The sequence below is a fragment of the Gopherus flavomarginatus genome, chromosome 6 (genome assembly GCF_025201925.1).
Source record: "Gopherus flavomarginatus isolate rGopFla2 chromosome 6, rGopFla2.mat.asm, whole genome shotgun sequence".
Taxonomy (NCBI): Eukaryota; Metazoa; Chordata; order Testudines; family Testudinidae; genus Gopherus; species Gopherus flavomarginatus.
Window position 1 is genome coordinate 122,158,769 of NC_066622.1, and position 129,966 is coordinate 122,288,734.

The following is a 129,966-nucleotide window of genomic DNA, read 5'->3' on the forward strand; positions in this document are numbered from 1 at the left end:
CTGACCTCTCAGGTAGCTTTCAGATAGCAAGCACATGAAACGATGCCTAGTCAAAAATGCTTACAGGAATGACGACAGGGAAATATTTGGCAAAAAGTATATATATAGGATAAAAAAAATTCTTCCATATTGCTATAAGGCAGGGGTCAGCAATCTTTCAGAAGCAGTGTGCCGAGTCTTCATTTATTCACTCTAATTTAAGGTTTCGTGTGCCAGTAATACATTTTAATGTTTTTAGAAGATCTCTTTCTATAAGTCTATAATATATAACTAAACTATCGTTGTATATAAAGTAAATAAGGTTTTTTAAATGTTTAAGATGCTTCATTTAAAATTAAATTAAAATGCAGAGCCCCCCAGACCGGTGGCCAGGACCTGGGCAGTGTGAGTGCCGCTGAAAATCAGCTTGGGTGCTGCCTTTGGCATGCGTGCCATAGGTTGCCTACCCCTGTTGTAAGGCTTTCAAAGGGAAAGAGCATTCATTCTATTATACAAATGCGCCAGGACTTATGAGTTTCAGTAAATTTCCACTGGAAAATGGTCCTTTGTCACAGCATTAACTTTTAATCAGGTAGCGCCTTTGAGGAAGAATTCTGTAGAAGTGACTTATTCAGTTATTAGAAGATGAGAGAAAAGGTGTGACCGAACTCAGAGTGTTCCTTTAAATTGTATTCTTCTCAAAGATATTCCTACTTAGTATGGACAAGTGAGACTTCTTCTAGCAATAGCAAGTAGGCTTTTAAACCTAATTTTTAAAAATGATTTTTGGGGTGGTGAATGGAAAGTGGTACGAACTCCATTTGATCAATATGTTAAATGGCTGGAAGCTGAAGCTAAATAAATTCAGACTAGAAATAAGGCAGAATATTTTAATTCTTTACCTAGGGATGTGGTGGATTCTCTGTCACCTGAAGTCTTTAAATCAAGGTTTGACTTCTTCATAAAAGGACTGGTCTAATGCTACCAGAAGCAAGGATGCAGGTAACCACTTAGTAAAATTCTGGGGCCTGTGCTATACAGGAGATGAGAATAATTGATCATAATGGCTCCTTCTAGCCTTAAAATGGATGAATATTAAAGGCAAACTTCAGAGATCTATTTAAGATACACAGGACTGTCAAGACTCTCAGGGAAGCTGAAGTTGCTCTCTCTGAGGGCAGGTCTACACTAGCAGCAGTACATCGGTGCAGCGGCACCAGTACAGCTGCACCGCTGTAGCTTATCTAGTGAAGACACTCTATTCCAACGGGAGACTGCTCTCCTATCAGCATAGTTACTCCACCTCTCCAAGAGGCTGAAGCTATCTTGGCAGGAGAGCATCTCCTACTGACATGGTGCCAGTGTGGACAGTGCTTAAGTTGCTGTAACTTGCATCGCTTGTGGGGGTGTGTCTTTTTCACAGCCCTGAGCGATGTAAATTAGATTGATTTAAGCGGTAATGTAGGCCTACCCTGAGATACAATACACCTCTGCATTGAATCAGCACCTGCAAAGTTGAATGCGAGCCTCTAAACATTTTCAGCAAATATTCACTTGACTAAAAATTAGGAATTTGCTTTCTTGGTCTTTCTAACTCCCCTACCCCTCTCCCCCCCAAAAAATTCTTTTTGATTCACTTTCTGTGAATAGTCTAGTGCCAATTAATTTGACAAAAATATACATGGAAACCCATAGAACAGATCCTCAGCTGGTTTAATTGTCTTTATAGGAGCTACACTAATTTACACCATCCGAAGATCTATCTCAGCAAATTTTAAGGAACTGTTAGGTAAATATTTACCTAACGTGAATGGGACAGACTATTCACATCAGGTATCAGAGTAGGAGCCCGTGTTAGTCTGTATCGCAAAAAGAACAGGGAATACTTGTGGCACCTTAGAGACTAACACATTTATTTGAGCATAAGTTTTATTATTCTTTATTCATGTCAGACATCTGATTCCAAGAATTAAACTCATCCAATCACAGGACACAAAGAATACTATGTGATCAATCCAAACTAATTGACACTTCACATCCTTTGATTTAATAAGTGCTATAATGTTCTCAATACCAAAACAAAGATATTTCAGAGTATTAAATAAATACCATGGGAAGACACCAAACTATCTTCAAAATGCTAACTAGAAGCAAATGTGATGAAAACAAATGGTTTTGATACAAAACAATCTACACTTATTAATAGTTAGCTTTCCGATCTAATATATCAGTCTGTCTGTCTGTCCCCCCGCCACGCCCACACACACGGTTCAGTCTATTTCAGAGCTGGCTGGCTTCATGGGAATCAGAATCCAATTTTTCAAGAGAACATCCCCACTTCCAAAGATGTCTCCTCAGTGAAAGGATACAGAGTGCCTTTCCCCACCCTGTATTACACTGAAACAGTCTTTTGTCTTTATTAATAAGCAAGGTGATTCTTTGTCTATTGTAATGTTCCTATTTTATCTCCAAGTGGTTTCAATTGCTTGCAGTTATCTCTGATGGTTTTCCATTAAAAGTCTTTGGATGGAGCAAGGCTAGACAACTGAGCCTTGCATTACATCACCAGCTAACCATAGTGGGATGACAACTCCCCCCTGTTTGAATGAACCATCAATGAGACAGATTATCCCTGGAGAATAACTCTTACTCCAAGTCCATAAAGCATACTTTCAATATAATTACATTATTCATAAAATATTACCTGTACATACATCTCACAATGATTATGAATCTTGGCAAGTTTTGAGGTTTCTGTAGATACCTTACATGTTAGTCTTTATGGATAAATGTCATGCAAGATGTGTTTTTGGTGTAGTGAGTTTGGCAGATCTGAGGTGAAAGTGGTTTGCAAAAAACAGGGGGAAATTTGGCCAAAGATCCCGCGTCACATAGCACCTCTTCACCAACACAAGATTCTTATGCTGCGTTCATAGCCACAGAGTCTGAGCACCTTTCAGTAGTGCATTAAGCAACATGTCTTAACATCTGTCATGTTTATTCTCTCATCCTCTCCCAGGGGGAGAAATATGTGCAGTGGAGAGTTTTGTTTTGGAATGTGTTTAAACGTATACACACATTGCTATATGTTTATGTTAAAGAAGATAAGGTCAAAGAAATGCACTTTGCACTTAGAAAGATGGGGAGGTTTGTAATGCTCCTTAGTCCCCCGGGGAGTTTACTCTATAGTTTTAGGCTGGCCCCTCAGAAAGCCAGATTTGAACTGGAGACCTGGATGTGAGAGATTAATTACTGAGGCTCACACCGTTTCTAACATAACCTCAGATGTGTTATCAATGTTATGGCTGGAAAGTCCAAATGAAAGAGAGCTCCAGAGGAGTGAGGTAGATTAACATATCCGATCATCCATAACAATTCTGCAGGGTGCTACCACCCTCTTTTTATAGCTCTTCTGCCTGGAAAGCAGGACGCTGCCCTGTAACCCTTGCAAATGCAGTAATGCAATACAAACTGCTACTGACTCAGACATAAAAAAGCATGTACTGAGACGCTGCCACCTTGTGGGAATTTAGAAGGAACTAAACAAAACAGTCACACATTAAAAAGTAACTTAAAAACAGGTCTGTGGCCAACCAGTATTCAGTAAGGAATTGAGGCACTGTCTAGGGGTACGTCTACACTACGGGATTATTCCAATTTTACATAAACCAGTTTTATAAAACAGATTGTATAAAGTCGAGTGCACGCAGCCACACTAAGCACATTAATTCGGCAGTGTGCGTCCATGGTCTGAGGCTAGCGTCGATTTCCGGAGTGTTGCACTGTGGGTAGCTATTCTGTAGCTATCCCATAGCTCCCACAGTCTTCCCCGACCCTTGGAATTCTGAGTTGAGATCCAAGTGCCTGATGGGGCAAAAATCATTGTCGCTGGTGGTTCTGGGTGAATGTCGTCGGTCATTCCTTCCTCCGGGAAAGCAAGGCAGACAATCATTTCGCACCCTTTTTCCCTGGATTGCCCTGGCAGATGCCATAGCACGGCAACCATGGAGCCCGTTCAGCTTTTTTTTTTTTTTACTGTCACCGTGTGTGTACTGGATGCCGCTAACAGAGGCATTACTGCAGCGCTACACAGCAGCATTCGTTTGCTTTTGCATGATAGCAAAGACGGTTATCAGTCGTTCTGTACCGTCTGCTGCCATTGTAAATTGGCAGTAAGATGATGGTTATCTGTCGTTCTGTACTGTCTGCTGCTATCATGGGTGCCCTTGGCTGAGGTCGGCCGGGGGCGCAAAGGCAAAACTGGGAATGACTCCCTGAGTCAATCCCTCCTTTATGGTTTCTAAAAATAGAGTCAGTCCTACCTAGAATATGAAGCAAGTGTGCTAGAGAACCAGTGTATCAGAGAGCACAGCTGCTTCGTGTCAGATCCCGCAGAAATGATGAGCTACATGCCATTCACGGGGGGTGCCCCTGCAACAACCCCACCCATTGCTTCCCTCCTCCCCCAACCTTCCTGGGCTACCGTGGCAGTGTCCCCCCCATTTATGTCATGAAGTTATAAAGAATGCAGGAATAAGAAATAGTGACTTGTTAGTGAGATAAAATGAGGGGGAAGCATCCTCCCGGTGCTATGACAGTCCAGGCAGGACATTAGGCAGTGCAGAGGAGAGGAGCCCAGCATCCCGCTGCTGTGATAGTCCAGGCAGTACAGAATCTTTTCTTTACACAGGAAAGGGAGGGGGCTGATGGAGCTCAGCCCCCAGTTGCTATAATGAGGACGGTTACCAGCCGTTCTGTACCATCTACTGGGAATGAGCAGGAATCATTCCTATTTTTACCCAGGCGCCCCCGCCGACCTCACCTGAGGCAAGCCAGGAGCCCTCACGGGCTGATGGTGACGACGGATGTCAGTCATATTGTACCGTCTGCCACCAGGGAGGGGAGAGGAGCGGATAATGCTCTTCACTGCAGCAGCATCACATCTACCTCCAGCATTCAGGAGACATAGGGTGACATTGAAAAAAATCAAGAAACGATTTCTTTCCCTTTTCTTTCATGTGGTGGGGGGAGGGAGTAAATTGACGAGCTATACCCTGAACTACGCCGGACAATGTGTTTGAAACTACAGGCACTGGGAACTCAGCCAAGAAGGCAAATAGTTTTCGGAGACTGCTGGGGACTGTGGGATAGCTGGAGTCCTCAGTACCCCTTCCCTCCCTCCATGAGCGTCCATTTGATTATTTGGCTTTCCGTTACACTTGTCATGCAGCACTGTGTAGCCTGGAGATTTTTTTCAAACGCTTTGGCATTTTGTCTTCTGTAACGGAGTTCTGATAGAACAGATTTGTCTCCCCATACAGCGATCAGATCCAGTATCTCCTGTACGGTCCATACTGGAGCTCTTATTGGATTTAGGACTGCATGGCCACCCATGCTGATCAGAGCTCCATGCTGGGCAAACAGGAAATGTAATTCAAAAGTTCGTGGGGCTTTTCCTGTTTATCTGGCCACTGCATCAGAGTTCAGATTGCTGTCCAGAGCGGTCACAGTGGTGCACTGTGGGATACCACCCGGAGGCCAATACCGTCGATTTGCGGCCACACTAACCCTAATCCGATATGTTAATACCGATTTTAGCGCTACTCCTCTCATTGGGGAAGAGTACAGAAAATGATTTAAAGAGCCCTTTATATCAATATAAAGGGCCTCGTAGTGTGGACGGGTGCGGCGTTAAATTGGTTTAATGCTGCTAAAATTGGTTTAAACGAGTGTAGACCAGGCCTAGATAATCATTTCTTAAGTCCTTAGGTTTTTCAGGGTGAGAGTAATATTAGGTCTATGTTTTAAAATATAACTGTTTGTTTCATAAAATTAAGGGTAACTGTGTTCAAATTTGTTAGTCTATAAGGTGCCACAAGGATACCTCGTTGTTTTTGTGTTCAAAGAAAGTCTTATATTATACTTATCTTGATAGTTGTCACAAATCCTTGTAAAATGACTTTATCTGGTATTTCCCCCTTAGCCTGTTCTGTGCCTACAAACGAACAGGAGAAACATTTATATATCAAACATTCAGAACTAGTTCTCTCTAATGCTTTTCTGTAGTACCTCTGCCCAGAATCTCTAAGGCCCCAATCCAGGAAAGCACTTAAACAAATGCTTCACTTTAAGCACACAAGTAATCCTATTGACAGCCAACTGCCTACCGTTCAGTTAAACACTGGCACTGTTCATGTGCTTAAAATGAACTATGTACTTAAGTGCTTTGCTGGATCAGGGCCTGAGCCTCTACAATGGTGAAGAATTTCACCAGTGCCTCAGTTCACGGCTAGCTAAGATTAAATGCTCGTGTATTACAGTGAGAAGTACTGTAGGAAATAACTTCAAATTAAATGTCACCTTGTTAACCAAATCTATTTCTTTGTTGACTTTTACAGTTGAAAGTGCAGGGGATCATTTACTGTAATGTGCTAAAGCTGTTCTTTCTACATCCTCCTAGGGGTTCCAAATAATTTCACACACGGCTTTAAATAATACAACATGCATAGACATTTCAATGAGGAGGGGATTTTGGTCTGGGTGCCTCCTCAAAAGAAACCATAAACTGTGCAGCCAAAACAGCATGTTTTCCATGTGATGCAAGAGTCAGCATGTTTAAGAAACCTGAACTTGAAGATTAATTGGGCAAACAGATTGTCCAGCACTTATTGGTGCCTCTCACCTGAGGTCAGTTACGCTCCCAACTTTTCACAGTTTACTTAAAGTTCTTAAACTGTAATCAGTCACCCAAACAACAATTCACTACTCACCAGTAAAACATGTATATACAAGCAAGCTCTGAGATATGTATTTTTGAAAACTCTGACACAGAAAGTTCTTCCTGTCATAAATTTTCAGTGTCTCTTTCTTCCTCCTACACACATATAATTAGCTACTGTAATCTATGCTTGTACATACGAATGTTGTCCTGACATTTTAAGATGCATTTTCTGATTTCAGTGTACTCCAGTCCAATATGTAAATGTAATGGTTTGCTTCAGTTCAAGACATATTTGCTGAAATTCATGCTTACATGAGAGGGATATGTTATCTTTATTTTCTATTCTGCTGGTAATTCTTTGTAAATAAAACAAAAAAAAATCATAATTTCCAGATCAGCATAATTTGTCTGAAACTCTCCTTGTAGCTTAGAATTAAGCACAGCTAAAACCTTCTATGCTACCAATAATGAATAGAGATATCCTTCTTTTATGAATGATGCTTTAGGTATAGAAGACAAACATCTGACTTTTATAATAAATAATGACTATTGAAAAGAATCTTCCAGCAGAGGGATAAAATGAGCTAGAGTTGACCATGATGAGTTAGAAGATTTGAAAACACATCTTTGCTCTGTCTGCATAAGGTGTGTTTAAAATCTTGACTTATTTTCCCAGCCTAGACAAATTCCAAGTGAATTGCGGCCTCGTCTTTGCATACAACCAGTCAATCCCTACTTCTAATTCCTTTTTATGGGGAGGGTTAGTGTAAGACACCAACATGATATCCTCCTTTCCTCCCCAGACAGTAATAAATTAAATGGAATTTCATAATTATTAAGGAAATAGCTACTGCTTGGCTAGTTGTTGCCTTGGAGCTGCCACATTATTTAAAGTAGATTAGGGAGTATATACATGTGGGTGGTGGATCATCAAAATAACTTCATTTCATACTATTCCACTGTACAGTAGCTAGCTTGTCTCCTCTTCCCAGTCCGCTCTATTCCCTGATCTCTGCTGCCCTCTTCTGCATGAAGCAACATTCTCTGGTTGCTATTAATGAAAAATGACTCATGGTTAATATTAGGTGGGTAAGAAAACTGACAACAAGGGGGGAAGGAACACAAGCCAGAATTTGGGGGGGGGGGAAGAAATGGTTCAAGTATATTTAGAAAAGTTAGATGTATTCAAGTCATCAGGTCCTGATGACATTCACCCTAGGTTACTTAAAGAACCAGCTGACACAATCTTGGAACCATTAGCTATTATTTTGGAGAACTCATGGAGGGATGGGTGAGGTGCAAGAGAACAGAAGGGAAACATAGCACCTACCTTTAAATGAGGTCTACTAGCTCTAATCTCTTTTCTGGCTCCTCCCTACAGAGTGCTGGTTTTCTAGCCTCCTATTTCTCTTCCCATCTGTCCACAATGTCTTGACTCCCTAACATGGAGGAGAGGGAGAATAAGAGCTACATACTTTACTTCAATTACCAGGCCATCCTGAGATTATGAATTTGTGAGTATAATGGAGATTTAAATTTTCCCCTAGGTTCAGCAGGTGGCATCACATGGGGAAATGTCATAAGCCGCTCAAAGTGCATCAGGCACACATACCAGAAGGGAAAACAATATTCTTTACAAGTAATTGCCTTAGAGTCTGTGGGGGATGACATAGAAATAGCTGGACAGGACAAATGAATCGATGAGGCTTAGTTAAAATGTGTTGACTTTTTGATGAATGGCTTAGATTCCACTTTAAGCAAGATATTTGTGGTAAAAACAACAACATTCAAAAGTCTTATTATTGGCCTGACAGTAACAAAATAGTGAAAGGCCCTACTGGGATTAAAACTGATACCAGAAAACAACACACACAGGACAAAGCTTTCAATGACAAATTACCTTCCGGCTTTCTCTTTATATAACAAGTGCTGGGTTTTTCTTCCTGCAATGAACTCATATGTCTTTCAGTTTGCTTTTAATTGAAAACAGGCTTATTTTACAGCATAGGAAAAACAACCAGGCCAGTGGTAAACCGCAAAATAGAGCAAGGAGCAAGAGTCAAAAAAAAAAGTAGTTTTGATTTATTAAATACTATTTAGGAATGGTTATTTTTCTCAAAAGATAGAGGGTAAAGAAAAATATTCCACTCTATTCTATACCACACTCATTTAGGGAGGAAAGATGGTCTCGTGTTTAAAGACCTGGACCGGGACTCAGGAAATCTTCAGTCAATTTTGTGTGCTGCCACAGACTCTGAGACCTTGCCACTAAGATGCTCTGTGCCTCAATTCCCCATCTGTGAAATGTGGATAATCCTGTCTTACCATGTCTAATAAAATCTGAGAGCTTGAGACTGTTACCTACTATTTGTTTGTACAGTGCCAAGCATGTTGCAGCCTCTTCTATTATAGTAATACAAACATCATAACTAGTTACTGAAATACGAGGGAAAAAATCCATTATAACTAATAGATGTTGTTCAAGTGAAGAGTAAAACTGGTACTAAAAGTTATTTTTCTGGATATTCAGAAGCGATATTATGGAAGCAACTGGAGGATGCAATATAGAACTTTCTGTTGAGAAAATTAGCAGCGAAACTCTCAGAGAAGGTGAAATAATTGTATAAAGGACGTTGAAAGCTTCATTACCACAGTAGAACATTGCATAAGGCTGATGTATAGCTGCTGTTGACTGTGCACAAAATCCACATAATATGCATTCCCAATGGTTTGGCTAGTGCATCCAAATCATTATGAAAATTCAATTTATCTGAAGCTTTAAAGAAATAAACTTCAGCTTAACTACTTATATACATGAGAAGAATTGGTTCTCTTTTATCCTCAGATCCTTGAATAAACCAGTTGAAATAGATGAGCCTATTCTATAATACCCCCTGTATTCATTGATCCTGTAGGTTCATAAAACCTGTAGGTTTTAATTTTAAAAGCAGAGGCCATAAACCACCAGGTACTTCCATATGTGATGTGAAAATGTATTCAGAATGTTGAGAGAACTAGCCAAAAGGAATAGATTTCTATTGGCTGGTGATTTGTTATCATCATAATCATTGGTCTGTTTAAAACAAGTTTTACTGAATGAGTACAGACTGACTTTCTAGGCAAAGCTAACACATACAAGAGAACATATGAATTGTCATGCTAGGTCAGACCAATGGTCCATCTAGCTCAGGATCCTGTCTTTGAATAATGGTCAATGCCTGATGCTTCAGAGGCAATGAACAGAACAGGGCAATTAGCACATGATCCATCCCTTGTTGTCTAGTCCTAGCTACTGGCAGTCAGAGGCTTAGGGATACCCAGAGCATGGGGTTGAATCCCCAACCATCTTGGTTAATAGTTTGTCCTCCATGAACTTATCTAATTCTTTTCTGAACCCAGTTATACTTTTTGGCCTTCACTGCATCCCCTGGCAATTCATTCCACAGGTGACTATGCACTGTGAGGTACTTCCTTTTGTGTTTTTAAAACCTGAAGCTTATTAATTTTTGTTTCCCTTCTCTGTATATTTTCCAATTCTAATATATCTTTTTTGAGATGGGGTGACCAAAGCTGCACAGAGTATTTAAGATGTGGGCATACTATGGGTTTGTATAGTGGCATTAGGATATTTTCTGTCTTATCTAGCCTTTTCCTAATGGTTCCTAACAGTTAGCTTTTTTGATTGCCACTGCACATTGAGCAGATGTTTTCCCCAATGACTCCAAAATCTCTTTCTTGAGTGGTAACAGCTAATTTAGGCCCCGTCATTTTGTATGTATAGTTGGGTTTACATTTTCCAGTGTGCACAACGTTGCATTTATGAACATTGAAATTAATCTGCCAATTCATTACCCAATGACCAGTTTAGTGAGATTCCTTTGTAACTCTTTGTAGTCAGCTTTGAACGTACTATATCTTGAGTAATTTTGTACCATCTACAAACTTTGCCACCTCACCATTGACTCCTTTTTTCAAAATAATTATTGAATATGTTGAACAGCACTGATCCCAGTGCTGAACACAGACAGTTTATTCCTACCTTTTGTTTCCAGTCATTTAACCAGTTACTGATCCAGAAACTACAACCTAATGACAACAAGAACTCTTGGCTTGATTGGGATTAGACAATGTATGTTGAAACTCTTTTTCTACACACAGTTCTGTTTTGGGCGATCAGACTACTACTATGATCAGTACAATTCCATAGTCTTGATGGCTAGACACAAGGTCCTGTCAAGACAAATTCCCCTTCAGGCCAGGGAGCATGCAGAAATTGGGAGTGGCATGAAAAAAAATGGGAGTAGGTGAGAAGATTTGTGCTGATTCCCAACAATTTCACACTGTTGAACCAAGCACTCTGGATGCAGTAGTAGGGAGAGGTGCTAGGAACTGCTGAACACTAATCAGAAAACACTGACTTATAATAGTACTAGAGAGACACGCTAAAAAGAAAAAAAATAGCTCCTGAATCTTGTCAGATAGTGAAAGCCAAAAATAATCCAGAAGCCATAAAGTATGTTTATGATTAATAGAAAAGATTGTCTCATCCTTGAAAAGTCAACTTGAACTTATGTTCACTTACAAATATTCAGAACCCTTCTCCAGTTACAAAGCTACTTTTGGCAGTACTGAATGTAGAAATCTTAAAGTAAAGGGGAATAGGGTTTGCTGTATTCATATTTGCATAACGTTACCCAGTATGCCTTTCTAAGTCACAGATGCCTGGTATCTGAAATCTGAGGGAAAGGTTCAAGGTTTGTTATGATAACCTGTTTGCAAAGTTTTATCTAAGGCAACTGAGTTTTATAAAATTTTTAAATTGTGCTTTCTATCTCCAAAGCTCCTAAACAGCTTTACAAACCATGGGTATATTTCTTCCCTGGTATCTCCATGAAACTCCCATTTGGCATTTCGGCCATAGCTCCTTCTGAGACAGAAAGTACCCAACAACCTAGAATATAGAGCAAGAATATTTCTGGATGCTGTGGAGGCAGGGATAGTGAGCTAATCTCTATTTTTAACAAAAGCGCCAAAGGGACTTGTAAAGTAGCACAGAGCAAATAAGAGACTGAGACTGAAAAGTCTCATTTGAAAAACCTAGATGCAGTAAATTGTATGGGACACCTCTGCCTTGGAAAGATGAAGGAATAAATCCACCTGTGTTTCTGGGAAGTCTATATGTTTGATAACTGAAGTTGAGAATACAAGCCATCACCTGCATTCATGCTTAAAATAGAATGGGTCAAATTAATCCCTGGTCATTAGACTGATAGATTTGATCCAATGTGTTGGATACTATTAGAGCAATGACCATGTAGATAAATATGGCAGCTATTTTAAATTCAGCAACAGTTCATAACTGTGCACACTGGAACTGACTGAGATCTCGAGTCCTAGTCATAGGTCCAGGGTCAGCTGCTGTTTCTGAAAAATGTCTTGGAATCTTTAACTCATACCTGGAGAGTTCAGGATAAAAGTTTAAGTCCCCATCCAAATGAGACATTTTCTATTTTGTGCTTTTTTTCTTTAAGGAGCAAAGTAAATACAAAACCAAAGAGCACAAAAGAAAATGAAAATCAGAATTAACTGGAACAAAATACAATTAGTAGACAGTTTTATAGGTTCTTGTGGAGGCTTTGAATACCTAGGTGCATGACATTTTGTAATTGAGAAGTTGTTTTTAATTCACACAATATTCAGAATTTTTTAAAAAGTGTATTCTGAAAAACTGGCATCAGAGATTGCAATAATTTGCTTAAATGTTAGGAATGCACAAATGAGCCGTCCAAGAACTTATTCAGCCCTGCCCTTATGGAGGCTGCCAATTCCTTGGCAAAAACATATATCAAAAACCCTTCTACTGCAGCAGCATCTTTCAATAACTCAGTCATTTGCCTGTCTCTAGGATTTGCACTTCCATAAATATAGTTGAGGGGTGTTTTGTACAGAAAGCACAGATTTGACCTGGAGTAATTTTAGAACGTGAAGTGCCAGATTATAAAACAATGCTTACTGAGGTGTGTATACCTCCCCATAGAACTTCCTGTCCTCCCTGAAATACACACCTTCCCTTCCCCCATTAAAAAACAAAGGTTCTAGGGCTTCTGCTTTGTGGAAGATAAACATAGTTTGGGCTGATCAAGCCAAAAAAAAAGCAGTGCATTTTTAACCCTGAAATCAACAACATAAGGCAGCTCTGTAATATTTTGGACAAAGCTCTTCTATTTCCTTGCTTATGTCTAAAGGATGTTAAGATAATTAGGGTGTGAACTCTAAAGTTAACAATGACACTTTAAGTATCAGTATTAACTTTTTCACTGGTGACCATTTTAATAAATGGAATAGGTAAGGAACTTCTAACTTCAAAATAAAACAGTAACTGGACCACATTTAGCAAGTGAAATTAGCCAGGGAGTCAAAAATGGCCAAGGCAATAACATCCTAATTTATGTTCAGTTGAGATATCATGTTATTAAATTGGCTAAAAATATGTCCCTGACTGAAGTGGTGTGTATGATTTGATGACTGACCCACAAACTTGACCCATAGAAAAGAATTACTTTTTTCTTTGGAAAGAACAACAGGGCTCAGGTCAGTTCGCCAAGCACCAAAATTCACTCAAGTGGACTTGCTGCCAAAGATGAAAAACCAAGGAAGTTAGATAATACGGTCCACTTACTTCAGCAAAGAAAATCTGGCTTCTCATCTCTAACCCAAACCACTACATTATCACCATGACAACATTATTCATAACTGAGATCTAGAGTACCTTGTTGCAAACCCTATAGAGATTGAAGTGTTCAGTTGCAGAGTGTATTCTCTGCAAAATGTCTCTGTGAAATGCCTATTAATATGACTACGTCCTCAAGAGTGGAGACAATACGAAACAGACTAGCTCTTCACAGTTAAGCTTTAGGATTTCAGTTTCACTCTGGTGAATTGCGGTAGTTCAGGAAATGTTACCGGCAAATCTCTTCATTAAAAGTCTGTATTGCTATTAAAAAGTATAATAAATAGGTTAAATCAAAACTCTGATACACATTGGCTTCTATTAGAACAGGCATTAAATTCATTTGTGGTCTTGTTCACTCCAAAATAATTCAGGCCAGTTTTTCTATACAGTTGGCACATTAGTTCCATGTTAAAATATAAAGGATAACACATCCCCAAATATCGTTTTTCTTCAGTTGTGACACTACTTAACACAAATGTAACCCCCAAGGAGATTACATAGATTCCTGGAGCTCTGTCTGCTGGCAGCTCAGGGAGGATGAGCCAAGGTAAACTCAGAATCTGCCCAGCAATGATGCCCCTCCCAGGGAGTTCAGGATCGGGGAGAAGCCATTTTGAAATCTATCTGGAACCAGTCAGGGGAAGGGCCAAAGTGGCTGTGTGGGGAGCTGGTGAGTCCCAGGCCTACAAGCAGGGTTCCCCCTGAAAACTGGCCTCTAGGGACCTGACCGCAGATCCCTCAGCTGGGTTTTCCTTCCCCACAGATGATTCCCAATTGTTACATTTCCTGAGAAATTTCCCCAGCCAGGCTGGGTTCACCTCCAGCTCCCCTGGTGAGACCAGTCCCCACATGGTCAGCGCTGCTAGTCCAGGGCTGCTGCCTGCTGGGTGTGTGACTGGAGGCTGGGCTAGGAGGCTACAGTTTGGATGTTAGGGTAGTTGTATAAGCTACACCTTGAGCCCTGCACCCCTTTGTGATGAGAGGAAATCCTGGGACCAACGCAGCCTAAAACCTGCCTGAGGAGGATCCCTGCCAGCAGACAGCAGCCCCTCTGCAGTGACTGAGGAGTCCAGAGTCATCTTCAAACCTGAAGGTCATGCATGGAGTTCGTGAGTGCACCAGTGTTTAGTCAAGTCAGTTAGGGAATTTGTTTTAGGGACCCCCTACTCCCTGAACTGTGTCCTCAAGCCAGGGAGTAAGGGTTTGAGGATTTTGTAACCTGCTGTTTATTACACCTGGGGAGGGATTCACCACCTCCTCTCACTTGTCAGTCCTTTGGGCTGTGCTGAACCCAGTCAGCCGCACTGCTAAACCACTGCAGAGAATTTTATAGGTCATCAAGGGACCCAGCAAAGTACGCGTACCAACAGGACACTAATTTTACACTTGTTACATCAAGTCAGGGGTATTTTCAGTGTGGGCACCGGTGACCCTAAAAATAGTGTTTCACCCTGTTATGTTTATTTGTAATATAGTTGTTATGTTGAATATATTTTTATATGTTGTGTTCTTTCTTGGAAGTCTCCAACTATCTGGCAAGTAAGTGTGGATTTCCCTGTAGTTAGAGTTTTCCGCCCAAGCTGCCCTGGTGACCCTGCCAGGAAGGAGCGAGTAGGGTGGAGGCCGCCAAATAATTTCATATCAAAAAAAGAAAAAAGATTCACTCTGCTGAGTGGGTGGCGGGATCCAAAAAAACCCAGACCTGTCCATCAGAACCTGTAAGCGGATTGCCATTAAAGGAGGTAATCAGGTGGAGAGGGGCGCTACACAAACATATAACTGAACCAAAATCCAATATATTTTGGAGTATGAGGAGGGAGGGAGGCAAGAATTTGAATAGAACAATTGTTTAAAGAGAACCATTTTATACTCTTCCAGGAGATTCAATTTCCATTTAGAAATTGAGCACTACATTTTTATCAATACCTACAAAAGATATTATGAGACACAACTGCATAATCAGGAGCATAGTAACAGAGCCATCTGAAATGTTGGTGGAAATTAAAGAGACTAAGATGGGTGAAGTAATATCTTTTATTGGACCAACTTTGTTTCCCCAGCTGCAGACAGGAATCCGCTCCCCCTCCCCACCCAGAAGCAGATTCCTGCTCGCAGCTGGGGAAATGAAGTTGGTCCTGTAAAAGTTATTACCTCATCCACCTTGTCTCTCTATTATCTTGGGACCAACACGGCTACAACACCACTGAATACAATAGTGGAGGCTAAGTCACACAACACAGGATTAATTTCCTGCTTGTATACAACAACACTGCGACTGACAGAAACTAAAAGGTAAAAAATTAGATGTGTCCAAATGGCAGACAGATGTGAGTAAGGAAATTACAGAGAAAGCATGGGCACAAATACAGGATCATCACCCTCAATGTGGAGAACAACTAGGGAAAACTGTTACAAAATCTTGTTCTGGTGGTACACTCCACTAGATTCTGATGAGCCTATAAAACTGGCTTGGGGAAGTGCTAGATCGTGTGGAGATTCTGTGTGGATTTAATGGGCATATCCTAACATTTTTAAGTATTGGACTGCTGTTAAGAAAGCAAGTGTGTTTGATAACTTCCTCCAATCTCCCAGATGGCCCAACAGCTATATTAGAAGAGGAAACGATCCTACCTCTAGACTGCAGTCAAGTGATCTTACACCTGTATTATTAAGAGCAACAAGATTGGTTTTGCCATGCTGGAAACGAAATGACCTCTCAACAATTACCCATTAGTATGGCAGGGTCTGGGCAATGGAAAAGTTTACTCATGGGAGACAGAGGTGTAGAAAGTGGGCTGCCTTTTATTTCAGATTCAGATAAGGAGCTTAATGATCATGCAATAATTATGAATATGAAACATTTCCCTCAAGTCCAGTGTATAATAAAAATGAATAATAATATATATTATTTGCATCCTACCTCTAGACTATGGAAAAGGCATTTGAGACAATGATTGCTCTAGAAAAACGAATGATCAACAGTATTACTTTCAACTAAAATATGTTGTTGGTGGCTTTTTTATTAGCTCTTCTAAGGGAACCAGAAGCTAGACTAGTCTAATATAGCATTACATCATCTCCTGTTGTTGTACAGGGAAAATAAAATGTCAACAAGATCTCTTTTTCTTTAAAAGCCCTGTTTTGGCATCTGGTTTCAACAACAGAGGATGCTAGTACTCTGAATAACTCTCTGTGAAACCGTTATGGAATGGAGTATATCAAACTTACAGGGAAATTACATTGAAATAAGAAAGTTATTTGCCAAATGAAGCAAAGGCACCTATGAAATAGAATAAAAATACCTTCATCATATGGTATTTGACTCATAAAAAACAAAACCTTTAACTGAGGCTGATTAAACCACTTGAAAAATTAAATTATTCAAAATATTGTTGCCATTGTCACCGTGCTAGTGTTACCCCAGAATTTAACATTCCTGCGTGTACCCGGGAATTTGACAGTGCTGCTGTCAGCCATCTTGTGTGCTCAGCCACTTCCAGCTGAAAACCAAACATCACATAGCTAGGAAAATCTTAGGCCCTCAGAGGAAAGGTCAAATAACTGCACATTTGCAGTTTTGCTATCAGAATGGGAGAATAAAACAAAAAGTGAATGTATTGTAAGAATGAAAGGAATGATTGGACACCGACCTTGGTCTTGAGCACCTCTGACATGTAAGTTAGGGTGACCAGATGTCCCAATTTTACAGGGACAATCCCGATATTCGGGGCTTTTTCTTATATGGCACCTATTACCCCCCACATTCTGTCCCAATTTTTCATATTTGCTGTCTGGTCACCTTAATGTAAGTTTTATTATTGTTGTGGCTAGAAATACTTTAATAATAATATTATTTGCTGAAAGTAAAAAAGTTGGTAACCTATTAGGGATTACTATAGTCACCCACTAGGTGTCACTATACCTTATGTGCTTTGTTTAAAATCAGCTATAAAAAATTAGGCAAAGCAATTTGCTTTAAAGCAGACAAAAGAAACAAACAAAAAGTCCCCTCCTCTGATAAAAAATTTAACACCTAAATTCCCCAGTAGCTAAGGGCCACCCCCCAAAAAAACCTGGCTTCTAATTCCTCAAAACCATTTCAAAACTTTTCAAATAACTATAAATATTAAAATGCTCTAAACCTACTGCTACAGCATGTGTATGTGTTTATATATATATAATGCTTAAAACCTAATAAAATAGTTTTAATAAAAGCATCTTGCTTGTGCCAATAATTCATTAAACAAATAAGCTGTGCCCCATTAATTTATTCCTAACAATGCTTAAAGAAACAGGTAAATTACCTCTGCTTGGGTTCTAAAAACTCTGGGTAACATGAATTTTGAACACCCACTGTATTTCTAGCATTAGACTCTGTAATCTCAAGTCATTTCTACCTAGGATGACCAGACAGCAAGTGTGAAAAACTGGGAGGAGGGGTGGGGGGTAATAGGAGCCGATATAAGAAAAAGACCCCAAAATTGGGATTGTCTCTATAAAGTCGGGACATCTGGTCACCCTATTTCCACCTACCTGCCGATTATGGACTCTTTACAATCTCTCCTGCCCCCTCAACTTTTTCTGCAAGGTCAGAAATTGATCCTTTGTTCCACTAAGTGAAAAAAATAGGACCAAATATCCCATTGAAAGCAATGGAAATTCACTCACTAACATCATGACCCAAGATCTTTGGATGTAGTTATTGGAATTGACCTTTACATTCCCTACATTTAGGCCGGTGGCTCTACTTACCACCTAAAAATTGATATTGATTATTGTCTATTGCAGGGGTGGCCGAACCTATGGCTCCGGAGCCACATGTGGCTCTTCAGAAGTTAATATGTGGCTCCTTGTATAGGCACCGACCCTGGGGCTGGAGTTACAGACACCAACTTTCCAATGTGCTGGTGGGTGCTCACTGCTCAACCCCTGGCTCTGCCACAGGCCCGGCCCCCACTCTACCCCTTCCCGCCCCCTCCCCTGAGCCTGCTGAGCCCTCACTCTTGCCTGCCCCCGAGCCTCCTGCACACCACGAAACAGCTGATCAGGAGGTGCAGGAAGTGCTGATCAGTGGGGCTGGGGATGGGGGGAGGCTCTGGGAGTGTAGGGTGGGAGTTGATGGGGGCACTGCTGATGTATTACTGTGGCTCTTTGGAAATGTACATTGGTAAATTCTGGCTCCTCCTCAGGCTCAGGTTGGCCACCCCTGGCCTATTAGATACAACAGTTGTTTTTTCTCCTTCAATATTTATTTTTTCCTTTTCTCCAGTTTGTATTGCCTAAGCCAGCAAGCCATTGGAAGTGTTTGAAAAAATCCATTATAAAAATCAGAATTAAACTCAACAAAGATTCATTCTAAAGGCTTCAATTAGGATAAGCTCCTGACATTCTGAATATAATGCCAGACAAGTGATGGGATGAAAGATTGTACCCTTTTCTATTCTGTATCAGATGGTAACCAGAAGAATGTGGTATCAATTATAATGCCTCATAATACACATTGTCCTATGACCTACAGTAATATGCTATATTTGGTCCTTTTCAGTATTTACATTTTAATTATCTGGTCATTTCATTTAATTTGATTACAGCTTAATACACTGCTATGGATTGAAGGAACAGCACTGTAATATATCACATTGGAAAAATCAGGGTTCTCTATTACAGAATACAGAGACCATTCACATTCTGATACTTATTTCTTAAAAAACAGGTTGTATCCATCCTGCAACAACCTCCCCTCGTATTGTTTTTGTCAAGATTTAGAATATAAAAATTAATGATTTCCCTTTCAATTGTCAGAATGTACTTTTGCAGACTCTCTTGAGCAGACATACTACGTTCTTGTCAAAAGCCAAGCATAATAAAACAGGCAGAATCTGTCTTTTGATCACTCTTCTGAAATAAGATGGACTCTATCCAGTCTGGCTAAATCGATCAAGTTCTGCATCTTGAATCTGGCACTGTTTAATGTTTTAGAGGAAGACAGCATAGGAGGAAAATATTTTGCAGAGGGATGGCAAAACAAACAAGTCAAACATATCCTGCATTTGCAGTGACTGGGTTGTCCATTAGAGAATTTAGGGATGAGATTTCAGATCAATTTAGGGAATTTAGACACATCTCCCCTTAAATTAATGGAAGATGTACCCCTAACTCCCCTAAATCGCTTAGAAAATCTCATCCTAGGATATCTCATAGCGTTCTTTGATAGGATAACGAGCCTTGTGGATAAGGGAGAAGCGGTGGATGTGATATACCTAGACTTTAGTAAGGCATTTGATACAGTCTCTCATGATGTTCTTATAGATAAGCTAGGAAAGTACAATTTAGATGGGGCTACTATAAGGTGGGTGCATAACTGGCTGGATAACCATACTCAGAGAGTAGTTGTTAATGGCTCCCAATCCTGCTGGAAAGGTATAACAAGTGGGGTTCCACAGGGTTCTGTTTTGGGACCGGTTCTGTTCAATATCTTCATCAACGATTTAGATGTTGGCATAGAAAGTACGCTTATTAAGTTTGCGGACGATACCAAACTGGGAGGGATTGCAACTGCTTTGGAGGACAGGGTCAAAATTCAAAATGATCTGGACAAGTTGGAGAAATGGTCTGAGGTAAACAGGATGAAATTCAATAAAGATAAATGCAAAGTGCTCCACTTAGGAAGGAACAATCAGTTTCACACATACAGAATGGGAAGAGACTGTCTAGGAAGGAGTATGGCAGAAAGAGATCTAGGGGTCATAGTGGACCACAAGCTTAATATGAGTCAACAGTGTGATACTGTTGCAAAAAAAGCAAACGTGATTCTGGGATGCATTAACAGGTGTGTTGTAAACAAGACACGAGAAGTCATTCTTCCGCTTTACTCTGCGCTGGTTAGGCCTCAACTGGAGTATTGTGTCCAGTTCTGGGCACCGCATTTCAAGAAAGATGTGGAGAAATTGGAGAGGGTCCAGAGAAGAGCAACAAGAATGATTAAAGGTCTTGAGAACATGACCTATGAAGGAAGGCTGAAGGAATTGGGTTTGTTTAGTTTGGAAAAGAGAAGACTGAGAGGGGACATGATAGCAGTTTTCAGGTATCTAAAAGGGTGTCATCAGGAGGAGGGAGAAAACTTGTTCACCTTAGCCTCCAATGATAGAACAAGAAGCAATGGGCTTAAACTGCAGCAAGGGAGATTTAGGTTGGACATTAGGAAAAAGTTGCTAACTGTCAGGGTAGTTAAACACTGGAATAGATTGCCTAGGGAAGTTGTGGAATCTCCATCTCTGGAGATATTTAAGAGTAGGTTAGATAAATGTCTATCAGGGATGGTCTAGACAGTATTTGGTCCTGCCATGAGGGCAGGGGACTGGACTCGATGACCTCTCGAGGTCCCTTCCAGTCGTAGAGTCTATGAGTCTATGAGTATCAAGCAGACACATTAGAAGGTAGGTATTCAAACCCTTGTATCTTTCAACATTTTGGCACGTTAACATTGTAGGACAAGCACAAGATGAAGATCCTGGCATCATTCAGATAAAAAAACCAAACGTTTATTTTCATACATAAGGCACATACTGGAAAATGAAAAAGAAAGGGCCCAGGATCATGAAGGGAAACACCATAAATGAGCATATTTATTTCTACTATTACTACTGTATTTCTGTTGCGAAATATACTAGGTGCTTTCCAAATAAAAGAACATTTTTTTCAAATGTGCATTTTTAAGTTTCCTCAAACAGAAGTTTCCTTTCAACTTCATATTTTTAAGGCCTTTCCTGTGGTTCTCATGCCATTGTAGATACAGTAGATACTGTAATTAATGGACTCTTAACTCACTGTGTGTGGATGTACTGTTTTGCCTACAAGGTGCCCCATTGACTTCAACAGGGCTCCGCTCTGGCACTGCCATGTATCCACATCATGCAGACAATTGCAGGATTGTGGACTAAATCTGAAATAATTTTTTAAAGAATTATTTTACTTTTTGCTATTTTTGTTGCTTCTTTTTGGACAATGAAAAAAGCCAGATTAGGTTTGACTGCTTTTAGCCAGTTGTCTTTTTGGTTCCCATGCTTTAGCACATTTCAAAGAGGACTGTTTAACTACCCAGTTCCATGGAATTTTATTTTAAATTTATAATTTAAAACAACCCCTCCCCCCCAAAAGCTAAGTTTTTGGCCTTAAGTACATGCAAATATCCCTTCAGAGTCTATGCATTAGTGTTCATTTACCATGTTTTGTTTTTGTTTTAGTATGAGCCTTTTAAATATTTTCCCTTTTTTTCCTCACAATACATAAGAGCATCAAAAGGATTTTCTGGTTTTTTTCCCCAGTTTAATTAACCGCTGTACATTCTGATCCTCTGATTTGCTTCAGTACTACTTATACTGGGAAATTCATTCTGGTATTTGGCATCTGTCCCCAACTGTCCTTTCAGAACAGACAGGCAAAAGTTAATTTTCATTTGTCGCATTTCTCTCTTTTGCCAACAAATTACCTATGGCATCTTTTACAGCCTTTTGGTCTCCTTAACTATGTAACTGTTTCTCCTTTCCATAATGTCTTAACTAGGGTCACTTTTACTTTACCAATGATCTCATTTAGGCCATGATCATGCAAAGATGTTTAATTAAAAGCATTAGTAGTTCCAGTGCAGGACTGGACTGGGACAAAGCCAACTTGATTGTAAGTCTCGTAAATGAACTTTCCTTACCTGTGTTTATGTATCACAGTTCCTTATTCACCTGTATTGACACAGAACATATGACCAGCTTCCTCCTAGTGAATAACTTATTCTGATGTAAAAGAAACTACTGTGGAGAAAGATACTACTTAGTGTGAGCAAAAGTTTCACAATCTGGCCCAAAGCTTGAAGAACAGTAGAATGCTAAGAGGCTTTCCCAGATGTAATTAAATTGATCCTCAAAAGCATAAATTAGTCCTAGTTATTGGATATTTGTTATTTTTTTCCATAAAGACAAAATGTAAATATATTCCAGAGGGATTAGCCCAATGGAAGCCATTTATAGTGCACTGCAGGGAAATTTCAATTTAAGTAGAAAGTCCTATTAAATGCATTGAAGAGAATCATCTTACTTCACTAATAACTGGAGTTCTGCTATATCCAAGTTAATTTTAAGTGGATGTCGCTGAACTGTAGAAGCCATCTGATGCAAAGCAAAGCAAAAATGGTTTTCTATCCATTGCATTTGGAGATGCAACGTTAAATACTACTGGAATAAGAAGTTAATCCTCATGAAGGGTGAGGGCCTGAACCAAAACCCTGCATTCAATCACCTCCTTAAATTTGGGGAAATTTGTTTCTGGCTGCAGACTTTGGGTCCCATCTCTACCCATATGTGCAGAGCTATCCCTTGGGTAGGGCAGATCAGGGAAACTGCTCCAGGCCCCTCAGGCTGTGCAATTAGGTGGCGCAGTTGGTCTCGAAAGACAGGTGTGGGAACTAGAGGTTCGGGGGTGCTGCCACCCCGTGTGCCTGGCACCCCAGCAGCTGCAACTGCCAGCTGGATCCGTCCTGCCATCCCAGCCACCGATGCAGTGGGGCCTCCAAGCTGGTGGGGGCTGATTTGTCCAGGGCCCCTCACCCCCTTAGGGATGGCCCTGCATATGTGAATTAAGTTACATTGCCTAGAGTAAACTATAGTTGAAAAGACATGAGACATTAAGGACAGAAGATGCCAAACACATCAGTCAAGTACATCAGTGCTTTCCATCTTCTCATAGTATAGTGTCACTTGTGACCTATATAAACAAAAATCAAACTTGGGAGGAGGAGCAAAGGAGAAAAACATCCATGAAAACTTAACAATAATCACCCAATCAACAAAACGGTTACTCACCTTTGCGTAACTGTTGTTCTTCAAGATGCGTTGCTCATGTCCATTCCAATTAGGCGCGTGCACACCTAATTGGGAATCACCTATTGGGATGGACATGAGCAATCACTTGAAGAACCTCACTTTCTCACATCTCCCACCTAGAACCATTTATAAATCAGCTGTAGCAGCTGACAGAACCCATTCTAAAAGCAAATGAACTTTCTTACTTATACTAAGATACACTCGTTTTTTGAGATATATATAAATAAATTGGAAGAGCTCTTTCATTTTGATAACTGATACAAGAATCTATTCAAAACTAAGTATGCAAACCCATAAAAGACAGACAATTAAAAAAACCAACAACCTTACTCTCAGACTTTAAGTCTCTCAATATCGTTATATTTGGTCAACTTGATCATGCATGCAAATAAGCAATGTTTTGATTAAGGAAGCTCCTTGCTTTGTTACTCTGATCCGGTAGACAAATGAAAGCAAAATTCTTCCCGATCTGCACTGTGAATCTCCACTGTATATTTTGCACTTGCTCTGCGCACGTTTACATTGTGAATTGGGTGCGATGTATGAGTGAACAATCGTAGAGACAGAAAAAGAGCTTTTAGCTCATCTGTCATCCTTCTACCAGTGCTGGATTGCTCCCTACAGTACTGTTTGTCAGAATTTTGTCCAGTCTCTTATGAAGTGTCCCAGTAAACAGGGCTCTCACCAGTTATAACTTGGTGGAATATCCCAAAGTTTAAGGTTGCCCTATGTCTTTAAAACAAAATGGAAATATCTTTTTTATGTTATTAGATATATTAACTGAAATTATCCACTGCAGAAATCAAATTGTTGATATATGACAGCTACAGATGAGCTCCAATGCGGCTAAATTTAATAGATTTAGTAGTTTCTGGTTTGTGTGTGGTAACTGAGGTTTTGATGCTTTCGTTAGACACAGACATCTTCCTCAGACATTATCACATCATAACAATATGGAAAGTTTTTTGGATACAAAAATTAATTTGTGCATACAGCAGTACCAAGAAATCGAATAGCAAGCTAGACCACACTGAAAAGTGCTGGCATGCAAACAGTTTTCTTCTGTGCCTTAGTTCTTTCCTTTTTGACTCTGCTTAAATAGGCACTCTGCCGTCCAGCAATACTCGCTAAGAATGAAATAACTGTTGCTCATATCAGACTTTGGCAACAGTTTCTACTTAACCCCTTTGCACCAGCATTAAGAGGTTAATATCACCATGACTAAAAAGCATTTAGTGCCTTGATATGAGTTCATAGGTGTTTGATACACGGTGCCATAAGGTTGATTACCTCTCATTCTAGACTCCTTAAAGGATTCCATTCTCCAGCAGGACTCATTCTAGTAACAGTATTTTCCTGAATTCTAATCTGAAGATAAGTATTTGTAAAAAACCCCCAAAACATTAAATCTTTGCCAGATTGTAATTATTCTTTTACGCTCCAAATCAATTGCTAGCTGAATCCTTACTGCATTGCATTTAGCTGCAGCTAATGATCATCCAGACTAAACACATTCATTGTTCAACGGTCATGAATGTTCTCTTCTCCCTGTCCCCCGGATCAACTCCTGCAAAACAACTAAGATCCTAGACTAGTTACTCAGGCATTGATCACATCATCATCCTGGATTGGATTTTCTGGATGTATAATAATATATGTCTTTATCTGGTTGCAAAGTCTCTAGACTGGCACACTCAAAGACCTTTTAAATTTCAATAAATTTAATAAATGATTCATTTGCAATATAGTACTAATCATTTTTGTACTGCTATAAATCCTAATAGTTTGTCATTTTCCACAGATATATGCCCACCATATATATGTAGTATACACATCAAAGTATTTCAGATGCCTACCCAATTTTAGACACTTAATTCATGTAATTGTCAATTTACACAGACTACTTCAATTGCAAAGTAATATTTTATAATTCAACTCTAAAGGCTTGCTTATATTAAAACACAGTTGTTCGAGTACGCTCTGTACTTTTCATTTAATCTTAAAACAATATCATCATCATTAATGTAGGAGCCATTTTTAAAACAGTTTGAACTTCATTTGTTTTATCACAGGATCAAGAGATCAGACAAAATAGTTTCAAATTAAAATCTTACCAAAGCAGTCCCACAACATTTAGGCAAACCTTTCTCTGATTCTGAAAACAGTAGCTGGGACTGAATGAGCTTCATATAACAGCTGCACAAATTTAAAAATGCATCCCAGGGATGGAAAAAAGCTTATGTAGTTATGTAGAGTCATACACAAGTAATTCAAAGAGCTAAAAAATCAGACAAGTCTTCATCCTATGAGACTAAAAGCTGTCTTCAATGGGTGAGAAAGAAGGGATCACTACTGTAAGCCTACTTGTGTTCTAAAGTGTATTTTGCAGGCTCCCCATCAAGACACCCAAACAGCTTGGTCAGAGTCTCCTTAATTAGAGGCAAGGGTTGTGGTCCTTCTGAAGTAAATTTCAAAACTGGCAAACGGCATGTTCAGAAAACCAACAGCAACCTTGATTTGATATAAAAAAGCTGCTAGTTATATAGATATTCAAAGAATTATGGAGCATATTTGGTTTCTTCACTGTTACTATGGTGCAACAGCATCATACTTAAGGTAATGTAAGAGAGTTCAGTTTCGATGGATGCTTTAAATCTTCATTTTGTAAAAATTCCATTGAAATGACAAAAACCATCTCACTTTTGTCATCTCACTTTTATTTGCACCATTTTCAAGAAATCTCACTTGCTCTAGGACCTGTCCTTTGGTCACATTCTGCTCATGCTGATTTGTAGAATTTCAGTTATACACTGGGAATATCTGTCTACAACGTATTTTACAGTATTGTAGCCATAATGGCAAGTTTGTTCACCAAAATGAACTCACAGATTTTTAGTTTGATAAAGAATCTGCTGTGTTCTGAATGCTGTCACTCACTCATGAGGGAGACACACAGCACACCGAGTGAGAATCCTTCACTCAATATCCCTGCAGCCTAGAAAAAGGTTCTCTGAGCTGGGAAAGAAGAGACTAGGAGCTTAGTGACAGAGACCTCAGTGTTATGGCAAGATAACTTCCCAAATGCATGAAATGTATGACACTCAGATGTGCTGATATAATTGGTATCAAGGCACATAGTCATTGTTAAGCTTTCGTGTTAGAATGCAAATTTTGAGGAAGCTGAGGTACATAATGCTTTCTGATATTGGTTGGAGACGGAAATGAAAGACTTAAGGAGTGTTTGAGTGCAGAAAACAGAAAGGTGCAAAGGAATACACATGTCCTTCTCCTAACTTCTTTCCATGTGTCATGGTATAATTCCCCACTCTGAACCTTAGTGTCCAAAAGATGGGGTACCAGCATGAATTCTTCTAAGCTCAATTACCAGCTTAGTACTTGTAGCGCTGCCACCAACCAGGAATTCCAGTGCCTGGTACACTCCGGTCCCTCCCAAAACCCAGACCCTCTGGATCTTAACACAAGGAAAGTAAACCCTTTCCCTCACCGTTGCCTCTCCCAGGCTTCCCATCCCTGGGTTACCCTGGAAGATTACTGTGATTCAAACTCCTTGAATCTTAAAACAGAGAGGAAAGTTCACCTTCCCCCCTCCTTCTCAATCCCCCTCGCACTCTCCCTGAGAGAGAAAGTAATCCTAACACAGAGAGAAATTGACCTTTCTCTCCCCCTTCTCTCCTTTCTCCCCACCAATTCCCTGGTGAATCCAGACCCTGTCCCCTGGGGTCTCACACCAGAAAAAAAAAACAATCAGGTTCTTAAACAAGAAAAGCTTTTAATTAAAAAAAGAAAAAACAGTAAAAATTATCTTTGTAAATTTAAGATGGAATATGTTACAGGGTCTTTCCGCTATAGACACTGGGAATACCCTCCCAGCCTAAGTATTCAAGTACAAATTAAAATCCTTTCAGCAAAATACAAATTTGAACTCCTTCCAGCCAAATACACATTTGCAAATAAAGAAAACAAACATAAGCCTAACTCGCCTTATCTACCTAGTATTTACTATTCTGGACATATAAGAGACTGTATCAGAGAGATTGGAGAGAAACCTGGTTGCACATCTGGTCCCTCTGAGCCCCCAGAGTGAACAACCACCAAATTCTAATAGCACACACACAAACTTCCCTCCCTCGAGATTTGAAAGTATCCTGTCCCCTGATTGGTCCTCTGGTCAGGTGACAGCAGGCTCACTGATCTTGTTAACCCTTTACAGGCAAAAGAGATATATCAAGTACTTCTGTTCTATTAACTCTTACTTATCTGTTTATGACACCATGCTTTCAAGGTTTTGAGTGAATGGGGCTGTGTCCTACTGTAATTTTAACTGCCACTAAATTTAGGCTTTTTTTTTCCTTTTGCTAATAAAAGAGTAAGTTTATGAATACCAATCAAAAGTAAAATTTTCAGTCATAATGTGACTAATATGCATGAAGCTGAAAAGACGGTTACTCACCTTTGTAACTGTTGTTCTTCGAGATGTGTTGCTCACATCCATTCCAGTTAGGTGTGCGCGCCGCGCGTGCACGCTCGTCGGAAACTTTTTTACCCTAGCAACTCCAGTGGGCCGGCAGGTCGCCTCCTAGAGTGGCGCCGCCATGGCGCTCGATATATACCCCTGCCGGCCCACCCGCTCCTCGGTTCCTTCTTGCCGGCTACTCCGACAGTGGGGAAGGAGGGCGGGTGTGGAATGGATGTGAGCAACACATCTCGAAGAACAACAGTTACAAAGGTGAGTAACCGTCTTTTCTTCTTCGAGTGATTGCTCACATCCATTCCAGTTAGGTGAATCCCAAGCCATACCTAGGCGGTGGGGTCGGAGTGAGAAGTCGCGGCATGGAGCACTGCAGATCCGAAGGCCGCGTCCTCTCTTGACTGCTGGACCAGGGCGTAGTGGGAAGCAAAGGTGTGGACCGATGACCAGGTCGCTGCCCGACAGATTTCCTGGATGGGCACACGGGCGAGGAAAGCCAGCGACGACGCCTGCGCCCTGGTAGAATGCGCAGTCACACGGCCCGTAGGAACATGGGCCAGCTCATAGCAGGTCCTGATACAGGAAGTTACCCATGAGGATAACCTCCGCGAAGAAATGGGAAGCCCCTTCATGCGGTCCGCTACTGCCACGAAAAGCTGGGGGGATTTGCGGAACGGTTTGGTCCTCTCCACATAGAACGCGAGAGCCCTACGGACATCAAGCGAGTGGAGCTGTTGCTCCCTGCCTGAAGAGTGAGGTTTCGGGAAAAAAACCGGGAGGAATATCTCTTGGTTGACGTGGAAGGCTGAGACCACCTTGGGGAGAAAGGCAGGGTGTGGCCTCAGCTGCACCTTATCTTTATGGAAGACTGTATACGGGGGGTCTACCGTGAGAGCCCGGAGTTCCGACACCCGTCTAGCTGAGGTGATAGCTACTAGAAAGGCAGTCTTCCAAGAGAGATAGAGTAGGGAGCAAGTAGCTAACGGCTCGAAGGGGGGCCCCATGAGCCGAGACAACACCAGGTTAAGATCCCAGGTCGGGGCAGGGAGTCGGACGTTAGGGTACAAACGTTCCAGCCCCTTCAGGAACCTAGTCACCGTCGGGTGAGAGAAAACGGAGCGGCCATCCCCACCCGGGTGAAAGGTGGAGATAGCCGCCAGGTGGACCCGCAGGGACGATATCGCCAGGTCCTGTTGTTTGAGGGACCAAATGTAGTCTAAAATATTGGCCACTGAAACTTCCATCGGGCGGAGACCTTTCTCCACGCACCAACAGGAGAAACGCTTCCACTTGGCTGAGTATGTCGCTCTAGTGGAAGGCTTCCTGCTGCCCAAGAGTACCTCCCGTACCGGGGTGGAGCAGTGCAACTCAGAACTGGTCAGCCACGCAGGAGCCACGCTGCTAGGTGCAGCGACTGGAGGTCCGGGTGACAGAGAGTTCCGTGTTCCTGGGTGATCAGGTCCGGGTGAAGGGGCAGGGGAACTGGGTCGGCTATGGCCAGGTCCAGCAACATGGGGTACCAATGTTGCCTGGGCCACGCCGGGGCTACCATGATCACGCGGGCCCTGTCCCTGCGCACCTTCAGAAGGACCCTGTGGACCAGCGGGAACGGGGGGAACGCGTAGAACAAGTGGGTCGTCCACGGAATAAGGAAGGCATCCGCTATAGACCCGGGTTCCCGGCCCTGAAAAGAGCAGAACGCCTGGCATTTCCTGTTCCCCCCGGACGCAAAGAGGTCCACACGGGGACAACCCCACCTCTGGAAGATCGAGAGGGCGACGTCCGGGCGAAGGGACCACTCGTGTGAGAGGAAGGATCTGCTCAGGCGGTCTGCCAGCGTGTTCCGTACTCCAGGGAGGAAGGAAGCCGTGAGGTGAATGGAGTGGGCTACACAAAAGTCCCAGAGTCGCATCGCCTCGTGACATAGGGGAGAGGATCTGGTGCCGCCCTGCTTGTTGATATAGTACATGGTCGTCGTGTTGTCGGTAAACACTGCGACACAACGACCCCGAAGCTGGTGACAGAACGTTTGACAAGCAAGGCGGACCGCTCTCAACTCCCGCATGTTGATGTGCAGCTTCACCTCCTGCGGAGACCACAGGCCCTGTGTTCTCAGGGATCCCAGGTGGGCCCCCCAGCCGAGATCTGAGGCATCCGTCGTTAGGGACACCGAGGGCTGGGGTGGGTGGAATGGGAGCCCCGCACACACTACGGACTGGTCTAGCCACCAGCTGAGAGAATCCAACACCCCCTGGGGGATTGTGATCAGCATGTCTAGTGGTTGCCTTGCCGGCCGGTAATGTCTGATGAGCCACAACTGGAGGGGCCTCATGCGGAGCCGAGCGTAACCGGTCACAAATGTGCATGCTGCCATATGGCCTAACAGGGTTAGACATGTCCGTATTGATGTTAAGGGGGCTGCCCGCAATCGCTGAACGATCGCCGACAACGCCTGGAACCTTGGCAACGGCAGAAGGGCCCTGGCCACGGTGGAGTCCAGGACTGCCCCAATGAACTCCACCCTCTGCGCGGGGAGCAGGGTGGACTTGTCCACGTTGATCATGAGGCCCAAAGTAGCAAACAGGCCGGTGATCCTGCGGACGTGGCTGCAAACCTGTAGCTCCGACGTGCCCCGAATTAGCCAATCGTCTAGGTAAGGGAACACGTGGATACGACTGCGCCGAAGATGTGCCACAACGACGGCCATGCATTTTGTGAATACCCTCGGAGCCGTGGAAAGGCCAAATGGGAGGACTGCAAATTGGTAGTGAAGGTGGCCCACCACGAATCGAAGGAAACGTCTGTGGTGTGGCCATATGGCAATATGAAAATAAGCGTCCTGCATGTCGAGGGCGGCATACCAGTCTCTCGGATCCAGGGATGGGATAATGGTCCCCAGGGATACCATGCGGAACTTCAACTTCACTAGGTACTTGTTGAGCTCTCGCAGGTCGAGGATAGGCCTGAGGCCTCCTTTGGCCTTAGGGATCAGAAAGTAGCGGGAATAAAACCCCTTGCCTTTCTCGTTTTCCGGAACCGCCTCTATAGCTCCTTTGTTGAGGAGTGTCTGTACCTCCTGCCGAAGGAATTGCTCGTGAGAGGGGTCCCTGAAGAGGGACGAGGAAGGGGGGCGGGAGGGAGGAAATGATACAAACTGCAGGCGGTATCCCGTCTGCACCGTGCGTAAGACCCAGCGGTCCGATGTTATTTGGGTCCACGCCGGGAGGAAAAACGAAAGGCGGTTGGAAAACGGGGGAGAAGGATCCGTGGGGGAAACTGTTATTGCGCCCTCGGGCGCACCTTCAAAACGAAGGCTTGGGCCCAGGCGGGGGCTTGGAGGAGCTTTGATTCTGCCCCCCTTGGTTCCCCGACTGTCTACGCCTTCCATTCCTGCCGCGGCGCCTATTAAGGTCCTGCCGCTGGCGGAACTGGGGGTATGGCCTACGCTGCTGTTGCTGCTGCGGCCGGAAGGGTCTGCGCTGCGTTCCCGGCGTGTGCATCCCGAGGGAGCGCATAATGACCCGATTGTCTTTAAGACTTTTCAGTCTGGGGTCTGTCTTTTCTGAGAACAGGCCCTGGCCTTCAAACGGGAGGTCCTGGATGGTGTATTGGAGCTCCGGTGGAAGGCCAGAAACCTGAAGCCAGGAGATGCGGTGCATCGTTACCCCCGAGGCGAGGGTACGGGCAGCCGAGTCTGCAGCATCTAAGGAGGCCTGTAACGAGGTTCGTGCAACCTTCTTGCCCTCGTCAAGAATCGCCGCGAATTCTTGATGAGCCTCTTGTGGCAGCAGCTCTTTGAACTTGTCCGCTGCCACCCATGAGTTAAAAGCATAGCGGCTAAGAAGGGCTTGCTGATTTGAAACCCTGAGCTGAAGGGCCCCAGCCGAATAGACCTTGCGGCCGAGGAGGTCCATACACCTGGCCTCCTTGGATTTGGGGGCTGGGGCTTCCTGTCCGTGGCGCTCCCTCTTGTTCACCGACTGCACCACCAGGGAACACGGTGTCGGGTGAACGTGGAGGTACTCATAGCCCTTGGAGGGGGCCATGTACTTCCTTTTGATGCCCCTCGCCGTAGGGGGGATGGAGGCCGGTGACTGCCAGATTGTATTGGCGTTGGCCTGGATCGTCCTAATGAAGGGTAGGACGACCCTGGTGGGAGCATCGGATGAGAGGATGCTGACGACGGGGTCCTCGACCTCAGAGACCTCTTCGGCTTGCAGGCTCAGATTCTGTGCTACTCGCCTAAGGAGGTCTTGGTGTGCCCTGAGATCCAGCGGAGGAGGGCTATTGGAGGAAGTGCCAGCCACCGCTTCGTCGGGAGAGGAGGATGAGGAGACCCCTGGCAAGAAAGTGTCCAGTGGGGGGTCCACCTCAGCCCTCGCCTCTGGCTCAGGAGCAAGACCAGGGTCTTGCTGCTTTGATCCTTCCCCTCCATCAGGGGAGGGAGGGGGGCGAGACAACGACGCCTCTGGCACCCTGTGCTCCGCCGTTGCAGGCCTAGCAGGAAGCTGTTGGGGGCCCTGGGCTTGATGGTACGCCCAGGGTGTCCAAAACCCCCACTGCTGCGGACCCTGGTCCTGTTGCGGAGGGTCCTGGAATAAAGCCGCTTGTCTGTCGGTGCCCAGCGCATATACGCTGTCCGCTTGTGATGACACCGACGGCTGTCTGGAAGGCCATGGCGGGGCCGACCGCGGCTGATAAGAGTCTCCGCGGTCCGGCACCGAAGATCTTCTCGGTGCCGGGGATCGGTACCGGGAGTCATACCGGCGCCGGGATCGGGACCGAGTTCTGTCTCGGTGCCGGGATCTGGACCGGTACCGGCCGCTGCTTCGGTGCCGGGATCGGGACCGGGACCTGCCACCGACGCGGTGCCGGGAGGTCGACCGGGACCGGGACCTGCCATCAGCTCGGTGCCGGGAGGTCGACCGGTGCGCTGAACGACGGCGCGACTGGCTCCTAGAGTCACGGTGCCGGTATTGGCGGCTGGAGTCAGACCGTGACCGTCTGGAGGTCGATCGGTGCCGCGAGTGCGACCGGTACCGCCGAGGGGAGCGGTGCCGGGACTGCGAGCGGCGTCGGGATCTCGAGCGACCGTGGCGTCGGGACCTCGATCGCGAGCGTGAGTCCCGAGACGGCGCCGTCATCATGGGCTTGCCCCTAGACGCTACCCGCACCGGAGGTACCGGGGGTGGCGGCTGAGTTGACTCAGTCAGGGCAATGAGGTCCCGTGCCGAGGTGAAGGTCTCTGGCGTGGATGGGACCAATAGCTCAACCCCAGATCTTATGGGGGAGCTCGGCGGTACCGGACTCGACGGACCCACCGGGCCCAGAGTCGACGGTGCTGGTAGCGCCGCGGCAGATGTCGATGCCGGCCGCTCCATTCGAGTCTGCCTGGCTGGAGTTGCAGACTTTGATGGTCTTGTTTCTGCACCCGGTGCCGGGGAAGGTCGGTGCCGGGGAGTCTTTCCGGTGCCGGTGCGATCCAGTGCCGGCGTAGAGATCACGGCCTGTGAAGCTGCTGGGTCAAGTGCCGCTTCCATTAGGAGAGTCCTGAGTCTCTGGTCTCTCTCCTTCTTTGTTCTGGGCTTAAAAGCCTTGCAAATGCGGCACTTGTCCGACCTGTGCGATTCCCCCAGGCACTTTAGACACGCGTCGTGAGGGTCGCTGGTTGGCATAGGCTTTTTACAGGCCGCACATTGCTTAAAGCCCGGCGAACCAGGCATGAGCCCGGTGCCGGGAAGGGCTACAGCCCAGACTGGCTAATAACTATGTACAAAATTATTTACACTACAAACTAATTAACTAACTATACTTAACCACTAACTACAACGGTAGTAACAACGGTAGTAACAAGGAGAGCTAGGGACGTGGAGGACAGCAATGCCGCGCTCCACAGTTCCAACGACCGACACGGCGGTAAGAAGGAACTGAGGAGCGGGTGGGCCGGCAGGGGTATATATCGAGCGCCATGGCGGCGCCACTCTAGGGGGCGACCTGCCGGCCCACTGGAGTTGCTAGGGTAAAAAAGTTTCCGACGAGCGTGCACGCGCGGCGCGCACACCTAACTGGAATGGATGTGAGCAATCACTCGAAGAAGAACTTTATTTTCCCTCACCAAAACTAGTCCTGATCAGTAATCCACCTTAGATGGCTTTATAATAAAATAAAAATAAAAATAAAATAATAATAATGAAGAAAAAGAAAAAAGAAAAAGAAAAAGGAGACAGTCAGCATTTGGCTAAGTATAGCGATTGCAATATTTTTGAATTAAATCAAACATACCACAGTGGTTTTCAGAGTATTTTTTTAATTACATTCTGTGACTGTGTTCATAACCAAATGGATTTTAGGAATGATTTTTACATTATCCATAATTTGTGCATAAAGATAACAGAAATCAGATAACATTGTGCAAGATGCACAATCTTCATACTTAAAAATGAAGCACGTAGAAACACATCCAGCAGGAAGAAGGCCTTTTCAATAAGTTTTTTTTTCATAACATGAAATCACAGATTTAAAACTGTACACTAAAGCATATGCAGATTTTTTTCAGACTTACTGAGAAGTGCCTATAGGGATTTGTCTAAGGACAGATTCTGATACGCTTACTAACACTGAAAAGAACATGAGTAATTTTGGATATACTCAGTGTAAGTAAAGGTGCCAGAATTTAGTCCTTAGTAGTTATACTAACTTTTTTTCAACTATGAGTTAGGCAAAATAAATGCTTAAGGCAAATTTTGTTGTATATATTTTTCAAAGCTAACATAATTATATGTGCTTTGTTTATAATACACTAAAGGAATGTACATTATGGTATGTGGAACATATGGCAGGAAGAAATCAGATACATTATAGTTAAAACATTCAGTTTCCTGTTTATAGAAATGAAATTCAGATTTTCTGTTTGTATAAAACCCACGATGTATTGAAATTTTATCATAAATGCGACTTGGACTTACAATTAAAAACATTTCTGGAGTTAGAGATGTAAACAAATATGGAGACATATGGGGAAATTTTATGTTCTGTTACTTTTACTGTGTAATGCATGAAGTCAAAACAACAGCTAAGCTACCACTTTGAAGATGTAAGTGATATGCTTCTTCACGATATCACATATTAAATTAGCAACAGTAACTTAATTTTAAGTGATTTTTAAAAGTAGCGGTTCCTTAGCTGACATAGGTTCAGTATCCTTTACCTTCATTCTGTGAGTGCAATGTCACAATCCTGGCAAATGGTATTTCAGCAGACATTCCTTTCTTGTAAAATGTTTCTTAATGCAATCGTAAAATAGACACGTCTTCCACATGCAACAGTAATGCAAAGAACACGGTCAAACAGCTAGGATGCTATGGAAACTACCCAATGCTTAGGCTCAAATACTGTATGGCTGGCACAGCAATCAGGAGCAGAGATGCTTCCAGAGGCATTACCTTTTACATAAGCCCTGTCAACCAGGGGAGCCCTCCCTCACAGTAAAGTCGGGAATGACATACTGAAGTCTACACTTGGTTATTCTGTAAAATGCTTTCTCTACCAACTGATCATGGCAGCACATTCAACAGCTAACTATGCTACAATAGCTCCTGAACTGCAGAAGAGGTGCAAGAGCAAGGGTGTTAGCAGCCCTTTCTCCTAGTGACCTTGAATGCTGTGGAGAGATCCTGCCCTGCAGCTTGTGTGGTAGGCTTTTTTGATCTTAAGAACTGAATATGGTGCAGTGCAGCATTTAATCGTTAAGGCATGGAGGAGGTTCAAATTTAAAATAATATGGAATGTCTTTAAAATTATAACCACACTAATATGCTGAAGAAAACACTTTTGGATGGGTTTTGAAAAGTTAAAAAGGAGAAATTTGTAAGTACTTTTAAAGGATTTCTTGTACTTAAAGCTTTCAAAGGTAATATTCACAGCTAACTTCAAGAATGTCAAAGTACGCTGGACTTCCACAAAATAATAATTATGGGCTTGGGCAAAATATATGGCTTTCATGGCCATATGCATGTTTTTGTGATCTACATTTATTCCTTAATTAATTTTTCTTATTAATGTAAAGAATTCATAATATATGCATATAAACTCACCTATGATGAATTCCAAATGTCCACAAGGTCTCTTAAAAAAGTAAAGGTAGCCCTCCCTCAAACTTAACAAATCTTTTAGCAAATTCTGGAACCTTGATCTCTATGCCTAGGATCAAAAAGTTAAAAGCATTTCCAGTTCTATGATTTTTCAGATGTTTCTATGCCTCTTCTCAGAAGTGAGGATAATTAAAAAAAAAGTAGCTGAGATAACTTAAAACTAAGTTATGTCTTAACAAGTTATCATCACTGTCTCCACATATATCTTTTTTTAAAAAGTCTTGTCCAAATGAAACATCTTATATATATGATCCCTAATGTAATGGTCCACGAGAAAGGATATTTTCATACAATGGAATCTCATTAACCTTGGAAATATAACTAACGAATACCCCATCTGATGGAAATCTTATATTTTTATGACAAATGAAGTTGTCACTCTTCAGTCACTTCCTCTTCAGGTTGTTTAAGCTCATTCAATAAATCTTTACCAGCTGCTCCTGCTTTTGAAGCAAAAAGAATAGCACCCTGTTTACAACCCAATGTCTTCAAGCTTCTGGCATAATCTGCAAATACCATATGGATTAGTTTATGTAAATGATGGTTAAGGAAAACAGAAGTGAGAGATAATGGAGAAGGCTCAGAACCAGGCTTCTCTTATACCCACCCATGTCTAAGCAGGAAATGCTGAACGCTGCTGTTAATCACTTGTTCACTTCTGGAACAAGATACCAAGTATCATCTAAAAGCAACCTCTAAGCAAAAAATCCTAATGCAAATGATTTTACAAATAGCTGCTCAGCACCATTATTTCAGATCATCTAATGGCAGCAATAAATTAAATACAGCAACATTTTGATGAGGGTCTATGGAAATTAATTTGAACACCAAGATACAACAATACAAATGTAATATCTTATATTGACATACATTCACTTTCTAATGATAAAAAGGTCCCATTTTTAGCAAACAGACTACAAGATATTGGCAATAAAATAATTGGGATGATCTACAGGACTCACTTGTGGTTTTGCCAGCTGGGAGCACCAAGGTCATCCCAAAATTCATGTAAATAAAAATCTTTATAATGGTCACAATTTTCAAGATTCAACACATTAGCAGAAGTGTACACCGGACAAAACAAGTTCTCAGGTTGCTTTTTTATTGTTAAGCTTTCATCTCACACTATACTTCGATCTATAACTTAAATAATTCTTACAAGCTCAAAACTGATGATCCTTTTAGCAAAGAAAAAAAATTTTTGCTAGCACACACTGCAGGGGAGTGCCAAGAGACCTGAAATTTAATGTACATTGTGGTGTACAATTTTTAAAAAGATAACTGCCTCATTAACCTAGTTAGCTTAACCTAGCTATGTGCCCAGCAGTAACTGGCAATTTAGCCCAAGTTCCATCAGCACCAACATTCTGCCATCTGCTCCCAGTTTTAAAGGTGTGAATGTAAGTAGCAGCATGCACAGGCTTGCTCTTATTCTTGCTCCCTTGTTTGTTTCCCAGTGCCACTGATTTAAGAGAATACAGGAAGAGGCTGGTATTGTGATTTGGATGTATATTTTCTCTCCACTCATTTCCTTATTAATAGAATCATAGAAGATTAGGGTTGGAAGGGACCTCAGAAGGTCATGTAGTCCAACCCCTTGCTCAGAGCAGGACCAGTCCCCAGACAGATTTTCACTCCAGTTCTCTAAATGGCCTCCTCGAGGATTGAACTCACAACCCCGGGTTTAGCAGGCCAATGCTCAAACTACTGAGCTATCCCTACCCCCTTGTTCCTTCAAGAAATGTAGTACACACCCTGGGGGACATAATAATTAGGAGTTTCTTTTCCTGTACAGACTAGCTAATTTTATATATATACACACCATATGTCTTTAGGTAAAGGATATTTGTATCTTCATTAACTTCAATTGTGCCATACTTCAGACACACCTCAACAAATAAGGCAGCTCTATCAAAATACCTCATGCTGTTGAAAAGAAAAAAACAGACTTGTTAGGACAGGAAGATTTGAAAGTTCTTCAAACCATTTTGATCTGGCTTACATAACTCTGTAATTCAAGACTATTCAATGAGTTGCTCTTTGATGCTAAAGTTTTGAAAGGACAAGGTTCAATTTACTAGCTCTGAGTAACAGCTGTTATAAAATGTTAGCACTCGTTTAGATGCTGGCACCTTTAAAAGCTGCTGAAAATTTAAAATGCCAGCATTTTTCTTTGAAATTACAGAAAAAGCATCAGTACAAGCACATAGACAAGGATGACATGTTGTTGAGGTAACTGTCAACTAAAGAAAACAAAATGAATTGTTCAGAAAAAGAATTAAATGTAAGAAGTTCACAGAAAAAAACACATTTCCTGCGCATACGCTCAGGTGATAATTTTGGACAAAGCAGTGTAGAGAATGTGCTCATTCAACTCTACCTGTGCAGCATCTCTGCAACCCTTGTAAAACATCCTAGTGATAAGAGGACAAGGATGGCCTTGGATTTCTGGTTGACTTGGGGAGCGCAAAGGTGATCAACCCAACGTTTCAAGACATCACCACACTCCTCTGAATTCAAACGAACCTTTGGGAGATAAAGAAGGCCCAAGTCTGAATGCACCGATTGCTATATAACTAAAGAAAACATTTCTGTGACAATCCACGTACAAGTTTCCTACAAGATTGTATCTGATTATAACTTCATTACAACTCAGCAGATTCTTACTCAGAGTTTATCTCAAGTTACCACTTCCGAGATCCCAAATGCATTGGTCCCTACACTGATAAAAGGAAAATGAGAAACACAAAAAAGTTCTCAGATCACTTAAACCTTGACATAGGAAATCAAGCTTGCTTGCTTGCTATGCATTTCACTACATGTACTCCTGACAGTATGCAGAAGTCTTCCAGGGGGTACATCAACTCATCTAGATATCTACCTAGTTTTACAACAGGCTACATAAAGAGCACTAGCGAAATCAGTACCAACTAAAATTTCATACGACTTGTTTATACTCCTCTATATTCTGTAAGCTGAAATGTAAGTACAATATTTATATTCCAATCGATTTATTTTATAATTACATGGTAAAACTAAGAAAGTAAGCACTTTTTTCAGTAATAGCATGCTATGACACTTTTGTATTTTTATGTCTGATTTTGTAAGCAAGTAGTTTTTAAGTGAACTGAATCTTGGGGATACACAAGATAAATCAGCCTCTGTAAGGGGTACAGTAGTCCAGAAAGGCTAAGAGCCACTGCACCAACAGGCTTCACTGCAATCAAAAGTGTCAAGAAATTAAATACAATAGGAGAAATCTCAACTTCTCCTGAAAATCTAAAAAACCAAAACGGACAAATAAAAAATGGGACTCATCTATTTTGAAAAAATCTATATTGCCCCTTTCCTTTACTTCATCCAGTGAAATAGCTAAACAGATAGAAATTTTTATTACTTTAGGATAGACACCTGTGAATTATAGCATCTTTTTATTATTTTAATTTTTTTCCAGACATTAGGGATATACATTTTTGCAAAAGAAAAATGTAAATAATAAGAACAGGTTATTAAAATGTCTTTGACAAATCTTTGGTCACAAACTAGAAAACTGGGAATTCTGACCATTCTCAGTCCCCAATCCTATAATCTGATCCATGCAGACGGGCCTCTGTACCCATGAGGAGACCATCTAGGACTCCCTGTGGGAGAAGGTGTCTGCCTGCAATAATCCAGTTGCAGGGCTGGGACACTGTAGCTTAATGCATTGGAAAGAACTTTTCTCATTGATATGTTTCTGAATTGATACTGTAAGTTCTTCAAGTCTGAAGGACCTCGAAATCCACACTAATCTCTATAAATATACATCTTGAGGCAGATCTTTATGTTCTAAGTTAAATTAATGCTTATTTTATTTCTAATGTTCTGCAAGCAGTTAAGGTAAAGAAAATGTCTTTTACAACTAAGTAAAAGACATAGGATATCTTTTGCAATTTTAGTTACAGGTGGCATTTTTGACAGGGTGATGGGAAAAAATTTAGACCGTAACCAATCAATAGAATATCAATGGAACAAAATCATCAGTGTATTTTAGTTGCAAGCTAACTGAATCATTGACAGTATATAAACAAAACCAAATGCCACTGGAGTTTAAAATAAGCCAAAAATTGATGAGGGCTTCTTTGTACTATCTGGGTAATAATCTGGATTGAGCAATTACATACTTTTGCCAGCCAAGCTGCACGGTTCCATTCTCCGTAGGTTTGCAAATAACGACATGCATCAGCAGCTTTATCTATTAGACTGAGCAACTGCACTCCCTCTGGAAAATAAAAGTAGATTACCTAAAATTTGACTCTCAGCTAAGGGGAAAAAAAGTTGCTATTTAAATGCAACAGATACCCCCCAGAAAGGGTCCCTTACTGCCTTTTGGGATACAGGAGCTCCACAAAGTCCCCAGTTCTTAACATCCACCTCTTCATGCATTGTAGAGCTTTGGAGCTCTGAAGGTTATTCAGGACACCATCTCCCTTTGCCTTACATGACATCTGCAGAGCTTAGAAATGCTCCACAAGGTCCTAACCTCTCCTCTGCTTCTCTATGCCTCAAACAGACATGCTAAGTAGATCATTGGACCACGTAGACTTAATCAGTGTCACAGAATTATACCAAACAAGCAGTCTGATTTCTACAAATCATCCTTTAACTTTTTTTTTCCCAAAAAGTAGCCTAGGCCCTAATAAATATATATATATATATATATATTAACAAAACAGAGTAGTATGCTTAAGAAATGCCTAATCACCTATAGACTTCAGAAATTCCAGTCAGTCACCTTACAACAAGCATCTATTACATTAGGTAGAAAAACATGCAGATATAGTTCTAAGAGCCCATTTATATATTAATGGATTTGAAACAAACAAACATAGAAGGACTTTCATTTCCAAACTTTGTGTTTTAATTTTAGCCAATAAATATGCTGTTGTTGTCATTAGGAATGTGGCAGCAGTCTTCTTTGATATTAGCAATAAATTGCAAACAGGTTCATTTCTGTAATATGGTTTGTAATAAAAAATACACCGACTTGTTCAGTCTTCATATCAAGTACTTACAATTATGTCTAATGCTTTTGGTACATCTGCAAACCCATAAAACAAGCACCCTATATGGTTTACTGTAAAAAGAGATTTTTTGTCTAACTGTATTAATTTCCATAACATTTATCAGTATTAATTGCTTACAAACAAAAGGAAAACACATATTTTACCTGCTAGCTTTCCATTTGCTATCATGTTGGTTGCTACCAGTTTAATGGTGCTTTGAGAAGGACCTGAAGAAGTGACAGTAGTGACCAAACATGCCTTGAGTGAATCACAGTAGTAATGTGGGTTTTCTGCACTTGTCTCTAATAATAGTTGTACTGCTCTGTCAGTCTGGTGAGAACAAATAAAATTACATCATCTTAAAAATCCCACACTTTTGTTTGGATGTTTTAACCTTTTTAAAAAAACAAAACAAAACTCAACAAACAGTTATAGTAACAGAGATAAGAGGAAAAAAAATCCATTTTTTCAAGTTTGTTTACTAACTGATTACGGTCCCAATTCAAGAATGCACTTTATTCAGGACACCACTTAAGCACAAATGCTCTGAATAGGGATAGGGTTAAAGCACCTGCTTAAGTGCTTTCCAGAAAGAGGGCCTACAGAGTGGAATCAGTAAACTGAGCATGCAGTTTTCCCTGTTTGTGTGGTCCTTCAGAGAAATAGACAACAGAAAAGCAACTTAAAAAGTAGGAGTGAAATAAGATCATATAAGCAAAGGAAATGGTCAGAGGATGGTACCTGCAATAACCTAGCACAATTTTTTTGAAATTCACTATATTTAAAGTTGATAGGTTAATGAATTATGGAGAAATACGAAAGGCATTATATATACTTAGTAAAATCTGATTTTAGGCTGCACTGGTTGTGTTGGCATATTATCTCTTTATTCATGTCAAATCTTTTAGATCTGACAGGCGTCACTGATGCCACTATGTCGTCTTGTAAACTTGCATACCAATACTAGCAGTTTTTCCCTGCAAATACTAAGCTATCTGAGCAGCTTGGTTATTTTCTTTCAGAGAACTCAAAGGATAGTATCTGTTTGGTCATCTGACTGAAGAAAACACCCACGTGGAGCTCCAAAAGAAGGATGTGTGTTGAGGTGCTTTTCATAGTTGGATGACATTTAACTCTGTTTCCATTTCATTGGACCCAGATGGTGCAGTGGGACAACATACCCAACTGTCTAGCCAAAACTGGGTCTTGGCTGTAGGTTAGCTTGAAGAAACTCGGCCCAGATAAGACAGATATAAATGTCGTCTGAATAGAGGAAGTACTGAAAAGAACACACAAAACCCACAGAAACAGATAAGGACATTACAAACAAACAAGCCACTCACAAACCTGCCCCAAGAGAAGAAGTTGGTCAGCACATTTCCTGGTGTGGTCATATGTTGATCTTTTAACCTCCTGCAGATGTACCCTTTCAAGCTGAAATTTCTGCAGAGAAAAATTAAAATGATTACAAATCTGAAAATAAACTAGCTAATATATGAAAGTGAATTTTTTCCATAATATGAATTGGAAACATCTGCAAAAATATGTGAGCTTAAAAATATATATAAATGTGAAGTACGTATGAATGACCTTCTAAGACTATGCTACTATTTATTTATTTATTAAACCACAAAAAAGCCCAGCCTTTAAATAGTACTGAATGCTTTAAATTCACAACAACAAATACACTGAGTTAAGGGTAAAACTTCATTATTAAAACACAGTCATACACCTTTTAATTTGAAATAAAAGTGAGGCACTTATATGTAGGAACTTAAAAATCAAAAGGGAAAAAATGCTCGTCATTTTGTTGATTTAGTCACATACCTACTAAATACTATTTATAAACAGTTTTCAATACCTGGAAGTAGGAATTTTCACACAGTATGTCATAGCATATATCCAATGGGTTGATTAATTTTTCTTGCAGACTATCTGTACTTTTTGCAGTTAGTGCTTTTTCCTGAGAGAAACTGTGCAAATAATGGGAAGCAACACTCCAAAAATGCAGCTCTGATTCATCCCCATAGAGTCTAAGAAGTCAAAAATGAAAATGAAGCAAACCCTACCATTATATATTGTAACTACAACATGAGACTAGTTTAAATTCCCAAACCCGCAATACAATCAGTTGTAGCCATAATACTGATTCATTGCAGATTCCCCCCTCCTCCCTTCACTACTAGTAATTGTTCTGTATTTTAAAATAATTTCTTTATTCAGAGAATAAGGTACATTCTTTCTGGAATCACAAATATTGTGGGTTACTAATAAGACTTCTTATATATGACATCACAATGATCTCTTTTGAAATATGTTTGACAAACTAGGAAGTAGCAAGTTGGAGGAAAGACTTTTACAAGGTTAGTTAAGGTTCAGTAAATCTCTCCACAAATTAGTTTAGCAAAGGCATTCAGCACTTAATCTATCCTTAACATAACTTTCTGGATTACTTTATGCTTCACCATTAAGACACCTTTTCAACTTTAGGAAAAAATCAACCATAAAAGCTTGCAAGCAACTGAAAAATGCAGAACAGGTTAAAAATTGTTATGATTTGGGCAGAACAACAACATGACAATGGTCATGGAATTAAAAAAGAGCCCATTTTCTCTTTTTCTTTGCTTGCATATGGGCCTAGATCTTAGGTTATAAGATCTTTGGGAGAGAAATTGGACTCTATAGTCTAGTAAAGTACCAAATAGACTTTTGGGCATTGTAGGAGTAACTACTACTATTTCAGTGTAAGCATGGTAGTTTCTTCCACCTTTCTAAAATTCAATTCTGTTCAACCACATTAAAGAAGTCTTTTCATTGTAATATAAAACTCAGTGCAAATACAAATAATTCACTAACATAGTAACTTAGACCTTGAAATACATACACATTCTTAACTTTATGTACATCATTAGTGTCATTCATTTTAATAATACTACATAGATGCTTAGAGTTAAACACATTTGTACGTGCTGACAGGGTCAGGATTATTTAGAAAAATCTTTTGACTTTATCTGAATCTCTGTTACCTTGCAACCAGTAAACATCTCTGTAATAGAGCAAATTCAGGATCAAGCACAAGTTTCTTGATGTCACTGCAAAAACAGAAAGTCATATCTGATCTATAATATGCTGAGCAAGATTTTTAAAAAACAAGTACTATACATTACATCTAGGAATTAAAATTTAAAAATGAAAACAAGCCTTTTATATCTTCTTGTCAGACAAGGAAAGTAGAAGTTTATCTCATGCTGGCCTGAACAAAGGCCTCTATCAAATAATATTTAATCATAGCAATAGGAACTATACAAGTTTAAGTATGCCTAAACCTTGACAGGAGCAATTCATTGTTTATCAGTTTTAATAGTTAAAATCAGTCTGTCAAGAACGTTTTCTGACTTACATGTATTGCAATACATGTGAACTACCAGAAGAGTATACCTGAAGCTGTAATATTGGTTTGCAGCAATTCTATGTATTATAAAATTAAATTAATAATCATGTCATAATTATGTAAATATAATCTGGGTGGTGTCACTGGACAACAAATACATGTATTATAAATCTATGAATTCAGTTTTGCATGCATTTTTCTACATATAGAAGGAAATTAGCCTTTTTTTTTTTTTTTTTTGCATGTAGGGGAGAAACGGGAAGTGCTTCCAGTTTCTTCGCTGCAAAGACTGCCTTAATAGTTTAAATGAATGTACTGCCATCTGTTGGCTATGCAACCAGGAAGACTGATGTAGTATCGCCAGAAGCATGAACTTCACCCATGAAGAGTAACTTATCTTGAAAGTATCAGAGGGGTAGCCATGTTAGTCTGGATCTGTAAAAGCAGCAAAGAGTCCTGTGGCACCTTACAGACTAACAGACATACTGGAGCATGAGCTTCATATTCACCCACGAAAGCTCATGCTCCAATATGTCTGTTAGTCTATAAGGTGCCACAGGACTCTTTGCTGCTTTTATCTTGAAAGGGTAGGATTTTCAAAAGTGCCAGTATGATATTTTTCTGGTCAGGGTTTAAAATTCTGCATAAGGTTTCAAATTACACTTTTTTTTTTTTTTTAAATAGGCTGCACTCATCGGGGCAGCACTCTGAGGAGCAGACATGTTGAGAAACATTTGCCAATAAACTGTGAATGCCATTTGAATTTAAATGCTGAATATTCCTGGGCCTCCTGCTGGCAGCCACCATCTTCTGTGGCATCAACAATATGTCTCAAATCAGACATGAGTTTCATCCCACTTTAATGTTTAATACAGTAAATTATTCTGTCAAGTCAATATTAAACAATTTATTTTAAGAAAGATTTCCAAGTTGGGAAGAATGCTACCATTCACTTTTCATTAGACAAAGCAGGTCATGAAGGTAGTTAAATTTCATTTATTGTAACAAGTACTTATCTTTAAACACAGTAAAATGTTTTAATACAAAAATAAAATTATTCCAGATTGGCTGCTAAATGAAAAACCAATCATTGCAACTTTTGCTGCTGCTGCAATCTCATTCAAAGCAGTATTTTGTTAAAAAACTAATAAAATGGTTCTTACTTGGACAATGAATTCAGCTGTTTTTGAAGCAGATTTTTAATATTGTCATTCTCTGGATAATCACTGCAAAGAAAATATTTGATTTAACAGGAATATATATTCTAAGAATTTTATATTTCCTCATAACTAAATTGGCAATACTATCTGAAGTGGTGGAAGAGTGATGGCTATGTACAACACAAAGCATGGAGGAAGCAAACTTAATGTTCTCATGTCCTTAATTAAAAAAACAGTTTAGACAGAAAATCTTGGACATCAATTAATATTTCCCAAGTACTAATCATGGCTAATCTTCACTCCTGCTCACCCGTATTACTCCCAAATCTTTGTTACTGTCTCCCTTCTCTTCACATTTCCCTCTTACCCACTCACCTTTAGGACTCCCCCTTTTTCATGTTGCCTGTCCATTGATAATCCTCAACCCCACTTGTCTCACAAGTTCTTTTCTTATCTCCACTTCTTCTTCTATTGCTTACTGCTGCTTATTTTCAGCAACAATAAATCCAATCTTGACCATCCTCTTATTCTTACCCTTTATGCCCAACTGTCACCAGGGCTTTCCCACACTGGTCCCTCACCAGTGATGAGCTGCTAAAATCTTAACAACCGGTTCCCTATAAAAAGTTCTGATTTAAGGGATGTGCCAAAGCATGTATTTTTTGTACTAATAGGGTTACCATACATCTGTATTTTCCTGGGAGGAATTTTTAATATTTAAAAATTTAAATTTTAAAAATTCTGCCCAGATAGCGATTTAAGAACCAAAAAGCCTGACATGTCCAAGAAAATACAGATGTATGTTAACCCTATCTAAAGTTCTTTTTTAAAAAGATGGGCCTGAACTAGAAATGAGCTCCTTTTCACATGAGTGGGTCCCCGCCACTCCCTTGGGGTATGCTAGGGTGACCAGATGTCCCAATTTTATAGGGACAGTCTCAATTTTTGGGTCTTTTTCTGATATAGGCTCCTATTACCCCTCACCCCCGTCCCGATTTTTCACTCTTGCTGTCTTGTCACCCTAGGGTGTGCACATGTGTGGGTCCCAGCTGCTCCCTGCCCCCCCTCATTGAAGCAGGTATGAAGGGTTACTGCCCTGAGAACTGCAGGGCACCAGTGGACATGGGGCTGGCTGCAGACAGGGGCGTGGGACAGGGCTAGCTGGAGGCAGGGAGTTTGCCTACAACAGGGGCTGGCTGTGGGCAGGTCATGCAGACGGGTTGGCTGTGACAGGGACTGGCTGCGGGCAGGGGGTAGCTGTGGCAGGGGACGGTTCGGGTGGCTGCGGGCAGAGAGTGGCTGTGGAAGGGGGTGGCTGCGGGTGGAAGGGGGTGGCTGCGGGCAGGGGGAGTGGCAGAGAGCGACTGCGGGCAGAGGGCGGCTGCGGGCAGCTGCAGGCAGAGGGTGCAGACGGGCTGGCTGTGGGCAGGGGCTGGCTGTGGCAAGGGGTGCAGACGAGCTAGCTGTGGGCAGAGGCTGGTTGTGGCAGGGGCTTGCTGCGGGCAGGGGGCTGGCTGCGGGCAGGGGGTTCAGACGAGCTAGCTGTGGGCAGAGGCTGGCTGCGGGCAGGGGGTTCAGACGAGCTAGCTGTGGGCAGAGGCTGGCTGCGGGCAGGTGGGTGGCTGTGGGCAGGAGGTGCAGACGAGCTAGCTGTGGCAGAGGCTGCAGACAAGCTAGCTGTGGCAGAGGCTGGCTGTGGGCAGAGGCTGGCTGCAGGCAGAGGGTGCAGACGAGCTAGCTGTGGCAGGGGCTGGCTGCGGGCAGGTGGGTGGCTGCGGGCAGGGGGTGCAGAGAGCTAGCTGTGGCAGAGGCTGGCTGCGGGAAGAGGGTGCAGACGAGCTAGCTGCGGGCAGGGGGTGCAGACGAGCTAGCTGTGGCAGAGGCTGGCTGCGGGAAGAGGGTGCAGACGAGCTAGCTGTGGCAGAGGCTGGCTGCGGGAAGAGGGTGCAGACGAGCTAGCTGTGGCAGAGGCTGGCTGCGGGAAGAGGGTGCAGACGAGCTAGCTGCGGGCAGGGGGTGCAGACGAGCTAGCTGTGGCAGAGGCTGGCTGCGGGAAGAGGGTGCAGACGAGCTAGCTGCGGGCAGGGGGTGCAGACGAGCTAGCTGTGGCAGAGGCTGGCTGCGGGAAGAGGGTGCAGACGAGCTAGCTGCGGGAAGAGGGTGCAGACGAGCTAGCTGCGGGCAGGGGGTGCAGATGAGCTAGCTGTGGCAGAGGCTGGCTGCGGGAAGAGGGTGCAGACGAGCTAGCTGCGGGAAGAGGGTGCAGACGAGCTAGCTGCGGGCAGGGGGTGCAGACGAGCTAGCTGTGGCAGAGGCTGGCTGCGGGAAGAGGGTGCAGACGAGCTAGCTGTGGCAGAGGCTGGCTGCGGGAAGAGGGTGCAGACGAGCTAGCTGCGGGCAGGGGGTGCAGACGAGCTAGCTGTGGCAGAGGCTGGCTGCGGGAAGAGGGTGCAGACGAGCTAGCTGCGGGCAGGGGGTGCAGACGAGCTAGCTGTGGCAGAGGCTGGCTGCGGGAAGAGGGTGCAGACGAGCTAGCTGCAGGCAGGGGGTGCAGACGAGCTAGCTGCGGGCAGGGGGTGCAGACGAGCTAGCTGTGGCAGAGGCTGGCTGCGGGAAGAGGGTGCAGACGAGCTAGCTGTGGCAGAGGCTGGCTGTGGCAGAGGGCGGCTGCGGGCAGCTGCAGCATGGACTGGCTGTGGGCATGGGGGGCAGGTACTCACACGGGGAGGGCAGCTGGTAGCAGCCCGAGCAGCAGGATGCAGCCGGGGACCCAACAGGCAGCAGCAGGAGCCTGACAGCCAGAGGTCCAAGGAGCAGCAATAGTAACAGCGCCAGGAGGCAGCCCACATGGCTCTTGCAGCGCAGCGCCTCCCGGCGGACGGGAGGAGGAATTACAGGCTTCCCAGCCAGATCCCATCAAAGCTTCCCTTGCAGGGAAGCCAGTTAACAAGCGGTTCTAAAACTGCTTCTAAATTTAACAACTGCAAACTGGTGCAAACTGGTGCAAACCGGCTCGGGCTCACCCCTATCCCTCACTCATCAATCTCACCCTCATTTCAATTATAGTAGAACCTCAGAGTTACGAACACCAGAGAGACTAACTGACCAGACAATCACACACTTCATTTGGAACTGGAATTATGCAATCAGGCAGCAGACACGGGGGAATAAAAGCAAATGACGTACTGTACAGTGTTAAATGTAAACTACAAAAATAAAAAAGGAAAAGTTAAAAAAAGATCTGACAAGGTAAGAAAACTGTTGCTGTCCTTGTTTAATTTAAATCAAGATGGTTAAAAGCAGCATTTTTCTTCTGCACAGTAAAGTTTCAAAGCTGTATTAAGTCAATGTTCTGTTGTAAACTTCTGAAAGAACCACCATGTTTTGTTCAGAGTTATGACCAGCCTTCATTCCAGAGGTGTTTAGAACTCTGAGATTCTACTGTATTCTAGAATCCCTGCTTTCATAAAAAACCATCCCCAATCTCTTCACCTCTCACTCCCTTTCATCTCCTTGAACTCAAAGAAACCCAGATTTCCCCTTATAACACTGTAGCCTTAATTTTCAAAAGTGGTTCATGATATTGGGTGCCCTACTTTTTAGGTGCCCAACTTGAGAAACCTGAAAGGGGTGGGTGCTCAGTACTTGTGAAAACCACTCCCCTTTAAGGAGTCTCCAGTTAGGCACCCAAAAATAGAGGCCCTCAAAATCACTACCCACTTTCGAAAATGTAGGCCTGTGCGTTTGCAGCCGTTTTTTCTTATGGCAGTCTTTACTTCTTTTACATCCTCCCAGCTGAGGGGTTGCCCACACAAACACTTAGTTGGCAGCAAGCTGGTGTGTGAATCTACCCCATACTGGCCTGCTGTACAGTAAGTGTGTGTGTTGAACCTGCTGCTGTGCACTAAAAATTCCCAAGTGAGCTTTAATGTATTCTGTTTCAAAGCAGCGTAGATCAAGCATACAAGGGAATTTTTAGAGCATGGCAGAACAATCCACATGGACACTTAGACCACGGCATGCAAGTGAAAGGTATAGTCACACTCCAGCTAGCCATGAACTAAGTGTCCATGTAGACAAGCCCTGAGATGGCTCCCAAAGGCTGCAGTGGAAGTGTCTTTCTTCTCTTCTCTTGCTTTTTGCAGCCTCTTCCTCTTTCTCACTCCATTTCCATTTTTAATCAATACCCCATTCAACTCCCTATTCCCTTCCTTTCAAAGCTGAAATCATCTGTTCCCCAATGGACTCACTGCTCTCCATCTCATCACAAACCATCATGCTTCTCTTTGGGGAGTTCAACTTTCATGATGGTGTCCTGCATAGTCCCTTTAGCTTCCATCTCCTTACCATCTCATTTGACTTATGTACTTTATATTTCATTTGCATTAAGGCCATATTCATAATATATATCATGCAAATAATATTGTCTATATTGAGCATATCATTTTTCACATTGATTATCTTCTTAGATTGTACACTCTTTAGGGCAAGGAGTGAATCTTCCTATGGTCTGTATGTTGCCCTGAATAATCCTCATGGGGTCTAAGTTATTGAACTATAAATAATGTTACATCCTGATGAGGTGCTCCATTCTGATAGGATTCTGCACCACTAAAGAGAAAACATGATCACTAGTGTAGGGGAAGGGACACTTGGAATTACTCTCTTGTGGCCACCTCTAACTTTGAAATCACCTGCTTTTAGACTGAAAACATTTTTGGTTTTTGATGCAATATGTTGCATGAGTTTCTAATTCTGACTACAGACAATTGCTATTGTCTTAAAAACTTAAGGTCTGTTTTCAAAGATGAAGGTAGGTTGGTGCCACTTGAAATAAAACATCTCTGAACTCACATCCCTCTTGGTTGATTACAGAGAAGTACTGCCCTCCATTCCGACTGCTCTTTAAGTGGTGAAGTTCACCCATTTAACAACCTTCTCCCAAATAATACACAGGAGATCTGCATGTGATAATAGTTAAAAGTTTGAACAGAAAATGAAAACAAAGCCTTACATGTGTAAAATATCTAGAGTATATTTATCATTCCATGGCTGATGCAGCAAGAAGCCTTTTAAAACTAATGAGGCCCTTGGAACAAGGAGATAAGGGCACCATACAGGCTCTGAAAAAGAAGAAAGGAAGTGAGGAGGGAAATGAGTCACAGTCAAGATCTACGAGTAGCTACCCTCTAATGACATAGCATTTAACAACTATAAAATATATTGGTAGGTGCCTGTGCGAGAAGATAAAATATTAGATGTTGGGACAGATTGTAATCCCAGATGTACAGCATGGATCATTGCACATGAAAGTCTGCTGCTACACATGCAAGAAGATTTTCAAGGACATACAGTTAGTCACTATACATTTACAATCAGAACCTGGTCTCCTCTTTCTCTGGCTTTTAGTTTAGTTAAAATCTAGTTGCAGATGAATTTGCAAAGTAAAAGTGAAATTTGAGTTAAGCAGCGATGTATGTGGCGGAATGCTTCTATAAAGCAGATTTGAAAAAAATTCACGCAAGATATGCCAGAATGCCTCATCCTTATACATCACAATTACTATGGACTCCAGTGATACTGAGTCTTTATCACAGTATTCAGGAATATCTGCAGAGAAAACATGAAGCATCAATACGGTTTTATAGGGAGAGAGAATTAAACTAAATGTATATCTATACTGAATGCCTCAAAAGACTGGTCAGTAGGGATACTTGTGCCTAACTATTGCCATAATGAATCAGATTGGCAGTCCATCTAGTCTGGTATCAGTCTCTGACACTAGTAAGATGCTCCAGAGGAAGGGGTTAGATTCCCTGACCTAGAAAATTATTGAATTATCTGCTCCTATGGGAAGTTTCTTTCTAATCTCCACCTGTTAGTGGTTAGCATAAACACAAAACTATGACAACTTTTATTACTTATATTTTCTATCTTATCTCATGTAACCTGTGAGTGTTTTCATTATTGCTATAAATGTCTAATCCTTTTTTGAATCACACTAAATTCCTGGACTCAGTGATACCTTGTCCTTTAAGCACCACAGGTAAATGACACAAATATGCATTTACACAATTTAATTTTCAGGTCTCAAAAGATAATTTATGATAACTAAACTATCCTTCAGTGATGCTGATCGCACTGCTACTTGTCTTTTGTCAAAACTATAGCCTTCATAATAGGAAAAAAACAATCCATTTTTATTGTAGACAAAGTTAGCAAAGTACTGTATATTAAATCAGAATATATATCAAACACAGCATCAAATGATGATTCTCTTACTTTCACAAGTAGTCCCAATGATTTTAATGGGATTGACCCACAATTTGAAAAATCTGGATCATCTTCAACTCACGATTTGATGTATTAACCATTTTAGCTGCACAGTTCACCCCAAAGATGAAATAATGTAAAATCAATTTTTTATAAGAACTTATGCTAGCTAAAAATATTGTAAAAAGTCAGATAATGAGGCTGTTACAAACTGACACACTTCTACAATTTCATGGAAACATCCACGTTGGCCATCCACTGAACCAGTCAATGACTAGGATTCAAATTCTGGAAATATACAGCAGTATAATAAAAGCAATTTTTCATGTATCACAAACATGCTGTGTATGTGAATTACTGTTCTGATGCAATGAATTTATATATCCATTTGCTGCATATTTATGCAGATAAAACTAAAAAAGCAAAACATGAATTATTTAGAAATATCAAAAGCTGTATAACCTATTATAAAATTGATCCATTTCCCCAAATTTTCTGGTGTTTGTGAGCTACTTCATCTTCTGGCTAAGACTGATGTCAGTTTTAAACAGTAAAGACTACTTTGCACACCTTTCGAAATGAAATATATTATGGTCTGTAGCAAAAGAGAAACAATTCAAAGCTGTCATAAACAGATGGTTAAGGTCTCTTTTACCTGTAAAGGGTTAAGAAGCTCAGTAAACCTGGCTGACACCTGACCAGAGGACCAATAGGGGGACAAGATACTTTCGAATCTTGGTGGAGGGAAGTCTTCGTTTGTGTTTTTTGTTTTGTTCATTGTTCGTTCTTGGGACTGAGAGGGACGGGACATCATTCCAGGCTTTCCCTATCTTTCTCAATCAGTCTTTCATGTTTCAAAATTGTAAGTAATAGCCAGGCAAGGCAGATTAGTCTTATGTTTGTTTTCTCAACTTGTAAAGGTTTCTTTTGCTGGAAGAATCTTTTATCTCTGTTTGCTGTAACTTTGAATCTAAGGCAGGGGGGAAGGGTCCCTCTAGTCTGTCTGAATCTGAGTACCCTGTAAAGCATTTTCCATCCTGATTTTACAGAGATAATTTTTACTTTTTCTTTCTTTAATTAAAAGCTCTCTTTTTAAGAGCCTGATTGATTTTTCCTTGTTTTAAGATCCAAGGAGTTTGGATCAGTGTGAAGCCTCTCAAGGCAACCCAGAGAGGGAAAAGTCTGGGGGAAAAAGGAGGGGGATGGTTAATTTCTCCTTGTTTTAAGACCAAGGGGTTTGGGTCTGGGTTCCCCAGGGAAGGTTTTGGGGGAACAGAAAGTGTGTCAGACACTAAATTCTGGCTGGTGGCAGCGTACCAGACCTAAGCTAGCAATTAAGCTTAGAAGTGTTCATGCAGGTCCCCACTTCTTGTACTCTAAAGTTCAAAGTGGGGAAAAAACCTTGACAAAAGCACATGAACCTTAGGTGCTGTTGAGATCTCTCAGACCTGTTAATACTTGTTCATCCATTCTAAAACATGTTGACTTCATAGTTGTCTCTAGAACTCTGATGCATCCATCATCTGATGCCAGGATCACTTTGTCTGAGGTACAGCAATCCACATCCAGTATTCGGAAGTTGACATTTCTTCCACTTCTTAAACTGCTTACCATCTGCACCTTGAAATATTAAGACATTTTCACTTGTAGTAACGCTATTAACCACACTGGTCAAGATTCTGTGTTGTGCCTCCCAGAGGCGTTTCACAGAACTTGCAAGATAGGTGGAGCTGGAAGGGCTAAGGGGGCATCTTTGCACCCTCATGATCATGGAATGCTCTGGGGGCTGGAAAGGCCCCAGTATAATTTAGCGAGCTCTGAAGGCCAGCCGAAGTTAGAGTAGGATACCCTATGGGCCATGGCACTCTCTGCAGTGCTGCATTCTGAGGCCCTGTCCTGATACATGCACCCTGTCCCCACTCCTCAGCCTTGCCCCAAGGGCTTGGGAAAGGCTCTTTAGAGAGCAGCTTAATTCTGCAGTGCCTGCACTAGATATAGCGCTTTTCAGACACCCTTTACACTGTTCCAGTCTACTAGAGTGGCCTGCAGTGAAGCAGCAGCTCTGTGGCATGACACTGAAGACAATGAAGCTCCACTAGAGTTGGAGCATCATAGATAAGAAAGAAGTTCTAGAGACAGATCTAAGGAGATGTGGCTCTCGCAAGTTGTTTTCCTGGGGACTTTGACAGATTTTCGATTGGAAGTCAATGAGCATTTTAAGGTTTCTACTTAAAAAAACCTTCTTTCATTCACAAAAGGAGGGAGTGAACAGCTGCAGGGAGAACTAACCAGTAGCATCAACATTCCTCAGACATCACTCCTGGAGGAAAAGATTACAGAGTCATAGCCTGCTCTGCCTGTGGAATCAATGGAGTTCAAAGGTCTATGGACCTCTGGAGGAAGGAATGCAACTCCAACTACATAAGATGAATCCCAGAATTTTTAAGAGCAATTTTCCTGAATACAGATTTCTCTTGCAGGAGAGGAGAAGCAGGGCCAATGTTAATATCAAGTGTCTGGCCTTCTCATATCCTCTAATTAGTTAAAACCAAGCTCTGAAGAGAAGACAACTTTACAATTCCATAAACACAGATGTTCATTAAACTTTGATAAAGTTTTTGGAAGGGAGATTTTTCTCTTTCTAAGTCTGAGTTCAAAACAACATATGCAACCCAAACTTACTAGAAGAGTGGTAAAATTGTATATTTCAATAGAGCGTCAGCTTTCATAGTGAAAGGCACTTCTCAACTGAAATCAGATTGAAAAACTAAAAACTAAAAGTCCTTTGTGAAAGGCTGGGTAACTATTACACAGATGTCAGCAACAGATTAAGTATTATTTTAACCAGATTGCTTGGGCACCTGACCTTCTCTAATTCAAAGCAGCATATTTTGCACACAAGTAAATACTGATAAGAAATAGATGTGTACCTCTTTTGTGTCCCAAACTTCAGCTCCATCATTGTACATTGTTATCACTTTTTGATTTCCTTTCCCAGGGGCAAAGCGTATTTTTCTCACCCAGCTTCGGTGTGTGGGGATCCCCCTGGGGACAAAAGGACTATAGGTTCAATTTCATTCTCAGGAACAGATATGCCATAAATTGTTAATATAAATTCTCCCTTAAGCATTTACACTTTGATCCTGTATAAATTTGTAGAACTAATCATCCAAGGCTATATAAATAGATTAGCAAAAAACCCACAAAATATCAAAAATTGACAGCGCTATTAAAAAAAAAGTGGTCACGGGGAAAATGTCAGAACATTTAATACTATTAGTTATCAAAATTTATTATGAAATAATCTTGCTTGGATTAAACATAACAGGCAAGATCTCTGGTCAGTGTGAATGATCGTCAGTTTCATTTAAGTCAGTGGAACTATACCAGTTTACAACAGTGAGAACATTCTATATCACAGAACCAGAAATAAATGATGAATTTGGTACAAGTGATCATGACTTGATCACACTCATCATGTCCAGAGCAGTGATGTATATACTTGGTGCTTTAAAAAGGCCAATTTCACAAAGCTGACACCAATTATGAGCCAGATCAGCCAGGAAGAAGAATTTAATCAGAAAAATGTGAATGACAATTGAGAATTGTCTAAGGAAACTTTACTAGATGCCCCAAAAGCCACAATCCCACACTGAGGAAGATAATCATATTGCTTAAAAAAATACCTGGTTTAGAGGGTAAGTGAAGGCAGCTATAAAAAAAATAATCATATAATAGATAGAAAAAAGGAGTGACTTGATTACAGTCTAGAAGTACCTACATGGAGAACAAATATTTGATAATAGGCTCTTCACTCTAGCAGAGAAAGGAACAATAAGATCCAATAGCTAGATATTGAAGCAACACAAATACAGACTAGAAATAAGGTATAAATTTTAAAGAGTGAGAGTAAATAAACATAGGAGCAATTTATCAAGGGTCATGGTGGATTCTCCATCACTGGCCATTTTAAAATCAAGATTGAATGTTTTTCTAAAAGATGTGATCTAGAGCAGTGGTTCTCAAACTAGGGCCGCCGTTTGTGCAGGGAAAGCTCCTGGCAGGCAGGGCCGGTTTGTTTACCTGCTGCATCCGCAGGTACGGCTGATTGTGACTCCCACTGGTCGCATTTCGCCTCTTCAGGTCAATGGGGGCTGCAGGAAGGGCAGCCAGCACATCCCTTAGCCCACGCTGCTTCCTGAGGCCCCCATTGGCCTGGAGTGGCAAACTGCAGCCATTGGGAGCTGCAATCAGCCAAACCTGCAGATGTGGCAGGTAAACAAACTGGCCTGGCCCGCCAAGGACTTTCCCTAGTTTGAGAACTACTGATCTAGGAATTATTTTGGGGAAGTTTTATGGACCGTGTTATACAGGTCAGACTACATGATCACAATGGTACCTTCTGGAACGGGAGTTATAAATTTATTAACATGGCCCAATATCTCTCTGGTTAGTCACTGTCTGCTAGGACATGACTGAGAATTTTCTTTTAAAAAATACAATCTTGCATAGTTATCTCAGACAACACACAATCATCTACTAAAGAGAAAAAAAAGAATTAAAAATGATTTACCTTTCCTTCATTTTATATAAATTAGTAAGATTTGATTCACACTCATACCTGGATACTCTTGCTTTCAAATCCCAGAAGTTTAAGTTTCCATCAACATCTCCGAGAACCAATGTATCTCCTTTCCATGCAATACAAGTAATGCTACCCATGCTTCCCTGCAAGTATTTAAGAAGAAGAATGAAACTGTGTAATTAATAATAGCATACATTGGCATAAACATATCAGTACTGATAGTTCCTCTTTTTCCACAATGGGTAAATCTAATGAGCCAAATTCTTCTCCAGTACAACAAAGCAATTCAGTTGCATTTAATGGAGTTGTTCTGGGTCAGAGGACAGAATCTGCCACATCATATTTTTGAAGACTTTTTGTCCTGAATGAAGTGTTTTGTATTATCACCTTTGGGGTTTTAAAGCAAATGAAAAGCTTTTGTGTCTCTAGATGTATGTAAACCCCAAGTGACAGGACTCAATTATCAAACACTCACAGGGCCAACAAACAATACTAGGAAACAGAAATAAGAGGATTCCAAATTGATAGATACATTTATCTGAGCCTTCATGTTTGATGCAGGAAAGCGGCTGCACTTCAGAGAAGCAAAAAATTGTTAAAAAGTCACAAAAAGAGAGCTGTGACCCATTACAAATCTGTAGACACCCAAGCCCTTTCTGTTCAATTCACGATTTGATGCCATTACAAAAGAAATTACAGCTGAACAAATGACTAACTTAAAAGAAACTCACACGAGGGTTAATTATTAGAATGCAACATTCAGTTTTTGAACACTGAAATTCAACATGAAATTTTAATCTAAAATGACAAAAGCTATAATTAGTTTGCACCTAGATATTAATATTTCTTGTTCTACAAATTGGTATCAAGCTTTCTTTTTTTTTTTCTTCCAGGTCACAATATAAAAACGGTGACTGAAACAAAGTGTTATGTGTAGCTCAGATAATGCATTTTCCAGCCAATAATTCTGTTCTGCCTCAGAAGAAGGAAAAATGATGATCTAGTAGACAGGCCACCTCAGGAGACCTAAGTTCAAATCCTAGCTCAGTAAAGGCTTCCTGTGTGAGCTTGGGCAAATCACTTAATCTGCCTATGTATCAGGTGGGAATCACAGGATGTGAAGACAAAATTCATTAGTGACTGTGAGGTGCTCAGATTCTATGGTGACGAGGTCCATGTAAGTACCTAGATAAATAGTTATGTTTTTCACAAATTTCCTGATATAAAAGCAACCCATCATATCAACATGAAAAGTGACATCCTCCAAACTTATGACTAAAAAGTGTCTGCAAACATTTTTCTCCTTGTTTGACAGGTTATAATGTATTATTTACCTTTAAAACGGTCTCAGAAAAAAATCCATTGTCTGGCACAGACAGTGCCAATGCTTAAAGATTCCTGCCTCACTGTGGGTAGAGCCATAAGCAAGAGACACACAGAGCTATGCGTAGTGTGTTACAGTCTCCAATGAGTTTTTTTCACTACAACCATAACAAGAGTCAGGGAACCTATATTCTAATTTGATTGTTATAACCTCTGTAAAGTGAAAGTGAGAACTAACAGTCATTTAATCTTCTAAAATAGGGGTTGTCAAGCATTTTCATAAGCTGGACTGCATCTTAAACTGTGTCAGAGGAAAGAATGTGGGCCCACAACAATTATATGGAAAAGTAGTTTTAGAAAAATATTTAAAATAGTTATAGCTTCTTTTAATAAAATTTAGAAGCTGAAAACAAGGAGATTCAGCACCATACATCCAGTCAACTCTGCATGGACCATTAGTAAGGGTTCCATTTACCACTGTCTGTCATGAACCATAGTTTAGGGTCATTATTAAAAAATGATGAAGAGCTGGCCAAAACCAAGACCATGCACCAGAACTTGGGACTGTCTGAAACCCAAATTGTGTGGCTTAAGCACACCTCTAGAAACAGGTCAGGGATTTGTGTGTATTTAAGTACCTTTATCCCAATATTTTGTATTTGCTTTACTCCTAAACATTTACTCTGTTAGGAAGTATTAATTAAGAGAAAAATAATTCTCAAGAGACATCTGGTCTGGAATACTTTTATGTTACTGGATTATGCTGAACAAACTTGATAGATTTTCTAGTGAGCTATTTTTCTCTTAAGCTAAAACTCAAAGTATATGAAGAACATCTACAAAATTGTTCTGCTCTAGTCAACTTGTAATGCTCAGATTTATTTTAACATTTCTTTCTAAACTACCAGACATAAATATCATACAATATCTGTATGGTTATATGGGTAACTTTTGTATTGTTAAAGCAATATTCACACAGTACACATAAATTAAAAAAATATTTCAGCAGACCTCTGTCTTTAAAAAAGCTTTGGTTATGTAACAGCAGGTAAACACTCACTACCTTTTTCCTAAATTCTGCAAATGTACTCTTGGAAATACATAATTTTTCACTAAATCCCAGGGGGTGGGGGGGGGGAGGGGGGAGAAATCACACAATAAAACAGCATTTTTTCCATTACTTGTTTTTTTCTCTCCCCTGTGCCCAAGTCTGCTCTAAATTATTTACTAAAGCCATCAGAGACTGGATCCTTAATACCTGGTCTCTCTCTGTGAAAGCCACCACTATCTCTGAAAACAGACAACCTGTCACATGGAACAGAAGGAGTTTTGCAATATTTTGACTGCTTGACTAAACAAGGAGAATGGGATAATAAAATGAGCAACATTTAACAATGTTACTTAAATGTTTTTAAATGTATGGGGTAAGAGGAGTCAAATGGAGAAATATTCAGGTTTCTAATGTTGCAATGTGTGTATTTTTAAGAAGCAGTCTGAAGACAAACAGTTTTTTAAAATAGATAGGGGTATAAGTACCTGCAGGGCAAGCTCCATTAACTGTTCAACAAGGAAGACTTCATCTTTTCTAGAGCAAACCGATTATTTAGGAGTCACAGAAGAGTGTGATCTTGGGTTTCAATCCCTTTCAGAGTATATATTTCCAATTATGCCATAAAATGTTTTCTAGTAAGACTGACTACTAGCCACTGGGGGCTAACCTGAGAATGTTACATGTCACTTATAGTTATGAGGGGTTACAGGGATCATTGGTTTAGCCACTAAATCACTGCATAACGATTGTACATAAAGTTTATTTTTTCTGTCCCATAAAGAAATAATGGGAGGCAGGCAGGGAGGCATAGCTCAGTGGTTTGAGCATTGAACTGCTAAACCCAGGGTTGTGAGTTCAAGCCTTGAGGGGGCCACCTAGGGACATGGGCCAAAAATCAGCACTAGGAGGACCAAGTAAAGACAGGGGGCTGGAATCGATGACCTTTTGGCGTCCCTTCCAGTTCTCTGAGATAGGTATATCTCCATATATTACTTATATTTAAGAAAAAAAATTAAGACTTGGTTATTGAACTGTAGGATATTATTCTATACTCCTTACTAAGGCAAATTTGCATTCACTTCAGTAATAGGCCCTTAAGTAAGTAGAATTGCACATGCTATTAGCAAAAAGAGCAACTGAACAGAACATCTGCAGCTTAAAGTATCTTAAGAATGAAAATAAAAATAGAAATCCACTCTGACTACAGATCTCTGATTCAAATACATAACTATGACCAGTAACAACATTCTGTACTTAGGCATGCCACTATAACCTAAATTCAATCAAGTCTTGCTTCAAGGTACAAGTTAAAGCTCAGACATTTCCCCTATCTTAAATCTCATCACATGCATTTAACATGCAGCACTGCAGAACTGTTTAGCAGCATGTGATAGTGTTTTGGGCAAAAGGTAGGTTTCACTTTCTTGTGAAGGAATAGTCACTGGCGACTACCAGAGGCACACTACCAGAATTGATCGACAAGTAACCTGATCTAGTGTTGCGAATCTTGTATTCCAGGGCTATGACTGATGTACCGGTCCCCGCTGAAAATGAGAAAACAGACTTAGACCCCAATCCCACAAACACTTACACAGGTGCTTACATTTTTACATATGTGAATAATTCCTCTGAGCAAAACAGGGCTGTTAATACATGTAAAATTATTCATATGTGTGTTTGCAGAAACAAGCCTAAATATACTGATATTAAATGCAATTAACCATTTAGTGAAATGTTAAGGATGAATGGTTAAATCACAAGTCACACAATGCACAAACTAAGGCTCTGGCAGAAATATCAACCTGTTCATTTTGAACATCTTGTATATCTACTAGCATGCATCTTATGATATATATAATGTACACATTTAAACGGAAAAACAGGAATACTACATGTCTAAGTTAACTTTGCTGTTGGAATATTAGAATCATAGTCAGGAAGTATAAAAATTAATGGTGCAGCCTTTAATGTTACATAAGTATATTTTTTAACCTTTGTTTTCCTTGTGGTTTTCAAAAATAATAATATCCAAAGAACACGAATGTTCTCAGAAATACTTTTTATAAACACAAACTATTTTAAAAGTGTCTCCACCCCCAAATGAAGCAAAGGCACTAGTGCTCACTGAGGACCACGGTTACACCACATTTGAAATTTAATTTCAGCTGTTTCTGTTGTCTTGCCTGAAAGAATATATCCCCATTTCACCACAAAACAGTGGGATAAAGTATCTGCAAAATCAAAATATGTTAATTGGGCAAACTATGGAAATAGTTTTCCTACGTATAGTAGTTGTTACCAGATGCCTACTATATGATTAACTTGGTTAATGCCTGGTCTCAACATACATAGGTGAAACTACTGTTTTCTTAAACCGAGTATGATAGTGTATCTTAGATTTCTGTATAGGTATAAAGACAAAGAGACAAAAAACATTCTACAGCTAGCATAAATTGAGTGTTTTCCTTTTTTCAGATGCTGTATTTACTATTTCCACAAGGATTAAGACACCTTCAACATCTGCATACAGCTTCCCTCATTTATGTATTATGCAAAATAGGGACACAATGAACAAAAATCCTCCATGTTCTTTCCAAGTAAATATAGTGATCACACATATAACAAACTAATGTGCTGTTGTAAATAAGAGCACTGTTTGAATATTTACATAAAATTTTACATTCCTACAAAAATTTAAGTGTCTTTTTTTAAAAAACAGTAATTTTAGTTTGTTTTACATCTTATATTTATGGTTTCATGTTTCCAATTATTGATTTCTGGTAACTATTTGCCATTAAAATGCATATCTCTATTAATATTAATGGCATGCTGTTTTCTGCAGCAGTAGCTATGAAAACAAATTACAGCATTGATGATACAAAAATACCGAACTCACATCAGGAGGAATTCTTGCACTGTCTTTAACCGAATTTCCCTCCACTGTGAGATGATAAACCTGCCCATCGGTATCTGTAAACACAAAGTGCTCTCTGGCAGAAATGTTCTGACTCAGCTCCGATTTACTTTCGGCCTCCTGTAATAAGCTTTAAGAGAAAGATAATTAGACAACGGTGGCCTTTTTTTCCCCTTGAAATGGATATAAGAGGTCATGACCCCAATCAACAAATACATAAAAATAGACAGTAGATCAGAAGTGAGTGTTTCCCCTGAGAACAGTCTGAATAAGTCCTGAAATAACAAATTGGTTTATATACTTATGACAGTGCATAAGTGGCAAATTAAAATTTTACTTCAAGGAGTAGGCCGCTAAAGTCTGCTGAGATAACTTTTCCTGCTCTGCAGTCAAATCAAGGGACTATGTTCAAGTGCTAGACTCCGGCCCATTCTTTGGCTCCTTTGTGCTGTTCAAATGGCACAAAGGATCCTGCAAAGTTGCTTTAACAGGATAGCTGAGAGTACCTCCATCATGGGACAGCATCTGGATGGCATGTACCAAACAGCACTATTAACGAGCGACAATCTCGAGTAAGAAAACTCATCTGAAGAATAACTGATGCATTACTATATCATATGAGACAGTGATGGGCAATACCTGATCACAGAAGATTCTACACTGCTAAGTTCTGTATCAGACACAACCGTCTGTCGGGCCATGGCTTCACGGGCTGCAAGCTGTTTCTTTCTCAAGCTCTTCAAATTATGAGTAGGTGACCATTCCTGTGAGAAATTTTAATTAGGAAAATGGAAAATATGTCCCTTTTACTTCCTAGTTTTATTGATTAATAACTATGATGTCCACTACATATTTATTTTTATGAAAAAAACCCAAGCCCTATGTTTTAATAGGCTATTTTGTGAGAGAAGAGTAGGGGAGACAAGTCAGACTGTGTTTGTAGACTAGAGAAATTTAAAAAAAATCAATTATTTCAAGATATACAAATTTAATAACCATTTACATTTCAAATGAGAATCAACAGATTGGATTCCTTACCAAAGCAGTCACGGTAGGGAAGTTTTTTGACATTTCTCTAAGAAGAGTACACGTCCTGACATCCCAGAGTTCCAGAGGCTTGTCTTTAAATACTACAGCTAAGTACTGCCTGAAATAAATGAGACCTTTACTACATTCCAGTTTGTGTAGTAGTATTTTTTGTTTGTTTGTTTTAAGTAGAGGGCGAAAAGACACTTAACAAATTTAGTCTGGCCGCAATCTTGCAACAAGTTTTGTGGAACTGGACTGCTGCACCCATTCAGAATCCCCCTGACTTTCCTCACGGGAACAAACATCTAGAGTTCATTGCAGAATTAGGAACTAAATGATCCAAAACTTCTGGTCACTGTCATAGGTTAGTAGTGCATGGTATGTGTGGAATTACTTTTGAAAACTGCTGCAAAAACTGGTACGTAAACTCTTATTACCATATTTCCTGATATATAAACATCCATAAGCCACAATTAATTAAAAAAGCACCATTGTTACCATAAGGTTCCTGTCAGATATGGAGACTAATGAGAAGAAGAAAATTTGAATTAAAATGTGAATTTGTTAAACTTGATGCTGTTCCAACAATCTCTTACCCAGCCAATTTAGGATCTATACTACACCGTACATATCGGGTTTTTTAGATTTAAATGGAAGATCTTTTCATTTCTAAATCTGTCTACTAAAGCAAAGAGCTGATAATAGTACATACTGATTTGACAAAAACTCATTTTCCGGAGATAAATGTTTAGCAGACTCTCATTGTACAAATATTAATACAAGAAAACATAACTGTGTTTTACAGATTAGCTATTTCAATGGGCTTTTAAAAATACTTATTCTGCTATTCTGATTTTGTTCTACCATAATAAAATGAGGATAATCTGATCTCAAAATTGCCTAGCTATAGAATTTATGCTCTCTACCTCTATTGAAGATAATATCCTGTTGAGAACAAGGCTAGATTGTAAACTCTCCATATTCGAATGCTTGTTATTATATAACAAAAGTTGCCTGTTATTTTAAACAAAAAAAATTACAATAAAACCTTTTATAGAATTATATTGAATCCAATATTGTTTAAATTATATTTACAGAGAACCAAAAAATCAGAAGACTTCACACCATAGTCCTGTAGTGAATGGATATGAAATCCTCTTACTACTAATTTATTTGCCACTTTTGCCTTCCAAAACGTTATTCTTAAGGAATTTCCTGCCTTCATCCTGTGGAGAATTAGTACCCTGCAGTCTCTAGTCCAGGATCTTTGCCTTCCCATAAGGCTATGTGCAAATGCAGAGAACCCCTTCTAGACTTAACTCCCTGTTTTCTGGGTAGTTTTCTGTCACATCACAGTTCGCAATGGACTTTTGCAAAGTAACTTTTTATGACTTGGATACAAACTGTTTCCTTATTTTTTCACATTGAATGTTTTAAAAGTAAAATTCACACTTTAATATTGTGTAAGCTATCAACTCTACCTTCTCCCTAAAACTGAAGGCAAAATAGCCTCTTTCCTAACCCATCTTAATCTCTAGCCAATCAAACTGTTCCTTTCTTGTTCTCACCTAATAATCGTCTATCTCTTCAGACTGAACCTACTGATTTGTAACTGTGGTGGCAATTGAAGGGCCTAATTGTGTTAAGTGCTGTGTAAAACACAGGAAGACATTGATGTGCAACCCTGCCCTTCTGATTTTATTTAAAGTTTAGATTCTAAAAAAACCTTGAAACTCATGGAGAAACACAAACTCTGCAAAAAATTTCATAACAAACCATTCTCTACTGGCCCTGGACATCAAAATACAACTATTAGACTAACATTCTCTTTAATTATTCTAGACACCCAGTGGGATTTTGAAGTTTGTGAAAACGTCCATTACATAAACATTCACATTTTAATAAAAGCCTATAGTAACAAACATATGTAAAAATAGATTATTTCTTTGATTAATTTGCATATTCTTTTCCACCTTCTCCTTGTGCAGAGTCTTTCCTCAATAGCAATTTACTTCTGTCTGTTACTCCTGAAAATTCAATACTAGATAACACAAGCTTTACAAGGCTAATCTACTTACTTCAAATGAGACACCTTTATCATTTCAATGGCTGGTTCATCATTGCCTCGTTCCCCACGAAATGCAATGCTCCTGCCTAGAATAGAGAAGTTATATGGGGGGAAAAAAAGAGGAAATATACAATAGTAACCCCACAGAAGTTAAACCCCTGTAATTGACCTGTCACACCTCTGCTTCTCTATTCATAGTTATTCAACTTTTTATTTGCTTTCTAGACACTAAAACATAATGTAGTCTCTACCGCCTGAGAAAATACCCCATAACAATCTCACTTCCAGATGTCAGTATTTGCCTAACGCCAATCATGCATTAATACCCAAATACTGACATCTAAGCGAGTTATTTGAGTTGTGGCTCATAGATAATATTTCATATCTACTTATTGACTGCTCCAGAAGGAAACCTTGAATGGATTTTAATTTTCATACCAGAAACATATTTTGCCCCCGTATTTTAACTCCTTTTGACTATAAGAAATGTATAAGCATTTCTCCACAGAAGTATTAACTCATTCTGCACTCATGGAATCACTGCATTCCTGTACTTGTAAACTGTAACTTTCAAAACGGAACTGATCACTGCTGAATACCAATAATGAAACTTACTGTCCTTTCTCAGTGAAGCTTTATATGACCTATACAACTGTTATTACTCAAAGTTCCATATTAATATGCCTAGTAAAGAATCTGTCAAAAAACATTTCCTGAATCTTTTTTGTTGTCTGTATTGTTACAGACATAATTGTTGACAGGTATTTTGAAATAAATGTCCAAAATAATTAACACAATATAATCATGCTGGTTTCATTTTGACAAATAAAATATGCAGAATTTTGCAGAATTTTAAAATATTGTGCACAGATTTTTTAATTTTTTGGCACAGAATTCCCCCAAGAGTACTTTTCCTATGGCTGCAGACTTTCTGCTTAGTGAAAATAGCCCAGCATGGATGGGGTATATGAAGTCAGCAGTGAAGCATAAGCACTAGAGCAAAAGGTTTGCCTGTGTGGAAAATTAAAGTTTGTTTTCTTCATAACTGAGAAAATACCTTCAGGGTCTCTTAACATTCATTATTTATATACTAAAGGTATAATGGCAACTTTAGCAAAGGCACAACTGGGCTAAATTTTTTCAATCCTATATGCAGACTCTTTTTCTAGCACTTACAGTACTACTGATAAAATAGTAAATTGGGAAGTCCATAACAGCTACTATAGAAAGCTACTAAAGGGACAAAAGGGGAAGGTCAGTCATTGTCAACATCTGCTAAAAATCACAGCTAATTCAGTTTACTTGAGAACACAGCTGAACATCTTCTGTTACCTTTTTCTTTTTTTAAAGTTGCTGTTACTATTAGGAATTTCTATAGAATAAAGTTTAGTGAAAACCAAATTTCTTTTAGCTATAATGTCACAAATATGTTTTCCACTTCTTTTCTCCTAACTGCTCATTTGTTTTTATAAAAGATGTTCTTTAAAAAAAAATGCAATAGCAAAGTTAGATTAACAGTTATTTTGTGCAATGCCTTAAAAGTGCTCATAAAATTAGAAAAGTTCTTTTATATCATTTTAAAAGTTGTTGCATGCCACATAAAGTAATTTAGAATTATTGGTGTGTTACTAGATTCAGGGTCTTCAATCAGAAATTAAATGGTTCTGGGTTTATACATTTTAAAACAATTTAAAATTAGTGAAAGTGCTTCCCATTCCTAGGAGCTCTCTAATCTTCCAAATCAAATTTCTCTGTAAAACAAAGATCACAGATGGGCTTTTCACCCAGCTTAACCCCAGGTGTTTGAGAGATTGACACCTAGGCCAAAGAGCTTTCCACAGACAATTTACTAACAAGTATCAGAGGGGTAGCCGTGTTAGTCTGGATCTGTAAAAGCAGCAAAGAATCCTGTGGCACATTATAGACTAACAGACGTTTTGGAGCATGAGCTTTCATGGGTGAATACCCACTTCCTCAGATGCATGTAATGGAAATTTCCAGGGGCAGGTATATATATGCTAGCAAGCAAGTTAGAGATAACGAGGTCAGTTCAATCAGGGAGGATGAGGCCCTGTTCTAGCAGTTGAGGTGCAAATTTGACACCATCAGCTCAGGATTGAATAAAGACTGTGAATGGCTTGCCAATTACAGAACCAGTTTCTCCTCTCTTGGTTTTCACACCTCAACTGCTAGAACAGGGCCTCATCCTCCCTGATTGAACTGACCTCGTTATCTCTAGCTTGCTTGCTAGCATATATATACCTGCCCCTGGAAATTTCCATTACATGCATCTGAGGAAGTGGGTATTCACCCACGAAAGCTCATGCTCCAAAACGTCTGTTAGTCTATAAGGTGCCACAGGATAATTTACTAACAAGTTGATTATAAAGATCTTGCAACACATTGTTTGAAACGGTCTCAACTTTCCACAACTTATGGTTAAAATATTTATTACATATATGCAGCAAGTTTATTTTCAAAAAGTATTTTTAAATAATAATCTTATATTAAAACCAAGAACAAACATTGATTTCAGTAGAATATCAGCTTATAATGTAGCATCATACATGTGTCACAAACTAGATTCTAACTTTAAAGTACAGCTATACCATAAAACATGACATTTTGGGGTACCATTTGTTTTCCCAGTAACTTTTATATCAAGTATTCTTAGTTTGTAAGTAGGAAGTTAATGGAGGAGGGATCTTCAATGGACTGAAACGGATGTTCACAATGCTGAGTTGGAAACAAGAGCCCCTGCATGGCTGCAGCAGCTTCCCTCTCCATTCCCAGCTCCAATATCTTGCCATTGACTGACAAACCAACTAGCCGGTTGGCTCTTGTGGGCCACCACTAGCCTATTTAAAGCCTCTTGTGCCTGCCGGTGACCATGATCATTGCTGGCCTGAATGGATAAGGTAAAAGGGATCAACTCTGAGAGTTAAAGGAGATCCAGGGTGTTTCTGGCTGTCATTTTGCCTATGGGAAAAAGGAGAGACCTGAAGCCATAGAATCATAGAAGTCTTTGCAGACTGAGGCCCTCTCTTGGTAACCTCTACCACCACACATGTGGCAGGCGGTAGAAGGGATTCAGAAGCGAGCTGAGTCCTAAGGGTGAGCCTAAGTGTGTCTACTCTGAGTTACTGGTTATATGTAGGGCTGTTGATTAATCGCAGTTAACTCATGTGATTAACTCGAAAAAATTAACTGCGATTAAAAAAAATCAATCATGATTAATCGCACTGTTAACAATAGAATAGAATATAATACCAATTGAAATTTATTAAATATTTTGGATGCTTTTCTACATTTTCAAATATATTGATTTCTATTACAACACAGAATGCAAAGTGTACACTGCTCACTTTATATTCTTTTTATTACAAATATTTGTAAATATAAACAAAAGAAATAGTATTTTTCAATTCATCTCATACAAGTACTGTAGTGTAATCTCTTTATCATGAAAGTATCACTTACAAATGTAGATTTTTTTTGTTACATAACTGCACTCGAAATCAAAGCAATGTAAAACTTTAGAGCCTACAAGTCCACTCAGCCCTACTTCTTGTTCAGCCAATTGCTAAGACAAACAAGTTTGTTTACATTTACAGGAGATATTGCTGACTGTTTCTTATTTACAATGTCACCCAAAAGTCAGAACAGGCCTTCACACGGCACTTTTGTAGCCTGTGTTTCAAGGTATTTATGTTCCAGATATGCTAAACATTCATATGTCCCTTTATGCTTTGGCCACCAATTCAGAGGACATGCTTCCATGCTAATGATGCTTGCTAAAAAAAATGTGTTAATTAAATTTCAGACTGAACTCCTTGGGAGAGAATTGTATGTCTCCTGTTCTGTTTTACATACATTCTGCCATATATTTCATGTCATAGCAGTCTCAGATGATGACCCAGCACATGTTCATTTTAAGAACCCTTTCATGACACATTTGACAAAACGCAAAGAAGGTACCAGTGTGAGATTTCTAAGGATAGCTACAGCACTTGATCCAATGTTTAAGAATCTGAAGTGCCTTCCACAATCTGAGTGGGATGAGGTGTGGAGAATGTTTTCAGATGTTTTAGAAGAGAAACACTTCGATGCAGAAACTACAGAACCTGAACCACCAAAAAAGAAAAACAACCTTCTGCTGGTGGCATCTGACTGAGATGATGAAAAGGAACATGCGTCAGTCTGCACTGCTTTGGATCGTTATCGAGCAGAACCCATCACCAGCATGGACGCATGTCTTCTAGAATGGTGGTTGAAGCATGAAGGAACATATGAATCTTTAGTGCATTTGGCACGTAAATATCTTGCGATGTCGGCTACAACAGTGCCATGAGAACACCTGTTCTCACTTTCAGGTGATGTAAACAAGACATGGGCAGCATTATCTCCTGCAAATTGTAACCAAACTTGTTTGTCTGAGCAATTGGCTGAAGTAGAACTGAGTGGACTTGTAGAATTATATAAAAAATAACTGCATTCAAAAATAAAAATGTAAAATTTTAGAACCTACATTTGTAAGTTCAGCTTTCATTATAAAGACATTGCACTACTAGGTGAATTGAAATATACTATTTCTTTAGTTTTTACAGTGCAAATATTTATAATAAAAAATAAATATAAAGTGAGCACTGTGTGTTGTAACTGAAATAAATATATTTGAAAATATAGAAAACATCCAAAAATATTTAAATAAAATGGTATTCTATTATTGTTTAACAATGCAATTAATCACAATTAATTTTTTAATTGCTTGACAGCCCTAATTATACGGTATGGGAACCATTAAGAAAGAAATAGATAATAATACAGAAAATATCATACTGCCTCTATATAAATCCACGGTACACCCACATCTTGAATACTGCGTGCAGATGTGGTTGCCCCATCTCAGAAAAGATATATTGAATTGGAAAAGGTTCAGAAAAGGGCAACAAAAATTATTAGGGGTATGGAACAGCTGCCATATGAAGAGAGATTAATAAAACTGGGACTTTTCAGTTTGGAAAAGAGATGACTAAGGGAGGATATGACAGAGGTCTATAAAATCATGACTGGTGTAGAGAAAGTAAAATAAGGAAGTGTTATTTACTCCTTCTCATAACACAAGAACTAGGGGCCACCAAATGAAATTAATAGGCAGCAGGTTTTTAACAAACAAAAGGAAGTATTTTTTCACACAGCGCAGAGTCAACCAGTGGAACTCCTTGCCAGAGGATGTTGGGAAGGCCAAGACTATATAACAGGGTTCAAAAAAGAACTAGATAAATTCATGAAGGATAAGTCCACAAATGGCTATTAGGCAGGATGGGCAGAGATGGGGTCCCTAGTCTTCATTTGCCAGAAGCTGGGAATGGGCAACAGGGGGCGGATCACTTGATGATCACCTGTTCTATTCATTCTCTCTGAGCCATGTGGCATTGGCCATTGTCCGAAGACAGGATACTGGGCTAGATGGACCTTTGGTCTGACCCAGTATAGCCATTCTTATGTATGGTAGGAATCCTGTAAGCCTCCACTAGACTCAGTTAAATGTCTAATATGTCACAACAGGGGTTGGGATACATAAGGCCTCTCTCCACTGTTAAAATAATAAAGTTGTGGTCTTCTGTTTAAAATCTATTCTCTGTGTCTGTCGTTTATGTGCCTGTGTTTCCTGATCAAATAACCTTTTTTGTTTATAAACCAATAGCTCTATATACTCAGATTGGGATCTGAAAGTTGAGTTCTGCTCTTTCACATAAGGTCACAGGCTCTTTAGGCCAAATTCTGCTCTCAGTGGCCAGGCGCATAGTACAATAATTATACATTTGCTGATGTGTATCATTAAAGGGTTCAGCACCATTTCAGCTGCACATGGCATAAATGCAAGTTTAGATCAAGACAAACCACTTTCAGCACCATTCAGAAGTCTGTGGATAAAATACATCTGGAGACAATCATACATAAGAACTGGTTCTGAACTTGTTTTGTCTTGGCCTTCATGTGGAGTTAATTAAGCAGGAAGTTGCTGAAACGGTGCTGACTCTGTTGCTGATAAGTGGTAATTCTTCTAGGTTGGACCAAACCTGAGATATTTGTGCAAACCTCTTACCTTCAGTAAGTTTGCACAGATCTAACAGGCACTTACCACTATGGTTGGACAAGGAAGAACAGAATCAGCTCAATTCCTTTTAGTTATGTTATTTCCGCCATGACAACAGGATAAAGCATAATTTATTTTGTCACTGAAGTCAGATACGAATCTGGGTATGCCTCAACAAGCAGTTCTGTCACAGCCACTTTCCCAAGCGCAATCTATACAGATGTCACAAGAGACACTAACCTGTTGGAAGATCAACCAGCTGAAGTTCATTCCTTACCAATCCCAAATTGTTGGGCGTTGATGTGGCAAAGGAAAGAAAACCAGTCAAGCTTGTCCACTCAATGCCCCTGTCATCAGAATAGAATACATGCAGCATATTAGCAGAAATTTTTGAGAGCCTAGAAAATGTTCTAGATTAGTATAGAATTACTCTATAGCTTATTCTACACTTTGAAACAAATACATAGCTTTTAAAAAATATTTTATAGAAACATTCTCTTTATTTAAACGAAACGTGAAAAGCAGGATACATGTATGATAAAAATAAAAAAGATGTAGTTATCAAGTGATATTAATGCAAGATCTTTATTTTCAAACTCCATTAGACATGATTTTCTTGACATCGTCTCTTGTTGGGTCAAGAAGAAGTTTTGACTGAGGAGCAATAGGAAAGTTTAGCCCAAAATCTCAGGCACAGACATAGCTTACAGGGAGCAGAACATGTTCACCACAGTGTAGAAGTGGGCCATAAATGTAGGCCATATGAAACCTAGAGGTTTGATATTAGCACACCCTGTTCAATCTGGGCCACAAAGATGTGGGGTAAACAGATCAGTCCAGAGCAGCCAGGATGCATTTGCATGCTGCTAAGCAGCCAGGAATTAGTAGAGGTGGTAATAAGAAGACACATTCCCTTCCTATCAACATCAAGGACAAAGGAAGAGGGAGGAGAGCGTGAATAACCAAACAGATTTGAAAAATGCCCCATACAACAGGTACCTGACGACCTGACATTATACGACAATGAAACTCCAGTCTCACGTTAACATGCAACATTTTATGTTTGTATATCAGCAGTTAGTATATTATAGGGAATATCCTGAAATGTCTGGGAGATGGATTAGGAAGCCCAACAAATCCTTGTCGTTGCCAGATTCTATTCTATGATTTAATTTAATTGTATTATTTCTGCAAAGTTGTTGTACATTATAGAAACACCACAGAGTAATTATAATTAATTATTATTCCCAGTAGCCATTTCCAGTCCTCTTTAAAAGAACAGAAGCACGTTCTAGATTTTTAGTCATCAACCCACACTTATCAAATAAGGATTAGTAATACTGTTGTTCCCTTTGATGCCATTTGGCCATCTGTCCATGTTAATAATGATCTGTTGCATCCCAGGACACCCAGATTTACTAAGAATTTCTCTCCCATTGTAAATGCTTGCATTGCTGAAGCAATATAATTATTTGTTACTGTCATATGCATATATTAACCAATCTGGAAGAAACTAATAATTCATTGCACTAATTAAGACAACTGTTCTAGTTTTAATATAGCAAATGAGTAATGACTTCTCTTTTGCTGGGATATTTCCTTTCTACAAAAAACTTTGTCATAAAACTAATATCCATTTATCTGATGCAATTAAGACTTACACTAAGCTGGTTTTGTAGACTACATAGACTCATAGACTCCAGGACTGAAAGGGATCTCGAGAGGTCATCGAGTCCAGTCCCCTGCCCTCATGGCAGGACCAAATATTGTCTAGACCATCCCTAATAGACATTTATCTAACCTACTCTTAAATATCTCCAGAGATGGAGATTCCACAACTTCCCTAGGCAATCTATTACAGTGTTTAACTACCCTGACAGTTAGCAACTTTTTCCTAATGTCCAACCTAAATCTCCCTTGCTGCAGTTTAAGCCCATTGCTTCTTCTTCTATCACTGGAGGCTAAGGTAAACAAGTTTTCTCCCTCCTCCTGATGACACTCTTTTAGATACCTGAAAACTGCTATCATGTCCCCTCTCAGTCTTCTCTTTTCCAAACTAAACAAACCCAATTCCTTCAGCCTTCCTTCATAGGTCATATTCTCAAGACCTTTAATCATTCTTGTTGCTCTTCTCTGGACCCTCTCCAATTTCTCCACATCTTTCTTGAAATGCGGTGCCCAGAACTGGACACAATACTCCAGTTGAGGCCTGACCAGCGCAGAGTAAAGCAGAAGAATGACTTCTCGTGTCTTGTTTACAACACACCTGTTAATGCATCCCAGAATCACGTTTGCTTTTTTTGCAACAGTAGCACACTGTTGATTCATATTAAGCTTGTGGTCTACTATGACCCCTAGATCTCTTTCTGCCATACTCCTTCCTAGACAGTCTCTTCCCATTCTGTATGTGTGAAACTGATTGTTCCTTCCTAAGTGGAGCACTTGCATTTATCTTTACTGAACTTCATCCTGTTTACCTCAGACCATTTCTCCAATTTGTCCAGATCATTTTGAATTTTGACCCTGTCCTCCAAAGCAGTTGTAATCCCTCCCAGTTTGGTATCGTCCGCAAACTTAATAAGCGTACTTTCTATGCCAACATCTAAATCGTTGATGAAGATATTGAACAGAACAGGTCCCAAAACAGACCCCTGCGGAACCCCACTTGTTATACCTTTCCAGCAGGATTGGGAGCCATTAACAACTACTCTCTGATTACAGTTATCCAGCCAGTTATGCACCCACCTTATAGTAGCCCCATCTAAATTGTACTTTCCTAGTTTATCTATAAGAATATCATGCGAGACCGTATCAAATGCCTTACTAAAGTCTAGGTATATCACATCCACCGCTTCTCCCTTATCCACAAGGCTCGTTATCCTATCAAAGAACGCTATCAGATTAGTTTGACAGGATTTGTTCTTTACAAATCCATGCTGGCTATTCCTTATCACCTTACCACCTTCCAAGTGTTTGCAGATGATTTCTTTAATTACCTGCTCCATTATCTTCCCTGGCACAGAAGTTAAACTAACTGGTCTGTAGTTTCCTGGGTTGTTTTTATTCCCCTTTTTATAGATGGTCACTATATTTGCCCTTTTCCAGTCTTCTGGAATCTCCCCCGTCTCCCATGATTTCCCAAAGATAATAGCTAGAGGCTCAGATATCTCCTCTATTAACTCCTTGAGTATTCTAGGATGCATTTCATCAGGCTCTGCTGACTTGCAGGCATCTAACTTTTCTAAGTGATTTTTTACCTGCTCTTTTTTTATTTTATCTTCTAAACCTACCCTCTTCCCGTAAGCATTCACTATATTAGACATTCCTTCAGACTTCTCAGTGAAGACCGAAACAAAGAAGTCATTAAGCATCTCTGCCATTTCCAAGTCTCCCGTTACTGTTTCCCCCCTCCTTAATGAGCAGTGGGTCTACCCTGTCCTTGGTCTTCCTCTTGCTTCTAATGTATTGATAAAAAGTCTTCTTGTTTCCCTTTATTCCCATAGCTAGTTTGAGTTCATTTTGTGCCTTTGCCTTTCTAATCTTGCCTCTGCATTCCTGTGTTATTTGCCTATATTCATCCTTTGTAATCTGACGTAGTTTCCATTTTTTATATGACGCCTTTTTATTTTGTAGGTCACGCAAGATCTCGTGGTTAAGCCAAGGTGGTCTTTTGCCACATTTTTTATCTTTCCTAACCATCGGAATAGCTTGCTTTTGGGCCCTTAATAGTGTCCCTTTGAAAAACTGCCAACTCTCCTCAGTTGTTTTTCCCCTCAGTCTTGATTCCCATGGGACCTTAGCTATCAGCTCTCTGAGCTTACCAAAATCCGCCTTCCTGAAATCCATTGTCTCTATTCTGCTGTACTCCCTTCTACCCTTCCTTAGAATTGCAAATTCTATGATTTCATGATCATTCACCCAAGCTTCCTTCTACTTTCAAATTCTCAACAAGTTCCTCCCTATTTGTTAAAATCAAGTCTAGAACAGCTTCCCCCCTAGTAGCTTTTTCAACTTTCTGAAATAAAAAGTTGTCTGCAATGCAGTCCAGGAACTTATTGGATAGTCTGTGCCCCGCGGTGTTATTTTCCCAACATTTATCTGGATAGTTGAAGTCCCCCATCACCACCAAATCTTGGGCTTTGGATGATTTTGTTAGTTGTTTGAAAAAAGCCTCATCCACCTCTTCCACCTGATTAGGTGGCCTGTAGTAGACATCTGTTTGTTAAAACGTAAGGTTCATGGATTTTATATACATAGCACTTTTTAGGAGCTATTTTACCATTAAAGTCCATAGTTCTGATCAATGTGCACTTTTCAGGGAAATTAAGATTTTGATTAAGAACCTATAACTCCATTACAGTTTTTAAATCCTCAGGTGGATAACAAGCTGAATCTAGCCAGGGAAGGAATCTTGTCACTTTACAAATAGACTTACGGAAGAAAGCACAGAAAATAAACTAGGACAAAGAGGAAAAAAAGCCAAAATTAAAGTGATTTTCAACCCCAAATTTGTATTCTTTCCACACACTTTGATTTTAATTCAAAAGTACTTTAGTTGTATTTAAAGAAAAATCAGTTTGCACATTTAAAGTGCCAAAATGTAAGAATCTCAGCAATGGTAACAAAATATTTTGAGGAAAGTTAATAAAGAGAAGCTGAAATGGCACTGAATTTGGTATGTCCCAGACAGACACTTTCAGCAGAACTGTGTCCAGTACCTTGTATATAGACAAGGCATCGTCCTGCCTTTTTTCACAGGTATTTGACCATTATGAGAGAGAATGGACCCAATTTGTTTTTTTTAAATGGGTATCTAAAATTCAGTTCTCAATTTTGCATCAGAACATAATTAAAGCATTTCATCAATTTTATCTTTATATCATTTAAAAATAAATTCTTCACTAAAATTCAACATTTCTGAGTTCAGAATTAGTATTGTTACCCAGGAGTAATAAAATGCTAATGCATTAACTCAAAATTTATTATAATATATCATATATTACATATAAAGTGAGTCATTGGAAAGGACGGCTCTTGCTTTTCTAAATTCAAATATGGCAAAGTGAAAGCTCCACATTGGTACTTGAAACCAATACATAATATGCCAATTCTGGTCATTCGGAGCATAACTGTCCAACATGAAACTAGCAGTTTGACATTGTCCAACAGCAGCTCAGCAAAATATTTCTACAAATCCGTGGACAAGCTGTTAGAAATTAAGATGTCCTAGTAGAAATATAAAATTTTCATAATTGTGACAGAATTCTCCCTTCTGAATGGTGTCAGACAGCTGAATAGAATACTAGTTAGGCTTCAATGTCAGCATTGGAAGAACACAGTATGTTTCTATGTACCACTGCTTGCCAATTTTCATGCAATGTAAGCTAGGCATAGAGAGAGGAGTAAAATACCATCCTCAAAGAGCCACTGTTTCTCCAATGACAAGCAGACGACCACTATACAAGTTGTTTGCCCACACCAATATAAATTGCCCTCCAATTTATTCTCTAATCTCACATTAAAAACCCAGTATACAATAGTGTCATGTTTGAGGAAGCAGTGTCACCTTTTTGCTTTGTCTGACTGGGGAAGGTTTTCACAGGCTGCAAGTCTTCACATTTCTTTCCTATGGCACGCTCACATAAAAAAACACTCAGAAAATAGTTTCCCACATAACTTTTTGTCATTGCTGGTATGATTTTTTTCCCTTTATTCCTTGCCACATGGCAATGAGCACAGTATTATGTGCAAAATCCTGGTAGATAGACAGATTTGAATTTAAACTCACATGTGTCCTTACAGTACACCAGAATGAGTCATGAAACAGAACTCGTTTTAAAAAACTGGAGATGATTTCAGGACAGCTTTAAAAACACCCTCCAGCAAGAGCCAAGGGTCACTCAGGCCACAAAAACTTTTTTGCATTATTTAGATCTTCAGGATTTCCTCACACAGTTTGCTGAATCACTGCAGATATAAATATAATAATGTTTTGGGCACATTTATGTAAAACTTTCTGAAGCAGTTGTAAGAAAATGCAGTTGGAACAGCATTGCAAGATTCAATCTCAAGGGCCATCACGATTTCATGTATCTGTTAACCATGCATTTTGTCTACAAAAGTAAAAGAACCACTTTTGCCAGATCCCCATGTATAAGACATTCATCTATTGCATCAATAATGTTCTCAAAACCATCATGATAGATCTCTAGTAGGTACATTTGTCTGAGGGTATGGCTACACTTGCACTTCAAAGGGCTGCCGTGGCAGCGCTTTGAAGTTTAGAGTGTGGTCGCAGCGCCAGCGCTGGGAGAAAGCTCTCCCAGCGCTGCACGTACTCCACATCCTCTACGGGTGTAGCCTGCAGCGCTGGGAGCTGCGCTCTCAGCGCTGCGGCACTGTTTACACTGAGGCTTTACAGCGTTGTATCTTGCAGCGCTCAGGGTTTGGTTTTTTTTCCACACCCCGAGCATGAAAGTTGCAGCGCTGTAAAGCGCCAGTGTAGCCATGGCCTCAGTGTAAGGAAATTTTCTGGCAGTTGGAGCACATTTGTGAAACAGCTCTCTAAAGGAGCAACCAGCCTATATCAGACTCACTCTTAAACCGAGGCTCTAGTGAATTCATATTGTCTCTATCAATCTTTTCACTTGAGAGAGAACTAAGAGTAAGAGGAATATGGAATGAACCAGTTTCATTAAACAATGAGGCCGAAATGGCAGTCAAGACTTCAATGCATTAGTAATATGAAGAATAAATAATTGTTCAATACAGATGAGTTTAATTACATGCCTTGAATAAACTACAGTCAGAGATTTTAGCTAGCAGTCTTTCCACAAAAAAACATATATATTTGCAAAATTAAAACCCAAAGGGTATTTAATTGCATATGTTCTACAAGAACACTTCTGTCCTCTAGAGAATTTAATCATTATTATTTGTATTGCAGTATCACCTAGAGACCAGAGTTGGCATCAGGCCCCCATCGTGTTAGCACAGTACAGGCGTAAAAGAAAGACAGTTCCTACCCCAAAATGTTCCCACTTTAATTCAGCTATTGTTCTAGAGGGCATTGTGAGCTTAGATGTCACTTAGCTGCATGCGATGTCTTTCTCTAAATTGTATATTTTCAGTCAAAATAAAAAAATCAGAAACCTTTACCTATATTTTAGAGATGAAGTAAGAGTTCACACTAAAGGAAAATTTGCTGTATTCCAGGCATTTTAATTAACTGCAAAGATTAATGTGCAATATCCTACATAGCTTAATCATTCTCTTGAAGTTGTTACAATTGGATAGGAAACATCTCCTAGTTTATTAAGAATTAAATCAGGAGATTGAAGCTAGTCTCTTAGAGCTCTGCCTACACAAATGATGCCTATCACCATTAAGTATCAGAGGGGTAGCCATGTTAGTCTGGATCTGTAAAAGCAGCAAAGAATCCTGTGGCACCTTATAGACTAACAGACGTTTTGGATCATGAGCTTTCGTGGGTGAATACCCACTTCTTCAGATGCATCTGAAGAAGTGGGTATTCACCCACGAAAGCTCATGCTCCAAAACGTCTGTTAGTCTATAAGGTGCCACAGGATTCTTTGCTGCTATCACCATTAAGTAACATTTATGATAGTTTTAGTTCAATTCAAAAACATATTGAGCAAAAAGATGTCAACAGAAAAATATGTTTTGTTATCAAACTTCTAAAATGGGTACAAGAAGTTTGCGGTGTTAAAAGCCCTTGCCAGTGATCATTTAAGTCTCCATAAAATTGAAACAATTTAAATCAAAATAAAAAATACACATTGATGTAATATATAAAAAAGAATTCTAAAAAAAAAAATATAAGTGTAATTCCTCTGCCATCCATCTCCATATCTTCAGTAGTCCAATGTGGATTCATGGTTTCTTTATCTTTTACATTAAATTTTCCCAATTAGGTATCTCTCATTATGTTGTTTACTTTATAAATATGATTAAATATATTTTCAAAAGATGCAATATTAATCATACCTACGTCTGAATCTTTTATAACTATAACAGAAGCACTTTCAATTTTCTAAAGCTTCTACTAACCGTTTTAAGAATATTTTTGTAGTTCTACATTTTATTGAAGTGTCATTCAAACAAATACAGCTAACGTTCAAGTCGTAGTATAAAATTTCATATTAGATGGATAAATAAATTGATCTTTTTCTATTTATGATACAAAAGCACTAAGGATTAAGAAAACCCCAGCACTAATATCAATTATTAACGGAAGAAAAGATGAAAATAACTTTTCTGAAAGTTACGCGTTCAACATGCATACAAAATTGTATAATACATTGGTTTAGCTTTAATGAGAAGCCTTTTAAAATGTTTTTTAAAACCATATCTGTGATATGTTAGCAATGGTTTTTAATTTTAAATGCTATAATCACGTTAATGAAAAATAAAAAAGCAGGATTTAGTAATCTCGTGGGTTACATAACAAAATATAAAATGAGAATAATTTCAAAATCAGTTAATAGTAGGAAAAAGAGAAAAATCAAATGAAGATTAAAACAGATATGATGTCCCTGTAATGTCTATTAATCACACCACAAATTCATTGGTGGAAGAGCCAAAGCAGGGTAATTGAATAGCAGCTAGTATTCATTCTGTTATTCATATTTTTCTTATGTGTTTGTACAATGAAGGGGCCAATCCTGATTAGGGCCTCTGGACACTACTGTGGTTTCAATCTGGTGTCCGCAGACTAAGATTTCCCAATGGGTCCGCAACTCAATTTGAAAATTTTTAGGGGTTCTCAAATGTGGTCTAAATAATCCATAGTAATAATAAATATTTTATTCCCTTCACTAGTATGGATCTTGAATTTGGTATTCAGAAACATCTCTCTGATTATGTTCTTAAATTGAAGTGCGGGAGATCTTGGTTGGATATTAGGAAAAACTATTTCACTAGGAGGGTGGCGAAGCACTGGAATGGGTTAACTAGGGAGGTGGTGGAATCTCCATCCCTAGAGGTTTTTAAGACCCGGCTTGACAAGGCCCTGGCTGGAATGATTTAGCTGTGGTTGGGTCCTGCGTTAGAGCAGGAGGTTGGACTAGATGACCTCTTGAGGTCTCTTCCAACTCTAATCTTCTATGATTACTCTTCTCCATGTGCCATAGAAATACATGGCACTATATATCTATAAATAAATGATGTCAGCTCTTTAGATTTATGTATGCTCCTTATTAAAAATATCTAAATATTACATGCGTTGTGTCTTACAATTTTTTTAAGATCAACTGCTTTTAATTCAGTTTGTACTAAAATTCTATCATCAGCAGTTTCAGCTTAATATAAATGGGGAGAAAAAAAAAACCCATTACTTACCTTTCTGTAACTGTTGTTCTTCGAGATGTTTTGCTCATATCTATTCCAGTTAGGTGTGTGTGTGCGCCGTGTGCACGGAAGGCAGAAACTTTTTCCCTAGCAGCTACCCATCGGGCCGGCTGGGGAGCCCCCTGGAGTGGCACCGATATGACGTTCTATATAAGACCCTGTCAGCCCAACCTCACTTCAGTTCCTTCTTGCAGGCTACTCCGACAGAGGGGAAGGTGGGGGGGGAAATGGAATAGATATGAGCAACACATCTCGAAGAACAACTGTTACAGAAAGATAAGTAACCATTTTTTCTTCTTCGAGTGATTTCTCATATCAATTCCAGTTAGGCGACTCCCAAGCCTTACCTCGGAGTCAAGGAACCGTAGATTGATGAATCGCTCTGCCAAAGGCCGCATCATCCTGAGAGTGCTGAACGATGGCATAATTGGATGGGAAGGTGTGCACCGAGGCCCATGTGGCAGCCCTGTAGATTTCCTGGAGGGGAATGTGTATCAGAAAGGCTGCTGACAATGCCTGAGCTCTTGTGGAGTGAGCCATGAGAGCAGGAGGAGGGACGTTTGGCAAGTTGTAGCAAGTATGAATACACCTGGTGATCCACGAAGATATTCGCTGGGAGGAAACCGGAGTGCCTTTCATCCGCTCCGCGATGGCGGCAAATAACTGAGTTGTTTTACTGAAGGGCTTTGTTCGCTGAAGGAGAGCCCTTCTAATATCCAGAGAATGGAGGTGCTGTTCCCAAAGGTCAGCACGCGGTTTTGGGTAGAAAACTGTCAGGAAGATATCCTGACTCACATGGAAACGGAACACCACTTTTGGCAGAAAATTTGGGTGAGGTCTTAGTTGAACTTTATCTTTATGAAAAATTGTAGCTCGGACACCCGACATGCGGAAGTGATGGTCACTAGGAAGGCGACTTTCCAGGAGAGATAGAGAAGTGAGCAGAAGGCCAGCGGTTCGAAAGGGGAGCCCATAAGGCAGGAGAGGACCAAGTTAAAGTCCCATGCAGGCACAGGCAACTTCATTGTAGGATGGATTTTTTCCAAGCCTTTGAGAAAACACTGCACGACTGGGTGCGCAAACACTGAGTGCCTGGCCACGCCTGGGTGGAATGCAGAGATGGCCACGAGGTGAACGTTAAGGGATCTAAAGGCTAGGTGCTGATCCTTCAAGATCAGGTAATCCAAGATGCACGGGATCGAAGCCTGGAGCGGGGGGCACCTGCCGCTGAGCGCACCAGCAGGAAAACCTCTTCCACTTAGCCTCATAGGTTAGCCTAGTCGACAGCTTGCGACTTTCCAGGAGCACCCACCTTACCAGGCCACGAGGTGGAGCAACTGAAGGTCTGGGTGTAGGAGACGACCGTGGTTCTGTGAGATGAGGTTGGGGCTGAGAAGTAGGCATAGGGGAGCTCGAATTGACAGGTCCAGCAGAACCAGGTACCAACAATGGCGCGGCCAGGCAGGAGCCCCAGTATAACATCTGTCTTGTCACAGCGGACCTTGAGGAGCACCTTGTGGACCAGCAGGAATGGTGGGAAGGCGTAAAGCAGTTGGTCCGACCACGTGATCAGGAAGGCGTCTGCTATCAAGCCTGGGCTGTGACCCCAGAAGAAACAGAAGGCTGGGCCCTTCCTGTTGGTCCGTGAAGCAAACAAATTGACTTGGGGAAACCCCCAGATGTAGAAAACAGAGTGAATGATGTCCGAGCGGATCGACCATTCGTGTGTGAGGAAACGTCTGCTCAAGCTGTCTGCCAGTACGTTTTGGACACCTGGCAGGTACGAGGCCTGAAGGGTGATGGAGTGGGTAAACAGAATTCCCACAGAAGGAGGGCTTCTTGGCAGAACGGTGATGACTGGGCTCCGCCTTGTTTGTTCTGATAGAATATGGCCATGGTGTTGTCCGTTAGGACTGCTACGCAGTGGCCTTGTAAGTGGGGAAGGAACACTTGGCACGCAAGGCGAATTGCCCTGAGCTCTTTGATATTGATATGTATTGGCAGCTTGCTTTTTTGTGCCATAAGCCCTGTGTTGTCAGGCTCCTGAGTGGGCCCCCCATCCCAGGGTGGATGCGTCTGTAACCAGGGTCAGGGTGGGTTGAGGGGGATGGAACCCCGGCACCCTCCATACAGGGATCCAGCCACCAGCGCAGGGAGTCGAGTATGCTTTGGAACTGTGAGCACCATATCTAGACTGTTGCTGCCCGGTCAATAAGCTGACACCAACCACGTCTGTAGAGGACTGAGTCATAACCTGGTGTGTTGCACCACGTAGGTACAGGATGCCATGTGACCCAGCAACCTGAGACACTGCCTTGCTGTGGTGGTGGTAAACTTGCAGAGGTTGGTAATTATGCTTACTATAGCCAGGTGCTGGGACTCCGGGAGGAAAGCCCTTGCTTGGTTCGCATCCAGGATTGCCTCGATGAACTCTATTGTTTGAATAGGGGAGAGGACAGACTTGCTGATGTTTAGCATGATGCCCAAGCAACTGAACGTGTCCATGACCAGTTGTACTTGAGACCGGACTTGTTGGTGAGACTGGCCCCGTATAAGCCAGTCATCGAGATACAGGAAGACGTGCACATTGGGTTGGCAAAGAAAAGCTGCCACGACCACCATACACTTGGTAAAGATACGAGGGGCTGTGCACAAGCCAAACGGGAGGGCTGTGAACTGATAGTACATCTTGTTCACCACAAAACGGAGTAAACACCTGTGAGACGGAGTAATTGAAATGTGAAAGTACGTCTCTTTCGTACCGAGGGCGGCATACCAGTCTCCTAGATACAGTGAGGGAATAACAGTGACTAAGGAGAGCATGCGGAACTTCAGGTTGACGATGTGCTTGTTGAACTCCCTGAGGTCCAGAATGGGTCTTAGGCATCCCTTTGTCTTAGGGACAAGGAAATAACGGAAGTAGAAACCCTTGCCCCTGAGCGCCTAAGGCACTTCCTCCACTGCCCCTAGGGCAAGGAGGGATTGTAACTCCTCGGCAAGGAGCTGCTCATGAGAAGGGTCCCTGAAAAGGGATGGGGAAGGAGGGTGGAATGGAGCGGAAATGGATAGAATATCCCGTCTGCACCACGCGGAGGACCCAATGGTCCAATGTAATACGGGACCAGGTATGGTAGAAATGGGATAGATGGTTCAGCAAGGGATAATTGTCCGGGGTGTGAACTAGTAGTTCGTCCTTGAGCGCACCTTCAAAATAGACGCTTAGGGCCCGGGGGTGGCTTGGATTGTCCTTGACCCTGTCCGGAGAGGGGACGTGACGATCTACGTCAAGAGTACCTGCTTCTCCGATGGGAGAAGTCCTGCCTGGGTCTAGGTGGGAAGGGATGTTGCTGGGAGGTCTGGGGTTTAAATGGCTTTCTTTGGTTAGCCAGAGTATGCATAACCAAGAATTTAATAGGGTTTCTTGTGTCCTTTAAGGTATATAGGGGGGAATCGGTTTGCTCTGCAAACAGGCCCCGTCCATCAAAGGGGAGATCTTGGATAGCGTGCTGCACCTCAGGCGGAAGTCCCGAAAACTGGAGACAGGCGTTCCACCGCATGGCGATGCCAGAGTGCGTGCAGCCGTGTCCACAGCATCAATGGAACCCTGAAGGGAGGTTCGAGCTACCAATTTTTCCTCCTCAGCAGTGGCCACCAGTTCCATATAAACCTCTGCTGGGAGAAGGTCTTGGAACTTAAGGACCGCAGATCAGGAATTAAAATTGCATCTACTGAGGATCGCCAGCTGGTTCGCGATCCGTAGCAAGAGATCACCAGTAGAATAAACTTTTCTTCTGAAAAGTTACAGCCTTTTGGCGTCCTTTGATTTGGGAGTGGGCCCTTGTTGGCCTTGTCTTTCTTCTGCATTCACCGCGTCCACCACAAGCGAGCATGGGGCGGGGTGGGTGAAAAAGTATTCATATCCCCTACTGGGGACAAAGTATTTTCTTTCCATCCCTTTGGCTGTGGGGGAAATGGAAGCCGGGGTTTGCCAGAGAGTTTTGGCATTGGTTTGAATAGTTTTATTCATGGGGAGGGCCACCTGGAAGGCCCTTCTGGGCCTAAAATGTCCACTATAGGATCCTCCTCCTCCACAACCTCCTCAACTTGGAGGTTCATATTAAGGGCTACGCGCCTAAGTAGTTCTTGTAGGACTCTAAAGTCCATCGGAGGTGGACCAGATGTGGACATGCCAGCCACAGCCTCGTCAGGGGAGAATGAAGACGACTCCACTGGGAGAGCCGGGAGGGAGGTGGCTCCTTAGTCAGATGTGTATGCCTGGGGTAGCCCCTACCACGGGTGCTGATTCCACAGGTTGCTCCTGGTCTGGAGAGGGGCAGCTGAGGGTTGCCTCAAGAGGCCAGGTGTCTGAGTGCGACGATAGCTGGGCAACTGGGGCGGGGGGGGGGGGCGCCCTGGGCCTGATGATATGCCCAAGGGGTCCAAAGTTGCCACTAGAGTTGCCAGCTGGGCGCTGGGGGGTCATGACCGAGGCCTCCTAGGCCTGACTGGGGAATGTCCGAAATGGTGCCGCGAGGATGATGAACATGACCTGGATCTCAAGCAGGACCATGTTCCAGCAGTCCACAGCGACCAAGTCTAACCGGTGCCATGAGTTAGACCGGTACCTGGAGTGGTGCCGGGATTCCGAATGACTCCGGGACTCAGAGTAGCGTGGAGATGCTGGTCTGAGGGCTAATAGTCTGAACATCGCCGGTCTGTCCTTGGTCGGTACCGGGATTCAGGCTGGAGCCGGTGCTTGGATCGGGGACACCGGTGCTGTCATTTCGATGAGTCCTCTGGTGGCCTCAAAGGTATCTGGAGTGGAAGGCAAAGTAACCTCTTCCACTTGCGCGGTCTCTTGCGCATGACTGCCATGAGGAGACCAGGGACTAGCAGTCTTGTCAGAGGCCTGGTCCGAAGCTTGCTCGGTTAGGATCAGAGTGACCGCTTCAGGCCTAATAGAGGGTCCTCGTAAGGCTTGCTTTTTTCGAGCAACTGGGGAGTGGGAGCAGTGTCAGGACGGACATCTCTGGGGCCCAGGAGATTATCGGTCCCAAAGCAGGCACGGGATCTTCTGTGGTGCCATGGCCAGTACCATTGGGGGAACACTGCACACCGAGGCACTCGGTCCTGCATCTTGAAAGGGATGCGGACTCCATGAGGAGTTGCTTGAATTGGATTTCCCCCTCTTTTCTTGTTTGGAGTGTCAACACCTTACAGATTTTACACTTGTCAGCTTGATGGCCCTCCCCCAGACACCTAAGGCAAGAGTTGTGGGGATCGCCCGTAGGCATGGGCTTGTTGCAAGAAGTGCAAAGTTTGAAGCCCTGGGACAGCGTGCCCCAGAGCCCCACAAACTGCCCTCAACTACTAAACTACACTTAATGCTACAGTAACAGTAACACTTAACACTAAGATAACTATCGACAATTAACTAACAAAGGTAACTAGTAAGAAGAAGCTAGGGGTTCGTGGAGCACATGAGAAACAAGAGATCACTGTTCCAACAACCATCACAGGTGGTAAGAAGGAACTGAAGTGGGGTCGGGCCAGCAGGGTCTTATATAGAACGCCATATCAGCGCCACTTCAGGGGGCTCCTCAGCCGGCTCGACAGACAGCTACTAGGGAAAAAGTTTTCGACTTTCATGAATGCGGTGCGCGCTCACACCTAACTGGAACAGATATGAGCAATCACTCGAAGAAGAAAATAAACCTTAACAAATGGAGTGGAATTAGTTCCAATGAGAAAAGGAACATGAATAGTAAGATCCATATAAATCAGACATTGTAATAAAGTTTATCATGCTAGAAAGAATTCTCTGTCCTCCAATGTTCTAGAGAATATGCGAACAGCTAACGTTCATCCTAGATCAACAGGCACATTAGTTACCAATTCAAATATTTATAGTTCAATGCAATTTCCAATCTAATTTTCACAAAGAGGTATTGGTTTTGCAGAGCAAAGATACTAGGGCAGAAAATTCAACAGGGTAATTTTCTTGTGTGTCACAATGACTGCATTGCTTATGGAATAATAAATACTATAATTCTCATCCCCCCAAACGATTAGCAAGAATTAAAAACAAACTCACTTGACTTCGCAGGAATGGATGCTTAACTCCTTGTGTAAAAGTCCACTGGTAAGATTATACACTAAGACTGAGCCATTGCTTGTACCTATAGAAAGTCATTTGTATTTTATAAAAAAAAAATATATGCACAGCAGCTTTTGAAGTAATTTTAAAAAATGAAAACACAAGAGTCACAACTACTCCAAATAATTTAATCTATAAATAAGTCACACTTCCAGCACAAAGTGGGCACTTTGATTTCTAAAGGATTAAAGTTTAAATCCTACTTCAAAGATTGTAAGGTTCAGTTTATGCCAGGAAACATTCATGTACCTGTTAGGGCTTCCAACTTTTAAAATTTGCTGAAGATTTGGGAACAAAAGTGGGTTTTTTTTTTTTAATTACACAAAAGCATGTTCACTAGATACTAAAGTACCAGGTAGTTTTACTTTTATTACACAAGTAGAGTTACTGAATCATATGTGAAGATAATAAATTGGTTTTCTCAATAATCCAGAAGGAGCAACATGGCAAATTTTCATAAATCAATATTTACAATTCTGCTTTCTCTTCTTTGAAAAAAATAAACATCTCTGTTTTAAACTACAAACCAATAAATATATTAAGAGCTTCTAGCTTAAACCAATTAGATCAAAAAACTTCATGAATAATGAAGTTTACTATTAAGAAAAAATATATAAACTCAATAGAAATAGTGCACTTTTCCCCTCTAACAGACTGTTATGGGTATAGATATGGAAACGACTGTCTAAAGCCATGGTTCTCAACATGTACCCCAGGGGATATGCAAAGGTCTTACGGGGGTATGTCTTCTTATTTAGATCAGTATTTCCCAACCTAGAGGTTGCAGGCCCCATCAGGCTCACAAGATGGGTTTAGGGCAGTGGTGGGCAACCTGTGGCCTGCAGGCCACACGCAGCCCATCAGGGTAATCCACTGGTAATCTGCATGCACCCCGTCAATGTAAATAAATTGTTTTGCAGTCTGCCAGCAGATTACCCTGATGGGCTGCGTGCGGCCCGCGGGCTGCAGGATGCCCACCTCTGTTTTACGCGGATTGCAAGCACAAGGAATTGTCTAAGGTCCCATGCCACAGGGTCTCCCATGAAACTAAGTTACATGCTTCAGCCCCGTCGCATGGGCTTAGGCTTCAGAGAAGGCTCAAAAGTGAAAAACAGGCTCAAATATCACACTGAAATATAAGTACAATATTTATATTCCAGTTGATGTATAATAATATGGCAAAAATGAGAAAGTAAGCAATTTTTCAGCAATAGTGACACTTTTTAATTTTTTGATGTCTGATTTTGTAAGTAATTAGTTTTTTTTAAGTGAGGTGAAACTTGAGGTACGCAAGACAAATCAGACTCCTGAAAGGGGTACAGTAGTCTGGAAAGGTTGAAAACCACTGATATAAAGAACGGGATGAAAGACTGGTGCTTAAAGAACACATTCTCGGTATACAGTAAATATTATCCTATAGTGCTGAAAGCATTTTATAGCTACATATTAGTTTCTTAATCTTCATATTTCACTCTTGGAACAAATACTAAGGCAAAAGCCACAGTGGAAGGATTAGATATTTGTCAGTAAATGGTGATTTCGCTATAGACTAGAAATTTACAGGCAGGAAAAGAAAAAAATTCTGCTTGAGAACTCAGAGTTTGATGTAAGGATATTTACAATGTATATTTTTGACGTGTGATGTTGATCATTTGCATTTTAATCGTAATAAAGCTTTTAACTTTTTTAATCTCAAAAAGTCTACTGTCATTAAATAATTATTGAATGACATTATTTGCAATAGTACTGACTTACTAAAACAGGATTAGGAGGATTTACAAATCCCAGAGTGAAATCCTGTGTACGAGAACTGGAATGTGTAAATGGCTCCCAAAACACCCAGCTGTGGTCACAGGAGGATTCTCCAGCACAGACATTGTGATAGACAACTAACTATAAGATGCTTTCTGAAGGTCCCTTTGCAATCCTGGTAAAGGGAGTAGAATGGGGATGTTGGGGGCTAGACTCCAGCATGCTATGTTGTAGAGATTCCAGACAGTGCGGAAGCCCACAGGTGTAGTCTGAGGAGGTTGCTGTAATTTAGCCAGGCTTCAGGGGCTTTCCAAAATGAGGTGAGTCACTTCAGCCCCAGGAGAAGTCAAGAATCAGGGTCCAATCTTGCAAACATTACAGTGTGTCTCAGGCCCCAGTCCTGCAACTGGCTCCACTCAGGTAGATGTCTGAGCCTGGCTGGAATCCCAGTGAAGTCATTGGTGCTATGCACTAGCACGGGGGGTCTTGCCAATTTGGAGCCAGTTGCAGGATCAGAGCCTAAATAGCAAGGGTTTGCAAGATCAGGCCCTCAATGCCAATCACAGTAGTATCAAGATGCTTTAGAACCGAATGAAATATGGCAAGGAAAAATGGCACGGTTAAAATTAATCACATGGTTAAAATTAAGTATATGCTGTTACTCAGTTGAATCGGGGCCTTAAGGCACATATTAAGATCATTAATTCATTTTGGGCAAGTGGCATACAGAAGTGAATTTCTAGGAGGGTTTGGAATGAGGAGCAATCACTGCCTTACAGAACAGGTTTTGGTAAAGTATTCCATGAACAGAGTGCAACATGGAAGACAGAAATACCAACAAAATACCTGTTTCTAAGCACAAGACAGTCAAACGACCTACATTTACAAGCTGCACCACATATGCCCAAAGCTGCTGGGAGCAAAACTATGCAAAAAATATTTCTAATGAAAGTTACTAAAATGGCCTCTGCTTTGGACTGGATACACAGTACTAAAAATAGATTGAAATTATCCTTGGTTTTGCACAACTTTCACACGTAAGTACAACATTCAGAGTACTTACCAACAGCTAAGAGAGGCTGATACTGTTTTATGTTTTTTGTGGTTAGAGGTGGACACATACGGATAGCAAATGGAGGTAAAGGAAGTCCTGAGAGAAGCCCGGTCAGCAGGAATTTGAGGTGCACTTCTTGAAAGAAAGAATTTTTTAACTGTTCTTCACCAGTAACTGCACCTTGTCCTGCTTTATATTAAAAAAATGAAGCTTCTGTAAGCATCGCATTTTAATCTGACAGTAGATATATACTTACCAGCTGCAAGGCCTTATAAGGCAATTAATTACCAACAAATATATGCAGTAGTAACTTGTATTTAAAGAGGCATTCAACATTGTTGCAATAGGTACAGGCAGAACTATCTTCAGGAGACTTACATTTCAGCTGATAATTGCTTACATCTCAAACCCCTTGCCTCCATTTGCCCCCATTTTTATCTTTAGGAATACAAATATGCACATTTTGTAGATTCTGATTTATTTCCATAAACTCAGAAGTGGCTTCATTTTTGTCTTTTACAGTTCAAAAGTGTTTTGCAGTCCATTTGGAGGGAAAAAGAAGGGATAATTCTGGAAAGTTAATATGGAATATACTCCACTTCTAGACATTAAGTGCACTTGCACAGCAATTATACTAAAGATAGAAGAAAAATAGAGCCTGATTCTCTGTTGCCCTATGCTTTGCACAGCCATTTACACCAATGCAAAGAAGTTGTAAGAAAGGTACTAAATCAGAATGGCACTGGTGTAAATGACTACACAATGTGCAGGTAATGGAGAATCAGGTCCTAAGTGTCCTTCCTTAATGCTCCAAATCATATCAAGTTATCGAAAAGAAGGGTTTTTTGAACAGTAGTCTGCTGAGGGTGAAAATTCATTCAAGGGCAGTATATCTTTACACCATGTCGGTAATAGGTAAGCTTAGGTCACATCTCACAGTCAGGCTCTCTCTGCATTGGATTTGAATAGGCTAGTGCAGAAAAGACCCTTACTCAAATGCAGTGAACCCAAATTCTCACACAGGTGGTTCACAGGAACTGTTACTGTTATTCCCACATTTACAGAGGTTCTCCTGCTATTGCAATGTTGATTATTTTCCCAACATTACTTTTTTAAGAGGAGCAAACACAAGGTATATTGTCTTCATGTCACAGAAATATTAATTGAATATTTTCTTTAAAAAACAGAAATGCTGTTCAGGTTTGCAACATTACAACTCAAACCCAATCTAGCTTCAGTATTTACGTAGAGTCCACAAACCATAAGATTTTCTCTTTAGTTTTAAAAGTCTAGCTGTAAAATTATTATTTGTAACTCTTACCTATCATGTTATCCAGTGAAAGATCTGGAAGTTTATTTTGGAATGCTCCTACAGGAATTCCACAGAAAGCAACAGGTGAATACAAAGGTGATGCACTTGAATTGCTTTAAAGGAAGAAAAAATAAGCTGTGAATGCAAAATGGCACGGATGCTTGCTTGATGCACTTGGTTCTAATTTTTCCTGAACTGTTCTTTCCAATGTCACTTAAACCCCCATTACTTATTATCTGCAACATTATTTTGGCGAGTTTCCATATATAATCTCACCAATATAAGGCAATTATCATGCTAACTCAAAGCAATTCTCATCTTCCCTACACACATTTTCTAAGCAATCCTCTTTGCTTTGCATTTGTGACAAGTTACCTCAATGTAGTTCTTGTTCTGAACTGACATCCAAAATTTTATACGGGCATTTTTTCTTTACTATTCCTATTTTAACACCAAATTAATCAGTGCAGTAGCCACAGACCTCACATCTAGAAAAGTATTAATATACAGTTTAGAACATTATAGCTACATTATTTTAGAACATGGTTACATCAGAATATTCCCTGTCCCAACCCCTTTTTAACTGACTCAATATTCAAATGCCTTATAGCAATGGATCAAATTCAGAAAAGTAGATAAACAGGGGTGTAAAAATCAGTCTCCTTAAGCCATATAAGAACTTGTCTATGCAAACATTAGTTTGCAACAAGCTGGAGCTTGAATCTACCACTAGCCCGAGTAGATTTATAAACCAGACCTAAGAAGGGATGTTGTTACCGGACTTGTAAATGCCTCTTTTTTTAGTTTAACGAGGAACCAAGAGGGAAAACTATGGTGAGGGGTGCTTGTAGGGCTGCTCCCAGGCCATGGGGGGTCCGGGGAGGAGGATATTCACTGACACCTACTAAAAAGTGTTCTAATTTCCAGACTATTTTGGCAGCCCTTTCTTCATCCAGTCAAAACACATAGGTCTTTTCTTCAGGAGAATGGTTTTGTCTGAAGAAAGCTGAATGGCCATGCTCAGGGTAGGAAGGAGGGATGAAGTTGAAGGAAAATTTTCCTTGAAATAAAATGTTAATGTTGGTCTCTACTGTATTTTTGGATAAATGTTAAACAAGTGGGAGGGAGGCGGGAATAAAATCCCTTCCCCCAAAACACAAATGAAATCTAAAGCCCTTTAGTTAATTATAACTATTTTAATCCTCTTACTGCACATAAATTTTCCGTATTTTCAAGAAGTATGACTCACCCTGTTACCTTTATGTTGTCACACAATGTGATTAAGTGCTTCGTGTAAATACAATTAAACACCAATGTAACGGAAACATAATAAAATTACCTGTTACGTAAATTTCTGCCAGAAATGGTAGACTTCAGTTCCCATATCATTACTCTCCCATCACTGACTATGAGAGCAGCAGAGTTCTCATTCACTGGGCAGCACACCACACTGAATGGGCGAACTGTCTTTGTCACCCTGATTGCATCAGACTGACTTCGTAAGTCATAAATCAGCTCCTGAACTGGATCTGGATCTGTAATATCAACGGACCAAGTATAAGATACATAACATTCAGACCCCAAAATAGGATACTATTATTGGAGGTTAATATGGTTAAATGGGAAGAACAATTTACTTTTTTGTTAAGATGCATAGAATGTTCATAGGAAAACAAGTTTTTAAGAAAGAAAATTAGAAATTAAACACATTTTCACCTTTAACTTATACAACAGGTGGTCTTAAATTCTACGGTGGGTATCCTTTTACCTTGAAAATGGGTAATTCCATTACAATTTTTCAAACATTATAAACATGACTTCTCTATTTCCAAAACTTCTCTTCAAAATAAGTGAAAGAAAGGTGTCCTCTAGATTAGTAAGCAGATAGTGAAATAAGATCTCCAAAATATGCTAACAAAAGCCAATTTGCCTTGGGACATCCTCTTCTCTGCTTAATCTAAAATACATTTCTGACATGCTTGTAAAATTGGAACAAGGGAATGTGATGCCTACAGCAGCTCACTAAAAATACACAAACCACAAAAGCCTATTGAAAAACTTTATCAGAACCACCACTTATTCCCAGCGGATTTTAAAATTTACAGGCTTAAGCATGTATATATAGTTAACTTATGTCCTTTATTCCGTTTAATTTAATTAAAACATTTAACTGAGTAATAATGTGTTATATAACCAATGACAGAAGTTTAGTAACTTAGAACTGGAATTACAGTATTATATTAGTTGACTCCAATTTACATTAAACTGTAATAAACTCTTCAGAGCAAATTGTTTCCAAAAACTTGTGTATACACATAATAATTTATTTAGAAACATAAGCATCTTTTGCTTTGTCCAAAGACACGATAGAACAAATTAAAAACCATTTATTGGGATTTTCCCTACAGATTTGATTATTAAGATGATACATAATTTAAAAAGATTATTTATTCAGCAATTAAAGGATATTCAGGCTCTTATCTTGCATTAAAAGCCAAGGGAATTTAGAATTAAGTTGGAGAAAACAGTGGAAATTCAATTAATTTAGTTAAAAAAACTCATGACCAACCATCACAGAAAAAAAACAACCATTTATTATAAGACCAGGTTTTAATGTTTTGCAGAAAAAGTGTTTGTATTTGAAAAAAATAAATTAAAATTTAGGCCAGAGGAGCTGATTCTGACATCATACTCAGTTTTGATCATTTGTAGACACAAAACTCACCTGGGTCCTCATTTGGTGTACCAGTTATACTAATGTTAGATCTGCGAACTCTTAAAGTTATACAACCATTCTCGTGCAGGCAAAACAAAGCATCACGCTGAAAGCATGGAATTACCTGTATAAGCAGATGTCAAAGAGCACTGCATTAAACACAAGATTACACAGTGTGCAATTTATGTTAATATGCATCAAAAGGTGCATGCTCATTTATACTGAAGGAGTTACTAAAGAATATACCACTAAGGAACTACTTAAACTAATATATCTAGTTATATTATCTGTAAAAAAAGCCTTTTTTTTCCCCTGTGCAAAAAGCCCAGGAACTCATTTAAGCAAACTGAGTGGCAGTCTTTAGTTTAAAAAAATAGTAAAAATCTGCGTACCACATATTAACAATGAGATTTTCAGCACAAGTTTTCTTTTAAACCATGTGATAAAATTATTCAGCATAGGAACTTTATTTTTAGAGTTATCTGAACAGTTATATTATACAAATATTTGTGAATAAAGCCTCAGTTTCTTGTAATTCGGGATTACACATTATTCATGAGTAGTCAGACAACTGCTGGGTAGTCACAGAAATGTCTGCAATGTCTAAGAATTTCAAGAGTTTAAGCACCAGGAACTATCATCCAAATGGAGTAATTGACATGCCTTTTAATATAAATTTAGCAGTTGAAAATAAGGAGTCATCATGTGAACAATCAACTCTGCTTAGACCACAGTTTGAGAACCTCTCTTTATAGCATCATCAATATCTTTGGAACTAAACTGGAAAATCAATTGATGGTTCAAATGATACTGGTACAGGTGAAATCAGTCAGCTTATGAGGAACTTGACATTTTCCTTTTTGGGGGGATGGGAGGACATTCTTTCCACATGTACATACACAATTGCACTCACATTTGTTGTAGCTGTGATATTTTGCTCTACTTTTTCTCTAGTCCCAGGAATTCATGATTCCATAAGAACAAACAGATTTGGATAAGACCATAGACTTGATTTGGCTACCTAATCAAGCAAAGACAGATGCTCAGAGGAGTGCATGTAATATTGTGTGTAAAAAGCTAAACACACAGAAAATGAAATTTCCTTTTTCCACAGAATTGTTTCCACACTGGTAGTTTTTATACCACCACAAAAAGGCTGGATTTGCAGTAGGCCTCTGTGAGCTTAATTAAACAATGCCTGCTGCATCAGGGGCCAGCTTTTCCCCTATCTAGTTTATTTCTTTTCATTGTCTGTTACTCATCAAAAAAAACTGTCAGTGGGTGAGGAACTTATGGATGCCACATTGCTTCTATGGCCATGCACTTCTCTCACTCTTGCCCAACTAGCCTCCCCACCCTTCACCAGGAAGCATTTAAAAACTCATTTAAAAATGGAACTTGAAAATATTTTCACCCTGACATGAGTTTAGAATGAACATAATTCACAGTTTTCAATCTTTTCATTTTTTCCCTGCCCACACAAATGTAAACTATTTGGAAAATGCAATTATTATGTTGAATGATTACACCCTGCTGCATGAATATCTCAACAGCATGTCAGTATTCCAAATGGAATCTTGATCAGACAAACTAAATGACTAAGGATTCACAAAAAACAGGAAAAATTAATGTGGAGATAGTTTATGAAAAGAAGCCAGTTTACCTTGCCTAAAGCTACTGACCTAGGCCCTGCTCCAAGTTACAATGGTGTAAGTGAGAACAAAACTTAACCATTGCAATTGGGATACCGTAACTTCATGATTTTTCAGAATCATGTGTTAGAAATAATACAAACAAAATCAGTTTCCACACTTATCTCCAGCAACCGAGCTACATCATATTTAAAAAAAAAATTGAGCAGGGCATGCAGGAGAACGAAACAGACACAGAGATAGATTTTAAATTGGCAGACTGCAACTTTATTAATTTTAATGGGGAAAGGTATTTCAGTTTGTGAAGACATGTTCTCCCCTCCTTCCTAAAGCTACATCCATCTCCCAGCTTGCTTATTCATGTTTACATTTGGGAGTTGATATCTTTCAGCCTCTCATCTGCACTGGCCACAGGTTGTGATGAAGTTACCAACTTCACTTATTAAACTTACAGCTTTTAAATACCTTTCCTTATTAGCCTCTAACCAGGTCTCCAGAATGCTATGGGAAAGTAAACTCCCCCAGACACTACATGAATCTTCCCCTGAGGGAAAATTCCTTCTTGATTCCAAAACTGGGGATCTGGTCAGATGCACAGAATCTTGAAAATACAGTTCAAATTATACCTCCATTTTTCCAATAGAGACAGTACGGCAGTAATCACGCCAGAATGGCTTATGCAGGCATGCCAGTGAAGCTTTACATCCAGCAAAGAGATGGGAGGGATGGGAGAGCTAATCATCTCTCTCTCTCTCTCTCTCCCCCCCAAGGGCCAATGGGTGGCAGGGGGAGGCAGAGGTACCTCTTCTCTACCCTAGCCCAGGAAAAATCTTTACTTGCAATGGGGTTGGGGTGGAAGAGAAAGGCTGTGGAGCGCTCAAGCCTACTCCACCAAGTCTATCCCCTGCCAGTCTGATCAACAACTGTTCTTGCTGAGATGGAGGGGGCAATTTTGTGATCATACCATGGTTTGAACAAACCATTCCATGTGCCATGGGACCCTAGTTCTAAATTCAAGATTCCTTTATAGATGAAAAAGTAGCTTTTTCTCATAGCACATAGTAAAATAATTCACATGCACACAGTGTTATGCAGTACAGAATATATGGTAGCTCAGTAGTATTTCTCAGATATTAAAGCACATTAAGAACCTTTGCTCTTCACACTCTAAATTAAAGTTTTCCTTGGGTTTTATAGACTAAAAATCCCAGCCTAAACATCTCTTTGCTGACAGCCACACAGGAAACATAAAACTTTAGAAAGACAGATTCATATTTTTGATATTTATAAAAATCAATAAATGTTTGTAAACAGAATACAGTAAGGACTGGTTTTAATTGCAAAGAATGTTAAATGAAATAAGCATAGGCAGAAACAAACTGGATATGTTACCTGTAGAAAAGGTATGCCTGTTCTTTCAATAGCTACTACACCTACTGTCTGGTTCACTTCCAGGTCAAGAATCAAAATTTCTCTGGGATAGAGTAACAACATGTAGTTTCGTTTGGAAGGTAGATATGACAACTGAAGACACTCATTCAGCGTTACAGATTCAGCACTGAAATACACCAAATACACATCTATAAAGCAGTTTTTACATAGTTCAGTAAGCAGGAGCAGCTTTAAAGAGGTTTTGATATTAGCATATTTCAAACTCCATATAGTTAATGGCTGCACAACAATACTTTGCATGTAGCCACTAAGGCCAATTTCAAAGGACTACCCAATTCAACAGCTAAGATAGTTATAGAGACCCCCATTTGATCCATCACAATTAAAAATACACCTCTGGAAATTAAAATCAAACTGAAAAGCCTTGGAAAATGAATACGTTTATGATGCTAGGGAAATAAATGTAATGCAGTTGAAGCATCTATTGGTATTCATGAGAAATCAGCCTGACTCATGGGGCTTACTGCAATTTGCATATTGCTGTGCATAATATTTTATTTTGTAATTAACTAAAACTAGCCTCACTGCCAGAAAATATGTTAAAGTTGAGAGAAAGAAGTTGAGAATGCACAAACACTATTAACAGTCAAATGCAATGTATCTAAACAAGAGAGGGGCTGTGAAACAAAGGAAATTCTTGACAATATACATTTAATCTAATAATTAGTCTGTAAGTCTGTCATAGAGTCGTGAAGGTCATCTGTATCACATGTAAATTCTTCATACTACTGAAATGTATGTACTATTGTTAATGTATTGTTACTATACCTGTGTGCGTATATCTACACATAGATAGATAGACAGACAGACACACACACACACACACGTTGCAGCAGCACATTCACTCTCCTTGACATTTTTTTTTAAGTCAAGTATTCTAGCTGATGCAGCACAAGCAGATCATGGTAGAGTAATATAAAAAGATGTCACACACTTTAATTTAAAAGTATAAAGATCACAGTCACTTAAATGATTACAAAATGAGATGCCACTAAGTTTTCTGTTCTATTTGCAATTTAATAAGCTTATTAAAATGAAGTCCAATTTTTCAACTGCACTAAAATTTGGTGTTAAGCGCTGATTGACAAAACGGTTTGATTAGTTTGTTCACACAATCACTGCCAGATTGGAAGGTATTTTTAACATGTAAAAAAGTACAAAAAGAAAAAAAATCACAACATATAAAAATGGAAGTTGGCTGATTTCTAGAATAACTTAAAATGCAGCAATTTTAGCTTTCAAAATACTGAAGTTGAATTTACAGGTTTAAATTCTGATTTTATGTTATTTATTTATAAATCATCTATTGTTAATTGCTAGGTGCAGGATAAAAAGAAATTAAAAGTTACTCTTAAACACAAAATTAATGTCTCTTTACTGCTGCTATTATTTAGGGATTTCTGATTTTCCTCTATTATTTGCCCTCCCAACCCCATATTCCACTGAAATTATATCAGGCCCTTCTCAGCCTTCATTATTAAAGGAAGGCTTTTCCAAAAAAAGTGGGGGTTGGTTTGAAAATAGTCAGTCTTGGATTTATGGTAATCTCTTTTAATAAATTGTTCGACTGTCATAGATTGCCCACTGAGCACACTATGCTATCTACCCCGCCATAATATGCTTGACACAGAGATTCTAAGGTTCTATCCACACTATGGTGGCACGCAGAATATAGACACTGCATGCCCCCTCCTAGCCGGAGTATAAAGAGCAGTGTGGATGGTGAGGCATTGCTTAGGTGAGTAAAGACACACCAGAACCTAAGGGTATGTACCATGCACAGTTCCCTACACACCCAAGCAGTGCCTGTCTCATCTATACTGCTATTCCTAGCTGTGTAGTATTCTGCTGCTGGAGTCTTTCCCAGACTCAGTGAAAGACTCCAGAAACAGGGAAAGGCTCCAGATGGGGGAAAGCTTTTCATCGCCACATGTAGCTACTCACTGCAGTTTGGACGCAGCCAACTTTTCACTGTGGCATGTAGCTACACATACTCTATACGCCAGTGCCTGTGTAGACAATGACTCTGGGTGAAATTGGAAAGGTAATCTCTGATAATCTTTACAGATTTCAAGAATAATCTTTAAAGTTGTACAGACTGGGACTAGAACCTCAAATCAAATAGGGAAAATGGGTATGATATGCTTGCCACATTTCTTCTTACTCAGAAAGCAGGTGAGTCAATGTGGCTTTAACTTAGACAGTTGTACTTCACATTAAGATGGAGGTAACAGAAGCATTGTTCACAGTTAAATCTTAAAAAGGACTAGGTACCGAATCCTGGTAAACTGGAGACAGGAAAAGGTAGGAATAATTGGTATTTTCTTAAATGTGTTATACTTCAGTCTTAGAATAAGTAGAATGCAATCCTAAACGGAGTTTACAACCCAAAATTAAGAAATGGGCATTATTAGGTACATATCATCTTCCGAAGTTTGAAAAAATACATTTAAAAACTGAGACTGCCTCATTTCAGAAGATACTGACAATAACAAACTAAAAATTATTAGATATTTGAAAAATAATCATGCATTATGTGCACCCTCTGAGCAAGTTCCTTGAAGGAATGCAGATAAAGCCAGGTAGTTGTACTTATTAGGGTTAGCAGATCATTAATAAAGTGCAATCTGTTTACTATGTGGTAAATACTGATAATGATTTAAGTAATTTTGCTCAAATGCTGGAACAAAGTGCAATTTATTAAGGAAAAGTTATTCTAAAAATGGCATTGCGGTTCAGTATTCATTGTCTCAATGTTTTCTTTATCATTTTGCTCATTTGTTCACTTTAGAAATAAAAAGATTTGTTCCTATCTACTAGGCTTACAAACTCAGCTGAGATCTGAAAGTCAAGCTGTGTTCTTTTCTGTTTCTTCAACATCACTATTCATCAGAATGCAGACCTTTACCTATACCATTTGATGCCATTGAAGACAATAGATTTCTACAGTTGTATATTAGGACAAAATTGGGCCCTTCAGTTGCGATGTATTTAACAATTCAGCTGATGATGCAAGAGAAGGAATAAAATCCAACTCTCTCTTTCAGGACTATTGGCTCTGTAAGGATAGGATCGGAGTTAGCAAAACTTATTTATCCATAATGTAAGCACGTGACTCCAAAAACAAAGAAAGAGCAGATTTGTTGAATGGGAAAGTGCTCTTTGTTCACAAACTTTTTAGAATGTACCTATTGTTTAAGAATTCCATTGCTTCCCTTCAACAATCAATCATCAGAAGTAATTACTAAAAAGGGGCTCAATTAAACCTTATCCAGGCAATCAAAATTAAAGGGAAACAGATGCATGCAGGAATTAATAAAAAGTAGATGCCTACATCAGGTTCTTCACGTTTCATAATCACAGGGCCAAATGCCCTTTAGTTTCGCTGTTACAGTGGAGAAGATTAGAGATGCTAGGACATGGAGAAAAAAAAATTCTGCAACTTCCCTTCATTTCCCTGTCCCTCAAAGATTTATTAGCAAATATTATATCATAAATCAATCCAACTAGTATTTACAGGACTTATAATATGACATATACATATACATATTCACACACACACACACAGAAAAAGTTCTGTGAGGACAGGAGAAACACTTGCAACCTACCTTGGTTTTTCATTAGTGATTAAAATTTTGACTTTATCAAGGGCTTTTTTGGCCCCTGTAGCAGCAACCAGCTTGTTATGTGAAGGACTGGAATGTGGACTGGAGATGTAAACTTTTTTTCCCGAGCTGGCAGGAGCCTTGGAAGGAGAGAAGTCTGAGATGAACACTATACCCTCACTGGTGAGCACTGTACCAAGAAAAACATTTTTTTATTATAGCAAACTATTATGTGCAATTTTATTATGGTGTTTTATTTTTAATGTAGCTTTTCGGCAGAAAAACAGTAATAGTTTTAATGATACTGAACTGGCTGGGAAATTCATAATTCTAGCTAACAGGAATCTTCTTGTGAAAGAGCAAGAAATGGTCCACTACAATTCATTAGAGGCCACAAAACTCAAGTTTTTCAAAATTAAGTCTGTATATTACAAAATACTGTACAGATTATTGGCAGAAAGTTCTTGTTTGTCCTTTCACATTAGTTCCATAAACTGATTTTCAGTCATCAACTATTCCTCATTAAGTTTTACAATGCAAAAGGAAAGCAGGGTTACCCACAAGAATAAGTCCCCATTGCCATTCTCACGCAGTGTTGTTCTCTCAGAACCGCTAATTATAACATTTACATGATTGCATAACCCAACTCAATCTTAACTGTGGAGCCATGATGGACAGCTCCATAATTTGATATTATGTATGCATACATATATACACCCAAAAGCTCCTTCCTTCCATTTGATCTGCATAGAGGGACACAGGAAAAATACAGAAACTGTACCCAGTCTCATTAGGGAGAAAAGAGTAGTGATGGAGCTAAATTCAGAAATGAAAATGGTGATTTCATTATTCTTCTTTTGCTATTTCAACTAAATTGTGCATAAATCTATCCTTTATCTCCTTTGACATTTTGGCTGCTTATGACACTGCTGACAAGATGCTCCCCTTCTTGAAAAGGCCCCATTCATTCCTGGTTTCCTTCTACTTCTCTAGTTATTCCCTCAGCAGCTTTTTTAGTGGGCCTTCTTCCCCCCACCCCACCTTACTTTCAGAGGGGCTCCCATAAGGCTCTGACATTAGATCACTTTTGCTCTTCCTCTTCAGCTTTTCTTGCAGTAATTCAATTACTGCTTAAGGCTATTGTTTCAGGCTCTTTACAAATTCAGGAACAACGCTGGATCCTTCATCTAACCCTACCAACAGGCAACCTCAACACTGGTTCCCTTTCTCATACACAGTTATGTAGCTTACATATGGAATGACTTCCCAGTATGTCAAGTCACCACCCACACAATCAAATCCATTTAAGATTCACTTCCACAATGCTCGTGAGTTAGTAAGTAATGATACTAGACAAATGTTTACGGTATTTCCCCTCTGAATTTCTCAGTGCATCCTGCCTTCTAAATGAGGGACACATTGATTCTAAACTTCTTGGGGCAGGGACTCTTTACCTGTATTTTGCACTATCCCAAGTATACTGTCAACATGAAATAAACATAATAAAAATAAGAAATTCTTTTTGTATAATGAAAGCTTACAAGTTAAATGTGAAGGATCAAAGGGGTCAAATGAAAAAGAAAGGATGTTTTCTGCATAACTCTTCTTCCAAAGTTTAGTGCCTGTATCTGCATTCCAGAGTACAATGTAGTTTGGTGGATGAACTGCAAGCAGTAAATCTCGAGAAGCATCTTGATTCCACAGCCACTGCATGTCTGCCAAAAGAAAGAAGCAACAAGTAGCCAAACTTGAAGTTAGTGTTAAAAATATTCATTTCATTTTAAACCTACTCTGCTTCTAAGTACTTGGCCTTATTAGGCTGAAAAAGTGACTTATTAGAAGCAACACACTAAATATTTCACAATTTCAAAAAAATTCCTTTATTACCTCAAGTTTTTATTTACAGTATACATTGATGACATCTTCCCTTAGTCCTGATCAACTGACGTATACATATTTGAAACTATTTATTTTAGTTTACAATAACATACCCTAGACATTGTGAAACCAATGAATGAGTTCAAAGAACCAAGAAATGCATAAACCCATTTACTAATGCACGCACTGCTATTAAAAAAACTAAAATAGTGGCAGTATCATATCTTAAAATAATACCAAGGACTTCTGTGTTTCAAATTCCCCTTTTGGAATAGAGTGCTGAGCTCAGGAATAACTTCAAAATTATCATTCTATACTATGTATCTAAAAGAATAACAATACCGCTAAAGTGATACGACTAGTCACAAGAGAGAGGATGCCAACCATATAATTCTTTGACATAATGTAACAACTTATTCACGGTATGTGGTCTTGTAACAGGAGGCGAAGTTAGCTAGCAGGGATGGGAGAAGGGGATGGGCCACAGAACAATGGAGTGGGCAAATGTTTATACATGACTGTAAAATGCAAGTCTCCCTTCTGTAGAAGCTGTATTTGTTTTCATCCACTCTCTATCATAGAATCATAGACTATTAGGGTTGGAAGGGACCTCAGGAGGTCATCTAGTCCAACCCCCTGCTCCAAGCAGGACCAATCCCCAGATTTTTAACCCAGTTCCCTTAATGGCCCCCTCAGGGATTGAACTCACAACCCTGGGTTTAGTAGGCCAATGCTCAAACCCCTGAGCTATCCCTCCCCCCAATTACATAATATCACCCAATTACATAATACTGTACAGATTATTGGCAAATAAATAAATTCCTATTGCTCAATCACCCTTGGAAAAAACATTTTAATCCAGACAACTAAAAATAAGGGGGGGAAATCTGCACTGCCAAACCAAAATGGAATCTGCAGACTACTCTGAAGTTCTGTAAGATAGTACCTAAATCCCTCAGAACACAAATGCAATGTCTCTAATATCAAACGTAGGATGAAAAACAACAAAAAAGTTCTGAGCTCTCAATTTTTCTTTCCATTAATTCTTAATTTTATAGCTCACTTTAAGAAATGACACTTTTTATGTGCCAGATCCAACACTAACATTAATACAAAAATGCTGTAAGAATGTGCACAAATCATGTGTGTGAAATATCGAATTACTCTGATGTGTTTCTAAGCTGGCAAGAAGAGCTCATTATCCAAATCTTTTCAAAGGATGGTTTTCAATATATAATTTCCCTCTTTTCTTTCCAAAAAAAAAAAAAAGATGGATGATTTCCAATAACATTGAGAATATACTTTGAATCTATCCTGCTGGAGAATGCTGTGTGTCATTATGTACTCAGTTGAGCGAGAAGGACTCTTTAAAAAAGCTAAGTACCAATACACAGACTCAGCTAAAACAATGTAATGTATGTGTATACATACATAAAAATAATGCACTTGAATTTTCAAAACCACTGAGCGCTGACCTAACTCTGTTTTCCCACTGAAGTCAATGGTAAGACTTCACTGACCTCAGTAATAATGTAGTTAAAGCCAACTCATAGTGCTTTTTTTAAACAATTGCACTGGAAGTACACAGAGAGATCATGAAATGAAAGATATTGTGTGTGTGTATATATATATATATACACACACACACACACGGCAAGAAAATTAGGGTTAACATGGGAAGGAAGGTCATGTGACTGGACTGAGACTCCTGAGATCTGGACTTAATACCTCGTTTTGCCACAGATGGGTATGACCCTGGCAAGGCACAATTTCTCTCTACCTCAGTTCCCTATCCATAAAATGGGGCTAACACATCCTACTTTCCTTCCTTTGTGTTTTGCCTATTCAAGTTCTTCAGGGAAGAAGGGTTATTAACTGGAGAAAGCCACGCCTGGCTCCCATCAAGCTGACACCGTTTACTCTTCCTCATGCCGAAAGCCTAAGACCAAAGAAAATCCTACACCTTAAAGAAGGTGGGCTGAATGGGCTGTCAGTAGCAGCAGCAAAAGATGGGTCTCTGCCAGACAGACATAGGAACTGCAATAAGTAGGCTGGATTTCCCAACAAGAGAGGGAATACGCTGTGTCTACCTGACCTCTGGATAGAGAGGCTAAGCTTTAAGGAAATATGCATATAGAACTCAGCTGTTTTATTAACCCATTTTATAGATGCTACGTTTCTTTTGGCTAACAAATGCCACTTTGTTTGAAGATACTGTTTTTGGGTTACTTTAATGAGCTGCTGTCACAAATTCCTGGGGGAAAAGAGCTTACAGGTGCCAAACCCAGTTTGGCCTGTCGGCTTAACAAGGTAGGTAAAAAGGGGGACTGCAGTAAAGAGATCCCAGTCCAAGAGTGCTAGGACCACCTGGTTTCATCCAGAGACAGGCAATATAGCGAAACCTGTCAAAGAGGTGCCCTCAAAGAGGACAAAGAGAGGTCTAAGGTGCAGTTGGCACAGTAACAGTGACATGCTATATTAAAAACAGCCCAGTGCAAATTGCTGCATTGGTTATATTGGACTCTGGACAAAACATATAAAATAAAATATAAAAGAACATTTTGTACATTTTATATTAGCAACTCCCAAATTGTCATCTATGAAGCACTTGCTAATGGTGCATAGAGAACTGGCAGGTCACACTGGTGCTCATTTCCAATGACTGAAAACAGGAGCCTGGAAGTCTGTAGAAGCAGATGGAAAGAAGGAGCCAACTAAAGAACAAAAGAACTAAGAGCAGTCATACTGAGTCGGACCAACGGTCCATACAGCCCAGTAATCTGGATTTCAATGGTAGCCGATGAAAAATGCTGAACAGGACAGGCAATCATCAACTGCTCCATTTCCTGTGTCATAAACAAATAGTTAAGGGTTAATGTTTCTTTTACCTGTAAAGGGTTACAAGCAGTGAACCTGGATCACAGGACCAATCAGAAAACAAGATACTTTCAAATCTCAGGGGAGGGAAGTCTTTGTTGTGTGTTGTTTGTTTGTCTGTTGTTTTTTTTGGATTCTAAGAGTAACCAGACGTACCTACAGACTCTTTAATTTTCTGTTCAAATAGTGAGTATAAGTACAAAGGCGGTTTAGTCTTTTTAATTATTTTTTTTTATTTGCAAATGTGTATTTTGCTGGAATAATTTTAATGTGTATTTGTGCTGGGGGAAGGCTTTTCTCTAGTGTTTATAAGCTGAAAGACCCTGTAACATTTACCATCTAAATTACAGTGACAACTTTTACTTTTTTTCCTTTCTTTTATTAAAAGTTTTGTTTTTTTTTAAGACGTGATGGATTTTTTTCCCTTGTTAAGGCTCAAGGGAATTGAGTCTGTACCCACCAGGGAATTGGTGGGAGACAGGGAGAGAGAAGGGAAGGGGGAAAGGTGGAATCCCTCTGTTTTAGATTCACGGAGCTTGAATCTGTATTACCTCTTGGGGAGGGGAAAAGAGGAGGGGGAAAGGTGCATTCCTCTCTGTTTTAAAATTCAAGGAGTTTGAATCACAGTGATCTTCCAGAGTAACCCAGGGAGGGAAAGCCTGGGAGAGGCAACAGTGGGGGGAAAGGGTTTACTTTCCTTGTGTAAGATCCAGGGGGTCTGGGTCTTGGGGTCCTCCGAGAAGGTTTTGGGGGGACCAAAGTTTACCAGGCACTGCAAGTCCTGGTTGGTGCAGCACTACAAAATCTAAGCTGGTAATTAAGCTTAGGGGGATTCATGCTGGTACCCCATCTTTTGGACACTAAAGTTCAGAGTGGGGGTTATACCATGACAGTCTGTCATCCACATCCACTCCCAGAGGCTAGGGACACTGAGGGCATAAGGCTGAATCCCTGATCATCTTAGCTAATAGCCACTAATGAATCTATCCTTCAGGAACGTATCTGGGGTTTTTCTGAACCCTGTTAGTTTCAGCCTTCAGAAAATTCCCAACTGCCTGTCTCTCTTATGGAATACTGGTACACAAGAGGAGAAGGAAAGAAAAAAGGAGCATCTTGTAGGGACCAGAACAACCAGCAGGTGAAATTGTCACCTACCAGCAGGAGAGAAAGTCCAGAGGGAAAAGAGAACTGAGTGGGTAGATAGCACCAGAAACAGAAAAGCACATACAAGGAGCACAGGAAGAAAAGAACAGAACACATGAGAGAAAAGAGCATCAACAGAAGACTGATTTAAAAAAAAAAAAAAAAGGATAACCCTCCTCACACTAAGACTGAAAATTACAAAAAACTTTCTCAATATTATTTTTCCGTGTAAGTAATTGATGTAACCACCAAAGGAATGTTATGTCATGATAGGAGGGGAGATGATCTGTGAGATAATCTCTTTATTAAGATGTGGTTCACACTATGAAAACTTTGTAAGTACCCTGTTCTAGATGGTGGCTCGGAGATGTGTTTTATTACAATGGAGACTATATTCAAGAGTGCTGGTAGGAGGTTGCTTGTATTGCAAAACACTTTTTAAAAAAATGGATAAAAAGTTAATCAAATCTTAACAACAACTCCACCAGTTTCACACCGTAAACAGAAAAGAATGGATAACCTTGCTTACAAACAGCAATGTAAAGCAGGACGATGTTCTAAAAATATGTTTAAATATGAATTTAAGGTGAGGAAAGGAATGCAATTTTTTTTATTTTGTCCTCCATTAACTTTTCTGCCATTCATCAGAACAACAGGGATAATGATTTCCTTGGGTAAGAAGGTACAAGCTATACACTGTTGGAAGTCGATGGCTATACAACTGGAAAATGGCTTTAAGCAACATGTAAAAAGCCACACTAATCGTTCAGTAACTCAGTATCATCATCTCAGAAAAAAACAGTAACACTAGAGAAAAAAACAAAGCTAACTGAATTAACTGAAGCCAACAAAAGCTGGCTGCTGTATTTTATCTGCTTTATTTTATGCTTCTGTTTTATAAACCTTGCTAAAGAAACAAAAATCTAATTTGTTAAGTGGCTTTTCAGATAATACAGTTAAAGATAAAAACAGGAGTCAGGCTGGTGTCAGAGAGAGAGTTTGGAAGAGGGGAGGGAGGGGGGCGAGCTGGAACTATTAACTATTTTCAGAAATGTACCATGAAAATTTCATTGCACAACAAAACGTTATTTCTGAGTTTTACTTCAGAAATAAACAACCTATAAAGTGATGCTAATAAGGATGTGGGTAGCTGTAAAAGAAAAAGAGATTTACTCAGGATTTAGTTTGATTTTAAAAATCACAGGAGAGCTTAAAAGATGCCAAAAAGTGTTTGCACTGACACTTGTTTACTGAAAAATTCCCAAGAAAATAAAACTGTATGTTTCTTTTAGCAACCAGAATCTCACACACAAGAGGAGATCTTGAAAGTCCCTACTACCAATAATTATAAAATAGTTTTTATCCAAGACCCTCAACCATGGGAAGGTAGTAATATTCCCATTTTACAGCTGGGGAAATATGCAGAGAGAGAGAGAGAGAGAGAGAGAGAGAGAGAGATTAAGTGACATGTGTCTAAACTCATTCAATGAATCTGTGGTGGAAGCAGAACAGTTTAATGTTTAAGCCCCTGTTCTAACCATCAGACTAAGACTTCCTCACTGGAGGCATTTGCTGGATGGTAACCTGCTGACTGACTAACAAAATAAACAGAAGCCAGGTAAAAGGAAGGTTGCTTACCGTGCCCTCTCTCCTGCTGCTCTTTGTTCCACTCCACCACTAAGTCCTAGAGCAGCTCTTCAGTCCTCCTATCTATCCATCAGATCTACTAGTATGACAATGAACTCTGGGGCATGCAGCACTGCTACTATCAGGCTGGCTTCCACACCCTCCAGAGCTAAGTAGTTTGCTGAGAGAAGATATCACCAGTAATTGCCACTATACCAGGCCCAACTAGAATCAGAAGCCTGCCATCCAGCACAATCAAACAAACCAAACACACCTACAGTTTCGTACTCATTATAGCCCACAATTTTTTGTGGCCAGAAAGGCCTGTGAAATGTAAGTACTTTGCGTTAAGAAATTGGAGGGTTTCTAGGTTGTGGGTGGAAAAAGATTGAGAACCACTGTATTAATCTATGCTCCTTTTTAATAGGAGTACAACATAGAACATTCCAAGCAAGAAGGATTATTTATGTATGGCTTTGTGAGTATTTTCTATAGCTTCCTGTTAAAGTGTTGCAACATGCAGATGTATACAGATGTGACAATAAAAAGCAAATGCCTCCCGATGTATCTCGTCAACTGTAACCAAAAATCAATGATCATCCAAAAATTCCTTCCTCTCCTGCAAGTTCTATGTCAAGCCCTCTTGCATCAGTCTCTCCACTGACTCCTTCTACGTCAAATTCAAACACTGCAGTCTCAACTTCAAGACTCTTATCTAGTTAAACCCAAGCACATATCAGCTCTAGTTTCATCTTACAGCCCACTTATTTGCTGCCATTTGCCTGCTCCTTAATGCTCCCTTTGTTTCCTTTTCCAACCCATTTTATTGCTTTTTCTATACCAGCTCTTATGCATGAAATAGCCTTCCTGTTCTTGTGTGCCAAGAAAGACAGATATAGATATTCAAAGGAATCTGGATCATAATGGTTTAAAATAACAAAGAAACCTTTATTCCTTAGGAATACACAATCCAATTTTAACTTGTCATATTAGTATGTTTGCACCATAGTGGCTATATAAAATGTACTGTAAATAAGAATATAGTCAAATCCATGATTAACAGCACTGTAATTCTGTACAAGTATTATTACAATGTGGACTGCAAGCTGCATTAAATCCCCAACTCAAAACCAAGGAGGTTTATTTAGTGTTTTGTGTGAACATTTATCAATAATAAAAAATACTTCTTAACTTATAGCACTTTTAATCAGAAGATCTCAGAACATTTTATAGGCATTAAACAAACCCCTTAGCAGCCCTGCTGGGAGATAAGCATTATACCTATGTTAAAGGTGGGTAAACGGGCGCACAGAGTGATGTACTCAAGGTCAGAGTAAGTCAATGGCAGGCCTGTGAATAGAATTTGAGTCCTGGCCTCCAATCACCACTATAACTAGTAGACAATACTGCCTCTTACAATACAACTTATTTATATAAATAGCATACAACTTCCTTACCTTGGATTGGTTTTGTATGCTCCTGTATTTCACAGCGAACCGTTCCCGTTGCCACATCCCAAACAATTATCTTTCCAGTAGCATCAGCAGAAGCTAAGCGCAAAGAATATGGAGAACCAATATTGTGATGGTAGTTTTCTTTAGCCCATTTAACCTGAAGGTATGAAGAAACCAGTTAAAATAGAGTTATGTATAATAAAGACAAGTATTTAATACTTTTTAGTTTGACACCACTAAATGGGATACAAACTATATGAAACACAGCACCAGAAGATTATGCAACAGTTTGTAGTCATTTCACATGCATGTCATTGTTCAATAAATAGAGACATAAACTTGCACAGCAGTTGCCAGTTTAATTATTTAAGTTTATCCTATATATATTACCAGCCTGTAATTGCCAGGCTAGCCTCAGGAGCCTTTTTAATAAAAATCGGCACTGCATTAACTATCCTCCAGTCTTCTAGTACAGAGGCTGATTTAAGTGATATATTACATAGCACAGTTAGTAGCTGTGCAATTTTAATTTCAGAACACTTGGGTGAATAGCAGCTGGTCCTGGTGAGTTATTATTGTTTATCAATTTGTTCCAAAACCTCCTCTAGTGACACCTCCATCTAGGACAGTTCCTCAGATTTGTCGCCTAAAAAGAATGGCTCGGGTTTGAGAATCTCCCTCACATCAATTGCAGTGAAGACCGAAGCAAAGAATTTGTTCAGCTTCTCCGCAACAGTCTTGTCTTCTTTGAGTGCTCCTTTAGCACCTCCTTTGTTCAGCGGCCCTGTGACTGGCAGGCTTCCTGCTTCTCATGTACTTAAAAAAAATTGCTGTTAGTTTGCGTTTCTTTTGCTAGTTGCTCTTCAATTTTATTATTTATTTATTTATTTATTTATTTTTGGCCTGCCTAATTATACTTTTATATTTGACTTGCCAGATTTTATGCTGCTTTCTATTTTCCTCACTAGGATTTGACTTCCAATTTTGAAACAACGTCTTTTTCGCTCTAATCACCTATTTTACTCTGCTGTTTAGCCATGGTGGCATTTTCTTTTGGTCTTCTTACTGTTTGTTTGGTTTTTATTTGAGGGTTTACATTTAGAGCTTGTCTCCTCTTACCAGGGGATCAACATGTGGCGATCGATCCACCAGGGATTGATTTAACAGATCTAGTGAAGACCTGTTAAATCAACCACCGATCGCTCTCCCATTGGCTCCGGTACTCCACCAGAAAAGCATAAGGTAAGTCAACAGGAGAGTTTCTCACGTTGACCCAGTGCAGTGTAGACACCGTAATAAGTCGACCTAAGGTATGTAGCTGGAGCTGCGTAACTTAGGTCGACTTAGACCTGTAGTATAGACCTGCCCTTAGTTTGAGCCTCTACTATGGTGATTTTTTAAAAAAGTTTTCAAGTAGCTTGCAGGCATTTCACTCTCATGATTGATCCTTTTAATTTCTGCATAACTTGCTTCCTCATTTTTGTGTAGTTCCCCTTTCTGAAATAAATGCTATTGTGGTGGGTTTCTTTAGTATTTTCCCATTAAAAGGATGTTAAATTTAATTACACTGTGGTCACTATTACCAAGTAGTTCAGCTATATTTAACTTCTGAACCAGATCCTGTGTCCTACTTAGGATAAAATCAAGAATTGCCTCTCCCCTTGTGGGTTCCAGAACAACCTGCTCCAAGAAGCAGTCATTAATGATGTCTAGAAATTTTATCTCTGCATCCTGTCCTGAGGTGACATGTACCCAGTCAGTATGGGGACAGTCACAATCCCCCCTTATTATTGTATTTTCTGTTTATGTAGCCTCTCTAATATCCTTGAACATTTCACAATCACTGTCACCACCCTGGTCAGGTGGTTGATGGTATATTACTACTGCTATACTCTTATCATTCAAGAATGGAATTTCTATCCATCAAAAAGTTATGGTACTGTTTGATTCACTTAAAATTTTTACTATATGGGATTACGTTTGCTTTTACATATAGTTCCACTTCTCTACCAGTGTGACCTATTCTATCATTCTTATATATTTTGTACCCTGGTATTACCACGTCCCATTGATTATCATCATTCCAGCAAGTTTCTGGGATGCCCATTATATCAATATCCTCATTTAATACCAGGAACTCAAGTTCACCCATGTTTGTATTTAGACTTCTTGCATTTGTATACAAGCGCTTTTAAAATTTGTCAGTATTTAGTTGTCTGCCTTCATGTGATGTAACTGAACAGGACTCTTTGCTGTCTGACTGTTTCTCTTCAGTTCCCACATATACTTTATTCAAAGAAATATATCCGGTGCTGCTTCTTCAACAATGCTACAGTCATCTAGAACCTCTCTTTCCACCCAAAGAACCACCACGCTATACACACAAACCGCTCTCCCAGACTGGTTTAAGCAGAGTCATGAGGTGTCTGGATGGCCAAGAAGGAAGTGTATGTATGAGCGAGTCCAGTGCTTTGCACAAGGCACTGGCACATCAAAGGCTCTTTGGCATTCTGGCTTCAACTCCTGGGGTGCATCAAAACAGCAGACCTTAGTCTCCACCACCGCAAGTTCACAGCCACATCCCTGTGTCCCTCAAACCAAAACCCTCTTACCACTTCCTCAATCATTCCCTGTAACTCTGCTGCTACATCCCCGTTCTCCTTTTCCCAGTTCTCCCAGAACATTGAGCTGAACTGGGAAAAGGGGGTGAAAGATCTTTGCAACATCAGTTACTTCTTTCCATCATCCACAGCCCACACATATCACCCTCACCTTAACAACTAAAGGGCAAGCTTGAGTATGACCAATAATATAATATGTGAATGCATACACAAATGTAGATTTCAAACTATATAAAAAAGCCACATGAACATCAGAACTGTTACAAGCTACATTGATCATCCATGCACAACTGTTTAAACATTACAGACAAACATCTGGCACTCATTATTTGAAATATGACATTACATACCAATAAAAACCCCTAAATATAGATATAATATAGATATTATTAAAGCCACACAAAATCTATATTACTCATAGGGACAAAGGGAGTAAATATATAAACTAAACATGGCTGGACTTTAAGGATAACCATTAATAGTTCAACGTGAAGGTAGAAATGTGTGCAAAACATAGAAGGTTTTTAAGGTTAAAAAGAGGATATGTTTAATAGATTGCAGACAGTGTGTTGAAATACTTAATTGCTTATTTCTTGGCTTTTAACAGCGTTAACTGCTGAGGTATGCAGTCCAGTAACATAATGTAAACAAGTTTTTTAGGTGAAAATTCCTTGTAAATGGAACCTGTCCATGTTATTTTCTTTGTAGTAATGGACTCAGAATATGTTTCTTATGTCACTTGCAACTGTAATAATTCTTTTAAAAAGGAATGTGGTAAGCAGACTTCTTAAATATTAAGCTCAGGAACTGAAGAAAATTATTTATGATTACATCTAGAGGAGTGTGGAAAGATCTTGACCAGAATAATAACTTCTAATATGATGTCCACTGATCTTTAGAGCAGAAAAGAAAAGAATTCCACTCCTCTCTTTTTCCTCACAAATTAGTCATTTTCCTGGGTTTCCTCCAGTTAATAAATGAGACGGTGGTTTTGAAAAATAATCTAATAAATTATATAAAGACTGTAGGGACCTTAACATTTAGCTTACTGTTGAAATAGGATAGCGTCACAAAATTAGCTGGGAAATATAGCTATCCTGATGCAGTTACAATGCTATCATTATAAGGCAGCAGAACTGAATGTTATAATTTATTAACTAACCTATGTGCAACTTCTGAACTAAGCTATTAATATTGCTGCTGTCCTGTTCCACTGTGTGATTAATTTGCTGTTTGGACACTTTTTTAGGTATTGGTATTGGTATTTTACCTATATCTCATGACCAGTTCTGAGGACAGCCCGGCACGCCAGGGGTGGAGGAGGCTAAGACGACAATCTGCTCATACAGACTCGGTATCATTCATTGTAATGACTGAGCATGTAATTTTCAAATATGGTGTAAAGAATGATTTGATATATTTTCTTTTACAGTATCTTGCCTTAAGAGGGCAAAAGCATTAAAAAGTGTTTTAATATACTTCATAATATATCCAAAATATCCATGTGGATAGGTCAAAAGGTATATTTTTGTTTCCCTTCTCTTCAGTCTCCATTTTCATTTTGTGACCAACTACAGGACCATGTCTAACCAACAGAAGTAATACCTAAATATTATGTTCAATTTAGAACAGTTATGATGCTGACTAACTATTTGTATGGTTATTTGCCAACCTCTTGCATGTGTCCATATCACTTACTGCTCCATCCACTATCTAGGATAATATAATTTATTGTTCAAATTTTGGCCACATATTACTTTGACAATCTCCACACATGTAATAAAACAGAAAGGCTTTAATCAAAATGTGTTGTCGTATATGGAGATACGACACGGCACATAACTTATATAGCTGTTCCAGATGTTTACATTTTAAAAATACTCTTATGAATAAAAAGAAAAATCTCTCTATATATTAATCAATAGGCAAGTCAGAGACACAGCCTGGCAGTATCAGAAAAATGACATCTAAAATTATGAAGAAAATTCAGTTGCTCTCCGGCATCTTATTGCTCCAAATCTGGAGATTAAATTCAATCATTAAAATGTGACTACAGGGATTCTTGTCCTGATTTAGATGCAAATCTGAATGGTTTGTACCATGCTCCGAAGGTTGGCACGGTCAAGCCCTAACAAACTATTTGATAGAGCTCTGAGCTGAGGAATCTACACAGAAAACATGCTGCACCCCTTGCCAAAGACTAGAGAATCCATAGATAGGCAGATTATCACTAAAAAGAGCTCAGAATTTTTCATCTTTTTACAGTTGTCGTATTTATTGGTAATCATGATGAACTGATGACTTAAGAATATCAGCACAGTCTCATTTTCTCAGAAAAATAGAAATCCAACAAGAAAATACTAAGGAATTATACACACACAAATACGCACAAGCAGTATTTCCTAGGAGATAAATCTTGCAAAATGAAATTGAGGGCACTTAACTCAGCCAGTTAGCGCGTTAACTAAAGAATGCTGCTGCACAACCAGCTATCACATAGTCGCCACAAGTAGCACTATAAGAACACCAATGACAGACGCAGACTGAACACTGAGCCACACTTAGCTCAAAAGCAATTGGGTAGTGCTTGATCTGCAAGGAAGCTGCGTCTCTTTCGCATATGCCATGATGATGAACTCAGCTACCTAACTATCAGGAAAAACCTTTCAAGTGAGTCATTACTGCTATTACATTAAGCCATAAAAATATTTCTACGATTCAAAAATAATAGGAAAACAGCAAAAATATTTTTATGGATTGTAAAGTTAGTAGAACTGCAGCAGAACTTCAATGTTTATTAGGTGTATAATAACTGTGTTTTTAAGGAGCGTTTCTGTTTTGACCATATCTACATCATTAACACACATACAGATGTTTCTCCATACATCTGAAAATATAATAGTACCATAGCTGCCTGTTCAATTTCAACAAATGATTGGATCTTAGCCACCAAAGAGGTCATTTTATTCCTTAAAGATTAAAGTCATATACCAGATTTGACGTGAAAGTCAAATTAGAGAAAATGGTAGTTATTTACACTGAAATTTAGAAAAAACAACACACATAAAAGAATCACACGAAAGAACCTGAAACAGATAAACTCACCTTGACAACAGTAGTTTTGTGTCTTTCCAAAACTTGTACAGTCTGGGCAGTGCTGGAATCAATAACTAGCACCAGGGACTGACACCCGTATGCAATCAAACCTTGCCAGCCCCTGGAAAAATAGCAATGTTACTATCAAACAAGGAAAGGGACAAATGTCCAGACCATCAATAGGTGTACTTGGATTTCATGAGATTTTTTAGCTAAAAAGTCAAACTGGAGTAGCAATGATCTATACTTCATTAGAGTTTCTGTAGATGGATTATCAACAAAACTGATATTGTGCATAATACGTAATAAAATAAAGCCGAACTGCAACTACAGCGGCATGGTTAATTTATTTGTGAATGCTTTTATATCATACTATTAAAACATTGCGTTTATTATGAAGAGAGGGCCAATGTTAACTGTTTGTCATCTCCCTCTCCCCTATACTCTGCCTCTCTGTTCGATCATTTTTTAAACTAAAATAATTTGGGGGCAAGAAGTGTGCCACTTGTTTGTACATCAAGCATGTTGTGTGCATGCTACTGGAAACAAATAAAGATAGAAATATACCTCTACCCCGATATAACACGACGCGATATAACACGAATTCAGATATAATGAGATAAAGCAGTGCTTGGGGAGGGGGCACACTCCGGTGGATCAAAGCAAGTTCGATGTAATGCGGTTTCACTTATAACACTGTAAGACTTTTTGGCTCTCGAGGACAGTGTTATATCAAGGTAGAAGTGTATCTACTCAACAAAATAAAACCTGAAAACATACAAAACTCAATTCCAGCACTCTACAGAGAGCAATTTTTCAGTGCAAGGCTAATTTATGACAGAGGCTTTTTACATGTTAAAAGGGCAGGCTAAAACCTTACATAGTTTCAACCAGCTGCATCAGTAAATGGCATGTTCCTTTATAAGATACGAGATAATTCACATTGTTGGGAGATGGGTTGGTTGGTTTTTGCAAGGAAAGGGAGAACTGAAGGAGAAAAGGGGCATATTTTAAGTGAGTTTAGTAGCAATCAAAAGTTTCAATCTATTTGACCTCAGAGAAGAGGCTGACATTGCCACAGAGGAAGACCACAAAAAATATGGGGTTCAATTAAATGGTTGGGGTCAAACAAGAATAGGATTGGAGTCAAGGGGTCGAAGCAAGGAATCCAAAAGGGAACTAAGCACAGAACCCTAGATAATGCCCACTGCTCTGAGAAAATATCAAGAGAATCAGTGGAGGGGAAGTCCTGTCTTGACTTGACAGATCTGGAAGCGCAAGTCTTCAAAGAGGGTTGGTTCAATTATTTAAGCATGGGACTGAAAATCAAGCAGTCTGTTCAGTTTTATCAGCTGCAAAATAGAGCATTTGTTTGGATTAGTTGGAGGGCATACAGGACATTGAAAATAACCCTCCGCCATACATTTTATATTTTGCTTTTTATCTGCCATATCATAGGTAGATAGATGCATCATATCTACAACAGACAGCAGAAGGTTTCTACCATTTATGTTTGTACCATATGTGGCTTGTCACACCAATAAAGCAGGCTGCAGAGAGCCAAGCCAAGCAAAGCCCAGCCAGTCGTGCATCACAGGAGCTGCCTCTGCTGAATGAGTGCCGGGTAGGACCTGACCAAAACTACCCGAGAACCTCCACCCTCAGCTATTTACTGGGTCACAACAGACCATAAACATTTACAAATGGGTCCTGGGCCAAAAAAGCTTGAGAACCACTGCTTTTGATCCTACACCAATATAAATATTTAGCAGACGAAAACAGAAACAGTCATCGATGCACAGAAATTTAACGTAACTGAATTTGTCAAGAGCATGTTTATGATAAGTTTTCATTTGAGGAAGTGAAACTGATCAGATACTCCAAACTCAGTGCTGACAATTTGCACGATTATACAGCAAATCCCACGATATTTGGGGTCTGATTTAATGTTTCACCTTCTGCAGACAAGTGATTATGTGAGAATCTCAACTTTATTTTTTCCTAGACCTTCCAGTTGTGGAAAGAAACTGAAAATATGACTTTAGTGTTCCCTATACCAAGCAAAGTCTCAGAAACCTAAACGTAAACCAGAAGGCAAATAAAAGAACACTTGATTTTTTAAAACATGTTTAAAACTCATGTTTCCAGTATCTGAGGCTGCCTATGCTGTACTCTTAGAAAAGTGAGTAACAACCTTCCCAGTCACAGAGAAAGTGGGTTAGGCGCAGTCCCTCGTTGACACCTGTCTCTGAGAGGCTGAAGGAGGAGGGAGGGCATAGTTCGCTCCCCACTCCAAAGACTTTGGTCTTCTAACTCTCTAGTACCCAGCCTCTCCCTGAAAGGCCTCTCTCCCTGCACCACTAAGGCAGGGATTCCTCCTCCCCGTAGCGGCAGGAGAGCCTCGCTCCCCCACTACCCTCCCGTCCTCCTCTGGGGCTCCAAGGCCTCCCTTCCTATTGATTCAACAACCAACTCTAAACCATGAGCCGCCACCCACCCACCAGGTCCGCCAGGGCCCCCCGCCCTCTGTCCCCACCCGGGGCCTTCACTCTCTCTCTCACACACACCCCCGAGCCAGGGCCCTTCACCCCTGCAAGCGAGGGCTCCCCTGCCCGGCTCCCCACTCACCAGTCCACCGCCCCCTTGTTCTGCGCGCTCAGGGCTCCGGTGAGGGTCCGGGCCGACAGCCTGATGTTCACCGTGTAGGGCAACATACTGTGCAGGGGGAGCCCGGCAGCGGCGCGCTGTACCCCGGGCGGCGGCCCCTGGCTTTGCAGGGGCCGGCCGGGTTCTCCGCAGTAGCCGGGAAGCCTCAGCCCGGCGCCGGAGCAGGAAGCGCCGCAGAGGAGTGAGCTGCCGATCCCTTTCCCCAGCCGTCCGGGCTGCCCCAGCGCCCGAGGCACTTTGGTTCCGCCGCGGCAGGGAGTCGCTGAGCTGGAAAACGCGGCGGCTCCAGCCCATTGCGGAGCCCGAGCAGCGCCCCCTTTCGTGCCGTCGGAGTAAACAACAGCTCCTGCCTCCCCAGGTCAGCTGCAGCGCTACCCCGTGGCCAGGGCTCCCCTGCTCAGCTCCTCAATGGAGCACCGCACTGGGGAGCCAGTTGTGCCGCCCCAGAAACCCAACCTCCCCTCCCCGTGCAGCGCTGCCCAGCAGCCGCATCCAGCCATTGGAGCCTGTCAGGTTTTGCTACATTTTGGCAGTAATCAATCACCCAGATTGCACCCAATGAACCCGTTCTCCTGGCTGGACAGCACCAAAAGATGCAGATCCAGCGCCAAGGAGCCGTCCGATTAGTAACAAATTGAGGGCCCTAAACCTCAGAGTGTACAAGCGAAATTGGAAACAAGTGTGGCCACTCCTATTTCAGTGGGAATATCTGGATCTTGATCCATCGTAGGAAAAGGATCTGTGATTGGATCTAGCCAATTTTTTAACCCCAATACCCCAGCTCTATTGTTTCAGCACCCACTACACCCAAACAGCCAGCCTCTGTGGCAAACTGGTACAGCAGCACTGTAAAAAATAGTTATCTGGCAGCTAAATCCAACCATTTTGGTGTTTTTTTAATCTTCATCCCCGAAATCTTACCAGCTACATGGAAGCTGTTCCAATTACACTACAATAATCCAGATCCCCATACATCCCTCATTACAAGGAGCATAAAAGCAGGTATCCTGCACTTGGAGCCTACTGTTTGGTTAGAGGGGTGCAGGTGGGGATGTGTGATGGTGGTGGTGCAAGAGTCAGTGTGGGCAGGGAGCTGGGGGATTGAGGGAGTGCAGGATTCAGGGCAGGAGGCTTGGGGGCACAGGAGTCGGGGGGCTGGAGGTGTGTGTGGGGTGCAGGAGTCAGGGCTGGGAGCACACCCACAGTCTCAGCCCACACCCCCAGCCCTGAGCAGCTCACGGCAGGGGGCTCGGAGGGTACGTGTAGGGGGAGTGCAGGGGCTGCGCCTTTGTTCCGCCCTGCCCCGATTCCACCTCCTTCCCCAAGGCCTTGCCCTCGCATTTTCTTCACTTCGTACCCAGAGCATGCTGCGGCTCTGCCCCCCCCCCCCCAGGAGCGACCTGAGAGCTGGCAAACAGCTGTTCCATGGCGGGGGCAGCGCTGGAAGGGAGAGGGAGGGGTGGGAACATGGCGCACTCGGGGGAGCTTGGCTGCCGGTGGTTGCAGAGCCTGCAGCAGGAGCCCCAGGAGCTGGCAGGACCAAGCTTCTGCCCCCACAGCTGCCCGGCCTGGGACCCCCTGTCTTTGGAGGGGCCCATGCCAGGCCCCTGTGTTTCACTGTAAATCTGCCTCTGGACCTGATCTGAAATTCTGTGTACAGTTTTGGTCACCCATATTCAAGAAAGATTAATACATACTGGAACAGCTGCAGAGAAGAGATGACTGCTCTCTATAAATACATGGGGCAGTAAACACCAGGGAGGTAGAAGAGCTATTTAAAGTGAAGGGCAATATTGACACAAAAAAGGGGTATAAATTGGCCATGAATACATTTAGGCTAGAAATGAGAATTAGGTTTCTAACCATCAGAGGAGTGATGTTCTGGAATAGCTTTCTAATAGGAACAGTGGAGGCTAAACAGCCTAACTAGTTTTAAGATGGAGCTTGGTACATTTGTGAACAGTAGCACATGATAAGGTTGCCTGTGATAGAAGGAGATTGCACTCAAAGACCTTGTCAGTCCCATCCAGCCCTATGTCCTATTATGTGCTTAAATTCCATTGACTTCAGGGCACTGTGATATGGTGTTGCTTGCAATTCAGCCTACACAATACTGGAGATTGGCCCAGTCCCATGTCTGCCATGAATAGTAACAGAAACAGTGAACCTCCGTGCAAATGATCTGGCTTTTCCCAGATAGCCCAATTTCCATGGGATTTCCCCACTGACCTTGGAATAGTTGCAGGAATAGAGGGGTCATGCACCCTGTCAAGTAAGCAGGGAGGCAAAGCCACTTTTACTTCCTAAAAGTAACCTTTGGTTGAAAGTGCATACCCTCAAAGTTACAGAGTTTTCTGCTTACCCTCAGCCTTCAGGCAGCTTTTTTTTTCACAGAAGGGTATCATAGAATCATAGATGTGTAGGACTGGAAGAGAGCTCAACAGGTCATCTAATCCAGTTCCCTGCATTCCTAAGTAATAGCTAGGCCATTCCTGACAGGTGTTTGTCTATCCTGTTCTTAAAAACCTCCAGCAAAGATAAGGAGGTGTTAGTACCGTTATATAAGGCACTGGTGAGACCCCACCTGGAATACTGTGTGCAGTTCTGGTCTCTCATGTTTAAGAAGGATGAATTCAAACTGGAACAGGTTCAGAGACGGGCTACTAGGATGATCCGAGGAATGGAAAACCTGTCATATGAAAGGAGACTCAAAGAGCTTGGCTTGTTTAGTCTAGCCAAAAGAAGGCTGAGAGGGGATATGCTTGCTCTTTATAAATATATCAGAGGGATTAATATTAGGGAGGGAGAGGAATTATTTAAGCTTAGTACCAATGTAGATACAAGAACGAATGGGTATAAACTGGACACTAGGAAGTTTAGACTTGAAATTAGACGGAGGTTTCTAACCATTAGAGGAGTGAAGTTCCGGAACAGCCTTCCAAGGGGAGTAGTGGGGACAAAAGACATATCTGGCTTTAAGATTAAGCTTGATAAGTTTATGGAAGGGATGGTATGATGGGAGAGCCTAATTTTGGCAATTGATCTTTGATTATCGCCAGATAAGTATGCCCAGTGGTCGGTGATGGGATGTTGGATGGGATGGGATCTGAGTTACTGCAGATAATTCTTTTCTGAGTGCTGGCTGGTGAGTCTTGCCCACATGCTCAGGGTTTAGCTGATCGCCATATTTGGGGTAGGGAGGGAATTTTCCTCCAGGGCAGATTGGCAGAGGCCCTGGAGGTTTTTCACCTTCCCCTGCAGCGTGGGGCATGGGTCACTTGTTGGTGGATTCTCTGCAGCTTGAGGTCTTCAAACCACAATTTGAAGACTTCAGTAACTCAGGCATAGGTTAGGGGTTTGTTATAGAAGTGGATGGGTAGGGTTCTGTGGCCTGCTTTGTGCAGGGGGTCGGACTAGATGATCACATTGGTCCCTTCTGACCCTAGAATCTATGAATCTATGAGATTCCCCAGTTTGTTCCAGTGCTTGACTACCCTGACAGCTAGGACATTTTTCTAATGTCCAACCTAAACTTCCCTTGCTGCAATTTAAGCCTCTTGCTTCTTGTCCTATCCTCAGAGATTAAAAAGAACAAATTTTCACCCTCTTCCTTGTATCAACCTTTCATGTACCTGAAAACTATTATCATGTTTTCTCTCAGTCTTCTCTTGTCCAGACTAAACAAACCCAATTTTTTCCAATCTTTCCTCATATTTTTTAGACCTTTAATCATTTTTGTTGCTCTCTTCAAGACTTTCTCCAATTTGTCCACATCATTCCTGAAATGTAGCACACAGAACTGGATATAAGACACCAGATAAGGCCTTATCAGTGTGGAGTAGACTGGAAGAATGACTTCTCAAGTCATGTAGTTGTGGCTGAGTGATTAACGTGATGGACTAAAAATCTATTGGGGTCTCCCCATGTAGGTTCAAATCCTGCCAACTACAGGGGAGCTTGTGGTTCTCATGTTTTGTTTACAACACTCCTGCTGATACATCCCAGAATGATGTTTATGTTTTTTGCAACCCTATTACGCTGCTGACTCGTATTTAGCTTGTGATACACAATAACCCCCGTATCCCTTTCCACAGTACTCCTCCTTAGGCAGTCATTTTCCATTTTGTATGCATGCAGTAGTAGTTCTTTCCTAAGTGGTGTACTTTTCATTTGTCCTTATTGAATTTCATCCTATTTACTTCAGACCATTTCTCCAGTTTCTCCAGATCATTTTAAATTATAATACTATCCTCCAAAGCACTTGCAACCCCCCCCCTCCCTTCAGCTTGGTATCATCCACAAACTATATAAGTGTATTCTCTATGCCATTATCTAAATCATTTATGAAGGTATTGAACAGAACAAGGCTTAGGACTGATCTCTGCAGCAGGATCCCACTCAATATACCCTTCCAGCTTGATTGTGAACCACTGATAATTACTTGCTGGAAACAGTTTTCCAACCAGTTATGCACCCACCTACTAGTAGCTCCATCCAGGCTATATTTCCCAAGTTTGTTTATGAGAAGGTCATACAAGATAGTATTAAAAGCCTTATACAGTCAAGATATACCACACCTACCACTTTCCTCCTTTCCACAAGGCTTGTTACCTTGTAAGAGAAAGCTCAGAGGAAAACTGTAATCTTACAGTTCCTCACTGTACATATGCCTAATTATTCCACTGGGCAGACAGATCAGATTAATGTGTGTCTGGAGAAAACTGGAACAAGGCTGGGCTCTGGTCAATATGAGAGCAGCTTGGTATGACAGAGCAGAGGATGAGTTTCCTCCTGCTTTATTGCTCTTGGTTGTGTGTGACCTGTGCTGTCTATAATAACTGGAGGTTTGCAATTATGAACTATTGCATTGTGCCTATAACCCCTGTAAAAAAGATGGACATATTTTCTGTTCTGTCTGGCTTGGACAGACTTCTGTGGAGGAAAAGTCAACAACTACTGAGGATTTGGAGTCATACACTATAATGATGTTGGATAGACTGCAATAATGGGTCAGTTTAATCTTGTGGATGAGGGATAAAACTAACCATAAAAAAGATTAAAAGCTTTTGAAAAGAGAATAATCCTCTTTCCCAGACAATATATTCTCTTTCAGCTAATACTATGATGAAATAATTAACAATAATATAGATATATTTGCAGAGGTAAATTACTGCTGAATCTACCCTGTAGGTACTAAATAGGATGTATTAGTCTGTTAAACACTCAAATACTGTGGCAGAAAAAGTCACAAATGAGATGAAGAGGGGTCTTGTGGATACAGTTATGGGACTGAGATTCTGGAGAATTGGGTTCAATTACTAGTTCTGCTACAAATTTCCTGTGTGACTGGGCAAGGTCAAATTCTGCAATCCTTACTCATGCTGAATAGTGGCTCCCAGCCCTAAACAACCCATTTTGCACCCCATCCCCTCCATCCCTCCCTCCCTCCCCCCAGCCCTCCTCTCTATGCCAGGGCTTGTGATGGGTTCTTGGAAGGCAGCCTGACATCTGTCTTTCCCAGAGCCTGCACCAGAGAGATCAACTCCTAGCTTGAAACTGGATGTTTCAGGTCCTTTTATAACACACCCATCCTTCTACCTAGCATAAGGAGGCCAGAGTGAGGATGAGGATCTCACCCAAGCTGTTTGTAGATTCTAGATGCCAAGGCCAGATGGGATCATTGTGATCATCTAGTCTGGTCTCCTGTATAACATAGGCCATAAAATTTCCCCAAAATAATTTCCAGAGCATACCTTGTAGAAAAACATCCATTCTTGATATAAAAATTGTCAGTGATGGAGAATCCACCACAACCCTTGGTAAATTGTTCCAATGGTTATTTAGTTTCACTGTTAAAAATGTACACCTTATTTCAAGTCTGAATTTGTTTAGCTTCAGCTTCCAGACATGGGATGTTGTTATAGCTTTCACCGCTAGATTGAAGAGCCCATTATTAAATATTTGTTCCCCCTGTAGATACTTGTAGATTGTAATCAAGTCACCTCTTAACCGTCTCTTCTTAAATTACATACATTCAGCTCTTTGAGTATATCACTGTAAGGCACATTTTGTAATCTCTTAATCATTCTCGTGGCTCTTCTCTAAACCCTCATCTGGACCTGCTGATTTAGAAATGTCTACCTTTTGTAGCTTCTGTTTAATATCCTTCAAAGATGCTAGTAGAATGAAAAGAGTGTTATCCCCATGTGATATCATATGGGTATATCATCTGTTTTTTCCCCAAATACAGAATAAAAAATTATTTAACACATTCATCTTTTCTGCATTTTTATTAATAATTCTACCATTTCCATCTAGTAATGGACCAATATCATTGTCAGGATTCTTTTCATTTCTAATATATTTTTAAAATCTCCTTTTTTGTCCTTAAGTCTGCTGTCCATAGATTTTGCCATGTGTCCCTTTGCTTCCCTTATCAATTTTCTACAATTTCTACCATCCGATTTATATTAATTAAATCAAATTCCCCTTTATTCTGTTGTTTTATATGTTTACCTTTACTTCCCTTCTAAACTAGGCTGTTTTTTTAAAATCCACACAGCCTTCTTCCTCAGTTTTGGGATTGTAGGTTTGGGGGAATTTAGTAAGGTGTTCTTAAATTATTCCTAATTATCTTTCACTGTTTTCTGATTAAGTTCTTTCTCCTAACTGATTTGGCCCATAATTGTTTTCAGCTTTGTGAAACTGGCCCTATTAAAGCACCGAGTATATACATTACTGATATGGACTTTATTCTGCTTGCACATTATAAGTGTGATCAAGTCATGATTATGTGCACCTAAGCTACCATTCATTTTTAATTCTGTTATCAGTCCTTCTTTATCTGTTAAGACCAGTTATAAGAAAAAAATCCCCCATGTTGTCTGCAATACTTTTTGAGTTAAGAAGTTGTCAGCTGTAATGCTCAGGAGTTCCAAAGGTGTTTTTGTACTGGCAACATGGGACCTCCAGATATGTCACTCAACTTGAAGTCCCCTATGATCATGCAGCTTTTTTCTCCCTACACATTATAGATATGTGCATAAGGAAGTGGTTATCCCGTTCCCTGGCTGATTTGGTGGTCTGTAGCAGACATCAACCAATACCCCATATTGAGCTTTATCTGTTAGAACGTTGATCCATAAGCATTCAAGATCATTTTCTTCTGAGCAATCAGTGACTCAGAAACATGTAATGCAATTTTTGACATAAAGGGCCACCCCTTCCCTTTTTGCCCACTCAATCCTCCCTAAAAATTAATGGTTATAACTTATTTAACATTCCAATCATGCAAATCATCCCATGAGGTTTCACTAATACTAACTAGACTGAATTTATGCACGAGCAATTGCAAATGAGCAATTCCAATTCCTCTTGTTTGCAACCCAGATTCCTAGCAATAGATGCAGTGCAAGTTTGTTCGGGTGTTTGTTAAGTGTGTTTATAACTGTCTAAAAGAGGCAGGACAGTTTCTGGCTTTTTTTGCCGCCCCGAGCAAAACAAAAAACCAAAAACCAGGGTGCAGTGAGGCTGGAGCAACGAACCAAAAAAAAAAAAAAAACAAAAAAAAAAAACAGGGTCCAAACTTTCGCTGCCACTTGCTTGGCAGCTCGCGGATGCCTTCCCCAGCTGTACTGGGTGGTAGCTGCACTCTGGCTAGCGGGACTGCCTGCGCTGCAGACATGCCTCGGGCAGCGGAGTGCGCGTCCCGGCTAGCAGGGGGGAGGGAGTGGGGGGAGAGAGAGTAGGGGGCAGCCACGGCTTCCTTCAGCTGGGGCATTCACCACTCGGCCCCTCCTGCTGCACTGCCTGCCGGGAGGGCTCTGCGCTGCTCCCGCCTGCAGGTGAACTGAAAGTCGTCGGTCAGCGGGGAGGGAAGGACGCGGGCTGCCAGGCTTGCTGCAGACCTGGCACTGGCTGGGGCAGATGGAGCGCGCAGCCTGCTCCCAGCAGGGCACTCCCCTCCTCCGTGCCACCGCCCCCTACAGCGGAGCACTGAAAGTCGTTGGCAAAACAAAAGAAAAACAAACAAACAAAACACCAGGGCGCAGGGCAGCCGGAGCGGCGGGGAAAAAAAAAGATGGTCGTGCCACCCTAGGAGGTGGTATAGGCCCATCTCTAATTCTTCTGTTTATGGTTCTGTATATAAGGTAACATTAAGTAATATCCACAGTTAAAAAAAAACACAAATGATGTTCTCTTACTGCAGCTTAGAATCACTGATCTTATTAATGTACATAACTTCTGTTGTGGATAGATTAATCGTAGTGCAAATTCTCTATTGCTAATAAAATATCTGACATGAACTCTTCCCCGAGAAGATTTTATTTGTGTGTCCCATAAAGTAGGAAACCAGTGCATTCCTGAATCATAGATTAAATATCATAGATAACGACTGCCAGATTGGCCTTTACAGTCACCCTACCCAGCAATTGCTCAGACTCATCAATTTGGAACTATCTTAAGTATGAAAGCTGTATAAAAACAAAATCTGTGGTATTCTACTCATGCCTACTTAACTCTGCCATCAGTCAAAAGAATTTCTACCAGGAAAAAAAATGCTAGTTATAATTTTTCACTAGATACTAAACTAGACCAACAATTGAATGGGAACGAAATTTCTCCCAGTCTCACAGATGTTTTCATTTTAAATTATTTTTAGTGATGTTTCATTAATTCCAATAACTGATTATTTCAAAATGTTCCATTATAAAGACTGCTTCTAGAAGGAAGAGTAATCTGTTGGCTAAGTCACTGGACTAGAATATGGGAAACCTGCATTCAGTTCCTACTGTAGCCGCAAGCTTCCCATGTGACTTTGGACAAATCACTTAACCGACATTGTACCTCAGTTCTCCATCTATAAAATGAGGATAATATTTTTCTTAATCCTTTTGTGATTGTGCAGTACTCTGATACTATGGTGATGAGGGCTATATAAATACCTATCCAGACAGATGGATTTCTCCTCTTATCTGCTGGGCACAATTTCTCCCTATTTAGTAAAGTGTAGTCACCCTGGTATAACTTAGAAGAGAATCTGCCCCTTCCTATCTCATCTGCAATACTTGGCATGTACGTAATGCTTTACATCTAGGCATACCACAGACTGTGAACATAAGAATGGCCCTACTGGGTCAGACCAAAGGTTCATCTACCCCAGTATCCTGTCTTCTGACAGTGGCCAGTGCCAGGTGTCCCAGAGGGAATGAACAGAACAGGTAATCATCAAGTGATCCATCCTGTGTCGCTCATTCCCAGCTTCTGACAAGCAGAGGCTAGGGACACCATTCCTGCCCATCCTGGCTAATAGCCATCGATGGACCTATCCTCCATGAATTTATCTAGTTCTGCTTTGAGGGACACCATCACTATAAACAAACAAAACCCCCACAATGGACTTCTGTCAGAAGTTCTTTTACCTACTATTGCTATAGGTAACTGTTAAGATTACTGTAAGTGAAATATTAGAGAAAAAACAACAACTTTTTACTGCATAATTTACCTGTATTATCAGTTGCTTCGTTTCCCCTGGTGCTTGGGTGGGTCTTTAAAACAATTTTTAATATTTAGAAATGTGATTTTAAATAGAAATCAGCTAGGGGAATCGAGGGCAAGGGAAGTACTTGAAATTACTTTGAGCTATTTTTTTAAAACTCAGGATTTTTTAAATTAACAGTCCAAATACTACCCCTGTGAGGTCAGAATAATCAGTCCCATTTTACAGATAATACAGATAATTTAAGTGACTTGGGCCAAGGAAACATAAATCAGTGGTGAGATGGATTTCAGGTGGTGTGGGTATGACAGACATGAATTGTTATGTATGGCTGTTGCTCACGTGAAATTTTTCAAGTTGCTTAATATGCCTGCAGTAAACCATCCGTGTTTCACACTCATATTCAAAAGGGATGCTACCTCTCCTTCAACACCCCAGACACCCTCTGATTATGTAACAATGTGAATACTGAGAGGTAACCATTTTGTGAACATTGTATGTGACCTGGGTAAAGTTGATCTAACTTATATTGGGGGTAGTATATTACAGTATATTAGTATATTATAATGCTCAAATTCAATAGGGTCTGTACTGGGAAAGTGACACAGTGGCTTCCCAGATAAGACACCCAAGGACACACTTAATAGACAATGATATTCTTCCAAGCTGTAGGCTAAAGTGACAATTGTTTTTCCAGGACAATAGGCTAGAGATCTAAAGGGATATAAACAGTTAAAAAAGTGTCGTGATCCCTACAAAGAGAGAGGGAGGGTGTGAATAAGCAGGGAATGTCCAGGTTGTTGTCAGTGAACTCTGACAGGGAGACAAGCTGACAGAGAGTGGGGATCTGCAGAAGAGTCCATCAGGAGCTGGTCATACTAGGGCCCCCAAGCGGAAGATGGTCGACACCTCATAAGCTAGTTGTGTGTAGTGTGATACGTTGATTTTTTAAGATCGCTTTCTCTGAAATGCTTTTGTTCTAAATAATAAATAAGCCTCCTAAACACAAAGTATGATTGGTTACAGTATTAACCCTGCCATTGCTCCTGGAGAAGTAGAACTGCAAGGACTGAGCTTAAATCAGGCCTGCTGAGGTATTCAGTTAGTACCAGGGACCACAACCCAGAGCTTGGTCTGAGAGTGGGTCAATTACATGATACTGCCTGGCGCCAGGTGACAGCTAGAGGCCTAGGACCTAGAGGGGGTACTTGCAGAGAGATAAAGATGGGTCAGAGCTACAGTTGGCCCATCAACTGTGACGGCGAGGTACTTCATTTTGGCCCTGATCCTAAAATGAGCTTCGCATTGGTGGACCCCTGCATTTGTGCAGCATTCACTGAAGGATTGGAGCAGTAGAAATGTCATTTGATGGCAATTTTAGGAACTTAAACACACTTGAGCCCAATCTTGGCTCATCCCTGCTCCTGCAAAATAGTGCTAACTCTTGTGAGTGGTCTCATTCACGTGACTCCTCAGGAAATTCTAACAACACACGCTAGTTATACCGACACACACTAGCCGGTTTGGGGTTGATCACTCCCTCAGCAGCACACAAGTAATTGTTAAAGTCATTTGGCCTGTGGCTTCCCTATCCCACAGCTCGATCCAGGAGGGTGAGTAGGGCAGAGGCTTATGCACTGGCCCTCCACACGACTGGTTAATGTCACCAGTAACGCATACAGAACTCTTATTGCTATCCGTGGTAGTTTTATGTGTGGGGGTACAACTACACTACAGGATTATTGCGATTTTACATAAACCGTTTTTTTGTAAAACAGATTGTATAAAGTCGAGTGCACACGGCCACACAAAGCACAATAATTAGGCGGTGTGCATCCATGTACCGAGGCTAGCGTCGATTTCTGGAGCTTTGCACTGTGGGTAGCTATCCCTTAGCTATCCCATAGTTCCCGCAGTCTCCCCCACCCATTGGAATTCTGGGTTGATATCCCAATACACGAGGGTGCAAAAACAGTGTCGCGGGTGATTCTGGGTAAATGTCGTCACTCATTCCTTCCTCCGTGAAAGCAACGGCAGACAATCATTTCGCACGCTTTTTCCCTGGATTGCCCTGGCAGATGCCATAGCATGGCAACCATGGAGCCCATTTTGCCTTTTGTCACTGTCACCGTATGTGTACTGGATGCTGCTGACAGAGGCGGTACTGCAGTGCTACACAGCAGCATTCATTTGCCTTTGCAAGGTAGCAGAGATGGTTACTATCCCTATTGTACTGTTTGCCATGCCATTGTAAATTGGCGATGAGATGACGGTTATCAGTTGTTCTGTACCGTCTGTCCTGCCATTGTAAATAGGCAATGAGATGACAGTTATCAGTTGTTCTGTACCGTCTGCTGCTGTCATGGGTGCTCCTGGTTGGCCTTCGCTGAGGTCGGCCAGGGACGCAAAGACAAAAATGGGAATGACTCCCCGGGTCATTCCCTCCTTTATGTTTTATCTAAAAATAGAGTCAGTCCTGCCTAGAATGTGGGGCAAGTGTACTAGAGAACCAGAGAGCACAGCCGCTCCGTGTCAGATCCCGCAGAAATGATGAGCTGCATGCCATTCTAGGGGGTGCCCCTGCAACAACCCCACCCATTGCTTCCCTCCTCCCCAACCCTCCTGGGCTACCATTGCTGTGTTCCCCCATTTGTGTGATAAAGTAATAAAGAATGCAGGAATAAGAAACACTGACTTTTTAGTGAGATAAAATGAGTGGGAGGCAGTCTCCAGCTGCTATGATAGTCCAGGCAGGACATTAAACGGTGTGGGGGAGAGGAGCCCAGCCTCCCGCTGCTATGATAGTCCAGGCAGAACAGAATCTTTTCTTTAGACTTGAAAAGGGGGGGGGCAATGGAGCTCAGCCCTCAGTTGCTATGATGAAGACGGTTACCAGCTGCTCTGTACCATCTGCCAGGAATGACCAGGAGTCATTCCTATTTTTACCCAGGTGCCCCTGGCCGACCTCACCAAGGCCAGCCAGGAGCACTCACAGGATGATGAGGATGGCTATCAGTCATTTTGTACTGTACTGTCTGCTGGAGGGGAGGGGAGGGAAGGGGATGCTGCTGTTCAGTGCCGCAGCACTGTGTCTACCAGCAGCATGCAGTAGACATATGGTGACATTGAAAAAAGTCAAGAAATGATTTTTTT

General features: G+C 40.6%; 1 protein-coding gene, 1 long non-coding RNA gene and 1 other non-coding gene across 4 annotated transcripts; 2 read left to right on the top strand and 1 right to left on the bottom strand.

The window, feature by feature from the left end:
• Positions 1 to 34,081: 34,081 nt before the first annotated feature.
• On the bottom strand, positions 34,082 to 117,480 carry WDR11 (WD repeat domain 11). 2 transcript variants are annotated; one of them, XM_050958934.1, is made up of 29 exons: positions 117,276 to 117,480; positions 114,657 to 114,768; positions 108,934 to 109,087; positions 101,494 to 101,667; positions 99,956 to 100,142; positions 96,288 to 96,453; positions 93,253 to 93,367; positions 91,867 to 92,062; positions 90,537 to 90,640; positions 89,225 to 89,401; positions 86,347 to 86,431; positions 71,124 to 71,230; positions 64,794 to 64,869; positions 62,725 to 62,833; positions 62,326 to 62,450; positions 61,669 to 61,816; positions 56,435 to 56,541; positions 54,744 to 54,858; positions 53,262 to 53,433; positions 50,555 to 50,663; positions 45,544 to 45,606; positions 44,016 to 44,081; positions 42,851 to 43,022; positions 42,337 to 42,432; positions 41,154 to 41,319; positions 40,108 to 40,205; positions 38,325 to 38,470; positions 37,791 to 37,870; positions 34,082 to 36,477 (listed from the first exon to the last, which is right to left on the bottom strand). In XM_050958934.1, the coding sequence occupies exons 1-29, from the start codon at positions 117,359 to 117,361 to the stop codon at positions 36,320 to 36,322; spliced, it is 3,669 nt and encodes a 1,222-aa protein (XP_050814891.1). In that variant the 5' UTR covers positions 117,362 to 117,480; the 3' UTR covers positions 34,082 to 36,319. The 2 variants fall into 2 exon arrangements, with proteins under 2 accessions (XP_050814891.1, XP_050814890.1); XM_050958933.1 differs by lacking the exon at positions 34,082 to 36,477 and having other exon boundaries at positions 37,514 to 37,870; positions 89,225 to 89,404.
• LOC127053787 (uncharacterized) lies at positions 47,120 to 48,254 on the top strand. The gene is made up of 3 exons (XR_007775115.1): positions 47,120 to 47,154; positions 47,261 to 47,304; positions 48,114 to 48,254. It is a non-coding gene; the product is annotated as an uncharacterized LOC127053787 (long non-coding RNA).
• Positions 117,481 to 121,182: 3,702 nt separating the features above from the next.
• Positions 121,183 to 121,264, top strand: TRNAF-AAA (transfer RNA phenylalanine (anticodon AAA)). The gene has a single exon. It is a non-coding gene; the product is annotated as a tRNA-Phe (tRNA).
• Positions 121,265 to 129,966: the final 8,702 nt, after the last annotated feature.

Coding starts and splice junctions, on each gene's coding strand:
- WDR11 (XM_050958934.1), bottom strand. CDS start 117,361: ATGTTGCCCTACACGGTGAACATCAGGCTGTCGGCCCGGACCCTCACC. Junction 101,668..108,933: donor GCATACAAAACCAATCCAAG/GTAAGGAAGTTG, acceptor TTCTTTTGGCAG/ACATGCAGTGGCTGTGGAAT. Junction 42,433..42,850: donor GTGAAAATTCCTACTTCCAG/GTATTGAAAACT, acceptor TTTTCTCTGCAG/AAATTTCAGCTTGAAAGGGT.